Source organism: Platichthys flesus, chromosome 6 (genome assembly GCF_949316205.1).
Source record: "Platichthys flesus chromosome 6, fPlaFle2.1, whole genome shotgun sequence".
In the NCBI taxonomy this organism is placed as follows: Eukaryota; Metazoa; Chordata; class Actinopteri; order Pleuronectiformes; family Pleuronectidae; genus Platichthys; species Platichthys flesus.
The window spans coordinates 13,889,298-14,011,193 of NC_084950.1; the positions used below are offsets into that span (position 1 = coordinate 13,889,298).

At 41.5% G+C, this 121,896-nt stretch overlaps 10 protein-coding genes and 1 long non-coding RNA gene across 16 annotated transcripts; 5 read left to right on the forward strand and 6 right to left on the reverse strand.

Moving 5' to 3' along the window:
* Positions 1-6,421: 6,421 nt before the first annotated feature.
* On the reverse strand, positions 6,422-11,746 carry fbxl22 (F-box and leucine-rich repeat protein 22). Its single transcript, XM_062389283.1, is given in 3 exon segments — positions 6,422-7,968; positions 11,191-11,563; positions 11,566-11,746. Coding segments are annotated over 3 exon segments (804 nt in total). The 5' UTR covers positions 11,648-11,746; the 3' UTR covers positions 6,422-7,619.
* A 2,019-nt stretch (positions 11,747-13,765) lies between these two features.
* On the reverse strand, positions 13,766-22,338 carry usp3 (ubiquitin specific peptidase 3). Its single transcript, XM_062390259.1, has 15 exons — positions 21,906-22,338; positions 21,645-21,705; positions 20,595-20,732; positions 20,095-20,178; positions 19,826-19,907; positions 19,610-19,689; positions 18,734-18,847; positions 18,318-18,431; positions 18,043-18,192; positions 17,663-17,769; positions 17,306-17,386; positions 17,064-17,182; positions 16,852-16,965; positions 15,397-15,464; positions 13,766-14,889 (listed from the first exon to the last, which is right to left on the reverse strand). The coding sequence occupies exons 1-15, from the start codon at positions 21,994-21,996 to the stop codon at positions 14,448-14,450; spliced, it is 1,845 nt and encodes a 614-aa protein (XP_062246243.1). The 5' UTR covers positions 21,997-22,338; the 3' UTR covers positions 13,766-14,447.
* An 883-nt stretch (positions 22,339-23,221) lies between these two features.
* On the reverse strand, positions 23,222-27,658 carry si:dkeyp-73b11.8 (BPTI/Kunitz domain-containing protein). Its single transcript, XM_062389285.1, has 6 exons — positions 27,504-27,658; positions 26,075-26,266; positions 24,915-25,091; positions 24,741-24,785; positions 24,418-24,496; positions 23,222-24,291 (listed from the first exon to the last, which is right to left on the reverse strand). The coding sequence occupies exons 1-6, from the start codon at positions 27,568-27,570 to the stop codon at positions 24,201-24,203; spliced, it is 651 nt and encodes a 216-aa protein (XP_062245269.1). The 5' UTR covers positions 27,571-27,658; the 3' UTR covers positions 23,222-24,200.
* A 1,872-nt stretch (positions 27,659-29,530) lies between these two features.
* On the forward strand, positions 29,531-43,202 carry ca12 (carbonic anhydrase XII). 2 transcript variants are annotated; one of them, XM_062389265.1, is made up of 11 exons: positions 29,531-29,727; positions 30,059-30,079; positions 32,791-32,970; positions 34,214-34,356; positions 36,185-36,280; positions 36,355-36,418; positions 36,692-36,849; positions 36,982-37,108; positions 39,517-39,540; positions 39,919-40,003; positions 41,910-43,202. In XM_062389265.1, exons 1-11 carry the CDS (start codon positions 29,568-29,570, stop codon positions 41,965-41,967), a joined length of 1,116 nt encoding a protein of 371 aa, XP_062245249.1. In that variant the 5' UTR covers positions 29,531-29,567; the 3' UTR covers positions 41,968-43,202. The 2 variants fall into 2 exon arrangements, with proteins under 2 accessions (XP_062245249.1, XP_062245248.1); XM_062389264.1 differs by lacking the exons at positions 39,517-39,540; positions 39,919-40,003; positions 41,910-43,202 and adding an exon at positions 37,770-39,196.
* Positions 43,203-44,076: 874 nt separating this feature from the next.
* man2c1 (mannosidase, alpha, class 2C, member 1) lies at positions 44,077-52,839 on the forward strand. The gene is made up of 26 exons (XM_062390811.1): positions 44,077-44,254; positions 45,079-45,204; positions 45,294-45,417; positions 45,525-45,595; positions 45,695-45,872; positions 45,971-46,160; positions 46,761-46,867; positions 46,961-47,071; positions 47,174-47,266; positions 47,353-47,469; positions 47,555-47,650; positions 47,741-47,886; positions 48,744-48,867; positions 49,544-49,665; positions 49,757-49,842; positions 50,171-50,317; positions 50,414-50,493; positions 50,578-50,672; positions 50,758-50,862; positions 50,951-51,107; positions 51,191-51,334; positions 51,748-51,857; positions 51,965-52,044; positions 52,140-52,282; positions 52,367-52,470; positions 52,559-52,839. The coding sequence occupies exons 1-26, from the start codon at positions 44,154-44,156 to the stop codon at positions 52,668-52,670; spliced, it is 3,069 nt and encodes a 1,022-aa protein (XP_062246795.1). The 5' UTR covers positions 44,077-44,153; the 3' UTR covers positions 52,671-52,839.
* A 262-nt stretch (positions 52,840-53,101) lies between these two features.
* neil1 (nei-like DNA glycosylase 1) lies at positions 53,102-57,972 on the reverse strand. Of its 2 annotated transcripts, none has more exons than XM_062390813.1 (10): positions 57,792-57,972; positions 56,473-56,946; positions 56,270-56,389; positions 54,428-54,530; positions 54,252-54,345; positions 53,856-53,977; positions 53,746-53,773; positions 53,574-53,644; positions 53,301-53,490; positions 53,102-53,214 (listed from the first exon to the last, which is right to left on the reverse strand). In XM_062390813.1, exons 2-10 carry the CDS (start codon positions 56,925-56,927, stop codon positions 53,168-53,170), a joined length of 1,230 nt encoding a protein of 409 aa, XP_062246797.1. In that variant the 5' UTR covers positions 56,928-56,946; positions 57,792-57,972; the 3' UTR covers positions 53,102-53,167. The 2 variants fall into 2 exon arrangements, with proteins under 2 accessions (XP_062246797.1, XP_062246796.1); XM_062390812.1 differs by having other exon boundaries at positions 54,252-54,348; positions 57,792-57,970.
* Positions 57,973-58,202: 230 nt separating this feature from the next.
* commd4 (COMM domain containing 4) lies at positions 58,203-62,078 on the reverse strand. Its single transcript, XM_062390814.1, has 8 exons — positions 62,001-62,078; positions 61,656-61,727; positions 61,488-61,553; positions 61,361-61,400; positions 60,624-60,743; positions 59,915-59,995; positions 59,611-59,787; positions 58,203-59,502 (listed from the first exon to the last, which is right to left on the reverse strand). The coding sequence occupies exons 1-8, from the start codon at positions 62,001-62,003 to the stop codon at positions 59,462-59,464; spliced, it is 600 nt and encodes a 199-aa protein (XP_062246798.1). The 5' UTR covers positions 62,004-62,078; the 3' UTR covers positions 58,203-59,461.
* Positions 62,079-62,749: 671 nt separating this feature from the next.
* On the forward strand, positions 62,750-74,510 carry sema7a (semaphorin 7A). Its single transcript, XM_062390815.1, has 14 exons — positions 62,750-63,070; positions 63,376-63,515; positions 64,209-64,250; positions 64,365-64,460; positions 65,034-65,136; positions 65,299-65,409; positions 65,704-65,846; positions 67,067-67,245; positions 68,070-68,178; positions 69,040-69,235; positions 69,405-69,517; positions 70,037-70,182; positions 70,336-70,394; positions 70,488-74,510. Exons 1-14 carry the CDS (start codon positions 62,950-62,952, stop codon positions 70,901-70,903), a joined length of 1,974 nt encoding a protein of 657 aa, XP_062246799.1. The 5' UTR covers positions 62,750-62,949; the 3' UTR covers positions 70,904-74,510.
* A 3,089-nt stretch (positions 74,511-77,599) lies between these two features.
* islr2 (immunoglobulin superfamily containing leucine-rich repeat 2) lies at positions 77,600-81,857 on the forward strand. Its single transcript, XM_062390362.1, has 2 exons — positions 77,600-77,849; positions 78,475-81,857. Exon 2 carries the CDS (start codon positions 78,484-78,486, stop codon positions 80,608-80,610), a length of 2,127 nt encoding a protein of 708 aa, XP_062246346.1. The 5' UTR covers positions 77,600-77,849; positions 78,475-78,483; the 3' UTR covers positions 80,611-81,857.
* Positions 81,858-82,324: 467 nt separating this feature from the next.
* stra6 (signaling receptor and transporter of retinol STRA6) lies at positions 82,325-99,702 on the reverse strand. Of its 3 annotated transcripts, none has more exons than XM_062390364.1 (18): positions 99,563-99,702; positions 95,438-95,829; positions 94,309-94,375; positions 93,305-93,387; positions 92,326-92,459; positions 91,718-91,884; positions 90,704-90,829; positions 90,012-90,079; positions 88,473-88,552; positions 88,315-88,376; positions 87,580-87,742; positions 87,352-87,427; positions 86,798-86,931; positions 86,131-86,248; positions 85,861-85,962; positions 85,595-85,758; positions 84,693-84,833; positions 82,325-83,409 (listed from the first exon to the last, which is right to left on the reverse strand). In XM_062390364.1, exons 2-18 carry the CDS (start codon positions 95,506-95,508, stop codon positions 83,189-83,191), a joined length of 1,977 nt encoding a protein of 658 aa, XP_062246348.1. In that variant the 5' UTR covers positions 95,509-95,829; positions 99,563-99,702; the 3' UTR covers positions 82,325-83,188. The 3 variants fall into 3 exon arrangements, with proteins under 3 accessions (XP_062246348.1, XP_062246349.1, XP_062246347.1); XM_062390365.1 differs by lacking the exon at positions 99,563-99,702 and adding an exon at positions 99,381-99,513; XM_062390363.1 differs by lacking the exon at positions 99,563-99,702 and adding an exon at positions 98,941-99,080.
* LOC133955502 (uncharacterized) lies at positions 99,297-101,502 on the forward strand. Of its 2 annotated transcripts, XR_009920883.1 has the most exons (4): positions 99,297-99,415; positions 100,068-100,208; positions 100,522-100,652; positions 101,386-101,502. It is a non-coding gene; the product is annotated as an uncharacterized LOC133955502 (long non-coding RNA). The 2 variants fall into 2 exon arrangements; XR_009920882.1 differs by having other exon boundaries at positions 100,522-101,441.
* Positions 101,503-121,896: the final 20,394 nt, after the last annotated feature.

The following is a 121,896-nucleotide window of genomic DNA, read 5'->3' on the forward strand; positions in this document are numbered from 1 at the left end:
ATCCGGGCACGGCGTTTGATTCTGTCCTCTGCTGCCGCCCTGCATCCGGGGAGCATCAGCCCCTGTCTTCCACCTGTAGTGCCCCAGTTACTCCCTGCACATGCACTGTGGCCGGGGCTCGGCAGCCTGAGTGGATGCTCTGGCAGGCAGACACAGAAACAGCTCCACAAATAGACCCTCGCTCGGTCTCACAGGGGAGCAGTAGCCCCACTTCTGTGTGCTCTTGCCTCCTATTTCGTGTGCGCCTCGGGCCAAAACAAGTCGGCGAAGAACCACAGGGAAATCAAATTTGGAATTATTAGATCGTACGGACACTATCGTGGGAAGGAGAAGGAGGAATGTGTGCATAAATACATATTGTTATGAAAATAGGTTGATTTCAGGAGCTCTCTGCTGCCCATCAATGACACTGTCTGGTCCCTGGACAATTGAAATGACAGGCCGCAAATATATATCAACTTTGAAACAGGTTTGCCATCACCCCTAGTTCTCTTTTAATTTGGAAAAATATAAATTGAGAGAAGGAAAATGAAAGCAGGTATTTATCTTCTGTATTTTCTACTGAAATCTTCCTTTTCTTTAGAAATGAAGCTTTGTGGAGTATAGGAAGGAAGCAGAACTCGCACTGAAGACCGAACAACATCAGTATAATGTGGGAGAAAAACGTCTGTGTTTAATTTAGTTATCGTTTCCTCCTTTAGACACGATGTATGTTCAATTTATCTGCGTACATTCAATCAGGCTCTCAGCTCGGTCTGCATATAAAGCTGGTATAAAATCACAATGTGGTTTCACAGTGTGTGAAAGTGGGAGGTGACAGACTGCTAACATATGGGTCAAACCTTTGTCTGAGTGCTGGAGCCATTTCTTTTTTTTGTCGGGGTGGGGGGGGTGGGGGGGTCTGTCGTGTTGTGACAGACACAGACAATGTCTCCTCGCAGGAATCCGTGTGTCCTTGAGCCGGCCCTTCACTCGTCTGGAACGATGCTGCTCTGCATCTTCCCTCCTCCTTCTTTTCGTTGTTTATCTCCCTCTCTGCTGCGCCACACATCCCTTTTTCAATACCTCACACATTAACAACACAGGAGGGAGAGATAGACAAGGAGACAAATCTGAACTCTAAAGTTTAGGAAGCGACACCTGGATGTTATATACCGAAAGTCGTTCTTGCTTATTCTCAATTCCCTGTGTATCCCCCGGATTTAAATCATCAACAATATCTAGGGTAATTTATATATACGGTCACGTAGCTACAAAAGACTCCAGCTCTCTGAATAATTCACAACTGTGGCCTTATATCCACCAGACAGACTCAGAGCCACATAGTTATGGAGACCTCAAGGAGCCTTTGAGTTACTCCAGCAGGAAATATAAAGAGTAAAGCGTCGTAGGACGAGAGAGAGGGGCGTCAAAGCGCTGCTATATTATTAAAATGATCCCATTGGGCCCCGGGGACAGACGCACACTCAAGCAGGTGCAAGATAGCACACATACGCGCTCTGAAGGACACAGACGCAACGAGCACTGAGAGCGGAACAGTTCTGAAGGGAAAGGTTTTTCTAATCTAACTCAGACAGGGAGTCCAGGACAAAACATTGCAGATTCAGAGATGTTTACACTCACCTCATGTGTCTGCAACCCAGATAAGATTTATCTGCATTCCAGGTTCATGTGGGAACATCCGGATAGCTCCCTTCACCTGACAGAAGTCAAACTGCATCTACACTGTACAAAATGTCCAACCCAATACACGTCAAATGAAAATACTCAACTTAATTGTATGTTACTGGAATAAATGTGCTTGTTATATTCAACTTAAACATGGCAGTGATCGAACTCCAGAGAATGTCTGTAGAATTGGATCCGGACTTTCTCAGGAGTTCGCTTCCTCTCACATGATCAGTGCATTTCTGAAAGCCTCTTTAGAAACCTTGGTGAAACTTCATCTTTGTATTAATCTATTCATAGTCGCCAAACAATAAGGGATCATTAATATTTATGCGTGATAATACGGGTAGGGACTGAAGAATTGACAGCCTCTTTATGCCCTGTCTCATAAAAGAGAAGATAACAAATGGCTCCACTGTCTAGACAACATCATTCATCGAGTTTTAGGTTGCAGCCTATACCCCAGACTGTTAGGACATAAAGCTTTAGGTCGTAAAGAGTAACAGTTACTGATTAGTGATGGTTACTGATATCACACATGCCTCAGATGCCCTCTGTGGTGAGTGACATCAGCAAACCCCCCCCCCCCCCATCTGAGTCGGACCCCGTACGAGTCACAGGCTCATGAACACACAGATTGTTCAAATACCTGAATAAATGAGTAGTCAAAAAAAAAAAAAACATACTTCCTCCTTTCCCTTCGTCAAAGCCTCAACGCCCCCTCCTCCTCTTCCGTGGGTGAGTAATCAGTGGATACTGGAAATGCCTCATGGCTGACCTTATAAGGCTGTCAGGAAACTGCTGATTTTGGGTTTCAGGGCACAGAGAGCTATACCTCCTGCCTTTTACCTCCATTGCCTTTTGTCTCCCCACCCTCCGCCCTCTATGCCGGAAAGCCCTGTGCTGTACCAGCTCCTCAAAAGGTCTTTTTTTATCCAGCATGAATCCTTTAGATAACCGGCTGGATTCTATCGCCTTGCTGTCATCACCAGAGCATCTATATGTCATGTAGGAAATCGGCTCTGCTAATGGCAGGATGCAGAATATACTGTACATTGTTTATCCCGTAAATTACTTTGCAATTCATAATAAAATTAACTCTGTGAAATGTTATTACCTCTGCAGAAAGAGGTTGTGTTTTCACCTGTGTTCATCTGTTTGTTGAATTTGGTTTGTTTGTTTTTAAGCAGGATTTACACAAAGACTACTCAGCTGACTTCCATCTCACTTTGAGGCATCCAGGATTTCTTTTGTTTTCACTTTCTCACACATTTTGAGATGTTGATATTTACCTTTTCCAGGGAGTAAGTCATGGATCTTGATGAGATGAAGAGTTTGGCCTGAATGGAGGTGTGTGCTCTATAGTTAGTGAATTCCATCACGTTCTTTCAACCCAGCCTAATAAAATATAGTTTAAGTTGTTTAAACTTCTGCTAAATCATGTGCAGCTTCTCTGTGAGTCAGTTTATTATTCATATTTTCCAAAAGCATGAACTTCTTTTAATACAGTTTTTGTTGGGTTCCATAAGCTTAGTTCCTTTTGACTGCATCTATCAGAGCAGCAGGCAGAAGTATGTTTACATACATCAGGTTGTTATAAGAATATCCTGTATCAGAAAAGCAGATTTGTCCTTTTTTTTGGAGTTGCTTGTAAATGCAAAGTTATCTGTCATCATGGTCATATGCATGATTAGAAATTCTGGTAAACTACATTTTAATAGCAGGGAACTGGTTTTGTATAGCAAAGTAAATTGTTGTAGGAAGCTCCTATTTCCTCAGGTGAGGCAGAGTCTGAACATAAACAACTTACCAGGCCTGTGTAGCTCACTCCTCTCATCTCTGCTTGAAGCCAACAGCTCAGGGCTACAGCTGCTGCTAACACTTCAAGCTGTAGTGTTGCATTGTGGGCAATGTAGTCTTTTGTCAGAGAGTCAAAAAGCATGGAAATAAAATGACACTGCGGCCTTAAGCTCGACCTTTTAAGGGAAATCTTTCAGTTTCACGATGGTCAGAGCGATGCAAAAAATAAAAGTATTCTTTGTTGAAAAACAGTGGAACTCTAATGACATGCAGATGTTGAGGGAACTGCAAATGATCATTTTCACAGGTTTAACATCACTTATTGATCACAACACCAGCTTATAAATAAACAGTCTCATTGAGAGTCAAAGGAGGTAAAAGAAATGGCTTCAAGCAAACACTAACATTTTAGATTTTTCTCTGTTGCTTTTAATTTATATGCTCCAGTACGCCAGTTCAGAATAAGTCTTTCGTTATCCATGTCCCACCCTTCCACTAAGTTTTGAGGAAATCTGTTCAGTAGTTTTTGTGTACTCCTGCAGACAAACAAATGGACATGGATAAAAACATATCCTCCTTGGCAGAGGTTAATAAACACTTACGTTGTTTGGGACTCACATTTAATTGTAATAAATGTGTATCTTCCTGATTTACATAATAGTAAAAGCTGCCTCATTCTCATGCCAGTGTCTCATCTGTATTTGTGGAGCATCTTGTTGAGCGTGTGGCAGCTCATTAAAACAATTAGGAGGGTTAGCCGAATCCCTGGACTGAATTTATTTAATGAAATTTGTTATTCTAATGAAGCGAGAGCAACACATTTAATCAATCCCTTGGAACTGGCCTTTTATCTGTTTTTCTGTCAGCCAATGTTGCTGTTTATTTCAGCCAATCACTGTTCAGCATGACAGTGAGAGTGCGTGTTTGGTCAGATAAACAAATACATTTCCTAATTATGTGTACTTATACTTCACATGGGTGATTTTATTTTCCATTTTTTACGTCACTACTTTACATAAACATAGACAATGTACTTTTTCCTCCTTTATATATATATATATATATATATATATATATGAAATTGGGTAGAAATTTTGTGTTTAATAATGAATCTTTTTCATTTTATAACTTGAAACCTATTTAAACCGTTTGTACTTTTTCTTGCATAACATGACTTGTTCTGGGGCTTCGGAATTTTTTTACTTGAGCAAAGGATTTGAATTCCTCCTCCACCGCTCCCCATGTTCCTCATCCAGACTCAAACCAGTTGGTGGATATTCGTCTTATGTAAAAGCACATATGCTAAAAGCAGATGCTTAATCTAAACAAGTTTGTGTCCTCGTTGTGGGGTTACATAAAAAAAAAAAAAACTGGCAGTGAGGTGTCCTCAAATGTCTCAGCTGGAACACGCCTCAGGTCATCAATCTTTTTTTGAAACATATTTTCAGTCGAACAATCATAAAGAAGGAATGTTTCCCTTTTATTGATTTGAAGCCTGCAGTGCAAATATCAATTGGAATAATATTCAGCTTATAGGCACTTTTTGTACGTGAACCCTCGAGCAGACTGTTCTCATAAAGGAGGGATATAACTGCGTGGTGTGGTCTGTTTGAAGACATAGTTAGTCCCAACCTCAGAATCCAGTGTTCCACCTCGGGCAGGGCTGCTCAAACATGGTTTAGGCCTCTTACTCGACACGGTGGATACACACACACGGGGGGGGGGGGGGTCCACATTGGATCTTGGAGGATTTATGTTGCACCATCTCTCGCTTGAACAATCCTTTCTTTACAGTGGAAAAACGGGCTACACAAGAACACAATGCGACCACTGTATGTACCAGCAGAGATCTAATAAAAGACAGTATTTGCATGACATCGAATGTAAGAGATGTGATTGTCAGACACAACTTAAACTAAATATCCAATCACTCACACAGAAAAGGTTTGTTTTGTCGACACAGTAGCTGCTTTTGTCAGACACAAGGTTGTCTTTTGTCCGATCGCACAAATCGTCACTTCTCCCGAAATGCGATGGGAGTGAAGGCTGTGCCCGGATACTTCATTCGCAATTGGCAAAACAAGGTTACACTTCGGTGTGGGGGCTGAAAGGGCCGCAGCTGCCTCACAATGAATAACACAGTGACGGCCATGCATCGGGATTGTGTTATTTTAAAATCACAACGCACCTTTAAAAGACAAACCGGCCTCTAGTAGAAACGAGCAGAGCTGTTATGGACTGTGTTTCGTTGTAACAAGTCTCTGTCGTGTTGTTGTGTTGGAGTTGTGTCTGCAGCCAGATGTGCCTCAGGAGTTCCCCACCTGCAGCTCATAACTCTTTAATGGTCCATCCTGCCAAGCACTTTGCAATTAAAGCATGTTTCTTGATAGTAAATAATAAACTGTGGCCTCTGTTTCACTGCAGCAGCGTTATTGTATATTAAAGTTGCACATGCTATTCTTCACATACACTTGGGGGCTTTCCTTTATGTGTTGTGTATAGTGTATTTATACAGTATAATGTGTATTATAGCTTTCAGTAAGCCTCTTATAACAAGTATTATCCCAGAGCGACCCAGTGTAGGGTTAGGGTTAAAGTTCGGGTTAGGGTCACTCATTTTAATGTGATCTCGCTCTTATCAACCCAATATGCAAAGATTTGTTTTAAATGTAAAGAAAAAAAGTGCTCTTTAATATTCTCTTCATGCTAATGGCTTAAAAGCGATTGGGAAGTGTTTATTTTTAATGGATCTTAAAACATTTTGCATAATGAAGCTGAAAGAAAAGTATCCAGAATGAATTTATGATCAGTGCTGGGATTCTGCATTAATACATAACTTTGTATGGCTCATTTGGTTTTAAATTATTGCACCAAATTAACATATTTAATCATAAATTATAATTGTTATTATTATATGCTAATGAACCAAATAATCCAAAAACTGTAGCAGGTCTAATTTCTAGAGGGTTTATCATTCTTGAGATTCAATTTTACAGCCATAAAAACTTTATTGTCCATCACAAAATTGGAAAAATTGGATTTACCGGATAATAAATAAGTAAAATTCAAAATAAACACAAATAAAAAAAAAACAGAAAGTAGTCATAAACACAGTATTGTGACCTTTCCGGAACAACAACAGGGAACTGAAAAGCTGCCTCATACAGTATTAGTATAAAAGCCCAGGTCCTGGTCGGATCGGGAAAATAGCTTATTCCTGATTACATTGACCTTCTGTGAGAAGATATGGTAATTCTTTAGACATCACAGGATGTGGCGAGCTCCACAGCAACAGTCTGCAATAAAAGTGTCACATGGCATTCACAGGGGGAGACGCACTGCCCCAATCAACCTACTTTCATATGTCTCACAGTCTTATGTAATCTGATTCCAATCAGGGCTCATGCACGGGGCCTCTCTGCCCCGATAGAACGTCTCCTCTCAACATGTCTCACCATGACCGAGTAACCACATGACTTGAAACATGAAGGTGTGTGATCTCGCCCTCAGGGGAGGTTATATTTTAATTAAAATGTTGAGATGACTGACACCACACTCACATCTGGAGAGTCAAGTATAGTAATGACAGATTATGTTGTATGAATGCGCCTCTTTCAAAATTCATTGATTTCGGACTCATGTGTACATAAAACATGTGTGTGTGTGTGTGTTCATGTAGTGGGGACCTAAATCTGTTTACATTGTCAGATTATGGGGACAAAAATCAATTCCCCATACATAAATCATTATTTTTGAGGTAAAACAATAGGGGTTAGGGTTAGGCAAGTAGTAGCTATGGTTAAGATTAGGGCAAGTCTCCAGAAAATCCATATAAGTCAATGGAATGCCCTCTGAAGTCATGTAGACATGTGTGTGTGTGTGTGTGTGTGTGTGTGTGTGTGTGTGTGTGTGTGTGTGTGTGTGTGTGTGTGACTGTGTGTGAGTGTTTTGATTAACATGGAATAGAAGCAGCTTACATAAAATGTTTTTGTAAGGAACATTCATGTTCAACATAAAGTGTGTTGCATCAACAAGATGTCAAAACTATAAAAACCATTCAAAGCAAAACAAATCACACAATCAAGTCCTTAAATATTGTCACAGAATTGCTTTCCCTTGCAGTCCATCTGAGAGCAGCTGAGGCTCTTCCCTCAGGAGAACAGCAGGACTTTCTGTAGCGCCCTCCTCAGCAGCACCTTCTCCTGGGGCTTGCTGTCAGGGATCATGTCGGCGCTTCTCTCTGCCGTCAGCTGGACGCCTGGCCTCCTCTCCCTGGCAGCCTGCAGCCCCGCCTGAGTGATGTTCCGGCAAAAGTCCACCTTCACCTCCTCCAGACCGTCTCCGTGATCCACCACGCCTACCAGGCTGCGGTTGGTGATGCGGACGCAGTTCTCCAGGTGGAGGCGGCGCAGCCTCCTGCAGCTCTGCAGCAAGGTGACCACATCCCAGTCGGTGATGTGGCCGCAGCCGGAGAGGGTCAGCTCCAGCAGGTTGGGACACCTGTGACACAGCGAGTGACATCATTAAACAATGACAGGTTTCAAAAGTATAACCAGACCTGCTCTGTGTCATTCCACTTTAGGACATAACAGAGCGGGTGTTTGCTGATCTGAGACCATTAATGAGAAATTAACAATGACAATCAGAGGCAGCAGCCTGATTCTATAACAGAGCAATATGGTTTATGTGTCCCTCCCGTGCACACATGGAGAATGTCACTGTGGCACAGAACAATCACAGGATATTTCATGAATAACAGCATTTCACATTCTCTCATGCTCTTTTTTTTTGTCAGGAATTTCTGCCTAAAATGAATCATTGCATGTGTTGATTGCTCATTTCCATCCATTACCATGAAGTGCATTGCAACCTACTGGCAGCCTGGCGGCTATAGAGCTGGCAGACACACACCCTGATGGCAAAGGGGATGTAATACACGTTTGCTGATGGAGATTACATAAAGACTTACATAATCTTCCCACCTTACCACATGTGAGCCAAACATACTGCAGTTGCCTTCAAGTGCTGAGGGGGCTGCCCCAGTAACCTCTGAACATGGGACAGGGGAGGCAGTCCACGTGCCCCCGTTTGCATTGTTACACAGGAAAAATGTGCTGTTGTTTTATCAGCGGATGTGACTGCAAGGCAATGACGTCGACCAAAAGATAAAAAGAAGGAAGACATAGAACAAGGTGGCATAGAGTCCTGATGAATGGAGCACGGAGCTGGTCACATTTAGAGATTCAGCTGCTTTCTAATAACCACACCAGAGGCACCCCGAGGTAAACTAAAATATATAATGGGCATAAAAACTTCATCAACCTTTGTTACATAATCCACCCTCTCTTGGCCCCTCCCCTCACTGTGTGCAGACGTATCTGTGTGTGCGTGTGTGTGTATGTTGTTTTTCTCCCCAAAAGCATGTCATTATCTGCATGTCACCTTGTCTTAATATAACCACGTCAACGTCCCCCGTGTTTCACAACGGAACACTAGAAAAACACACAGCCAGTGAGTGCTGTCTATCTGTCTGTCTATCTCTCTATCTATCTATCTATCTATCTATCTATCTATCTATCTATCTATCTATCTATCTATCTATCTATCTATCTATCTATCTATCTATCTATCTATCTATCTACTTTGAGACATGCAGTTCACAGTAACAACCGTCTTCAGTTTACAGTCTGTGATTAAAACACACAACACAGAGGGCAGTCTGGGGCTGACCCGAACCCTGGGGCTGAGCACAAGCAGAGCTCCACACCACTAACCTGTAATCATCTCCCTAATGAGCTCTTTGGTTTCCCGACGGTTATACTGTCTGATCAAATTATCCAGTGAACTGCAAAAGGAACGTATATTTAACATTCCACTCCTCCAGCCTGTTAAGTGGATCAACCACTTTTTAACAGGCTAAATAGGTTTTGGGGGATTTTTTCACTATCTTGATGCAGCAGGGAATATTTTTCTAGTTTGTAAGAAGACGTCCTAATGCACGAGCCCAACAACGTGCTCAAGCTTGTTTTATAAGAGAATGCATCCGTTTATTCAAATGGTGCATACCTCATACTGGAATGAACCCACTCCGAAACAAAAACATAAAAGCTTCTTGTGCCGCCCACTGTCCAACCCACATTACATGGCATGCTTAGCATGTCAATCCATGTTGCATAATCCTGCTACTGTGACCTCAAGATTATCAGAATGAAATGATTCAGCTCCTGATGATTGATTTGCTGTAGTCATCTGTACGGGGGGAGCATTACACTGGAATCTACACTGTAAAGAGGCCCACTGACATGCAAGGGTTGATAGATTTTTCCATGGAGATAAAAAAAAACAGTCAGACATGAGCTTGGCGTCAGCGTTTGCATGATTTTCTCCAGGAAGAGGCAGGCAGAGACAGACGCACATGTTCATTCCTCTAACAGCAACAAAGAGCCAATTGTAAGCTCCACCTGCTTGTGTAAATCTCCAGTCTGCAGCTGACTGGGAGTGTCTGCAGCCAAATCACTCTTTATCACCCCCCCCAGCTTCTGCGTGTCCCCTCCCACTCTGTCACGTGCACTTGCTTTCTTCTCCTGTGGACTATTTGGGAGGGTTTATCAGTATGCAACGCGAGCGCCTGTGGCCCGTCGAGATACAGGACCCGGACAAAGTAGGTGGTTCTAGTTTTGACTGCTCACTCAGCCCTCGTGTCTGCGTCTCAATTTTCACAATACAGGAAATCCTCACAGGGTCATACACTGAACCCATAAGCCAGCCTCCCTTCCGTTCTCTGGTGCCGGCCAGCAGTGGTGGCCTGGCTCGCTCACATCAACCGCTATTACTGTTACAATGAAGAAATTATCCAGAGACCTCATTATGTCTCTCCAGGCTGATTCCTGCATGCAGCCGGCCGCACGAGGCCGGACGCCAATACTGCTACGTTTCAGTGACCTATCAAATCCAGCTGTCACAGCATTCACCAAACATAATTTGATATCTGACCACAGTTATGTTAGTTAATGGAATCACTCTCGTGTCCCACAGATGTGTCATTTATCTGTCTCTGCTGCCAGCTCAGGATACACCATCTGTTTCTAATGATTTGTGTTTCCTGCTGCCTACAGCTGAACATGGCAGCTTCACTAAGCCATTTGCCTCTTCAAGAAACACAATGTTCCTCCCTGTGGAGGCTGTGAATGACCCTGAAAAACACAGAAATTGCGAGATCGTGATTGAGACACATTTCGCCAAATAGGAACTATGTTTTCCCACAACAACAATAAACATAATCATGTGTAACACCAGTGACACCTCAGGCTCCATAAAGCATCTTCCTATAAAAGCAGGGATAGGGGCGGACAAAATAAATAATACAAATAAATCTACTCATGTTCAATTTTAACTGAGGATGTGTTAGAATGAATGTTCATTTAGCTCCATGGCCACATTTAAGATTCAGGTTTGATTTGTTGTCAACCTAGGGGTCAGGACCCCAACAACAGGTCACAAGGAAAATATGAGGGGTCACAAAAGAACCAGTCAGAATGGAAAAAGCTTTTGTTTTTCCCGAATGCTGGACAAATACATGGTTAAATAGACTCTGGGTCACAAAACAAAAAATGCACCTGTCTCGTTTTGTCCACTCTCTTTTGGTCTATTCCACGGGCAATTCCCTTGTTGGTTGTCTTTGACAGACGTGACATAGCAGGGAAACCCCACACAAACACTCACATGTAGCAGACATGGGCCAGGAAAGCGCTGACCAGGCGCTCGTGTTTGCTGCAGATGTCCCTCTGAAACGAACTCTTCAGCCAGTCCTCGATGTTACACACTTGCACTCTGCTGGAGAACCAGCAAATAGACAAATACCGCAGCGAGGGTCCCAGCACAAAGTTGTCCCTCGTCAGCTGACACGGCGAGCTGAAGTGGAGCAGACTCCAGAGGCAGGGGTCCACGAAGATCTGGCGCAGCTGGTGACAGGTGAGGGACAAGCTCCTGCGATTGTCCTTGTCCAGGAAGGAGAAAAGGTGGAGGAGACACTCGTTGTTGAGCTGGGTGAGGTGCATGGTGAGCCGTCCAGGGACACACAGAGGGGCCTCGGGTAGCGACAGGCCGACTGGTAGGCAGCAACAATGAGCCTGCAGCCTGTATTGTGTGGCCTAGATACATGATGCCTTCTCAGGCACATGCTGGAGGCCTGCACATATAAGGCCGTGTGAGCGTGGGCTATTTTGGGAAGACAACTGTCGGCACGGTCAAAGATGGAAGTGTTTCAGCCATACGCTCCCTTTCCATCTGTCGTGGCTCTCAACAGGCAGCCAGCAGTGGACTGAGCCAGATGTTGACACTGCCCTGATCCACTTCTAAAACACAGATACTCACTGAATGACGCACAAAAAGACAAACGCCTCCGTAATGCATCGCAAAGCAAAACCATCCACAGGTTGGGAGGAGTACATGTACATTTTAAGAACCTCTAATGATGCAGTTTAACTTTTTGAGGAAAAACCGTGTCAGAATAAAAGTATTATCCAAACTAAACTTTTTTAAACAAACTGAAGGTGGTGCAAGAGATTCAAGATATATACTCTTTGTCCACTTCATATAGGCTGGAGAAAGAATCTACTTACAAAACAACTCAGTCAGTAATGCCAGTACATAACACATTCCTGAGCTGAAATTTTTATTTTTGTATAGAAGCATCAAATATATATATAAAGTACATATACATATAGTATTTATAGTGGTAAAAACATATTTAACTGAATTAAGCGAAGGTCTAACAACACAGCTTTAATGACCCAGTTTATTTCCTTTCCATTACTTTTCTAAATCACGTTCAAAGTACATGGAATTATATTTGTTTTTAGAGATAATACTTTAATTCCCAAATGATGTCTTCTTTGAAAATCTAAGAATGTGAAAACACGCATCCTGAGTCACACTGTGCTCATAAATGTTCCACAGTGTAGGTTAAACATCAAAGTGAGGAAACCATCACAGAAACCTGTTGGGAGCAGGTTATGAAACGATGATGAACCATGACTCAGTGTGGCTGAAAAACAAGAACATACTAGAAGGCAAAAGGGAAAACACCATTATATCTGTGTCATCACTCCATTACCAGTTAAGTCCTGTTCCACTTGTTATCAGCAGCAGTGTCCCAAAAATGCAGGATAGTGGGATGTGGCACTGTTGGGAAGCTGATTACAGTCTGTGCTGTGACTCATGGTGTCATGATGTCCTAAACCAGACCCCTGATGCGAACAAATACAACGTGAGCGCATTATTAGCTGCTGTGATTGAGCCCTCCAGAGAAAAGGGGGAAAAGAAAGAAAGGGCACTTGTGTCATTAATGGGGACGGAGCAGCGAGCCTGTAGCCACCGGTGAGCAGGTGAGGACGAGCAGCTGTTCCTCAGCATATACTGAAGCACTTGTTCCTGCCTGGGCGAGAAGGCTGACTGGCTGGCACGTGTCCTGGGGGGAGCGCTCATGTGTGTGTGTGTTTGTATGTGTGTTGATGAGTATGTGTGTGGGTGGAGATGTTCGTTAGAGGGAAGGGGGGGGGGGGGGGGAGAGGCATGCAAAAACATTTTTTTCTCTCTACGCTCGTATTTGAACATATCAAAGGCTGTTTTATTAACGCACAAAAATAATACCGGTGCTGGGACAATCATATGTAAACAGCAATAAATGACTAGACTAAATGTTTACATTTGGAAAAACGTACTGTAGACTATATTTATTTCACATTTTGGCTATTTTAAATTTGTCATAGAACAAACTAATTTATGTAAAAACCTAAGTATCGAATGTCTGAAAAACCAAGTCAGCAGCTAATCAATTGCAGATTAATATTCTGTCGATTGACTGTGTCAACTTCATCCGCCACTCTGTCCTGGAGTGGAATCTTTCTTCTACACATAAATCAATGGTATAGCAGCTGCTGAAGCATCATTAGGTTTAATATTTTTTATATTTCTGCAACTGAGAGCCTAATTTAGAGAAACTGAATCAGGAATAATTTTAATCTAGATCTAAAATCTGACATTTCTCAACTGCGGTTGTGCGGGTCTATGAGCTTATTGTTCTGTCTTGTGTGATGCAATATTCTGCCTATTGAAGTGTTGTTAAGAAAGGACCTTCAGAGCATGTGTATCAGAAGAGTGTGTGTTTAGCATGTGTATCAGAAGAGTGTGTGTTTAGCTATCAGTGTTACAGGATGTCTGATTGTGGTGACGGCTCACTGCCAGGCTCAGGAGAAAAGGAGCGGCGCTCGGACACACAGAAAAAACACATCAAACATTAGAAAAAAGAGATTCTTCTTTGTATTTTGTCATGTTCACTTTGCCTGATACACGTTCTGAAGTTCATTGGGGCGAGTGTAGCTCAAATATACTCCCAACACCAGTACAGACAAAAACAAAACAATTTGACAAGGAACATTTCTTTCACATTGGTTCTGGTCAAGAGGTTAAAACAACTTTCTACAGCTCTAATGAGCACCTGTCATACAATAAATGTGTTGGATTGCAAATCCTAAAATCTCTACTTATACCTGTAAAAAAAAATGAACTGTCAGGATCTTAATATGTGGAAAATATAGTCGGAAACTTTGAAAAAAATGAAAAACTAGTATTTTCACAATGACGGTGTCTCATCAGTCTAAACATTGGACCAACTGAGGTTTTCCAAGGCTAAAGCTTCATTACTTAACAATCACCTTTGTAATCTATTACATACGGAGAAGTCTACCCCAGCTGGGGATTACAACATCGAGGAAATGAATGCAAAGTCTACTAAACAAAAAAATCAAGCAGCAAATTATACATGGTGCCGTCATGCAAGTCATAAAAGAAGAATTGTTGCACATATTTCATTATACATAACAAAATTAACTATTATAATCAAGCACTGTGTGAGATGTGGCCGACATGGAGCCGACATGGAGTGAGGTGCTGGTCTAAGGCAGTAAAGTCTGACTGAATCATTGTGCAGACGTCTGTACGGCTCGGCTGCTCTCCTCTGTTGCAGACTTGTCAGAGGAGTCTCTATCTATAGCAGCTTCATCCATGTCTCTGCCCACATTTGCCACATTGAGATTATCTATGGATTTCTCGTCCAAGGTATCCACCATGTGTGAGGCTGCTGCATCCATCGAAACACCGTCCGCCGAGACTGAACCTGCTGTGACTTTGTCCCGACTGCCTGCTCCTGAAGAAACGCCGTCCGAGGCCGTGCTGTCCACAGCGGGTTTGCTGCTGGTGGTCTTGTCCGAGGACACGTGCCCAGTCCTCTCCACGTAGAAGAGGATGTAGGCCTTGGCCTTCCTCACTGTGTCCTCATTGGTCAGAGATACTGTGCTGTCGTTGAAGTGGTACCAGCCGCCCTTGTGGCTGCCATATGCTGTATAATGCCCTGATCCAACCCTGTGAACACAGACACATCCATCAGCTTGTACTCTCTGGCTTCCTACAAGACCTCATTTCCTGCTGCTGAGGGGAGAGTGATACAGCAGCGCAACATCGCCACTTAGAGGCCAAAGGCAAAACAGCAGCACTTTGATCAACAGTTTCTCCTGGCATGTCTAAATGCTTTTCAAGGACTCTCAGCCTAACGGCTTTCAGCATTTAGTGGCTTCATGCATTTTTAACTGCAGCTGTCTACAAGGCTTTTGAACAAAACTGGAACTGTAATGTTTTTATAGCTCTGGTGTGACTGACAGCCGACTGTGGTAGGTAGAGCTGCTGAGTTATACAAGTGTTGAGTCAATTATGCTCAGACAGTGACTAAAGCACATCTACGCTGCTGTCAGTGCTCATTGAGAGTCAATTATGAGAAAAGGACAAGTTTTGAAAAGGCATTTTCTAGTCTTCCTATTTCATAAGCACTGAAATACTGATCATATAATAAAGTCTCAAAAATGTTCTACTCACCCGGAACCATGATGCACGACAACAGCCGCAAGGTCGTACAGGCAACTCCCTGGTACAGAGTTCTCTGGCTACAAACATAAGAGCATGATGAGAATTTACACAAGTGATCCTGGATTCTTTCCCTCTTCTTTCCCCCCTTCCATTCCTCTCTTGTTTTTTTTCTCCCATTCAAAGTCGCCCTCCTCAGGTCTGTCTGAGATGTTTTCCCTCTCCATTGTCACCATGTGCTTGGTCATTGTGGGAACAATGGGTTTCTCTCTATAATTCCATAAGGTCTAAACTTTATGATGTAAAGTGACTCGAGATAAGTTAGTTGGGATTTGGAGATTTGCAAATATACCTAAATTGAATTTCTTCGACTGTTAGTTCTACTCACACCATTTACCCAAAATATTAACTTAAGTGATTGAAGATGATTTATAAAATGTTATAAAATGTTATAAATCTTTATGGAGGACTCAGGTGTTTCATAAAAAAAAACGAGAAGCCTCTAAATGTTGAACATGATACAATTTCCAAGAAGATACAGAGAAGAAAAAGAATAATGTGAAGGGAAATTACAGATTTACCTTTGCATCCATTGTTGAAGCTGTCAAACTGATTTGCAAATCAACAGCACTCCCTGGAGAAACTAGAGCTCCTAGCAACGGTCTATATTTTATGTGTAAACAACGCAAATAAAAGAACATCCACATCTTTTTTGGATGTGTTGTGTCTGTAAGAAACCAAAATGTATAGCTCTGCAGGACATGTTATTTTTCTTTGTGGATATAAATCCATCATCAGCTGGATGTGATGGGGGAAATTTAGTTTGACTAAATGACCAGTTTGACAAAGGAGCTACTGCAATGTTTGTAAATATACAAACCTTCTATACTATCTATTCTATTTTATTCTTCCTGCTGTCCGCAGCTGCACTGTTTGTGCTCAACTTACAATGCAGTCATTACAGCTCAGTGTTAAATTGTACATGTCTTACCAAAGTCAGCTGTCTGGCATCATGCTTATTTTTAAAATTACCCAACCACCTTAATTACAAAAGGGGTTACATTTAGACAAGTAGACTTGGTTTTTGGTGCATCGGAGGCAAAATAAATAAAATGTCCACAATGCAAACATGTTGTAGTCTTTCCAAACAGTGGACGGAGAGAAAAGTTTGGATGACCTTTACTAAGTATTATTGATGTTTTGTTATATAGCATTTTGTGGAATAGGTACAGAAATGTATTTCTTGAGTCCTGAGAGGTGCAGCTGACCTCTGACCTATAATTCTACTTGATTGTTGAGTTGGTCATCATTTGATAAATGTATTGTTCCTTCGATTTTCATCATTTTCAGACTGATTACTATTGACACAAAAAACCTCCTACTCTTAAAAATCATTAGGCTGAGAAATAACAATTAAACCTGTATTGTAAAATTGCATGATCAGCATCTGTTCTGTTGTGTGCTCACCTCAAGCAGGTAACCCCTCATGTCCAGGCCTTTCAGTGGAAACTCCACATAGGTATCGACCTTGTTTCTCAAGAAGGCTGTCCAGTGGAACCTCTTTAGGTGCAGACACAGAACCTACAAATGGAGATGAATCCCCCCGGTTACTCCAGTACACACTTTTTAAGTCAAATTTGTGAATTGTTATAAATTAATTAAGATTTTCTGTCTCCTACCTTTGGCAGCTTTTGAACCCAGAACTTCTTGGTGGATTTCTGTCGTTTTTTACACTTGTGGCAATAGTACAGTTCTGTTTCGTCAAGTTCTTCCAGGTCAGTGAAACTACGTAAGCAGTCTAATAAAAAAAGAAATAAATAAAGTATTAAATGTTTTCATTAATCTCAGCAGCACAATTAGAATCTAACACAACCAAAAAAACATGTTTAAAAAGTCAGTGTCTATGACGAAGGGAAATTACCACGCAGGGTGCAGGTTGGTCCTGGTTCTTGGTCCTTACTTCTCTTTTGTCTGAACTGGCTTGGAATGTCTAAAGACAGATCTGTGAGAAGGAGACAAATGTTCGGATGTCATTTATCATCAGGTTTTTGTCTTGGTTTACTTATCTCCCCCAAAATGACAGGACTTAAATTCCTTAATTAATATTATAATATAGAATAAAAATCGACACACTAACTCACATTAGCATTCATGTTACACTAATGGTGAGAAGTTTGCTGTATCAATGACTTTGCTAGACCACAACATTACTGTGAATCTTTCTTTCTTCAACTGTACTTGTTGAAAACATTTATTCAATAACGAAAACTTGCTTTACCAAGAAATGGATCAAACTTTCGAGATTCTGTCCCACATATCAGGCAGTTGACTTCATTCTGAAGCAATCCTCCAAAAATTGAAGTGACAACACTGGCGGTCCCATTTCTGTAATGAATCAAACGGCAAACAAAGCAGGTTTAGTCAATGTATTAAGATCCCCACATATTCTGAACCCAATCGATGTTTACCCATTTTTGGAAAATGTACTCAAGTAGACATTTACTCATCTCTGGGGCTGCTCTTTACAACCTCTAAAAAAGGTACGAAACTCTAATAGCTTTTAATAAAAAAAATAACACTAGAAAAAATAAGTTTTTGTTTCAATGTAAATTTAGCTTGGAAAGAGAAAAAAAGAATAGTAAAGTTGGAAAGACTTGCATGCAGCATTTGCCCTCTGGTGTGGAGGGTCTGACGCCATCCTGAGGTGAGACCGGGAGCGAGGACCCATTGCGACTGTACTGCAGCTCTCTGTGGAGGTGGTCCAGCAGGTAACGCATGAACTCGTGGGCGTCCTGCTGCTGATAACCCCTGGACACAAAAAACACAGCTTTCAATGACTCGACTGCAATAACACATAACAGATCGTTTCTTTGGTGCAATTTTGAGGATACACACAGACAAAAAAATAAAGTTTGTTGCCCGTCAGAGCTTACCTGAAACTTGGCATGATTTTCCATATGGCATAGAATAAGGAGTCTGGACTGAAGGCGGTCGGACTGCCCTGCCACAGCGAACAAAGGGTTTTCCTGAACTCCTCCACTAACGACCTGTTCAACACAGAGCAACCCTGTTACCACGCTGCATGAACTGCTGCAGTCAGAAACTAAAGAACGTCTAATTCTCTTACATAATGCAATAACCACAAATTTTTACTTCTCTTGTCAGTCATTGTATCTGACTATGTCTGTGATATTGAGTAGCACACTTTCAGTTCGGCTGTTAGGAGCATAATAAGAAAAGATTTGAGAGGACGTCTTCCATGATCATTTACAAGTAGGAATTCTGCCAATTACACACTTGCTGAAATGACTCAGCTCATAACCCTCCCCCCTTCAGAAGTGGACCTTACACAGTGTTGTCCCCTTGGCTGCGGGTGTGGTACATCCTTCTTCCTGCTGTCTTACCACTGCGTAGAGCTACAGCGGGCAACTCCTTGAAATAGCAGCTGAACTGCTCAATGTTGCTGTTGAAAAAAAACACAAGTCTAGTGAAGAGTGCCACACCAGAGATTTACTCAATTTGTTACACACGGTAATAACCATTAACAGCTGAGTAAACAGACATAGTTTACAATCCTGTAAACTATGATGTGATGGTCTGTGCTGCAGTGTTCATGTAAAAAAAAAAAAATTCTCCATTTGTTTATCTTTTAAAATAACAACAAATAATGATTTTACATTGTATTTCATAAACAATGATGTAAGGAAACTACACTGATGAGATATTGACTTTAATGTGGAAAACAGAAAGCTATTTTAAAGATAATGATCATGCAAGAAAGACAAATGTATTTTCACAGTATGGAATTACTGTCAGGTAGTTACTTTTCTAGGATTCAGATTTAGATTGTTAACACCATTTTTAAATAAATGGAAACTAAATGGTACCAGAAAAGTAGGAAGACAGATGTTTTTTGCATCTACCACATGCTTTGGCAAAGAGTCAGCAGTAATATCAGATGTTCTTCATATAAAGAAAATGTGCAAACGCATCTGCATAATCCTTTTGGAACTCAGTTTGAAACTGTGTTAGTTGGAAAGTCTGGCCTTTTACTGTGTCCCGTCTCCAAGCAGCCTGTGTAATAATCCCCCTGACTGTGCCCCAGACAGTATTAATAAAGGGTGACTGGTTGTGGGGCCCTGGGTCTACGGGAGCGGAGGAATTGAACCAAGCTGCAAACCCAGTTCACCACTAATGTGACCACATCCTCAGCGCAGAGCCTCACCTGAGCGACTGCAGAATGGCGTTCATGAAGCACGTGTTGCCCAAGTTCCGCAGGCCTGTAGCACCTAAAGCTGCCCCGTCCTGGCAGAGACAAGTGACACATATTAATATGCTTATTATACATAAAAAATTGTGGCGGTCTGCAAAGGCTGCTGCGACTTATTTCGTTGAAGTACTGAGTAAATTAAGTTCAAGTACAATATCTATTTTTACTTACATTGTCTTTTAACAGTTTGCTGTCTGGAGCTGGACTTTCCTGAAATTTTCTTTTCCTCGGTCTGTCACCCATCAGAGCTGAGCTGGAAGAGAGAAAAACATTTAACCTGCGTACTGATCTTTAATTGAACATGTTTTAAATGCTTTATGTTTGGGAAAAGGCTCACTTTATGACAAACACCACCAATCAATCAAAACTAATGCCCCGCTTAGATTATTGTCGAGAAAACAAACACATATTGAGACTCAGATCTTGAGATTGGCACTTACTTCTCTAAACTCTGAAGATGCTCCCTCACCTTCTGCACATGCCCAAGCTTAGTGTCATTGACAACAAATTCATCACATCTGTAACTATAAAAGACCCATTAGAAAAGACACATGTACGTTTGAAAACAGAACAGACTTACAGAGATTGAACCCATCAGAATCTTAGATAAGAAACACGGTCATCGTTAATATACATGTGTTTATCGGCTGTAGCAGTCAGCTTTGAACCCTGGGTGTACATGTGGCAGGAGTGATTGTCATCAAATGTTTGGGAATGTAGTTTCAAATTTGGATCACGGTTTGTGTGGCATGGGATCTAAGAATGTGGCAAAGCAAGTGATCAGGCTCGTACAGATGAATGAAGGTTGTTTAAACATTTGGTTCCCATTACCATGGAATCTCAATGCTTTGACTGATTGCTTTTTTAATGACCGTGAGCCGGGCAACATGGTGAGTCACTGATTGTACACGAAGATAGGTTGGTCATGAGGGAAACTCACCAAAACACACTGAAGTTGCTGCAGTCCATGCAGACAGAGTGATGGGATTTCTCTTTTTCCTGTTTCTCCCCCCTCCTCTGACTGTTGCCAAGGACTTGAGTGTCTTCAAAGTGCTTCTTTGCATGTCCGTTGACATATCTAGATAAAAATAAGTTATTTTAGAACGCAAACATCCACAGAGGTCGGCCTAAGTTGCTTCTAAACTTCCAAATTCATAACGCGTTGGTGCCTTTAAAGAATCTTCATTAGATTCAAATCAAGGCTGTGTAAGATTACTTTCTCGTATTTTGTATTTTATTATTTCAAGGTTTGAATACTTTTCCAACCATTTGGCTAAAATGTAATCTACCTGCAGAATAATAAAACAGATATCTAACCATTTCCGATATTCAAACTTCAATCCCTTTTCCAAATAAAAATGGTTACAGAAATTAAATTCAATCTTGCTTTATTTGTAGTATGGCTTGGGCCAAAAGTTAAAAGTACTATCCTTGGTTATATTTACCTAATTTTTTGTTGAATATTGCTGACCAAGTAAACAATAGTCTACATATTTTTATCTATGTATGGAAGGTGTTTTGATGCTTTGTATTGCTTTAGCTACAGAAGCCCAGAAAAAAAAAGCCAGTTAACTGTTGGGAATTACATTACAATGAATGGGATGTATATAAACAGACAGATTCACAATTAAGGAAAGGATCATTGTGGCCAATAAGGTGTCTCCTCCCAAAGTCATTTAAAAAATAATAAAAAATGTCCTATATTCAAAAAGCTTTTATGTTTTTAACTGGTAAAAAATAAGTAGTATCTCTAGCTGGTGTTGGTTGTTGGTTATGTCAGTTGTTGTTTTTGTTATGTTGGTGAGGGATTTTCTCTGCAAAGCAAATTTCCCTTCAGGGACAAATAAAGAATCAATCCATCTAAAAGAAGAGCAGTTCTTTCATGGACGCTTCATTGACTTGCCAAGATTTAAACAATCCCTCAAAAGCAAAAGCATTGAGACGCCAGTATTTGAAGTGACTGAAGCACAAACAACAGATAGTATCTCACCTTCCACAGTGGACTGTGGTACACGTGAGGCAGATCCACGGGCTTTTATTAGACCTGCAGACTGGAGACAAAACATGGAGCTGAATTAATTGTAAACAAGTGATAACACACCGCTGTGACTGACTTTTACGGATCACTCCTTCATGCGCCACAGCGACAGCATCGTGTAAATGGTCCCAGCATCTGTCCCGCTTGGCCCGACGGTGAGACCCAGTCAGGTGGGATCCATGTGGAAGTCACATGAGAGAATGACAGACTCACCGGTGCAGCACCAGGAGGACGGAGCCCCGTGAGGGAACCCGGGGGAGTCCACTGCGCAGCTCACGTTCGAGCTCAGATGAGGACACTCCATCGGTCCACGGCGGCGAAAGGGCCGGCGAACGTTATCCAACACCGCAGCACCGGGAACCAGGCTAACAATAGGTGGACAATTAACCTAAACTAGCTAGCTGACGTTAGCCGAACAAGTACTTTATCTTCGCGGATATGCAGGTTTTCCTGTCTTTGCTCAAGCTAACACGTTCGGTAGCGACCAGATCTCCTACAAAATCTCAGAGAACAGAAGTGTAACGATACCTCACCCCGACATGCTGTAAAACAAAGCCGTTACGTTATCGTTGGTGTGTAGGGTGCAGGATAACTGCTGGCGTTGGTCACAAACAAATGGAAATAACTTGAGGAAGTGACGTAGGGTCGGCCGGCTCGGCCAAACACCAACCAGAGATGAGAGAGTTTCCGTGAGGGTAATCGTAGACCACTTCCGGCTTAGCGTTTCCTTTCCCCCGAGCCACTTAGTATCACAGCGAGTCCTTCATATTCGTCTCGTTTCTCTCGTCTATTACACTTATACCCACTGGTATTACCAGGAACCTGCTTCATTTTTATTTTGACACTGTTATGTTTGGTATTCACTCGGGAGCACGCGTGCGACGTCGCTTCCTTGTTCCGGACCAGCTTCCGGCATGTGCAGCAAGTCAATCATCGATGGGCCCAGACGTAACCTTGACATAACACGTTAAAAAAGATTTGACATAAAGTTGAATTGTAGTTATATAAGTTTAAAGTGCCTTAGCATAGTTTTAATTTGTTTCAGTGGTGGCAGGTAAGTACATGGTTATTCACGTTCTGCACTCCAAGATCTAAAACCAATTGTATTATTGTTCATTGATTAAACATATGAATGCTTGTACAGGGTCAAATCAGGTCAAATCTGTACCAAACGTCACTCTAAATCGAGTCCAGGCCTGAACATATCTTTGTGACAACACTCAGTCTCAATCACAGCACCACCTACTGGCAATAGGAAATGACTGCGTTAAACTTTGAAGCTAGTTTTTGTTCAAATGTATATTATTATAACTAGATTCCACAAATTCAAATCTTAACAGCATTTCAAACGTTTGATGAGTGTTCTGCCTTGAAGTAAAGTCTAATAGGTATCATTAAACCTAGCTATCATTAATCTGATAATTATTTTGGAACTATAGCACAATGATAATACATATATTGTGTAGATATTTACACAGTGAATGATAGAAATACAACTGACAGTAAATGCCCCTCAAAATAAAAAATTTTTTTTACACCAAATAAAAAACATACACATCAAAGTTTAAGGATCTTACAGCCACATTGTACATTGTATGATAAAAAAGAAAACATTTGACACTTTATGTTTAAATCATTACAGCGCAAAACTAAAGATTTACTAATGCTGAGAAGGAAAGTGAGTGTGCATCGGGCACCTCAGTACAAAACAAGCGGGACAAAAGCAGCACTAAATATATGCGTTAGGTTTTGAATGGGCACGTGCATTCAGAAAACTTCACAAAGTTTTCAGCGAATGGTTGAGCAACACGATGATGCAGTTATATTTTGGAAACACTGCAGTGATTGCGAGATCACACAGTTAAAATTACGTCAGTTAACAATGTACAGGATGATGAGAATCAGAATATGAAATAATGTGATACTGCTCTTGACTTCTCTTCCATCAGACTGACTTCTAATGGACCTCGTGTGATCGAACAATGGTTTTGTTTATTTTATGGCTGCAATTCACAATGCATTTAATTTCTTAATTGTTTTCTCTATGAAATGTAAGAAATTGGTAACATTTTCTTGAACTTGCTAGTTTGGCTCAACCAACAGTGTAAAACCTATTTTTTAAATCACATAATAGAAGCAAATAATCCCAACAGTTGAAAAGCTAGTTCAGCCATTAATTCGTTATTAAAATAGTTGATGATTCTCTTTGTGAATTAATAGACATTGTTTCAACATTATTTGCATTTTGATCACACTCAGACTAAACAGATCTAGTTTGTATTACTGAATGAAAGCACTTGATGAAGGAGCAATGAGGGGAAACAAAACACTACATTGAACAAAACTGTAATGGCCATTTGCATATTTAAGTAAAAAAAGAAAAATCCAACTTAAACCGAATTATTACTTGATATGTTTGGCTTTAAGGCCACTGGTGTTAAAAGACTAAACCAATCTGGTAAAAACTCCACATGTTGTAATGGATGATATTGAATATAACAATGATATCTATGCCATTTCCAATGCCGCTTCCTGAAGAGGTACATCAGACTTTGGATCTTTATTTTTTCCTCCTGCCTTCGTCTTGGGGTTCTTTTTCCTAAAGGAAAAACAGTTAATATGTAGATAATTAAAAGAGAGTGGCATTAACTGTAAGTAATACTAATGCTTTTAGTAATATCATCATTCTTTATGTATAACTAAAAAGAAAGAAAAATTAACTTACTTTGATTGAACTGTCAAGACGACCACAGTTGTAATGATGGCGATGATAATGAGAGCAAGCAAAACTCCGCAGATGATCGCTGTCAAAGAGGGCAACAGTGTAACACAAAGATATAAGTAAAAAGATTAGATAAATAAACTACATAACGCAATTTTTTCAGATAGTTTTAACCAGTAAGAACATCATGTATAATGTATAAAAATGTATGAAAACTAAACAACACTCTTTTGCAAAGAGAAATAATTTAAAGATAATAAAACTGGAGCTTGTTGCGGCTTCTGAATAAAATGATAAATTTCACTCAATCCATTGTGTGAACTCACCAATAGGAGTGTCTGGCTCCTCCTCCTCCATTTCATCACCATCATCTTTGAACCAAGACAATTACCATTAGCATGTTAAAAACATGTTTGACAGTACTATGATTGCTCTTTTTTGGGGGGACATAGCAACATATCATCGCCAACTCATTACAAAAGAGAGAGATTTGCACTCACCGTGGATTCCATCACAGGTGTGATTGCAGCTTTCATAGGAGAAAAATCGGTTTCCGTTTCCAATGCAACCAGTCCATAGGAACTTTTTGCATTTGTCATGAACGGAATCATAATAGTATCTCAGAAGCTGATTTTTACATTGACCTGAGTCCTTCTTCAAGTGACAAGCCTTCGTCTCTGTGAAGAGAAAACATCTTCATTATATTACAATCATTAGAAGTAGTCATAGCTGTGACTGCAGTTTGTACATAATGCTAATACAAAGTACGTAAATGTGCCTGATAGTATCTAAGCAGTTCAGCTGTCACACAATCAGAGTGATAGATGACTTCAACCTTATCACGAAGGCTGTAAAAGTCTTGGGCGTGTTCTTTAATGCTTGGCCAAGAGTCCTACTCTTTCACCACTTGGTGGCGTACGGCTAATACTCAGTTTCTCCCACAACCTCAAAAGAATCAAAGAAATTAAATAAAGAAACAAAAGAAAGGAAACAACGATATTTGGATCAATTCAAATGACCCACACAAAAACTGTTTTTCAGTAACAAATGCTCTTTTTCAAGGTTTACAGGGATCCCTGCCTAAAACTTTGTTGAAGCAACTCAATCAAGGGACTCTATTTCTCTATTTCGCTTTCTGTGTCTCTGTCCCTCCCTCTCTCTCAGTCGAGATAGTCTAGGCGTGATGATGATGATGCATATCCTTTCCTGGTCCCTTAGGTCATAAAACCCATTAACTGCAGTTCATGTTCCAAAGTCCTCAGAAACAAGCCTTGAAGAGGGATGTATGTTTTCGTCTGGGTGCCTCTAATTTAAGGCAGTTCCTCAATCAATCAAATTAAATTTTTATAGCCTATATTCACAAATCACATTAGCCTCATTCAGCTTAAGAAGGTGCGATATCCTCTGCCCTGAACCCCCTTGGCCCCTTTCAATGGAGGAAAGAACCCTCAGAGAGAGTCGCATGTGAGGGATCCCTCACCAGGACAGACAGAAGTGCATCAACATAATATATACAACATTTATGAGAAAAGACAGTGTGTAACATAAATGTAGAGTTGTATCATTTACACAAATAAAATGTTACATTAGACATGTTGAGCAACATAAACGATTACATTAGACACACGATTCTCAGTATAAATTCATTAAACGATCTTACCATCAATGGGGTAGATACTTTCTGCCTTGACAGAGCAGTTTCTCATGCAATCTCTTTCTTTTTCAAAACGGTTGGCGTTTCCTCCGCTCCCTGAGTATATGAACGGCTCGCAGCGATCGGTGCGTTGATTGAAATAGATTGAATGAATGAAGCTTGTGCCATCACCTAAATCTGGGTCCAATATACAGAAGTCTGTTGGACGATAAGACACAAACTGCAAGTTAGAGACATTTTATTTGCACAAAGTCTACAAAGGATTCTTTGCTTTTTCAAGCAATTGTTTTTCCTTGTAAATATTCTGAGCATTGCTATAAGAGAGCTTGTGACCCCAGCATTTCATTGACAGCGACTGCTTAATGTTATTGTTGTGCATTTGACAATAAACTCTTGAAATATTGAAATATTGCAACAATATTTTGGTGTCAAGTACAGTTGGTTAATCACAAGAACAAGCTGGTGAAGTGACCATTGCTCAGTTACTGTATGAATAACGCTTCAGTAGAAAGCCTCAACAGATACTGTTTGATATATTTAATGCTTAACTAGCCTCATCACCAGAGATCCACTCCCTCTTTTTACGACGGCAATAAAAACTCATTTTTCAGTTACCCCCTCATTACACGTTTCCCAGAAGGTAGGTGGTTTCAAATGATTCTTCTAACAAAAAGGCAGCGGGTTTTATAGGGAAACTAACCAACTGGGTTAGTTGCTCAAAATCTGGACCTTCCCAATAATTTACACCATGACATAGTTTTAGTCTGGTCACTCTCAGACAGAAATGATCTCAGTGTTTAAAAGCTTGGAATTACAGAGGCGGGAATTGTCCAGTCAGCTTAGTTCAATCGTTTGCAGTGTGTAAATAATATTTCCAGGAGACTAAAGACCATCTTTTCTTTCTTATTTTTTTTGGTCCAAGCTACAGACAATCATTGTTGGCTTCAGTTGCAAGTTACAGCATGAAGAGAATGTCAGGGAAAAGGTAAATTACAAATGTATCCGGCTGAGAGATGCAGTCTAGACTTGTTTAATCTAAATCAAATCAATTCTATTAATTTCAAATGTAACCGGATGTGTCTCCCCCATATTTAGTCTCTATAGTTCCCCACGTGACCGAAATCTGAACCGCCATGTTGCCCTGACAGTGCTGAAGGTGACGCTGTATCTCCTTGATCCAGTTTCAGCAAACGATAACTTTACATAAAACTGAAAGACCTCAGTCGATAATTAAATATGAACACCATAACATATTTGCAAATCTTTTAAACTGCTGTTTAAAAAAGCTGCGATACAAAAGGCTGATGATTAGCCTGTATCCCTTTGTGCCGATAGTGAGGCCTGTTCTGAGAACTACATCTCGGATCAATAAACAGAGTTTTTGTTATGTTATGTATTTTTCTTTTAAAGGGTGATGGTAGAAGGAAGCGTTTACCTGGAATGATTGAATCGCTGACGTGGATTGCGGCAAAAGCCAGCCCCAACAGCAGAAGGTGCTTCATCTTGCTTCTCGTCTTGGCCCTGTCTGTCCCGGAGTGACGGTTGTAAACTACAGTGGTGGAGGGTTATCATCGTTGAACTTTGGACAGTCACTCCTCGACTCCTCGACTGTAACACCTTCCATCGTAACAACTGTCACTGGCTAGAACAGACCTCTTCCCCTTTTTCGTACCTTCACCATTGAATAAGGTTGTAATTAAGAATCTGATTTGACAAGCTCCATATTCAGCGGCTCACATACACAATGCACATCTTTGTATTGAGTTTATCTATTCATTACTACCAAGTGATCAAAGCTTTTAAACAGCTTCAACTGAGAGGTAGGCTGAGAAATGTGTCTGTTTATAGAGTGGCAAGTTTATCTTTGATATTGAGACCGTACACATCAAAACCAAAATGACTGCAAATGAGACCCGAGCCTTCACAGTCTTTTATTATAAGAGAGCTTTATTATGTGAATTCAAATCTGCCTGTCATAGAATTACCTCAGGTAGCTACTTTGTCCTCTTTTTTTGTCATTTTGGCAGAAATATTGATGTTGACTTCCTTTACTCACTGTGTAGGACTTGTGTGTGATCATCACTCTAGATTATTTACAGTCTTCAAAGAGGAAGACAGACCGATGGACAGGTTGGTAACAGCTGTATTCCAGATCTCCGCAGGTGTGTTTTAAGATTTATATAAATGTTCACAAGGAAAGATGTATAGTCCATTATTAGTCTATGTGCACTATACGTCTCTGGTTTCCAAAAGGTTTAAAATTTTAACTGAAAATACTTGGGGTGTACACTTCTATTTGGTAATATTTCACTGTCTCATTATTTAATTTCCCGATATAACTTAGCACCTCCATTTTTGCCTATAAATGTTGTACCCAGAATAAAAATGTTACAGTTTTATTTAATTTTATGTTTCGGTATTTAGAGAAATGGAAATGCCTTTCTTGTGTTGGCTATTTATTGAACCATAGCCACAAGTCTAAACCCACTCTGCGTCAACAGCTGTTGATATGAGGACAGAATCAGGATACTTACAGATATGTTAGCCATTACCTATCAAACTAGAAACCATCTTGTACCTCACCCCAACCACCAGCTGACTTCTGAGATGCCTCCTGTGTCTCCCTTATTTATATGGGTATTAGACACCAGACCTGCGTAGCTCATAGACTGTAGCTATAGAACAACGGATGACATGACAGTTACCAAAATTTAAGACAATGCATCTCGATCCCCACCTAGGGACTGGCCACAGCATAGGTCATAAACCATTGTTAAAAGTCAAAGCCCACGTCATTTTCCTGATTGTTGGTTTCTGTCATTTTAGGTAGTTCCTATCACACTGATGTAGAACCTGGATCAAGTCACTGATCCACATGTGAACACGGTTCCAGAGGAGGAATTTGAGCTAAAATGATGATGTAATTGAATTTGAATGTCGGGGCTTATAGACACTTTGATGACAACACACAAATAGTATGGAGGCATGTTATGTTTCCTTCTGTTGTTTTTTTTATGTTTGGAGAATCGGTCACAAGTTACTTCAATGTTATTGGATTTGGATACAACGCTGTTTACCCCGAAACTCATAAAGTGTTTTGTGGACTCAAACACTTCACCCACCCCTCTGTCGGCATAGTGGCGAGTAGATAATAATTTAATTTAAAATTTTGGGTGAACTTTCCCCTTAATAGAAATCCTGCACAAATTGAAGGATCAGTTTCACATGCGCACCAACACCAAAATATTCATCTTTTGGTGGCTCCATGATTTTAGATGGGGTTATTATTATAAGAGCAACTATAAAGAGTATAAGCTACATGTCAGTGTCACAGGCACACGTGCACGCAGCGAGTCGGCGGATCAGAACCCGGGGCAAAATGAGGGACTCTGATCCGGAGCTGTCACTCACTCTCCGGTGAGCAGAGGGTGGCTGTGGAGGCTGGGTTCTTCTTGTTGTGGCTCTGACGTCAGTGCGTGTTACAAACCAAGCCGACAACATGAGTATAAAAGCCGGTTCGGAGACTGGAAACCCTCCTGCTCTGCACCGGGGCGAACACCGAGCTGCCACACGAGGGTGCGCTGAGGGAACCGACATGAAGTCTGTGAGCGTCTCATCCATCGTGTTCCTGCAGCTGACTCTCTGCGCTGTGCTGCACGGTAAGACCTCCGACGGGTGCATGAAGCAGCCTGGTCAAAAAAACTTCATGTGCACTTTGAGACGGTGTAAGGAAAGAATTGGCTTCAGCATTTGCAGGAGGGATGCTGCAGGTGTCTCCATCCACCTGCTCATATGTTCTCTGAGGAATGAGGATTGCATGTTTCTGTGATCAAAACCATAGATGGTTATGTCTTTCATTTTCTTTATGTGTAAAATTACAAAAGCAAATGTTAAAAAATGTTTCACTTCATCCTATTGCATGTGAAAAGTTGCTCCATTATTTTCATAATATTTATCAAAATGCAAAGAGATTTTTTGTTCTTGTTTCAGGAGCCAAATGGACATACAGTGGTAAGTCTCATAATTTTCGTACATTTTTGTTTGGCAGTTTTACACTGGACATTTTTTAATTTGCTACCATCTTCAATCGATAACACACATAAATAAATTAAGTTATTTCAGAGTAAAGTTACTAATTGTTAATGGTCCATATTTCTACAGCACTTTTCTAGTGTTGACCAGTTGTTGCACATTAATTGCATCTATGTGCTGCATTCGCTCGACCATTCATCAGACACAGTCAGGGACAATTTGTGGTGGAGATGGGAATCAAACCCATAACCTTTCTGGTTATTGGACTACTTGATTTCCTGAGCCACAGCTGCCTAACATTTGACTTCCTTGATAGAAATGGCTAAATTTAGGTTGAACAAATTCAAATTAATTTATCTGTTACTGATTCAATTTCTTTTAAAAAAAAAATGTCATTGTTGTACAACAGTAGAAATATAAATATTTTTAATATCCACCTTTGATGCATATGCCTGTCCAGTTCACCTGCACTTGTAGCCTCGTGTCTCAGTCACCCACTGTGCTTTTCTACCCCTAAACAATGCAGCATTAAGTAATTGAGTGTAATTATATTTGATGCAACTCTCTAAGAGAACTGTCGTCTTGCCCCCCCTCCCCACAGTTGTGCGTTTAGCTGACACGGTCGAATGATAGAACAGAAGTGACCGCAGCATCAAACAGAGTGTTTGCCTAACCCTAACCCTAACTATGACAGTCTCTTACATAAACTGTGCTCAGAGCGTGACCTCTTGTCTTAGCTCCCTTTAAATTCAGGCACAGGGAGTTTACACTCATAAGTTGGCAGGTGCAGAAAATTGGTTTAATAATAATTGTTCATCCTATTTTCTGTTTTAAGTGCTAAAGTCATTGCTTAAATTTATTGTCTTCTTTTCTTCATATGCTTATTATGTGCAAACTTCAGGCCACCAGGGATGAATTTTTGAAACTTTCTCTGCAATGTAATTTATGTTCAAATAATTTACAGTTAGAGGAAATTATACCTGTGAAATTCAGTCCTCTGAAAAGCGCCAATCCACTAGATTTTTGTTATTATTGCAGCAGCTGAACTCTACTGAGGGCAAACAGCCCTTTGTAGTCACAAGGTCATTTATCTCCCTGTGGAACTTTAAAGAAATTGAACAAATTCTAAACAAACAATAGAAAATTAGGAATCACCCATAAACATTAATTTAAAGTGATAGTACAGTGGAAAAGCTTTACAGTGTGGCAGAATACCTCAGTGACTCATCTTGTACATAATGAAGGAATATACACCACAATCACATAGTCACAAGCCTTAATGATGACACACAAGCTCAGAGTGGAAAGGTTTGTGATGACTAGCGAGGAAAAGAGTTGATTTAATAATAGTAAAATAAATAAAATAAAAGCCCCTCCAGCCTCCTAAGTGCAGCGTGGTGGATTTCAGCGTCACTTACAGTCAAACCCCGGAGAAGCCGTGTCATAGTCAGTTGTCTTGAGGGCTGGTAGCACTTTCAGTTAGGGGTGGGGGGGGCACGGCTGAGTCAGAGGAATTATCTTCAATTTAAGACTGCATCCTCTGGCAAAGGTCAAATAGTGACTCTTAACATGTGGGTATAAAAAAAAAACTAAGTTGAGGACCGTTGTAGTCTCTACCACTGAGGTTATAAATTCAATATAAATCTCATTTGACACACATCCCATGTAGAAAAGCTCCCACTCTTTCATAATTACCCGCAGTCATGTGGATTCTACCAATTTGCATGGCAAGGGGCCACTGATGGCCATTATTAAAGGGCAGGCTGGGTCTAATTAAAACAATAAATGAAGTAGACACTGAGCAATTATAGCCATAAGTGTCTCTTATCCCCTTATTACAGGGAGCGTTTGCCTGGATTGAACCATGAGTTTTGCCTCAAACAAGTATTCAGGGATTTCACAGTTTTGCTTCATGCCTTTTGCCACGTCTCGTCTGACCCGTCCAGTGGGAACTGACAGCCCGGTTGGGGGTATTGGCTTCATAATGAATCTTTCAAATCTAACCATGGTCTGCTGGCATATGGTGAATCAAGTTTTTTTTATTATTTTAGAATGATTCTGGACAGTTCATTATATGAAGAAGGGATGAGAGCTCCAGGCCATTTACTAGCCTTTCATGGTATTTTCTTTGTGCCAAACTTCAATTTTGATGCGTCCATTCATCGCAAAACTCTTGTTTACACCAAGCAGCGTGTTTGAGAAGTGATTTAGTATCACAGCTCCCATCCCCTCTCCCTCCTCTCTCTGACATTGTTCCGCGGCTCATTGTGCCTCGTTGCCTCCGCAGCACACGCCTCCGAGGGACACTGCATGACCTGATCTGCAAATGTGGCCATTATCGGTGTCTCGTTCTTTACAGAAACCTCTCATTTGGAGAGAAACAGTGTTCTCATTGGCTCTCCCTGTAAACAACAGCCTGGTTCTCACTCTCGCTGCTTCAGAAAGGGCCAAGAACGAAAGCCGCGGGCCTCTCCCATGCTGCCTTGTGCATGGATAATGATACTTCACTTTGATTACAGATTAAATGTTAAGTAGGACGGGACGAGCCTCTGCCCTTTTTTGGATCCATCCCCCATGAAGTCTCACATTGGGTCATGTGCATTTGCTCATTCGTCTTTAGAATTAAGTGCAATAAAAAAGGAGTATATGCAATGTAGCAGTCGGGTTTATTGTTCATGTTGCTGTTGCAGGGCCAGAAGGAGAGCCCCACTGGTCCAACCATTACCCATTTTGTGGTGGAGCTTTCCAGTCTCCAATCGACATCAAGTCAGATTTGCTGAGGTTCGACCCCAGTTTGCGTCCGATCGAGGTTCATAACTACAACCTGTCGCCCAATGAGCAGCTCACTCTTGGAAATAATGGACATTCTGGTGAGTATCCAAAAATACAAAACTATTAACACATACACAAAATATACAAATAATAAGAAAAGAATAAGAAACAAGCCACCCAGTTAATAAAAAGGCATCTTACCCCAACAACTGGAACCAGGCCACCGCTCGCTGCAGAGCATCACTGCAAAAAGGTCCTTGAGCTTCCTTTAGTTTCATTGACGTCATCACTCTTCTCTACACAACCTTTCATTTAATACAATACATAACATGCACTGTGTACTTTAACCTCTTTTCACCACACACAGCGACCTAAGCAAACATTATGTTTTGACTCTGGAGCTCAGTGTCCTTCAAATCAAGCCACTGGTCTACATATTCATTAGAGATGGCCCACACATAAACGTGGAGGAGGCTGTTCGTGCTGTAGAGACCTAATTTCTGGGTCAACACAAGGAAAATGATAGGAGGATTTTCTCTCTACATCTACCACAGCAATTTTCCATAATCACTCTCTCATTATCTTAGCTGTCCTTTCAGCCAGAGAACGATCCCCACGTGTAGTCTGGAAAAAATATGAGCAGGCGTTAGTCATCTGCTCTGCACCGACTGGGTCTGATGCACCTTGACAAAAAGAAACAAGTTCCAGTTTGATATCTATTCATAACACACGTTTAAAATCAATTATTGAATATATAAATCAGATTAAACATTTAAAACATGCCCCCTGTGATTTAGTTTTGAAATGAATAAGATTAATTCTGCTTCGTTTGACACACAGTCAGAGAAACGTCAGGTAAACTACAAATAACAACTGGTTCCATCTGTTTCTTAGATGTATGAGGAATTTCAGTGACAGCCACTGTGTCGATGAACATACATGTACATGTAATGTCTGCCTTGTGTTGGTGATGATTATACGGTTATAATGTCTGTGCAAGTAAATTGTACAGACTGTAAAAAACAGACAAATGCTCATTAGGTTGTGTCTGATGGACCTCAACGCCACAAGCTGAGCCACGTCATCGGCGTGACGTCTTTCCTAAAAAAGCTGACCGTGGTTTTTCTCCCGTAGACGTTCGTCACACACTGACGAACATGTTGAAAGTGTTCCCTGCGTCACTCCAGCAAAGTGCCTTAGAAGTAGACGCACTGCTATTACAAGCAAGTTGACGTTCGCTAGAGACTTACACAGTTTAAAAGGATGCAGCGGATGTTTCTTGAAGTAACCTCCACCCTGCTCCTTTGTGTGTGCTTGTGTTTGTCGTCTTTCGATCCACAGTGCAGATCTCCCTGCCCTCGAAGATGCACATCTCCAGCCTGCCGCATCGTTACACCGCAGCTCAACTGCACTTCCACTGGGGCTCCTCCGGCCGACCTACTGGATCTGAACACATGGTGAACAGTCGACAGTTCCCAGCCGAGGTGAACACATCTACCTCCTTCTCCTCATGTTTGGGAGAGGGTTAATACTTCATTTTTTCCCCCTACGCACATCTTCAAGGTCATATATCAGTCAATCAATCCAACTTTATCTGTATCTTCCATACAGGTTCGTGCAGTTCAAAGTTCTATTGACTGATGAGCCCACAAAATAGGACAAAACATATAAGTTAAGTCAAACCTAAAATTGATTAAAGAGAATAATAGAAGATCATTAATAAAAGGGGATTCATGAGTTTTGCCTTTATTTTGTTCCAGTATACATCTCTTTCATTTTTATTGATAATACTTGCATATATTGTTATACCAGTGACATTTTGAATGCAGAACTTGTAATTTAGTATTTATATACTTTAGTATTTCAACCACTGGTAAAAAAGTGAATGAAAGGTTAGACCTCTACGTTTGAAGTTAGCTCAGACTATTTATTCAAATTGATGTGACAGCATCTAAGGCTCCAGACAAATGATTTAATACCTAATGACTTCTACGGGTGACTGTTGACTGGCAGAGAAATCAGAGCCACTGACTCACAGACAGTGTTTAAGCTGAGGGAACTCTCTGAAGCTCTGACTCTGCAGTTTCCAGCCTCTCCACACTGGCAGACGTTCACTCTATGATCCACCCGTCAGACAATGTCAGAGAATGCTTATTGTGCATCTTCCACTGTAAAGTACAATTATATAAAACACATTCTAGTTAAAGAGACTTTATAATGTGAGTTTTTGACAATAAAATCGAATTTACAGAGAAATGTAAAGCCGGTTTTTCTTTTAAATAAATTGTAGATTCAATTTTCCAATCAAATTAACAAGTTTTTTTCAATTAGTTGCCCACATTAAAAGACAAAGAATTGATTTCAGACTGGCTCACTGTGTATAATATGTCCGTCTGACTTTGGTTTGACGGGTTTAAATGGGTTAAAGTACCAGACTGTTTTACACTTTGGTTTTCAACCACCTCTGGAAAGGAGTGGCTGCTATTTTATGTGTCGGGGCCTGCAAGCAATTTTCACTCAATTTTTTCACTTATAACATTTCTACTTTGATTACAGCAGAAGATTTGACTCTACCAGAAGTTAGGAGTGTTTTTTCTGATATAAACAAAAAAATGAGTTTTCAGTTTTTTGTAATTTGGTATCATTTGAAAGAGCAGCAGCTATGATGGCTTCAACCTGTGTGCTTCTATGCAGCTGAGCCACACGTGAGTCTCTGAGGGGACACGTAGGGAGCGTGGATCGTTTCATGTGTCTCCAGACGACAGAACCGCAGTTCCTTGATGACATGTTGTTGTTGAGGGATGTGAAGGCGGGCAGTTGAACTTTTCCTCAAAATAGTGCAAACGTCTACCTAATCTCCCAAAGACTGTAAACAAAATGTTGTCATATTTGGCCGGAAAGGCCAACGTGCCACAACTTTGTCACCAAAACAACTGACAGTGTGGTGTTTACTTATAAACCACCCACTTAAAAACACCTGCAGGGTTTCTCAAGTGCATTTGTCAAATTGCCTGATGGCTGAGCCGTGCTGCAAAGTGCTTTGAGTTTTCATCAAGACTAGGAAGACTTTTTTTGTTCTCTCTTACATGCTCCGTGAAACTACTGCATCGGGCTCATGCAAAAGTATATGCAACTTATTAAATAATAACAGTAAAAACTATATAAATAGAATTACATTCTTTTGCAACCTCTGAACATATGTCATTTTATCCCATTTTTCTTCAGCAGTATGTTTAGTCTCATCCTTATATGTTGTCCTTTGGTTATGTTTGCTCCACAGGGTCTTGACTTGTTTCTCATATTTCTCAACAGATGCATGTGGTCCACTTCAATTCAGACAAGTACCCCAACATGTCCATGGCTGTGGACAAATCCGACGGCCTGGCGGTGCTGGGTGTCCTGATCGAGGTGAGACTTCACAGACTCAGTGATCTGTGAATGATGTGTTGGGCAGAACCATGTAAACCATGTTTCCTGTACAGGTTGGTGAGTTCAATCCTGCCTTTGACCAGTTCCTGAAGTTCGTCAATGGGATTAAATACAGAGGTGAGTCTACAGTGAGGTTTTCTCTAGCAATGTCTTCTCAGCCACATTCATTATTAAGTATTGGTTATGAGCATGTGTAGACAACAATATAAAACACTGTCATCACCATAATTCAGACATCGTTAATGACACATCATCCACTTACTGTTGAGGTTAATTTAGGGATTTTAATTCATAAGAAGCTTTGGCTCCTCTTCACAACTAATTAATGTATGCATTATGGATTTTACTTTGTCGAGCAATCATAAAATGCTAATATGATTTATTTCACAGACCAGCGAGTGCAGGTACCCGGCTTCAACGTCAGAGCGCTTCTGCCTGCACGCTTGGACGAGTATTATCGCTACGATGGGTCACTGACAACTCCTCCGTGTTACCCTAGCGTGCTGTGGACACTGTTCAGGAACCATGTGACCATATCTCGCAAACAGGTGCTGCATCAGTTCATCTCTTCAGCACATAAGCTACTAGGATTTTTCAGACATCTTAATGTAGGCAGTACTTTATATTAAAACTATACCAAAAATCGCTTTATGTGCTTTTGTTTGGTTGTGTCTTCCCAGTTTCAGGCCCTGGCGACGGCCCTCTTCTCCTCCCATGCCCAGGAGTCAGCCCCCGTGCCACTGAACGGCAACTACAGGAAACCACAGCACGCGGACAGCCGAGTCGTCCTGGTTTCCTTTAAGGAGGGTAAGTATGGCCTTCAAAAACTGGGCTTGCGTTATTGTTACGGCATGAGTGCAAATGTCACAGACACGCTATAGCCACTGTGCTGCTTTAAAAATGGTTATAAGACATGCGGGAAACGTTCTTCTTTTACGAAACACAGGGCTATCATGTGGGCTGCGGCTTGTTCATGTACGATATCAGCTGCTTGTGGTTGAGCCTCCATGTTGATGCCAAACTCAATTATACTTCAAGTTGATTGACTGTGATGAGCTTGTCGCAAAGTAGGTCATCTTTTAAGACACAACCGATTTAGCTGTCCTCTGACATACTCAGAATGTCTGCAGCCCTTCAATTTCTCTTTTAAAGCCTCACTTTCATGTGGTCGGCCCAGTTCACCACACTGTATGGTATTTAGGTCCATACAGTGCAGTGCTAATGTGCATGTCTTCTTCATTCCTAAGCTTCCCTCTCTGAGCTATTCTTTTCTAATGGCACATCTTTTTTGACACAGACGTGTGGAATCCTGTGCTTCATGAGCGGCATCTAGCAGGCTTCTGCTTTTAGATTATCACTACAAGGCTGTGGTGTTGCATGCTGGGCGTCGAGACCCAAGGTCGTTCCAATGAGTATCCCACACACTGGGATGTTTAACATGCTGTGATTGGCTCTGTGTCCGATGCAGGCAGAGGACTGCATGCCACTCTTACAGTCACTTCTCCGCTCACGAGGAAGCGAGTCGTCCAGCAGCTGCTGGTCGGCGATTTAGCGGACCTGGCTGACGAAGGGCTCTACCAGCTCCTACCAAGTTTCTCGGAGAAGCTCCATGCTGGCAGGAAGAAAGACCTCAAGAACCAGCAGAGTCAGAGTCTGGCCAAGTCCAAACAATGGACGCTGAATCCCTCCCTGCGGAAGAAGAGCCAAACCAAACAGTCTGTGGGAAAGTTGGGTCTGGCCGAAGACGCACTCTGCTACGTCTCACTGGAGCAGAGAGTTCTCCATCAGCTCCAAAGGTCCCACTCTGAGAACCAGCTGGTTCACACTCTCAGAGATGAAATCTTCCCTAACCTCAACCTCCACAGCTACCTGGACTGTAGGTCAGATTTAGCCATCCCCACCATCAGGCATATTCTCAAGGGACGGCCAACAGACGAGGCGTTTGAGTTGGACCGCTCTCTGACAAAAGCTTTGATGTATTCGAAGAAACCTCACACAGAAACCAAGGAAACAGTGCCAAAGAGAAACCACGGCAGTCTCTCCCCTGCTACTGTTCCCGGGAAACCACACAGCCAGGGCTATCCACATCCTTGGCTTTTGCCTATGGAGTGGGAAGACTAGAGAGATTCCCGACATAGTTGAGACTTGCATTATGTCACTTTCTGTAGCAGACATCCCTTTCGGGTCCTACAGCGGATGACTAATCTTCCAGCCACGCCCCACATTCCTTTGACCAATGTTTCCCACAAAACGTATTTAATATTTAAATTATTCTTTCCAGTAAGTGCACATAATTACAGATTCTATATGAAAAAGAATGTGGTATACAAGTTAATTTGCTGAATGTAACTGTGGACCGGCTGTCTAAGCAGATTCTACAACATTAAGCCAATATCAATAAGATGATTATTTATCAGGGGAAAATTGCAAAAGTGAGAAATGGTTTCTCTATCACATCCACCTACACATCTGTTTAAAATTACTTTACCAAACGATGCTATAGAATACATTTCTAGAAATCCAAGCACATACTGTGTATGTAACACGTGCTGTGATTTCTACAGGAACAGCACGTGTTGTCCTGGTATCATCCGATATCCATATGCATCACCCAAAAGAACATGTAGTGCACATAATGTCATGGCATGGACCATTTATAATGTTATGCTGTATCCCATGTCAGTCCTATATGACGTTAACTCTGGAGCTAACTAGTGATTATTGCCTTGCACAATATAAAGATGCAGCAAAACCAAAAGAATTTGCTAGAGCTTTAAGCGCTTCACATAACATTCCTGTCTTCTCTGACAATTTGTGCGTCTGTTGTACAATTTGTACGCCCGTTTACGATCAGTGAACATGCAGCTACTGTACAGTACATGTGGAACTATTTGCAATAAAAGCATCATACTTGAATGTGGTCGATTTCTTGCCTCCTGCCTTTTCACCTTTCACTTTGTGTAAGTATATTCAAAATGTTGTTTTTTCTGACTACCAAGTTCTTTTGCAGCATAAAAAAGAACAGGGAGAGCGACTCACTGGGATATTTATCTTTGATACATTTGTCTTCTACATCTACACAGTATGTACGGTTTTGTGTGTGAGACCAGATTCACTTTAACTTTTCACTCTTTTTTTCTCGAATTGTGCAATATCGTTTCTCTTCATTTCTTTTTTTCACCCTCTGTGTTCTCTCTTTTATCTTTGCCACTCAGCTGATCTTTCTTGGATGGACACTGGTACGTTGCTTTTCTCTTCATTTTCTATATTGACACTTTTCTTTTTGTCATGTGTTCATCTTGAACTTCATCGTAGGCAGCATTGACAGATCCTCCACAAATCAAGGCTTTAATATTAACGCTAATCAATTAACAAACTAAATCATTACTAGAATACATGTGCAGTGTATGCTGCATATAGTATCATATAATGCAGCACACGTAATCATTGTAGAATACAACAACATAACAAATGTAATTTACCATTAAATAATGCCTAACAAGTTAACCTTAAATTGTTTAAAATTTACAATAATTACATTTTCATGCACATTTACAGACCAACTGAACACATGTGGAAAAACTGTTTATCTTCTCTGTTGCCTCTGTGCTCTGCAGGTTTACTGGTTCCCATTCTGGTGGGCTCTGCACTGGGACTTGTTCTCATTGTCTCTTTAATATGCTGTATATTAAGGCAAATAAGGTAAACAGAGAGAACAACACAAAACCACAACTCTACTTGTTGAAATCATGTCCTGTACATCTAGTGCTGCTCCTCAACTTTATGATCAGAACTTTTGAATTTGATTTTACTCCCATGACTTAAACCTAGTTCAGGCGATAATAGTTAGTGAGGAAATTCTCTAACCCTAACCCTAACCCTTCTGACTGATTTTAAAAGGGTTAAATATAAATATAATACAAACTGGGCGATTGGCGGAGGATATTTCAAGGGAATGGTTAACCTCAATTAAACGATGCAGCCAGGGTTTACAAAGGGAATGATGGATTTTAAAGCGGCTGTGTACACAATAGTTTGCAGTTTTGGGAATGTAGACTCGCTTGTGCCGCTCTTAGTCACAAGTCAAGAAAATATCACGTGTAGATTAAATAAAGTTTCTATAATTGGGGCTTTCTATGAAATACAAGTGGTACCATGGAGAATAGTTTCTCTGGCTTTGTAATTAGAAGAGATTTTTTGTGTACATAGTTCAAAATAAGTTAAGAATTCATTAGAGAAAAAAGTAAACTTTTGAAGAAAGCGTAACAGTGACAGTGACTCACGCCTGGTAGAAGAGTGATTTCTGTTGAAGAGCCAGACAAGAGGATGCACCTGCTGATCTTTCCAGGTCACTTCTGTGCTCAGGAGGAAACACGTGCAAATGGACCAAAAAAACTAAAATGTCCATAATATGTAAACAGTCCGATAACTGCTCTCTATAACTGCTCTCTGTCTCACTGTAACTGAAGGAAATTAAAACAATTTCAATAACTCAAATGACTCTTTAGGGAAAGAAAGGAGTAAAGAAATCAACAAATTAAAAAGGATAGAATGTATTTTCCCCAAAATACTGTATGTTCATGGTTACCTGCAATTAAGTCTGACAAGAAGATTTAATCTGAGCTACAATGATTTTTGGCCAATAAGGGGTTTTAAAGACCAAATCTCATGAAATGACATATGCTTGTGTTTATGAATAAATACAGCTAAATGTCTCCTGCTTTCAAAGATGTGCATGTAGAAAATGGAATTAAAATGAGAGAAAAGATAATGTAACAGTAGTTAGTCTCACTAAAGAGCTGAAAAGTGTTCGAAGATGTCTCTTCATCATAATCGGAAATAGCTTCCCCTCTTCACTTTTCTATGCTAATGATGTACAATCTGTTTTTGAAGACACACGTCTGTTGTTCGCAGACTTTCTGCATTGATCAGTATTTAATGTTCCTTCTGTCTTCAGATGTTCCGCACAAAATATCAGCAGAAGCAAGTCATACTTCACACATGGCGGAGCTCTTGTGCCAGTGGAGAAGATAGACGAATTGAGATTTGCGGGGGGGAAATATAGACCTAGCTCTTAATTTCCTGCAGCAACGTCATTAACATCTTGCTCACATAATCTTAATTTCAAAACAAACCTCACTTAGACTGTCACCCAGCAGAGCACATATCTTCACCAAAGCCCAATAGTCTCCTTAAATTTAATCATTCTGAACCAAACTTCACACACTTATAGATATTCATCCTCTTGAAGATCCAAGGTTGAAAGGTTGAAAGGTTGAAAGGTTGAAAGGTTGAAAGATTGAAAGATTGAAAGATTGAAAAATGCATTGGTAAATAAAAACTACCTGAATCTGCTCCTTGATACTGATCGGCACTGAAGCTGAATGGGTTCTTCCCTGACCAGTAACAAATCCTTGTTGTGGTAATCTTACCAGTGGTTTTTGTGTAATCAAACAGAAAGAGAGGGGTGAAAATATCAACTCGTTGATGGAGGGGATAAGAGATGCATGATGGCGACGAACTAAACTGGCATCTGATAAACTTCCTTTCTGATAAACCTCGGTTGGTTACATATGTAAAGTCAGTCTCTGGTTCTTTCATTTCTTAGATTTGCTGCTGAGCAGGACAAAGAGAGAGAGAGCGACGAGTTCGGCTCCAGGGTGTAGCTCGTTGTCCGGGAACTCCTTACAAAGAAACTCAGTTGACAGTTGTCCTTTTGCACCACTCACACTGTGGGAAATTGTCCCATGAATCAGTTTGGACGTCTGTGGAGGGATGCAAGGTTTAAGCATCACGATAAAAAGTTTGAACCCAGACCTTAGGCTTTTTGGAAGCACTGTCTTTATTTTTTCTCAAGCCACAGTCTGGACTTCCTTTGCTGTGTTGTGGCAGGAAGAACATCATAGGTCTTCATGCTGGATGGTTAAAAAGTTGTTTCATGCTGTACGACTACTTCCTGAGAGTAAGAGGAACCACTTTCCTCTCTAATACCCCTTTATTTACGCATCATGATGTGGTCAGTTTGTCCGGTAAGGCCGGGAGCTGAACTGGCGAGAAGCTCAGGGCAAGTCGGACCGTGGCACCCGTTCCCTTTCGGCTTTACTGCCGTGGTGGAAAGCACGACCACAATCCCAAACAATAGGGGGACAGGAGTCGACAGTCATCCTTGATGGTAGGGTGGCCTGAGAGGGATGGGCTTTGCCACATTTCCACTAAGCCTGTACTTAGAGCTGCTCCATGGATCGCATAATAAAAGGACTCTCAGCTCGGTACAAACACAGGAACACAAAGCTCCTTCCCTGTGAATGATGCTGAGAGAAGAGAGGCTTTTGTATTTTCAGTCTGCATGTGGGCTGACCCCTGACCCCTGTCCGCCAGTCTGATCACAAGACTAACTCCCCAGCACTGCTTCTCAGTTAGACTAGAGCCTGCACACTTACCCTCTAGATTGCTTGTTCTCACTCTGCTGGACTGGAGTTATGAGATCATGTCACAGGGTTTCCCATGACCATGTTCTATATGTTCCAGAGTTTATGTTTAGTGTATTTGCATGCTTGTAGCATAGAACAGTAGTTCCCAAAGAAGGCTTTGTCACAAGATGCTTTCCACAAATCAAATACTATTTTGAAATGAATAGAAATATTAAAGCATTTGAACCATAATTTTTACTAAAGTTGAAAATAAAATATAACCCTGCAATTAGCCTTTTGATGTTCTTCATTCCCATGTGACCTCTGTGGTGATTATGTCACTCTCTGACATTGAAACATACTCATGCTGCTTGAACTTTCACTGTTGATAGTTATTAACCATTTAAAAAAAAGAAATTGAAAGAAATTATGCGATTTCATGTGTTAAACCTTTTTGTATATGTTCTCTGTGCTGCAGTGTCTGTGTGTTTGTGTAGAAGTGTAAATAACGTATGTCTCGATTAAATTAAATCATGTTTTGGAATAAAATTTTCTTTTTTTTGCATTATTTGGCCTTTTTAGTTGTGAATCATGCTGATAGTGACTAATTCTATTCTAATCTTAAACATATATTGTCACCCCCTCGCGTCCCCCAAAAATTCACCACTATCCGTCTATCTGTCTGTCTGTCTGTCTGTCTGTCTGTCTATATCTCTTTTTTCTTATATAATATCTTATTAAGCAGTAATATTAATATAGGAGTAATATTTATTGGATATATATACTTATTTGTGTTATTATCAATTTAACTCTTCAATTTATTTCACTTATATAAATACATTTTGTGAAGGGTTTGTATTAGTATTCGACGATGCGGTTTCCACACAATATATAAAAAAAGGTAATTCAACCAATATCTGTATGTTTAATCAATTATTTCTGTTTATCTGTTTAACTCTTAACTGTCTGTGCAATATCAAAGATTCATGTGCAATCTGTTCACTGTACATATTCTCACACTACACATATCTTTCCTGTCTTTACACTGTATATATTAGTTTAATCCCATTCATATTTTCTATACTTTTTTTTACACTTGAGTAATGCATGTTGCTTATAACGTACTGCCTCTTCTGAGTCTTGTTGCTCTAATACTGCGAACTTCCCCCTTGTGAGAGTAATAAAGTATTATATCATCTTATTTTAAAGCCGATATATCTCCACTAGGGGCGCTCTCAGCTGTTCTGGCTGTGATTGAATGAACGTTGCAGTGGTTGCAGTCAGATGCTTAACAGTGCTGCCATCTAGCGCCTGGTTGTTTTTAGTGCAGCGAGTGTTTCACTTCCTCACTTCCGGTCAGGAGAGGCGAGGTGTCAATCAGCAGGCTACGGGATCCCGCTTGTAGTTTAAACCCGCAGGTGTGTGAGTGTGTCGGTTCGGAGATGTATCACCAGCCCGTGCTGAAGAACCGGCGCACCCTCCTGGAGAGAGCAGAGAAGTTCGTCTCGGACATTTATTTCACCGACTGTAATCTGAGAGGACGGTAAGACGCAACCACAGACGTGTGTCTGTCTCCACCGGTGCACGCTTCTGCAGAGAGTTGCTTAAAGACAAACGCGTGCATATCGGGAAAATCCCAGCTGCATGTCTCGCAGCTCGTGTCTGTGCAGATCAGCACCGGCAGGACACCAGCCTGCGAGAAAAGGAAACATCAGAACAAATGCTAAATCAACACTGACCTCCTCATACTTGCTGCTTCATTCCAATGAAGCAGCAAGAATTTACAAGCTACATTAAAGATTGAAAAGTGCAGATAGAAGAAATAAAAAGGATGCATCTGCATGCAAATTTATGAATAAGTTGAAAGAGACAAAATAGTACATCAGTTAGTTAGTTGCTCAGCTGCAAGACTAGTTCGGTTCAAAACAACATGAATCGATACATTAATGAGATTTTAAGACGTTAGAGATCCTCTGAAGCCTATTGAGTGGTATTGAGATCATTCATTCATGAATTCAGGGGGCGGATGTAGGATTTTTCTAAATCTGGGGCCACTTTTATACTGAAGGGCCAATAAGCATCCATGCACAGCTCCTGACATAGTGAGGTGCACATTGAAGTCATTCCCTTTCCACTGTGAGCTCCATAGCTACAGCTCAAGCACATTGTGTTCTCCAAAGAAGGTTAGAAAATAAAAGATTGTCATAAATTGTCATGTTAATCGTTAGCGTTGTTTATAAATTAGTCTATTTTGAGGTCTACTGAAAGGACAGGGGCACTTTAGGGGGCAATCTAAAGTGCCCCCCGGTTCCCCTACTGCATGAATTAGATCTGTAATTGCTTTGTGATTCTGTTTATTTCCTGCAGACTCTATGGAGACTCCTGTCCACTGGAATCTCTCGCCTCCTCCCTGTCTGCTAAACGGATCACATTCACAGAAGCCTCCCAGCAGAACTTTGGACCTTATCGAGTGGGCGACACCTTTGGACCAACGTGAGAGATAGCGCAAATCACTTTATCACCCTCACATCTTTTAATCCCTCTGATTTTTGGCGCTAATCCAAGGGTGTTGCTTGTTCTAGGTGGTGGACCTGCTGGTTCAAGTTGACCCTGAACATCCCTGAGTCGTGGAGAGGGAGAGAGGTTCACCTCCTGTGGGAAAGTGATGGGGAAGCAATGGTGTGGAGAGATGGGCAGCCAGTGCAGGTGATGTAGTAGCAGCTAAATTTACATGAGATCAGATTAAAGTCGTCTCTGCTACGCCGATGTGTCGATGAAATGCCGATGTGTAAACGTGCTGTATGATCTTGCAGGGCTTGACCAAAGAGGGTGAAAAGACGAGTTACATCCTCTCTGCTTGTCTGAAAGATGAAGAACCGCACAGGTCAGTGAAGTAAAAGATGAGTTCAGTGCTGCTTCTGTAACCAACGGGTCTTATTGAATGTTTGGACTCCTCTTACCTGAAAGTTTTCCTTTTCCCTAGCGTGTCCCTTTATGTAGAGATGGCCTGTAACGGGCTTTTCGGAGCTGGTAAGGGCTCCATGATTGCAGCTCCAGACCCGAACAGGAAGTTTTCTGTGCAGAGAGCTGAGCTGGTGATCTTTAACCGTGACGTCAGGGAGCTGCTGACTGACTTTGAGATGCTTATTGACATTGTGAAGGTACTGCACGACTCAAAACAGTGCACGACAGGCAAGGAGAATGGAATTAAATTCAGCCAAACATAACTTCCTGTGAATTCTTGACCCTTCCTCTGCAGGAACTAGGGGAGGGCGAGCAGCGAGGCTACCAGGCCCTGTTCACTGTGAATGAGATGGTCAACCTGTGTGTCCCCTCCGATCCCAGCACTTTCCCCAGAACACACAGTCTGGCTCAGAAGTTCTTCAGTCAGCGGAACGGAGAAAGCCAGCACATCGTCCATGCGATGGGTCACTGCCACATAGACTCAGGTCTCCATTTTTGACCTCCGCTTGTTGGTTTGTCTGTCTGTTAGTTGGCAGGAGTCCACAAAACTACTGGACACATCAAAACAGAACTTGGTGGAAGGATGTGTGCCTGGGTCCTGAGAGAACCCATGAAATGTTGGTGTGGATCCCAATCAGGGGATAGATCCAGGAATTTTAGAGATATGAGACAGAGCATATTTCAACATATCTGTGGATTTCTGTGAGAATAATTCATGGAGCCTGATGAGAAAAATCAGCCTGGTTTTTAAGACTGATTGTTATGAGAATAAATAAATTAGAAATATTAAAAGTTAAAAAAACAGATATAGTGAATTTAAATGAGGGACTGTTGAGCTCGGTATCCTGTGAATAAACTCTGTGGCTCTGGGTCACTGACAGATCAGGCAGATTTGTATTCTTGATATTTATTCTAAAATTCTTGAAGGTATTTACTGATTTAAATCTTACTTTTGCAGATTATATGCTGTTATCTTATAATGCTAGGACTGTGCGCTGTTATGTTAAATGATAAATAAAGAAAACCATGTATTATCAAAGAAACAGCATAGAATGAACTCTCATCTTTATGACTTTCATCCATAGCCTGGCTGTGGCCCTATGAAGAGACCATCCGTAAATGTGGCAGAAGCTGGGTGACTGTGATCCGTTTGATGGAGACGAACCCCGACTTTGTGTTCACTTGCTCTCAGGTACTTCCACACTATTGTAGCTTTATATGACCTGTAAAATGTTCTATAAATTTCAGCACTCTTATTCAGTTTTTTTCGTAACTTTTTGTGCAGGCTCAGCAGTTCCAGTGGGTGAAGAGCTGGTACCCAGGACTCTTCTCCCAGATCCAGCATTTTGTGAAGAAAGGCCAGTTCATTCCAGTTGGAGGAACGTGGGTGGAGATGGTAAGACTTGCTCAGAAACATAAATCACACATGTGTTATAATGTGGCTGTATTCTACGGCCTGCTGTCATTCAATTCCTTTTTATTACCGTCTGCACATCAGGATGGAAATCTGCCCTCAGGTGAGTCCATGGTCAGACAGTTCCTGGAGGGCCAGCGCTTTTTCAACCAGGAGTTTGGGATCCACTGTAAAGAGGTGTGGACGATTCATCTAACATCCTGAGTTTACCTTTGTTTTTATTCCTGACCTAAACATAAGACTCTGTTCTCGTTACTCTTTAGTTCTGGCTACCGGACACATTTGGCTACTCCGCCCAGCTTCCTCAAATTATGCAGGGATTTGGCATTTCCAACTTTTTGACACAGAAGCTGAGCTGGAACCTGGTCAACACTTTTCCTGTAAGTACTGTCGGCACCACACGCTTAAATTTAGGATAAAAGGATACAAAGTTCTTACTTTCTGTTTTGATTTGTTTTCCCACAGCACAACACATTCTTCTGGGAAGGCCTTGATGGGTCCAAGGTTTTAACACACTTCCCACCAGGAAATTCATACGAAATGAAGGGCAAGATCGAAGAAGTGGGTCTGGTTTGTTGACACACATAACAGGGTGAAGGCTGAGTCTGGGAAGACAATATTTGCAATCCTGTTTCTATTATCCTCCCACAGCTTGTGAAAACAATGAAGAATAACAAAGACAAGGGCAGGGCCAACCACAGTGCGATGCTGTTTGGTTTCGGTGACGGCGGGGGCGGACCCACACAGCTGATGCTGGACAGACTGAACCGGGTCCGGGACACAGACGGGCTTCCAAAGTCAGTGCCGCCTCTCACGCAGACACAGAGTTCACACCTGGTAGTGACATCTAGCAGGAGAGACAGGGTACAGGTGTGGACGCACCCGTACGTGTCCTGAACGCACCTCTTTGGGAGGTGGTCTGAGATGGACCTGGACACACTTTCTTTCACTGTATGAGCACAATCCATCCTGAGCCACATACAAAAGTCCACCCACTCAATTTACATCCTCTGACATGCTACGGAACCGAATCCATATTCTCACACGTGTTTGTGTCCACACGCTGATTTGTTTCCGACACGATATCAACGTTGATCCCCATTCACCACATAGTGTTTGATACTTTGGCAAAAATCTTTCTTCAGAGCTGCACGAGATGCATTCCACCTCTCTCTGCCTCGGACCACTCGCTCGCTCAAACATTATCACCGCACCCATCTGTAAACTCCAGGGAAAAAGTAACCTAATTTGGTGGTCGGGAACAGAAATAACATTCTTGATTATTTGAATTCAGAGCCAGGACGTGAGATTTGATCGCAGCTTGACACAGGAGACGCATTCATGACACATTATGTTGCCAGGATGTTTATCCCAGGTCTAAACCGGGCCATTCACTCAACATTCGTCAGCAACTATGACCGAGCCGAATCTGAGCCTGAAACACTATATATGGTTCAAAGGTTTTTTTCTTTAGTGTCTCGGGGCTGTGGGCTTTCAAAGGGGTGTGTCAGCACGCAGAATGTAAAAGGATATGAGTGATGTCTACTGATGTCACCATGGTGGGGCTTTACAATGTCATGATTTAGTCACAATGAACAACAATGGTGTGGTCGGGGAGGATATTGCTCACTTCTAACTCTTGTGTGGTTCCCAGAGTCCAGACGTCTTCTCCCGACAAGCTTTTCTCTGAGCTTCGCGCTGACTCAGATCTGCTGTGTACCTGGAGCGGTGAGCTCTTCCTGGAGCTGCACAACGGCACCTACACCACAGAGGCACAGGTAGATTTCACATCGGTTCACAGTGCTTATTTCCAAATTCAAATCAAACTTGCAGAACAAAACTAAAAGGCTCTCTCTGAGAAACAGGAAAAACGTAGGAATGGTAAATGGACTGTATTTATAGAGCAGCTTTTCTGGTCTTGATGACCACTCAATGCGCTTCACAGTACAGCTTTACCATTTACATATTCATACAGTGCATCTTTGTGCAGCACTTTCTCTGTCACACATTGCTCACAGTCGTCAGGGGCAACTTGGGGTTCAGTGTCTGGCCCAAGGACAGTTTTGTACGCAGAGTGGAGGACCCGGGAATCATACTGCCGGCCTTCTGGTTAGAGGATGACCCGTTGTAGCCCCTGAACCACAGCCGCCCCAAGAAGAAAAACAGACAAAATAACAACAGTAGTGCATAATAACGCTCTTTAATATATTTAGCACATATAAACACATGTTATTGAGATGAAAATATATTCTGTTGGCATCTAATATGCTGGATTTAAATATATTTACAAAACACCACAAAATCTAAATGAAAACAAGGATGAAAAGGATGATCATTGTTGCAACGTCTCACAGGAAATAGAGATGAAGTGTAAAACTGAATAAAGAGATACAAATGCTGGAGTTATGCATTGTAACAACACCAAATACCACTTTTTGTGTTTTTTTCATCCAGATTAAACGAGGGAACCGTCAGTGTGAGACCCTCCTCCACGATGTGGAGGTAGCCAGCTGCCTGGCTCTGTGTCGGGAGCCCACATTTAAGTATCCGGTGGAAAAGCTGCGGAAGCTGTGGAGGTGCAGACCCATTAAAGTTTCATGATGGGGATACATACACACTCTGTTGTTGCTGTACTTAAAGTAGCTCCATTGATCTGTTTTCTTCCAGGCTGCTTCTTCTAAACCAGTTCCATGACGTGATCCCCGGCAGCTGTATAGAGATGGTTGTGGAGGATGCACTCAGGTATTATGAAGGTACAGTTTCTGTCCATTACTATCAGAACCACATAGTACATAATGCAGTTACATGTTACGTGTCCTTGGGCAAGATACTGATATATATACCGCCAAATTACCCTGTGTGTGCATGAATGGTGTGGAAAAGAAAAGGCAGTGCGTATAGAATAGCTGTATGAATGAGTGTGTGAATGGGACTTGCACTGGTAGATAGGACTGGAAAAGTGATATATACAGTAAATACACCTTATTTACCATTTACTCTATATCCTTGTGGAAAGCCCTATACGTATGCATATACAAATGTAGTTTTCCAAATTTAACAGTACATCGCATTGTGTGTTAGATATCCGCAGTGGTTGTACTTCACTGCTGCGTGAGGCATGTGGAGCCCTGGCGTCCAAAGGAAACGGTGCCGGAGTGTTCAACTCTCTGTCGTGGGAGCGTCAGGAAGTCATCCAGACTCAGGAAGGCGCTGGTGAACCGGATCTGGGTATGTTTGATTTTTCTATAGTGTTCACAGTGTGTTGGTGCCTTTTTGTGTTGTGTGTGCAGCTTCAAATCTGATGCTGTATCCTTGTCGCTGCAGCCCTGGTGACAGTTCCCAGTGTGGGTTCAGCTCCCATCACAAACACGGAGCCTGTGACGCCAGTCTCTGTCACTGTTCAGGTGTGTGAAGTACAGAGAGCATGTCATAAACTTTGCTGTGTTGTGATGTCACTAAAATAACTGAGCTGCTGTGTGACGTCCCAGGCCAACGGAGCTGTCGTCCTGGAGAACGGGATCTTACAGACGGTCGTGAACACAGACGGCACTCTGGCGTCGCTGTATCTGATCAATGAAAACAGGTTCTGTGAAACCCCATGAAACATCTGTATCTACAACAACATTAATATGATTCTATTAACATCTGTCTCACTCTGTTGGTTCTAGAGAAGCCATCTCTGACAGCTGTCATGGGAACCAGTTTGTCATGTTCGATGACGTCCCCCTCTACTGGGATGCTTGGGATGTAATGGACTACCATCTTCAGACAAGGTGTCCCTCTCGTCTGTCTGACGCCACCTTATTAAGACCCATCAGTGTATTTGCAGGTGTTATAGATGTGACAACTGTGACTTTATAGGAAGCCGGTGTTGGAGGTGGTGCAGCCCGTCCAGGTGACGTCCCCAGGTGGACTGCGGGGCAGCGTCAGCTTCACCCTCAGGATCAGTGACAAAAGCACCATCACGCAGACGATCGTCATGGACGCCATGTGTCCTTACATCAAATTCAGCACAGAGGTTTTACAACATTAACCATGTGTAGAAATCTACAGACCAATTCCTCAACGTGTAAAAAAACAAAAACAACGTTGCACTTTCAGGTGAAGTGGGCAGAGTCACACAAGTTTCTCAAGGTGGAATTCCCAGTGCGAGTGCACAGCCCCAACGCCACGTATGAGATCCAGTTTGGCCACCTGCAGAGACCCACACACAGAAACACCTCATGGGACTGGGCCAGATTTGAGGTAGAGCACTGTGGTGTAAATAAACTTGTTGTTTTAATACACATTGATCCCTGCAGGTATCAGATGTCAGTGATGCTGCTAGATTGAAAGTAATGCTGGTATTTGGTGTTATTCCTATCGTTTCTCTAGAGTTTGGCCTTTCAGTTGGAGAATAGGACTTTTGTAAAGCTTTCACTCATAACCCCGCCTGTGTTGCGGCCGTTAGCTATGCTTCTTTTAGAGTCCCGTACGGGTGGAAATTTAAACCGGGTTCATGCACTCCCCCCCCCTCCACGGCTTTGTTATTACACCTGCTGCCCATCAGGGTCAAAACTAACACTCAATAGGTCCTGCTCTTGAATAAAGATAGGGGGGAAATTACCCATAGTGCTTTGCATCGTCTTTACTGATTCTAATCACGGTTTCTTTCCCAGGTTTGGGGTCATAAGTGGGCCGACTTGTCAGAGCACAACTTCGGGGTTGCGCTGCTGAACGACTGCAAATACGGTTACTCAGTCCATAAGAACACAATGACTCTGTCCCTGTGAGATCCTACACAACGTTTCTGTAACATCCATTCAACAGTAAAGTTCACTTATACCAAGTTTGTTTTGTAACCAGTGCATCTAACAGTGAATGTATGTGTCTTAGACTGAGAGCCCCGAAGGCCCCAGACGCCAACGCTGACATGGGGACTCATCGCTTCACATATGCAATCATGCCACACAAAGGTCTAACTGGTCTTTAAAAGAAAATTACACATTTGATAGAATTTAAAACAGAGTCTTATCGTTTTTAACACATTTGTTACGTGTGTGTTCGACAGGATCCTTCCAAGATGCCTCTGTAATCCAGTGTGCGTACAACCTCAACTTCCCGTTGAGGTTAATCCAGTGCACCCCCGACCCTGCACCGTGGAGCGCCTTTTCTGTCAGCGCCGAAGCCGTCATCCTGGAAACCGTTAAGCAGGTATCCAATTAACGCCGAGCTCGATCCAGTGTGACTTAATCCACTAAGCCTGCTTCAGGTTATTCACTCCATTTCCTTTAACAGGCCGAGGACCGGAAGGGGGCATTGGTAGTCCGACTCTTTGAGTCACATGGGAGCAGCGTGACGGCAACGCTCCGCACCGCCCTTCCAGTGAGGGAAGCCTGGCGGTGAGTGTGGTGGTTTCTAGTGATACATGCTGTCTGGAATCTTTTTATGTGGTCTGCCGAGAGCAAAACCTTTTCTTCTTCCCTTCAGTTGTGACCTCATGGAGAGACAGGACCCCACCCAGCCAGCGGCCATTACGTCAGGAGGGATCGCTCTGAACTTCAGCCCCTTTCAAATTGTTTCACTTCTCCTCATCCTGTGATTATTCATCCTCGGGGGCGTGTTCCCGTTTGGAATACTGAGGTGACGTTTTCTTCTGTTTGTTAATGAGATTAAACGACAACCTGCTGGAAGGATTTCCACAAAACTTTGTGAAAATATGCAAAATGAATCAGGGAGGAGCCCATTCAATTTTGATGCAGATCAACAAATTGGTACTGTTGGTTTTTTGATGTTTTCCTGGGGAATAATTTATTGATCTCCATGAGTGCGATCCAAGTGAAATGCACGTTGGATTTAGAAAATATATCAGTCAAATCAACAAGTTCATGACCTTTAGTCTAATAAAGAGGTTTCCTGAAGGTGGAACCAGTTGCTGAATGCAGCGCATCTGTTGGAGGTTACACATAGTTGCTGAAATGCCAAAATGAATGGATTCGCTTTAGTTCAAAACAAACATGTGCAGTGCAGAACTTTTGTAAAAACATGGTTTTATTAAAAATGTTAAAAAAAAATAAAAAAAGGCTGCGTCCGTTCATTTTATTTGCTGTTTTGTCTGGTAGATCTGCAGCTCCGCCTCAGCACGCCTGCAACAAGAAGGACTATTTTATTAACATTCAAAATTCCCACAGTAGGAAAACAACTTCAATCTGAGAGACTATGTAGAACTCACCTGCAGGACTGCTCTTCCTGCTACGTGCCATCTCTGTCGCTTCACGCTTCACCTTAACGCTCTGTGCTTTTTCCTTCTTTATCCTGGCTTCCTGAGGACGTGCATCTTTTTCTTTCTTTGGTGTTTTGGCAGCCGTTTCCTGTTTGACCACTTTTTTCTTTGTTGTGCTTTCAGAGCGACTCTTGGCCACCTGGTGAATCCAACGGGTGTTAAAGAGCGTTTGTAGAGTTTGTTACATGCTAAGAAAAAAATTTAAAAAAGGTCTGATGATACCTTTTTCTTCTGTGTGTAATCATGGTCGTCTTCCTTCTTCACTTTCCTCTTTGCCTTGGGTGACTTTGGATCTACGATGAGCAGAAAAGATGACGTCAGATGAGTCCAATGCTTTGTTCTCAGAGAAATTTCATCTGACGGCTCAGTTCTGTGTTTTCAATGTGATTCATACCTTTAGGAGCCATGGGGCCTGGATCGCCCTGGAGATGAAGAACAAATTATTATCAGTGATACTTTAAATAGTTCCAGAGATTAGGACATAAAAATTCTCCTTAAACCCACGTTGAACCACATCGTTCTGCCATTGTGGTCCCGGATAGATTTCATTCCCTCCACGTAGTAACACTGCAGCCATGCCTTAAAGTCAGTGTAGTCCGCCTTCTCAGGATCATAGCCTTTTCCCCCTAAATCAAAAAACCAGAGGTGTCACAGGAATCACACTGAGTCATCTCTACATGAGGGAGAAGCCTTTCACTGGAGATTAAAGCAAACAGAGTAGTGATTGACTCTGCCACACACAACATCTATCTACAGGACTTTGAGGTTTCTACAGTTTTTTTGGTAGTTTCCCTCAGACTTACTAAGGGTTAAGGAGGATGTCAAGAGCCAAATTGTGATTAGTAGATTTGGGCTATTGAATTAAAATGGAGTTTCAGTGGAGCAGACAGTACAACCCACCTTGGTTCACCACCTCCAGAGGGACTGTGTGACACAGTCTGAGCAGGTCCGCCGCCTCCTCTTTCACCACCTGTTTTTTTGCTCTGTCAGGGCTCTTCTGGAATGTGAACAGAGGCAGTGTTTATAAAGCCGTTCAGTGATAACAAGTGAGGGTCTGATTGTGTGGGCTCCTTCACCTTTTTGTTCTCCTTTTTCACACAGTCACCACTTTCGCATGAATCTTCTGACCCAAGGCCTTCCAGTACAGTCCTGGCCGGCACGAAAGGCGGAATGTTCAACCTACGATGAAAGAGAGAAACTTAACTAGAGACTCCTTCCATTGTAAAACAACAAGACTCTTTTGTCTACAGTGCCTGAATCATTATGCCTCCCAACGGGAAGCACGGAACTGAGACGTGAAAGAAACCATTCATTTCGAATCTGAGGAAACAGGCCTTGAAAGCGGGAGAGCCGGTGCCATGTGGAGGTCACTTTCAACAAAAACAAAACAAACAGAACCTCGCACAAACAGAACAGTAAGGTAATCTCAGAAAGTTTGACCCTGAGTGTTTAACCATCAAATAAACAAGCACTAAAACAACACTCATCCTGTGGAAGTAAATGTCTTATGACAATGGTCTGTTGGCACCTTTTACTTTTCCTTTTGGTTCCTTTATAAGATCCTGTTAATATCGTTACGGTGTGCCTTGATCGGCATGATAACAGTAGTGGAAGGATGTGGTCGGGTCAGGGAAGCACCCATTGGAATTTGGGGAAGATCCAAATAAGAGTGTTCAATATTTCCATACAAATCTCAGAGAAAAATTTGGTGAATTGCAATGTGGTTTCATACTGACCGTTTAACCTTGGTGGAGGTATGTGATTACTAAGTGCAATACTAGTTGCGTTTGCCGGATTTATGTAGTTTTTGCTCTTGTTGACCACAAGCTACATCTAGCGATGTAATCCAGCTGCAAATTAGTCCCATGAGTAGATCTTCAGGAATATATTCGTTTACCTTTGAACGAGTATAAGATATAATAATTATAAGAAATGCACTGATCCAACTTTCTTTTCTCCAAATGCGGATTCAACTTGATTGGAAATCTGTACCACTCACTGTGTGGAACTCATTGGAATTGCTCTTGTACCTGAACCGTATTCGCTTAAAACTTTTAATATTTGTTGTACATATACTTCGGAACAGATAATTGGATGCATGATAAATTGTGAGTCTTCAAAAACAAAAATGTCCCAAAACCCCAGCTTCCAACTTCCAGCTTCCAGCTTCTCAAAATCAAAGATCTGCGGCCGTTTATCTAATTTGATTGTCAACAGAATATTTGGGGTTTTAAACTAACTTTTTAAGGAACTGTTTTGTTAAGTTTGTTTATTCTTGTCTTAATTGTTGCTGGCTTGCTGACCAATAATGAAAGTACATAGCCTTGAGTCGGATTCACCACATACTCCCCAATGCGGCAGTATGCGTGGGACCTGAGGTTGAGTTAGGGAGTCAGACAGATTACAACTGGATGACGTTTCATGATATCTCTGTGACAGGACACCGACTTCCTGGGAGAAAGATTATCAGGAAAAAACATATTTTTGGAGATACGAGCCAAGGTTTGGATCTATTGTCCAATAGAGAAGTTCCACGTGAAGACTAATGTTATGTGACCACTGTAACTGGGTGAGGTTATAATGCTACTTTTTTTGTGCAAGGACAGCTCAGATTTGGTGATGGAAATACAACTGTTATCTTTCTGTGCAGCTCATCAACTTGCTCTCCCCGATGCCTCTGGGACTGAGAATAAAATGCTTCAGATTTATTTATTTTTAAATACAGATGCATCCTGTATATTTCTATCAATCTCCTGACCCCTTTTATTCTACTATTTCAATCCCTTTCATTTGGCTTGAAATTTATTTTATACTCTGCTTTCTCCATTTTTCATTCAGTAGCTGTAGCTGTGCATCATTAATACAGAACGGAATAGAGGGACATTTGTGTAGTTCTGCAGGTTTTACATGTTAATTACCTGAATAGGATTTCAGCCCTCAGATAGTTCCCGATGCCGTTGAAGTACTTCTGATTGAGCAGGGTTTCACAGATGGGCCTATCGAAGGCCCGGTCGGACAGATGAGACACAACATTCTCCCTGCAGGAAAAATGAACTCGTCAGTGACCCAGTGCTACTTTGATTGAACCGGGGCGACATGTGACACTCTCAGGAAGACCAACCTGAAGCTTTTGTACTCAAACATGATGCATGGCCCTCTGTCAGGCTGCCAAGTCCCATTGGGCTGCCAGCTGCCAAACCTGCGTGTATCCACGAAGCTCAGCACTCTGCACGGCGTCTCTTTGGAATAAAAACGCAAGTGGGAGTGTTTGGGTAGCTCATCGTCTGTGGTGAAGCGGAAATATCCCGACATGCCAAAGCGAAAGACAATATCCATGGGCAGGTCGGCCTGTTCTGTCTGCGCTGCCTGTTCGGGTCCTTCACTCTTTACGGGCGTCAGTGTGAGCTTCACTTCCTTCCCTCTGGAAGCAGCTGTGATGCGGTAGGCCTCGCAGGTGAAGGGCACCTCAGGGCTCTTGCTGACTTCAGATTTTCGGACCGCTCCAGTAAACACCACCCCATTACACATTTTGTTCACATAGAGGCTGGCGAGGTGGAGCTCCGGTCCCTCAGGCATTTTGTTGGAACAGATGAAGCTGTGGAAAGAGTACAAGAGTGAATAACAAGTTACAAATAACCACATCCAAAGCCACATCTTTTAACAACCGATGGACCTTTTTCATGATACAAATTGAAATTTTCCGCATTTAATTACCTCTGCCAAAGAGCTTACGTTATGCAAACGTTACGCAACCAATTTCCATGTGATTTTGTGGAGGGGTGGTGCATGACCCAAGGAAGAATTTATGCAATTGTAGTGTGTGTCAGGGGACAGATCCTTTTAATCGCTGTCTTTAAAAATCAGAGATGACATTTTTCAACATTCTCTTGGATTTTTCAGGAAATAATTAAAGAACCTTGATGAAAAACAAAACTCAGACAGACCGATATTTATTAGTGTGTGATTTGCTTGAGCTCTAAATAAGAATCTAGTTAATGTGGTTTCATAATGAGACTTTTGGGGCCTGGGGGGAAGTTTGTTCTCTACTGTGTGCCAGTCTTGTTCTTCTTTTAAATCAACAACGTATTATAAATGCAAACTTCAAATTATTTTCTTTTTAAAAACAACTAATAATCTGACTGAATAATCTTCACACATAAAAACACATCCAGGCGGAGACCCAAAACACGTTCATCGTTATATACTACACGACACGTTCAGTGCACACAGCTGACTTCACGTTACTACACAACACATTTAAAACCAACACAAACACCGCGCGTGCGACTCGTCGAGCATTTAACTTCCTGAGCAAATAAACATCTTAGTGCTGCATTGCTCATGTTACTACTGCATGGAAAAGAGAACCGGTGATCATAACAAACAATTCAAAAGCAGGCTGTTTCCTGAGTTGAAAGGTCATAGGTTCGAACAACCTACCCTAACCAGGAAATGGACCCCGCCAATGATTTCAGATGTGCAGAACGAAAGTGTGTGATGATCCGAACCTGCAAAAACTACCCTGTCTCTGCTCTGTGCAGGACTGTGCAGGTGTGTTACTCAACGCAGCGTTTTCAATACGTGGTCGTTACCAAACACGTTGTGTAACTTCACAGTCCGAGGTTCGTCAACCGTAATATCGCGAGATCTCCGTGACTCTCGTGCACGTTATCTGCATATAAACTCAGCACAAGTGGTTCAGATAGATGTTTGTGTCGTGATCTGCAGCAACTCGATGAAAACATTAACATCAGTAAAGGCTCCACAGAGACACAGAACAAGCAAACAGAGCAGCTCGATGCATGATGGGAAGTGTAGGCGCTGCACATCTGGAGCAAGACTACAAATATATCCGGGTTTTACATTTTATTTCTGATCAAACCATGGTAACATACAAACCATCAACATGAATCAAATACAAATTATTTAGCAATATTTTATAAATGGTCCATTTAGTTCAGAAACATTTTCAGCATTTATTTTCACGTGGTAATAAAACACAGCTAAATATCAGTCATTCTAAAAGAGGAATGAGCCTTTGACTTAAAGGCAGGGTTTGTATTTTGTTTCTGAAACTCTGTTTTATTTTTATCCTCTTCACATCCCGTTAGCCCTCAAATGTAGCCATAGCCAGTCCAGATAGCCATGCTGTCGGACATGCACTGAACTGCAGAGAATCTCCTCTTATTCTCCAGAAGAATTAAGTAAGAACGTAAATGTCCATGTGAGAGGCTCGAGACTTTCTCTGGAGTGTCTCCAGCCAGCCCCCTAGCAGTAAAACAGGGTGATGTCCAAATGAGACCTTGAGTGAATGCAGTAGGAGATCATCTGCAGGATTTACTGCGAGCGAGTGGACGTGATTATAACAAAAATGAAAAGAAAAAGAAAAAGGGATACAAATATTTCAGGATGAAAAATAGGTGCCACACACCAAGAAGGCACCAGCGATGACGCCAAGAGAACTTTTTGTGATAAGAGCTGACGCCAGTATCGATGTGCTGTAAACAGAAACACAATCTCCATAGCAGAATGAATACTGCTGCAACCTCTCTCACCTGAACGCTCTGCAGATTACCGTGTTGATGTGACTGGTCAGTGCAGAGAATCTCCCGCTTCATTGTTCATGTGTGAAGGGCAAACCCCAGAGAAAGTCCGGAGCCAGTTGTGCAGACATTCTCCAGAGTTCATGTCTGAAAATGGCTTTAACTGACCTGCGTGTCTGCCAGCACCCTGCCGGTGCTCTCGCTGCGCATGACCAGAGTCTTCAGCCGGGGAGACATGCACCCCTGAAGCAGTGACTATAGCCACAAGTTAGCAAGCGAGTCCCACACAAGTTGGCTTCTAGCAGTTGTCAGGCAGTGTTCATGTGTTTTGGGGTGCGTAGCTTTGACAATAGTGTTGATGGGATGGAGTGGGATGTTTCTGTTGCCTATTTTTCAAAGTGTAGCCGGCTCTTGCTAGCTTTTCCTGCATTACCAACCTTAGCTTTAACCTTTGACAAAGCTACATTCATACAAAAACAAATAATGCTGTACAAGATGTATGCATGGCACTTCTGGCAGTCTATCAGCATCGATTATGTCCAGCTCTTCAGATATTGAGTTTAGACTTCATTGTAGTTCATTCATCATTGCCTGGGCTTGTTTGAGCTCTGTGGAAACAAACATGAGAAAAGATTTACCACAAAACAATCCTGCCGGATATAATTATTTGGAGAGCAATTTGAGTAAATTGCGATTTGACAAGATGGAGAGCTGACCTGCGAGCAACACTCTGAACTTGTCAGCTGAAACCGAGACAACGGTCGTGTCAGTGCAGCCGGACTCGGCTCCCTGTGCCTGGAGTTTCAGCTGAATTACTGGTTCATTTACCTCCCTGAGCTCACTGGAGCTCAGAGTGTAGTCTACCCGCCAAGAAACCGCCTCCAGCCGTCCCACTGAAATGCAGCACAGAGCAGATTTAGTGGCTGCTCCAGTCAGCAGCCTCGCTCGAATGGTGGCGCACAGCATCAGCAAGTTTCGTCTTCCCTCCTTGAAAAGGGCTGAACATACAGAAACACTTACATCTCAGGCTGGTCTCTCGTAGTTTGTCTTGCAGCGCCGAGTGCTTGTCTTCATATGATTTGCAGAGTCCCGTTGTGTGTTCTGAAAGGCAGAGTGTGTTTAATTAATAGGCAGGATTTATGGGTATAATCAAATTAAAGTACTAAGGCTGCACAACAAAGATACAGCAACATCAAACAACTTAGATATATTCACAATATCTGAGAAATGAATTTACAATCACAAGCCGGCAGAGAGTTCATTGTATTATTCATGCATCAAAGTCACAAAGCACCACACCACCCACACGGCCATCAAGGACAGCCTTCATTGTTCAAGTACCCGCTGAATACAGTGGGGCCACATATAAGTTACACAATAGTATATTATACAGGGAAATAACCTCAGACAATAACACAATAGGCTGCGATTTAAGACTCTAATGTATCTGGAATCTATAAAGTTTTGCATTTATGTATGGATTCAGGAGCCCTTGGTTGTCTGACAGCTACAGCAGTTTTATAAATAAGTTATATCTGGTGCCAACATTGCTCGGAAATATGATTAATAGTTTTAAAAAGAACGACTGGTCAGATGATGTTTTTCCACCTTTGTTCTGCTGTAACCAGCCGTTTGTCATTAGTCCTGGTGCATTGCTCCTGGCAGAAAGAGGTTTGTGTATGTGTGACTAGTTTTTTGTAGCAAACAAGGAGAGCTCCAGTGGACTAACCTTTAGGAAGGCCGAGCTGCTGCAGCTCACTGGACAGCGACTCACTGTCAACATCATGCTTTGCTGCACTGGAGAGAATGAAGCTGAGCACCGCCACACTGGCTTTGATGTCCCCGCTCTCTGCAAGAAAAGTGCATGTTATATAAGAAAATATTTAATGGAAGTATAATAGTTTTATAGGCTTGTATATAAATAATTTAAAAGGCATTACCAGTAGTGCAAAAATGTAACTAAGAAGTGCTGTGTGTGTGAAGTACTGTGCTTAAGAACATTTTGAGGTACGTTACAAAAAGTAGCTTCTCCTTGACAATCTGCAGTAAACAATGCTCAAACACTATGGCATCTGCTATAATGCAAACATATTACATAATACTCACAGCTGGATAATGTGTACTCTAACATTTAATACTGAAACAAGTTACTCTACAAATTCACATGTGTTTTTAGTTCAGTGTTTAGCTGAAGTGAGATTTTGAATGCGAGCGTTTCATTTGTATTAGAGTACAAAAATGTGTATTGAGTGAAAATATAAAAAATAGAAAGAAAATGAAGCTGTAATAACAAACAGTGTATAAATAAAGTAATAAAAAAAACTAAAGAAAAGGTATCACTTGTACGAATGGAGCTGTGTAGTGGATGAAGTGTCATGGGTTTGCACACTGTAGTATTAGCATCTTATAGAAGTTCCACTTGTAGATGTAGTAAAGATCTAAACCCCACAGAGAAGAGACACTTACCAAACTTTGCATCTGCAGTGAGCTTTGCGACCTTGTCAAACTAAAACAATAGAAGGAGACATCATGTATCAGTGTGGGTGAAATGTGAAAGTATGTACAAAATGAATAGTACATATTTAACTCTTACATCAATTCCCTCCCCAAGTAACTCCTTCAGCACTTGAGCACACAGGAGTTTCATCTTGACACTAGACTGTCAAAGTAAAATCACAAGGCAGAGTTTTATTAAAAGACAAAACACACGCAGTGTATGATTGTTTTATTGATTAGGTGCACAATCGGTGGGACTACTCACGATTTTCGCTAATGTGCTGATCTCGGCCAGCACCCAGTCCGGACAGTCCAGATCTCCACAGAAGCGGAACCGCTACAACAGACGAGACATAAACACACGATCAGCTGTGACAGAGTCATCAGGTGGAACGAGGCAGGCGGAGTATTTACATCCCAGGGTGCTAGTCACTTAGCCTGCTAGCTTAGCCTGCCAGCTCTTCCTGACTCAACACTGACAGTATTGAGCTAAATAGTTCGGTAAGACACTTGTACATCGTGCGACCCAAACAGCCTAACTCCCAAATATGTACTATTATTCAAAAACACGCAAACTAGTGTTAAATAAAAGATTACTGGACGTGTTTACCATGATGACCAGTCAGCTGAGCCGCTGCGAGTAACGTGATCCGGAAGAAGTTTCTCGTCTCTGAGCGGGGGCGTCTCCTTAAAGAAACAAGTGATGTTAGATGAAATGACAATCTATATATAGTTTGTATAGAAAAGGGTTTTTATAATGTATTCATTATTCATCATGTGTTTATAATGTGCTTTTTGTGTCCAGTTACACAACACACGTGTATCTGGTCACATTTCATCATAGTGCCTGCGTGCAATGCAGTCCCCTATTGTTTATTCCCATCGCATTGATATCAATAAAAGCAGACAAATAAAACTGAAAATACAATTCAACTGCACCAAACTGCAATATTGACTGTGCTTTTGTATTACTTAGTGTGAAACCCTTAAGTGCACACCACTGTGAGTCTAGAACTTTCAGAAATTGTTCGGGCAACTTTAGCCGAAGCAAGTTAAGTTTGTCCTTCCTTCATTTGTCACAAAGATCAAAAGAAAAGATTGTCATTCTGCAACTGCATCTCTCTTATAGACTGATGCTAGTGTTTGAATATGTATATTTTGTGGGGAAAAAATGGGGAAGTTATTCTCAACAGTTTAACATTTGCATCTTAATGAAAGAGGACTTCGGTTTCCTTTATCTCATAAGTTACTCGTGTTAAATTTGTATTATAGTATGTGACCTGTCAAAGTATACAGGACTTTAAGCCCCCTTGACCACGCCTACTCAGCTCTGAACGCTATGAGCACTGCAGGTGGCTCCGCAGTTTTTGGGATCGTTCCATGGAGTGCGGACCGTTATTCTAACGCTAGTGTTATGCGATGTGATTTTAACTTCTTTGGACGATTTATTTTTACTGGACGTTACAGCCGCACATTTATCTGCACGGTAGATCAGGGAAGGAGAGCTCCAGGACGCAGCAGATAGGGGATAATACACGTTCGGGATCTTAAAAGGCAAAATGAGGCGGTTTGTTGTGATATACATTTGGCTCGCGAGGGATTTTCTCCTCGTCCTGAGTGTTGGTTTGAAGGACGCACCGAGACTTGGATCCAAAAACACTCCAAGGCTTCTGAGCAGAGGTAAATTCCCTTCTCACTGATCCATTCAGGCTGCCGTAATATACGCGTAGATGTCAAAATCATTGAGTTGAATAGAAGCTGTTAAGAACAATCAGCTGCAGGGGTCAATCCTCAAATCCTCTCCAAACCCGCCGAGCTAATCAGTTTAGGGTTGACCCATCTCTCCTCTTCCTCGGGGATGAGATCACACTGGGTGTTCTGTTTGGATGTGACACCATGTTGTTGTCATTGACAATGATTAGTCTGCACTAACAGCCTCCCCGCTACTGAAGTATAATGTGACCCTTCATGTGTTTCCCCCTCAGGTATAGTCAAAGGTGGATTTGACTACACAGACCCCCAGCAGCACAGTGTTCTATTTTACCATGAGGAATCTGCGGACATGTATGTGGGAGGCACTGACTTTGTGTTAAAACTAGACATGGATGACCTTAACGTCAAAGAGGTAAAAAAAAAAAAAAAAAAAAACTACTTTAGAACTTTTTGATTTCGTTTTTCTTCTTTTATACACTAATCACACGCTAAGCCATTGGTGAAGTTCAGCTGCTCATGATCAGACAATACTGAGGCAGGTGGCTGCAGCCCATTGTTCACTTTTTCCGTATGAAGCCACCACACAAATAGAGCATTGAGTGCTGGTGGTAAACTGGAAACATTGACATATGATATACTGGAGTTTCCGTAATATGGCCTCTCTTGGTGTATTGATTAGCCTTTATAATAGCTCTGACCGTAAGACACACACACACACATCTTTATTTCACTGATGGATTGGCGTTTCTGGCTGGAGCACTGAGGTCTTCCACTATCAATTTTCTTGAGTGAATTTGGCCCTCAGACCTTAGCTGACCTGAGAAAGATGGATATAGTTTTTTTTTATCTATTATCCAACCTCAAGGTATTTCATACGAGGGACCAAAATGACATAAGATGACATAAATAAATGAATGAATGCAGGAATAAATAATTAGACATATAAATAAATAAATGAATGCACTCAAACTCATCTGTTTGAGTGCAGGATTCTTTAAAGGCTAGGAAGGGATAAGACCTATGTGAAATGTTCATTTTCCATTGGTAATGTCTCCTTCAAAGCTAATACACCTTAATTTGTCCTCTCTTTGATTTCCCCCTGCAGAAATTCCTTCTGAAAACATCAGGCCAACAGCAGTGCAAAGAGGTTGGTAACTAGAGAGTGATGATTTGTGTTATCAGAAATAATTATGGATCTTTTAAATGAAATAAAGAATCAGTTCTGTGATACAAGTTGAAAAGAACAGCCTTTGTGTCGCAGGGCTCCTGTGAAAACGTCATCACGGTTATTGAGATGTTTCAGGACAGCACGTTTGTCTGTGGAACGAATGGACTCAAGCCACAGTGTTGGAAACTTGTAAGTATTTGCACTGGAGTTTCACTTAATGTTATATCTGTCTGTGACGTGTTGTAGACAGTGCAATGTCCATGTCTCTGTTGATTTTAAAGCAGTTCGATTGGTGCTAGATAATTAATGTGGAAGGAAATGCACACCACCTTTTAAAGGAGCCATCCAGGCTTCACATAAGTGGAGTACTGATGTTTTCCTTCTTTATATACAGTTGCTTTAATTATCATCAATACTGCACCACCACAATTTCCGATGGAACTGCTCCGTTTCATCTGCTTCCTCCGGATCAGAAATGGTGCACAAATAAAGATAAAATTAACGCAGAGTTCATACAGAAGGCCCTATCTGTTTAAAACCACAAATACATCTTATATGGGTATCATAACTACCAATAAAACACCATTAAAGTGTGAACCATGGGACCCTTTGAAGCATTGAACCGATGAAGTGGCTGCGACAAACGTCTTTTATAATTTACAGGGTGTTGGGTGGCAGGTGTTGGGTGCTTGGTCATTTTTTCCACCACAGTTGTGCGGAACTAACCATCAAATATCCTGTCAACTATCTGTTGTTCTATAGTTTTCATCAGTGAACAATCAATCTCACGAAATAGTGGAGAGTTATGAGGGAACGGGGATCTCTCCATCTGTGTACACACAAAACTCCCTGTCCCTCACAGTAGGTAGGTACAGTGCAGCTTTGTGCTTCATGTGACTCTTCATGTGATTCTGGCTTATGTAACAATATTAAATCAAGTGTGATAGTTGAGTTGGCAAGTCACATAAATATAATGAATAAGGGAACATTTGTGCTCATTCACACGCGATGTCTCTGCTATTTTTAGACGGGGATCTCTACGCTGCAGCTTCTGTGGATAACGATAGAAGTTCATTACAATTCAGAAGGAAAGCTGGCGGAAGAGCTAATGTCTGGATGTATGACAGCTGGGTCTCAGGTGGGTGAAGTCAGCTTATGATGTTGAATTATGACTATGCTTAAACTTCATTTGGTGTTGCAGTGTGACAGCAAATATAATTTATTTCCTCCCACACACAGGGACAATAATTATATTATTTTGCCTGACGTGGTGCATCTGATTACTTAACGTGGTAGTTTAACCCTCATCTAGACCTTACTGTTGTGTCTGCTGCTTGGAGCAGAGTAATTACCTTGTCATACCAGTCCAAGCATTTGCGTCACTGTACTGTCAACATTACAGCTTGGTAAACATATCCTCCTCTATCCACAGAGCCCACGTTCATCTCTGCCTCCTGGGTGAAGCGAATTGAAGACCCAGACCAAGAGAAGATTTACATCTTTTTCTGGGAAAAGAACTCAGACCATAGCCCAGAGGCTGACCCCTGGATATCTAGGGTCGCCAGAGTTTGCAAGGTACGATGGATGATGAAGTGAAGCTCTTATCTTGCTTGGCTTCTAAGCTGCTTAAATCCTCATTAGTTCAGCTTCAGTAATCAAGCTAATAGTCACCCCAAGTCTTATTCAAGTAACATGAAAGGTCAATACCAGGAGATTGCTTATTAAAATGTGAAAAATGTTAGAAATGAAGATACAGTATTAATGCTCAATGCTTAAATGTGATCACAGATCGAGAAAAATGCATTTGATGTGTACTTTGACTCTTAAGTTCGTCCTATGTTCCATCCATTAACATGGAGAAGGCTTGGTTTTGTGACCCAAACTGGAGGCAACCACCAGGGGGCAATGTAGATGATTTTAGATAAGATTAGATTAGATTTGCTTTTAGTCAAGTTTATTGATCTCTCTGGTGATATCATCAGTATATAACAGGTTTTAGCATTGGAATTATCAATATTCAGTATGAATCTGCACACCTGTAGCTTATAGCACTTTTGTTTGACTGTATGAGAAGGACAAGCACAACACCTGGGGGGCGCTAGCAGGCCAGTAAGACAAAAAATGTATATATATATACATATATTGGCTGATAATTCTGAGAAATAACAAGCTCCATATCGTAATCAACACACTCATCAGATCCTATTTCCTTAGTATGTTACCTGTAGGTGGTAATCAGTTCATATTCTCTGTGTAATGTTTTGCTCTGTCAGCGTGTCTGCTGCGTTTCACAAAGTAACCTGTAATGAATTTGCCAGACAATGGAAATGCCCCTATCTGGCAAACCAGTGATGTTTGCTGTTAATCTTTGCAGGGACAATGTTTAAGGTCAGCCAGTATTTCAGGTTTATCAGCAGACTGTGTTTTGTGGATATGCTCATATCAGTGGCTGACATGGAAAATATGTGGAACTTGCAGGAGATAAATTATTTGCCTGCGCAGTGCTGTAAAACAAAGGGGAATGGAAATAGTGTGGGTATAGTCTTGTGGATACAATGCCAGGCTGTGTTTGCACATAATCAAGCCATTAAACCAGAATGATGTAGGAGTACCGGCGTACATTTGTGTGTTGCCTGGTGGTCTCATCTCCTCCTCTTGTAATTTGACATCTGTGCAAAACAAGACTTGGCCTAAAAGCAGATGTTCATACCATATCATATCACCAGTTGACATATTTCAGTTTGCAAGTGAAAGGAAATCTTCCCTGCTGTAATGTATCTCTACTCTTCATGCAGGTGGATGAAGGTGGATCAAAAAGATTCTTCCAGAACATGTGGACATCTTTCCTGAAGGCCCGTCTCGTCTGTGGGTTTCCAGAGGAGTCTCTGTATTTCAACCGTCTCCTTGACATTTTTGTGATTCACGCTGACGACTGGCGCAACACAAGAGTCTACGCGCTTTTCTCAAGCAGCTGGTTCGACACTTTCCCTTCCTTCATTATTGCAGCCATGGCAGTAACATAAGTAACCCTTGAACACACCAGGGCGCTCCCTTCAAACTGAAAGCTCAGCATTTTGGTAAAAGCAAGTTCAATTTGGGCGGAGGTTTTTTTTAACTACACTGTGTAGTCTAGCGATAGTTCAGAACATTTATTATGAATAACAAATGCAAGAACAGTAGGTTTTCTACCAATTCAGTTCGATGAGAAGAGGAAACAAAAATGGATGTGCTCCTGAGGTCAGATGTTAATATTGCTGTTAATGACCCACAAAAACAATTAGTGATTATTTCACTAATTGTTAACCTCATAATGGGAGATGCACACTTTTTCATGATTGTAGTTGTTGTACTTGATTGTTTGCTTAAAGGGATACTTCTATAAATGTATTGCGCTTATATATAGGCAGGTTGACTGCTTTTGATTTGTAGTCTCCAAGCCCAAGCAGATGTTATGGTCAGGGTTGTCTGATCAGATTGGACAAGGGCCACCAGAGCAACAGAAGTGTGTTCACATGCTAGTCATTAGTGGGGTATGCTTCCCTGAATTAAAGCCAGAACAGTTATTTGTTCCCTGGCCAAGGGAGTGGACCTTATAACACTTGATCATGCCTCTGAAAACTGGCAGGACATCTATGTTGGAGGGTGAAACTATGTCAGATACTCAAATTTTGATAGATGAGGATGAGTCCGGTATGTTCCATAAAAGTTATTCGCTCTTCTCTGACCTTTAAAAGAAAAAATCAGAACTGAAATATTCTGCTTATAATGGTAACCCTCACTTGTATTTTGAACATGCAGGAACTCAACAGCAGTTTGCATCTACTCCATGGAAAAGATTGAAGAAATATTTGAGAACTCAACTTTCAAAGGCTACGACAAAGATATTCCCAAACCACGGCCGGGAACAGTAAGGATTTGTTTTTTTGTTATGTTGCTGTGCAGTCAAAGAGTGTTTTTTTCTTTTGTTTTGGCTTTAATGTGGGCAGTCTATGTGTCTGAGTGGGCTTGTAAGCTACAGAAAACAGGAATGTTACATAAAGGGGTGGAGACGTGGAAAATGTGTCATCCTTTCGTCTCCACATCAATTGTGGTTCAGTGTTTTCATCTCTTGTTTTTGGAAATATTTTTACATTAAGTCTATTTGAGTTCAGCCCTGTAACTAAGGAACTAAATGGGCCCATAAAAGATTTAAGGATGTAAAGTATTACTGACTCAATGATTACACATACTTGCACGGTGGACTATGTGGAGAGGCGGTGGACTAGTGGCAGAAAGTTGGACTGTGGGCAGAAAATCCGACGGTGGTCTCTGGTTCGAATCCACGGAGTGACAACAAAAACAACATACCTGGATGGACAACACCTGGACAACACCTGGATCTTTTCCACACTGTTAAAGTGCCTACCACACCCCACTGTCTAAGCGCCCCTGAGCAAGGCACCTTACTCCCCTAACACCTGCTCCCCGGGGCGCCATGCATGGCTGCCCACTGCTCTGTGTGTCCTCCTGTGTACACAAGATGGGTCATAGCAGAAAACAAATTTCCCCCCTTGCATGTCGTGTGTGTGCAACATATGTTCCACCTTTCAGTTTAAAGTTCAAGTAAATGTTTATCTCTAGTTTGCCTTCAAACGTGAGATGCCTTCACTATTGTATACATGAAGACGTTCGAACAGCTTGACTTGAGCTTCCTGGTTTATATTCCCATGTCTTACTATGTACAGGCTATTTTGAAACTGATAAATATTTGTGCCCATGTATCTTTCAGTGTGTGAAAAACAGCAAGAGTCTGCCGCTGCCCACAGTCAAAATGGTGAAGGACTACCCGGAGATGACTGACTGGGTTCACTCTGTGCAATACACAGCTCCATTTTATATCAGCAGAAACAACTATACCAAGCTGGCAGTGGACCAAGTTCAAGCCGTGGACGGGCACAAGTATAACGTCCTGCTTTTAGCCACGGGTAAGCTGTTGTATACGGAGATAATCTACAATGCTTTGAATCCGGTTCCTCCACATTGACCCGACTATCATTGTTCATAACCTCTGCTAGAAACAATGGTCTAATAATACGAAGTAGCACTCCCAAAATAACGACATGTCCAACTTCTGTTTGTGTGCTGCTCCAACAGACTCCGGAAAGGTCCACAAAATCCTTGAGGCTGGATCTGAAGCTTTTATCATCTCAGAAACACAACTCTCCAACAGTTCAACTGTACAATCAATGAAACTTGACTCCAAGAAGGTACAGCTCATTTACAAAGTCACCTTGAAATGCCCCACGATGCATGGTTGTCAGTAGGGTTTTTGTTTTTTTATATTAACGACAGCTCAATTGAATGTATCGTGTGCAACGTAGCTTGTAGTAATGTGCATCTGTCAAGTTATTCTTCTGGTGTGACGGCTGGCCACTCTACTATTTCTGTTCAGCCTTTAGGCTCTCGTCTGTCTTCAAAAAATCCTCTGTAGGCTACTTTGTCTGGCAACAAATTACAGAGAGACAAAGTAACAACAGCTTAGTGAACATGAAGGTGCATATAACCCAAGAGTCAGCCGGTGGAGACCAAAAACCGAGCAAAAAGAAAGCAACATACTGTACCCTGGACTTACATTGCAAAGTCAAATTAATGCTAATGTTGCCCCAAAGGTGCTAGATGGTTAAAAAGGCAAAGAAATGTGGCCTTTATTGCACTTCACTCGATTGAACAAAAAGATATTAATGCAGGCTTAAAGGGAAATAATGAATCTGTCTTTTTTTGCTCAGAAAAAGTTAGTCGTGGGGTTTTCAGAGAAAGTCTCCATCATGGACCTGCAGAGGTGTCAGCGGTACAACAACTCCTGTGCTGAATGTGTTTTGGCCCGGGACCCTTACTGTGCCTGGACTCAGTTTGGATGCAACGCGACTGTTCAGTAAGTCAGGACAAGGTTCTTAACAAGACTCATTAGACTAGATAGGGAGACAAACATTTTACAGTATAAAATTGATCATCAGGGCAAGAACAAAGCTACTTGCTAAATGTTTGTCTGATAAAAATGCATTGTGTGTTTTGTATTTGTTCACAGTGGAGGCATTCAGAATATCATGAACGGGCAAATAAATGTGTGCTCTGAATCCTTAGAAGGTAACGATGACGATCTTGTATTCATTCTTAAGTGTTGCATAAAAAAGAAAAATTAAGTTTACATCTATATTTTATGTTTTTTCATTCTTTTAGAACCGAAGACAGCAAACCGGACCAAACGGGATATAGTTTCGTCAACGGAGAATTCGATAGCCGTTCATTCAGTTCCCCTGGGTGTCCCCTTCTACCTGTCGTGCCCCATAGACTCTTACCACGCTGTCTACACCTGGGAGCACAGAGACCAGAGAAGCCCGTGTCTGCAGATGCAGTCTAACTGCCTGCACCTCATTCCTGCCATGGCACAAGAGAACTACGGCGACTATGAGTGTGTTTCCAAAGAGAAAGACTACAGAAAAGTGGTGATAAAATATCAGCTTACGGAGCAACTGATCGCAGACACAAAGACAAAGATGGGGAGCGACAGCTCTCATGACATAAATGATGCATCAGCTGCTGTGTCACAGACAGTACTTATCATTCTAGCACTGGCTGTAGAAATGTTGCACTAATTACTTTTTATTCTATCAGCAATAATTCCCAGGCTTTGGGTCTCTGCAGGAGAGAGACCGGCCAGGATGCAGGCGGCGCTAAAGGAATTGTGCAGTAACGTCAACAAAGCTCAACGAGGAACACTCCCGCTGTGAACCTCAAACCTTCTTAATGCAACGGCTCACATAGTAGATGTGCTTGGCAGAAAAGTTACTGTAGGTTGGTTAAGTGGAGTTTCTTTAAGAGAAACCAGAACAGGAACAGGATGGCGTGATTGAGGGAGAAAGCAAAACACATATTGGCAGCAAGATGCCGCTTTGTTCTGAGGTGCCCTAATGGTGTCTGATGGAATGTCTTTTAAGTGTGACACCCAAACCCAGCACAAAAGTAAAATGCTGAGATCACGAGTGAATAAGCTCCCAGTCACACGGCCGCAGATAATATGCAGTGATTGGGTTTGGTGTTTTTCTAAGTACAGCACATATAGAGGCCTGCCTCTCCTTCTCTGCTTCATTAGAGCTAAGGAAAATGTCATGTTGCTGTGTGAATATCCTCTGTGGCCCCTTTAGGGAAGTAAATGGTAAATAGTCTGTATTTATATAAAGCTTTTCTAATCTTGATGACCACTCAAAGCGCTATACAGAACATATTTCCCTTGACCAACTCACACTGTGCATCTATGGGCAGCCCTTTCTCTATGGGAAGGGCGCAACCTCCAGGGGGAATTTTAGTTTTAGTATCTTGCCCAAGGACACTTCGGCATGTGGAAAGCTGGGAACCAACTGCATAATTTCTGGTTAAATAACAACGCTTTCTACCCGATGAGCCACAGCGGCTCTAGCTCCTCCCTACTATCCAGAAAGGAAGCTAAAATATATCCCGGTAACGCTTTTAGAGCTGTAGAGATGAAGGAAGGGAAATGAATCATGAAGGTCCCGTCGATACATTTGCTTGAGCATTCGTGAGTCAGTCACAGCTGTCAATCACAATGTTTTTATAGCATCGAATAACTAATTAAGAACAAACTTACTGGAAAATGATCACTTGAGTTAATGACTGCATAAAATGACCGGCTCAATTTGCGATAATGGTCCATTTGCCATCCACTAACATGGAGGAGGAAACATTTATGACAGCAGCCAACCACCAGGTGGTGATCAGTTCACTTTGGCTTTACTTCACGGGCGCCGTCATCTCGTCCATCATCATACAGTTTATGGCTTTAACAGTCAGTGTCAGCGAGCTGCTTGAAAAATGTACAACTCCTTCTGGAAGGCACATCAACTTTGGCCAAAACATGTTCTATTAAAATACAGAAACAGGGATCAACATTAAGATTTAGATTAAGATTAAGATGCATTTATTAGTCCCAAACACATGGTGAGAGCGACGTTAATATTATTTAATATTTATCAAGGCAATGCAATGAGGTGAGCAGTGGTGTGACTTATTTTGTTTCAATTCAACTTATCATTGGTAAGAAGAATTACGTTTGACCTTTTCTGCAATGGTCTCACTTTAGTGTGTAGAATTTAGTGACATCTAGTGGTGGAGTTGCATGTTGCAGCTGAATACCCCTCACCTCACCCACCACTTCCAAACATGGAGGATAACCTGTGGCAGCCTTCAGTTGTCATAAAACTCAAAAGGTTATTAGTCTGTCCAGTTTGGAGGACTGTAAAAAACATGGCGGCCTCCATAGAGAGGACTCACTCCTGATGTAAATATAAAGGATTTAAATATAAAGGGCCCATTATAGAGAAAATAAACAATTTAAAAGTGAAACACACTAGAGAAAACATCTCTAAGATTATTTTTATATTAAATTCTGCCAATAATTCCCTTTCACCTAAATATTACACACTGGATGTTTAATGCGAGACTCTTTAATAACTACTAAGCTTGATATTTATTATGTACATATTAGTTAAATTTTATCATATATTTTATTACTAAATCTTGTTTCATATCAGATATATTATAAGCAATGTCTCTTCCCTACAATTGTTCAATAATGATTGCTTGAAAATGTATGTAAACTTTACTGATGTGCTGATTATTAAATCTAAAAAGAAATTAGACCTGAAAAATCACAACATTCTTATCTTTTCTTCCTTACTCGTCATAGCTCCACTTGTACATAGTTTAGAGAGAGCAACTGATTCTTTCTTTAGTATGTCATACCTTCACCAGACCTAACACCCTAAAGTAAACCATGAGTGGTTTAATCAGGGGAATGATAACACTGTAATTACAGTAATCTATCTTCCTGGATCTAAAGTCTCAACCCTGCTCAGGTCGAGGTAGGACATCTTGTTCCTGCACTCCAGATCCACCCGGGTGGAAATCCTGCAGATTCTTGTCAGATTTTTCTATCTGATTAACTAATTGTGACGCTTTATGAGAACTTCTCATGTTTATATTTGTTAATCACTGAATCCAGGCGGAGGATCCACACAGCAACTCATACTTTCAGATATTTAACATTCTAGTTAATTTACTAAGAATGTCATGAACAGGATAAAAATAATGGAACACAATCATCTGGGCGTGTTCCTTCACTGTTTTATGACCAAACCCTGACCTCACTTTATTATGTTGGTTAGTGTAAATATCGCATCCACCCATATTTTCCTTCTGTAATGCATGACTTCACATGTTAGACAGACAGCTAAATATGTTTACCTACCACAGGCTACGCCCAACACCACCGATCTTGCAAGTTGTTTTTGTCCCGGCTGAGAAAGAGGTGGCTCTGCATGCTGTGTAGCTGTTCCTTTTTTAGTTATCTGTTTGTGTTGTCAGCCTCAGGTCACTTTAACGAAGGTCATGACATCTCAGGCTTAAGCACGAGCTTACGCGACACCTGACCCGATACCTGTGGTTAAGTGTCTACGCGGCCTGTACTTCAGACAGGGATTTCCAACATGTTGTTGTTGTTTTTTAGACGCCATAAATGTGTCTGCGGTAGGTGTTGTCTCATGAGTCACCCTGACTAATCACCTCCAGACCCTCTCTGCTCTGGATGCTGGGTAACATGGTATCATGGCAACCTTTGGCTTCATACGGTAGCTAAGCATCACTGATTGGATTTTCAGGAGGTCTATTTTCAAATACTTGCGTATCTCTTTACTCTCAACAGGCCTGGGTGTGGCTGGTACTGAGCTGTTAGTCTAATCTGTGAGATATTCAAACCTTGAGCTTCTGGTCTCTGATATCAGTGCAAAGAAAACTTTGACCCCCAACGAGGAGCATAGTTTACAGATCCAGGTTTTCCTGTTGTGCTTCTATGAGGGGGAAAATCTAGAGGAAGGTTTTCGAGATTAATATAATCACCTAACGAAAACAAATTTTCTTCCAGGTCATGATTTTAACAGCTGGAACACACCCAGTCTATTACAAACACTGCAACTGTAAAAAGCACAGCTCAACACAGGAAACTCCCATTATCTCAAATATGTGTGTAAACAAGTGACTGCCAAATGTGTTGGTTGTACACAGTAAGTACATTTACCTCATTGCACTTTAGTACGTGTTTCATGTATCTGTACTTTACTGTACTCTAGTAGATTTATTTGGAGGTACTTTTAATTCTTACTTCACTACATATATCAGCAAACATCTGTACTTTCTACTGCATTACATTTTTGCAAAGCATTGTTTTACAAGTCCTTTTTTTATATATTTTTTAGTTAAATTTAGAATTGATTCATGGATGCAGTGTACATAATGATATAGTACACTGATGCATATGGGAGGATGCAACACTCAACAATTACTTTTACTTTAATATATTTAAAATAAGTATGCACTTACTTTTACTTGAGTAGAAACGTTAATATGATACTTTGATTATACTATAATACATTTTTTAAATCTATTTGTATATAAACTTCAGTGAAAGGTTTTAGTACTTTCTATTCCGGCTAGTTACACAAAAATGATAAAAAAAATGTCGTCTGTAGTTACTGCGTTCTATCAGCAGAGGTCACTGCTGTCCAGACCGACATGTTTACAAACATAACTAGGGCAACCTAAACCCCAACCACGAGCTCTTCAGTCAGTACTGAAGCGATGTATTCTGATCAGAGTAGAGACGACACTGTAAAGGAACTTCTACTTTATCTGAAGTGTCAACCCTTACAATAATATTGATATTTATATGGATGATTTTATGATGCTGTCTGCAACTGTAGTTTCTGACAGCAGAGGGCACTGTCGTTTCACAGGACTGAAATATTGACAACCACAATCTTTAACCATTTTTCAAAGTCTGAGGCCTCAGCAGTTTGAGTTAATTGTGTATCTCAATTATGTCGATGGTTTGGGGGGGATCTTTTGATAGATGCTGCTGAGATTATAATTACTGCTGTGTATGAGTTAGAATACAATGGAAGATGCTTCAAAAGGTTGTGCACTTCTATTGTGTGTCGTTTCTAGGTATCAGAACAGAAACACCACTATTATGATCCATAATGCAACATTTTTTATATAATTACTCACACTCAGATGATATAATTATTCCCCCCAAAAAACAGTGAACTGTTGAACTTTAAACTTTGAAAGTTGGATGAACAGTTCAACTCATTAATTACAGACACTGTCTGCTGAACAACATATGATCAAGTGGCTAATCCAAGCCCCAAGGTTGCCCAAGCAGGATTTAATCTACCCCACTGCCTCAGCACCTCCAGTACCAATGACTACTGTTGATGTTTCAACATTTTCAAACCTAATCAAACTCTAAAGTACCTGATATCCATTTTATTAGTAGCGCTTGTGGTTCTCTCACAGATACAGAGGGAATTAATTAAACGTCTAATATTAGCTAGTCAGCCCCTTAACAGAATACTGAGCTTTTGTTTGACTACATTAAATATTAATGCATTTGAAGTAGTAGCATGGCATATCAAGCGAGACAGTAGGCAGACAAGCAGGCAAACAAGCATACTAAAAGTCCAAACTAAAAAAACTACAGAAAACAAAAAGAACAAACCAGAGGAAGCTCCGGGGATATTAACAGACGACCTGACAGAGGAGAGAGCAGAGCATGGAGACTTCACACTGAAGGAGGCAGTGATATGTGAACTCAGCGGGACACATTTGAGGAGGTGCAGACAAACACAGGAGCAGGAAACCAGACCAAGACAATAAGTAAAGTAAGAAACACACATACAAGGAAAGAAGCTTCAAAGAAAAAACGTTAAAAAAACGAGAAGCATAAAGTTCGAACCATTTATCAAAATTTCAACAATTAGAAGTTCACAAGAAGTTCTAAAAAGTCCCCTGAGTCTAGTTAAGTCTAGTTGAAGCCCTGAACACACACATTTTGTCCAGTAAATCTATGAATGCAGCGAATATAAAGCTTAGTCACATCATCACATTATTTCATATTTAGAAGAAACTGTTACTCTGGAACACATTTGATTTGCCTCACTTAGAGTCACACATCTCATATTAACTTTCAAATATAGCATGAAATACATTTTCACACGGTATGAGGTCTGCGACTTTGGTTTTCCATCCTTTTAGGCACATTTGGAAAAAAATACTGTTTAATTTCCAGCAAACAAAAACTGTTTTCCTGCACATTTCAGATTCTGGTTCCTCTTTAATTGTCCCTTTCCTGTGTTATAGCAAACATGGAAGTGAAACTCCATACTCCACAGGTCAGGGAGAAGGGTTCACACTTAAAAACAACACAAGAAACGTTGAAAACATAAAAATCGGGGTGCGTTAAAACATAGCCGGCATCCGACTATATCGTTTTCAGACTTGAAGATTTATGAACATATCCTTGACTCATTAAACAGACCTTTTAAGTTGCAGGCAATGCCAAAATATTATGGTTGTTCCTTAGAATCTTAAATTCTTTGCCTTATAGAGCTTATTATTCATTAGCCAAGTGGTGTTCAGTTTGAATTGCATGACAGAGAGAGAGAGCAATACTGTGGTTCACCAGACGATGGAAACATTTCAGCAGGAAACGTCTAACAATAATGACTCAAATACTTAGGGAACTCTAATGACTAATGATAGTGATTTAAATAATTAATAGACATGAATCATGGGCGATGCTTCGAAATCAAAACTTAAAAACGATCAAGTTGATTAATCACAAAATAACTACAGAGAGGGAGCACAGTGAAGTTCGGGTTCAAATGATTAGGAATAACACATTTTGTTTTTGAATTAAAACGATTTAAGCTATAAATCTATTTGGGTTTTACATATTACCGATTAATTCTGAAATGCATTCAAATGATAAGAATCTGTTGCGTAATAGCTGTGCTCTTTAGATTCTTAATTCAGCCTCAATTTGTTTGTTCCGTGAAATAGTTATTCTAATAAAACAATGCTGCAGAGCTCCGTTGATTTACGCACTCGAGCTGTACAACTTAACTGTTGGAATCATGCGTTTGGAAACTCTCGGCCTGCCTCTGTAGTTAAAGACAATAGGCAGCAGGAATGAGGTCAAAGATTACAGGCTCGGGTCCGGGCCATAAATTAAACATGCGCATCCTGAATTATGAATTGTCTTTGCGGCTGCAGAGCCGGAGCTTCTGTATCTTTAATATTGAGGAGGGAGAGGGAAATGGAGAGCGGAAGAGAGAGAGAGAGAGAGAGATAGAGAGAGAGAGAAAAAGAGAGATGGGTGAGGCTGCGCGTTCCCGATTGCTTTTCTGCGCTCCGTGGCTGCGTGGACGCGCAGTGGCGACCACACTCGCTGGAGAGGGGAGGAAGAAAAAAAAAAGCGCACGACGGACTGGAAGCAGCGACTCACTGGGAAAAAAGATGTGCCCTCCACCGCCCTTCAGCAGCGCTGCCCAGGTCCGCAGGAGTCATGTGAAGGGATCCACCACATAGGAGGACGAGGACTTTACATCATTAAACTTATTTCAGAGGAGCGTAAAAACTCAGAGGGTGATTTATAAGACGTTTGGTTTGAAGTTCACATAAGACAAGGTAAGAGGAGTCAGCGCGTAATGGGGCGGTTACTCCTTAGAATAAAAAATAATAACAACGATCAGGAGCTGGATCTAAGCTGTGGGACAGTTGTAATTAAAAAAAATCGCACGAGGCCAACTGAGCATAAAGTGTTGATATTTAACTCTTGTTTGGATTAAAGTGTGTTTAAATCAAAGGCTTGGATACCACACACACACTCAGTGTGTCTGCACCGGACTCAGAGCAGGAGAGACCACATGCTGCAAATGTGATACTCACCATATGTGCATGCATGTACCTTGTAAAGTGCACGCTAAGTCCTCAGCTAAACCGGTCCATGTTTTTTTTTTGTGGTGTTATTTGGAGAACTGAAACTTAGCATGTGATGCTTTTTGATTGTGTGGCAGCAGCAGCAGGGGATTTGTTCATCTTGTGTTGTTGTTTTCAGCTTCTTTGATTTGTAATGTAATTCTATGCCTTGTGATGCCTCTTAAGTATCCCACTACCACTAAAACACATTTGTGTTGATATGAGATAAAAGCTTCCATGTAACATTTCCGCTGCCGAAGCCCATAATGGACATAATGGATGTTCATGTGGATATTGTTTTGTTTGTCTAATGTCTGGTAATTGATTCTTGCAGGTGCAGAAAATGGCGAGAAGGCTCCTGCAGCTCGTCGCCTTGTGGACTGTCATGATTGGAGTTGTGCAGTGCTGCCCGGAGCTCTGCAGCTGCCAAGACAAATCTGCCCACCAGTTTGCAGACTGTGCGTACAAGGACCTGCTGGAGGTACCTCTGGGTCTCCCCTCCAACGTGACCACCGTGAGCCTTTCCGCCAACAAGATGAAGTTACTGAAAAGCAAAAGCTTCGTAAACATCCCCCAGGTCACCTCCCTCTGGCTGGCCCACAATGAGATTGTGACCATAGAGACGGGAACCTTGGCCCCCCTCATCCAGCTCCGCAACCTGGACATCAGTTACAACAAAATTGTGAACTTTCCATGGGAGGATCTGCACAACCTCACTGCCCTGCAGCTCCTGAAAATGAACAACAATGAAATGGTGAACCTGCCGAAGGATGCCTTCTCCACGCTCAAAGAACTGAGGTCCCTGCGAATCAACAACAACAAGTTTACCACCATTGTGCAGGGAACCTTCACTGCTCTCACCGCCATGTCCCACCTTCAGATCTTCAACAACCCTTTCACGTGCTCCTGCCGCCTGGAATGGCTCAGGGACTGGATCTCAACAACCAAAATCTCTGTTCCTGATCCAAATTCAATTCTGTGTGACGCCCCCGAACACATGAAGGGTGCAATGGTTACAAACATCCCTAAACTGGACTGTAGGGCCCCAACTGTCGCTATAACCTACCAGCCCAACATTGAGAGCACAGAGCTTCATGAGGGTTACCTGGTCATCTTAAACTGTGAGTCCAAAGGAAGTCCCAAACCACAACTCACTTGGGAGGTGATAGCAGGAAATCAAAATTATCTCTTCCCCCTTCCTTCCACTGTAGAAATAAATGATGCGCCAGTTAATGATAAAACCACCAATAATCGATTCCTCGTCTTTAGAAATGGCACTCTCATCATCCCTCGTTTGAGTAAAAAGGAGGAAGGAAACTACAGCTGCTCTGCGGTGAATGACCTGGGCAGAGCAGAGAGCAGTGTTCGAGTGGTTGTGGCAGGAACCACGAAACATCCCATTAACTCAATACCTGACCCTAAAATGGACAAATTCAAACCATCTGGTAAAAAACCCACAGACTCAAATCCCTCCAAAAACAAAGTGATCAACTGGACCAAGCCTGATGAGAAGACAAAGACTGAGCAAGGTTCTTCGGACAAAACAGACGACACGGCGCAGGTTGGTGGCGTCCCGAAGGACCCCACCTTTGCGAGCAAGTGCGGCGTGAGAGATAGCAGCGAACACATCTCCAACCACGCCTTCAACCTGAGCCTGGACGACCTGAAGCAGTACACCTTTGATTTTGGTGTTATTGCGTTAGAGGTGTCGGAGACGGAGGCCAAGGTGCAGCTGAATCCGCTGCAGCTTCCCAAATCCAACCTTCATCTGAGTCAAAGTGAAAAAGAGGAAACAGTGAATAAAGAGCCGATAGGTTTGTACCAGAGCTCGTCCAGTCAATCCACCCTGGACATGCTCTACCTCTGCATTAACACAGGATATGGACACTCCATTGTTCAGTGGTCCAACATAGAGGAGGGGGTTAATGCCTACCACTTCCATGGTTTAAAGCCTGGCACCAATTACACACTTTGTCTCACCTATGGGGGGCAGGACTGCCAAGTCCAAGTTGTCTTCACAACCAGGAAGAAGATCCCCTCCCTCCTCATCATCGTTGTTGTCAGCATTTTCCTTCTGGGTCTGGCCACTGTTCCTTTACTGGGGGCCACCTGCTGCCACCTGCTCTACAAATACCAAGGGAAGACCTACAGGCTGATCATGAAGGCGCAAAACCCGGATCAGATGGAGAAACAAATGGCCGGAGATTTTGATCGCAGGGCGTCTTTAGTGGAGTCCGAGAAAACCTTCGACCCCAGCGAGGGGGATGGAGAGGCCGAGGGGGAGGAAGGGGACGGAGAGGGTGAGGCGGAGGGGAGCGTGGTGACCGAGTCCATCCCCGGGTCCTCGTCCAAAACCAACCAGGAGGAGTTCGAGATGGGGTCTGAGTACAGTGACAAGTTGCCGCTGGGCGCGGAGGCGGTCAACATCTCGGAGGAGATCAACGGCAACTACAAGCAGCCGAGCCGCTGAGCCGCGGATCTGTGCGGCTCCAATGTATAATATTTTGCTTTGAAATAGCCTACATCTAAGCAGGTAACTCACCCACCATTACCACACGTGAAAAACGCCTGATGAAAGAGGTGGAACTTATAATTCTGCCTCTCTCTTTTTCTTTATACCTCAGAACCTCCGCCAATCACCGAGATCGTGAATTGATTCATGTGACATTTGTAGTCTACTGTAAGGTTAAAACGAGCAACACGCGTTTACAATGCAAGCACAAATCCGTCGTTTATTACCGAGACCTCAAAAGCGACAGGACAGCCACGAAGTGTTTGTTCCCTTTACGCAGGACGAGCAGCAGCGGGCAGCGGCTCACAGTGCGCAAGCGGCGAGGCGCGGAGAGCTGTGCGTAATGTCAAGGCAAAAAATTACATTTATACAAATATGCTCACAGTTTGTAAGATCACAAAAAGCAACAAAGGAAAAAAAACGTGCCATATTTTAAAGCCATTCCTAATAAAGTGACATCAGGGAAAATGTGCTCTTTCTGTGCAAAGCGGTGGATGAATTTTTTCTTATTGGGAAACATTTCTCACACATCCTCTCAGGTGTCGGTGCTCCGACTCCACTTCGATCGTCCAACGTAGCAACAGATTTGGATGATCATGAAGACGATGGTAGTGATGATGAATATATTTGAAGCTTTATTACAGACGGAGAAATTTTCATTCGGCGTAATTGCGCACGGCAGCACCCTGAGCGCTGTCCTGTGATTTCAAAAAGGGACATTTCACTTTCTGGTGCGTTGTGCTTGACGGGATATTCCCGGGTTATTTACCAACAACCTGTTGTTTCACGTAACGTTTTCTGCTTTAAAAACCAAACGATTTCGACCTCTTTAATCGACGGGTGCTTTCTATGATATAGCCAATAGCCTCCTCTCGCTTTTTTCCGAATGAACGTGTCCATGGCATGTCACACGTAATTTCCTTGTGTGGTTTCTTAGTGTAGTCTATAGAGGACTGTAGATGTTGCTGTCAACATGTGATGTAAAGCCATGTAAAATGAAATTTACTCTGATGGTTTTTTTTACGACGGTAAGTCTAAATGGAGGACGCGTGTGTGTGCGTCACGACGGCTTCAAGTGTCTTGTAATTTCAATGCATAGTGAGTTTTTTTGTGAACTATGTTGTAAAAACAGAAATCCCCGTGACCTTTTGAGAGTTTTTGATATCATTTTATGTACGTGAAATTAATAAAACAGATGAAAACTATGCAGGACATTTTCTGGATCTGTCATTGACTCAAGAAGAAAAAAGCCACAGCGGAAATTGTTTAAAAAAATCGTTATTTCCTAAATTAATCTAAAAAACATACGCTATCCAAATACGACGATTTTATAGTGTTGATATTGATTCAGATAAGGCTTAAAAAAAAGTGGTGTAGTCGCCAATTTCTGATGCATTTCTTTTTGTGCTTCTTATTATGGGGAACATTTTAATTTCATAATTTCTAATAAGAGAATAAAGCTCCACTGGGACACCGCACTGCAGTATTTAGATGTGTTTATGCAGAAGGCGAAGAAAAAGCACTGCTGTGATAAATAGTGCTGATGAACTAAAAACATCCTTCCTTTGTCCTTGTTCTTCTCAGTCCATGCAGGAGTAGCATCACACGGTGCATTTCTACAGCTGAATTAATCCACAATGCAAAGATTCATATAAATAATGGAGAAAACAAGTATATGTTTAAGTTTTATTTTCACAGTAATCAGAAAGAACATTGTTTTTTATATTTTCACTTGAAAGTCAGCATTTTAAAGGTCAACGCAGAGAAATTCAATGTTGGTGAATATCAGAAAACCAGATAGGATTTTGGAAAACACAACAAAAGGCAAAACGCTGGCAAAGCAGCAAGTGGTTTTGGACTCAAACGTCTACAAATAAAAGAAAAGACAGAGCAAACAGCTTAATTTGTCTGGTAATTCCTATTCCACAGGTTATTGTTAATTACATAGAATGTGTACAATTGAAACAATTATTACCCCGCCGTTGAAAGCAGTTCATTCTGTAAAGTCATAAATAGTGAACAGCTCTACATATAAATACTCTTTTAAGGGGATGCTTCAGTGGGTTGTACAGTATGTGTTTAGTTTGGGCGTGCACCATGTTGCATTATTTGTGCAGAAGGGAAAAGAACAGCATAATGGAAAACATACATGATTATAACTAAAATATAACATGAGTGCTGCCCCAAAATAATCACATAAACGTACTGAAAATGACATGAAGAGTGTGTTTAGTTGGGGGAGCGGGGCCACACAAGCTTTCACATCAGACTGAAGTCGGTGGCCCTCACACTCAAAACAGCCAGAGCAGCACAAAGGCACACAAAGAAAACACACAATCTCCAGATAAACAGAAAGAAAGGCTGGTTGCAGATGAGACACTGAGCTATAAGTGCACTTATTTTTGTACCGAAGGCAGACACTTCTTCAGTAGTATATGGACAAATACTGTGATGGTAGAATTTGCCCTAAACCACGAGAGACTTTGCAGAAAATCCTCCATCAAGGTCACATTCATGCTCAAACGCTGGCAGCAGCCTACATCTCCTTGGGTGCCGCCTCCTTTTTGCTCCCCTCCTTGGCACTGCGTCTGAGGCTTCCATTCACAAAGCTCTCTGCGGCCTGACGCTGGAAGTGCTTCCTGGTGCCCACCAGGGACGGGTTGTTGACCAGAGTGTAGAGGAGGTGCCAGTGCCTGCGGGCCCTCTTGGCACTGGACACTTTGCAGAGTTTCTTCTCCTGCTGGACCAGCTGGATCCCTGGGGACATAAAGACATCATGAGAGGCCCCGGAGGTATGTCACTCATACAGTCCCAGGTCCCCCTCAAGAACACACAATATATTTTTTTCCCCATCTTAACTGGAATGGGAAAAGACTGATTTGAGGGCCACCCAGGACGAGCGACATGCCACAGAAAGAGTAATAATAGAAAGCAATCAGATTTTAATCCTCTAAGCATGGTAGGAGCATATTGTGTCTGCCATTTATACACTGAAAGCCTAAGCCCCTTGGGCTACATGAATATGAAACAGGCAATTAGCGTAGCTCATCTATGTAATCAGCTACTCATGGACTCATCCTCATATTACATTATTCCGCAGAACGCATTGTTCTCTCGATACAAACATGCAACCTTTCCAGTTTGGAACTGGATTCAGCTGCGACTGAATACCAGACAGATTCCACAGCAACAGATGAGGCCTGACGACGACAGTCACCAGATGTGGAGGCGGCCTTAACGTTGCTGTTCGTGCTTAATGTAACATTGTTTTTTATATATAATGTACATTGTGTTTTGTTTGGACTGGTTAAATAATATTTATAGCACCAATCTATATTGTCCTTATCGTCCCTCTGTGATAGCGGCTGGGGGCTCAGGTGAGTGTAGGTGTGCCATGTGGGCAGCCTATTAGTTTATGACAGATCTGATTAAGACCAGCGGCAGCTCTGTAAATTATTCCACAGCGAGACTCAATTTGCTCCTGACATATTGAATCAGAACTGCTAAGCTTTCATTTCTTCTGTGGGTGCAATCAAAGTGTTATGATCTAATTGTGTGTTACAGTGACCTGCTGCTGTGTTCTTAAAGCACTATGGAGGAATTAAAGATGACACACGGTCTTCGATGGAGATTTTAATCTTCGGTCTATCTGTAAAGATAAACATCTTCCTTATATCATGAAATCTAAAACCATTCATGTATTGACCCTTCCAACAAGTGTCTGTGTTAATAAAGCTCATTCCTTAAATATGTAAAGCATGTTGGCACTTTTCAAAGATTTACATCTTCAGTATAAATCCCAGTGCGGAGGATAAAGTGAAGGTAGGAAGACAATGAAGGAAAGTCATTTTATTAACTGGTGTTGTTTTTTTTTTTTCATGGAATTTGTTGATAAAGAGATCAACAACAAACAAAAAACATCGGCCATTGTTTTCAATTCTTAAGAATACAGTGAAGCCCCAGTTCCAGGCTAAATCAGTGTGCTGTGTAAAGAAATGAGGGTGCGGTCTATGATCTGCAGTGAATTTTGCACCACTGACCCTCCTCAGCATCCCGTGTCCTCTGTGCAGCAGCATCGGTCTCCTGGTCCACAGACTGAAGCAGCATCCCGCAGAAGGCCTTCATCACAGGGTGAGACTGGCTCACCTCAATCTTCAGATAATGAGCGTAGCAGCGGTAGGCTGCAGACAGACAGTGAGGGGGGGGGGGGGGGGGGGCACTCAGACTGGGCAAAAGCAATAAACACATAGAGCTGCACCCCACGTTGGCTTTGAGGCAATCACACATAATGGCTGAACAATCTCACTTCTTTTTTTTAAACCACCTGCTTTTCCTGACAACAGATGTCTTAAATCTACAGCCGGTTTGGGGACGGGAGGAGGGGGGAGGGGGGGGGGGCAATTAGAGTCCCCTGCACTGCACAGAATACAGATATCATACGGGCTGCAGTGAGTCGACGGCAGCGTAAAGTGGTGAGGATACGCATGTCTGGCTTCTAAGTGGGATCAGTAAAAGTGCATTTGCTCACAGAAAATTGCTTCTCTTTAAGCCTCCACGGAGAGGACACAGTGACATCCACAAAGGTAAAAGCAAAGGGTTTATACCAATGAATATGTTAACAAAACTAACTACTCTCTCTCTCTCTCCCCCTCTCTCTACCTCTACTACCGGTCTATTGATGTAACTTTGAATAAACAGGTGAACAGTTGTTTGTGCTGCCGCAGCCTCAGGGTTCTGTGGACACAATTACTCCAGGTCATTTGTACAGTTTCAGAAAGAAATCTGCAACCAGCCACAGACCAAGATGCCAGCCCAGTCCAAACAGGATGGGCACTGCACTGGTATATTTCATGCAGATAACATTGAAGCCTGACCAAATGCATTAACATTGCCAGTATTTTAGACAGTGTGAATCATTATCTAAACAGAGCATCTCCCTCACCTGGGTCAAATGCCTCCACATTGCGGTTAAGAAGACTGATGTCCATACGTCCCATGTGAACAATGTTGAACAGGGCGGTGATGATCATGCGCCAGACCGCCAGGAGCACCCCAATCAGGACATTGACTGGAAAAAGCAGGTAGGTCAGCAGGAACAGATTCCCCCTGTCACACAGGATGGATCAATTATCAGGGAATAAAACACTTAGACACTGCAAATAAAAGAAGCACCTCTGATAGTAAATCACGACGATTCTAGACAATTACCTGTTGTTTAGGTCTCGAGTGCCTGCTGTCTTCTTGATGAAGCAAAACCTGGCAGTGATGTGCTGAATCAGCACAACCAAGAGAATCATCAGCCAGAAGGGCCTGAAAGGACAAAATCAACAATCAAACATCAAACATCAAACATCTTCCGCGGTGAAACACTGAGAGCGCCAAAAATATTTTGAACTGGCAGAACGTCATGTGAGGCAAAGCCATTTGTGTACAACAGAGCGGAGGAGGGTGATGAGTGAGAGACGCGCCGACGCTCACCACATGCTCCAGAGGATCTGAAAGAGAATCAGGTTCTGTCTGTGCAGGACAGGTATGATGATGAGGAACACGGTGATCAGAAGGCAGAGGAAGAACACCATAGTCTGGACCATCATGCCTGAGGGGAAAAGATCAGAGCTTCAGGGCCTCAAGGCTTAAATCATGTCCAGTATCCAACAAATCGCCACTGCCCACAGACACCCTCTCATAAAAAACTCTAACACGTCTCTGCTCAGTCAGTTGCTTGAAGGATGCAAAGATGCATTTAGATACATTTCAAGAGTGTGATCAGAAAAAAAAAAGAATAATAAGGGAAAGGAAATTATAACTAGCGTGGATAGTCTATGATATAATGTACAAACAGCTCTGTATTTATTCGATCAGAGTTAAAGATTTGAGGGATAAAATATAAAAAAAAAAAAAAAATCACAATTTCTCAAGGAATGAAAACCAACACATTAAAATGGGGTCTCTACTTCCAAAAGCTAATCATTTCATTTTTTCTTTAAGAAATTCCCAAATCTAATCAGGTCATCCCTGAGTCCAAGTGAATGTTTCTGCCAGATGTAATGACATTTTGCACCATTTCTGAAGGAATAAAATAAAAATGTGTGGAAACCTCACATAGAAACTATATAAGTGAAAAGATTTCATAGTGTAACTGTACCGATGCACATGTGAGCAGCTGTAAAGCTGGTGTATCCCATCCAGCAGACGAGCGCCGGCCGAGAAGCCCTGATGCTTCTCTGGCAGTTGTAAACGTTATAGATATCTCCTCTGTACAGCCCCTTCAGGTTCGACCTATAGAATATAAAAAAACACACAATCAACACAAAATATATGATTTATCTCTAAATGTACAAACTACATTGTCAATTGAGGAGGTCATTTAGCAGGGGATAGACCCGAAATGCAATTCAATACTCGACTTACAAAAAGCATTTATTTTAACACAACGTAATTTATGGTAATAGCACAGTATTTCATGTCTAATCTTAATAGCCATTTTCAATTCTAGCAGCAGTCGACGCAGAGTGAATGCTATTCAGTCGGTCTGGGTGATTAGTACTCAATTATCTTATAATAACTCCAGGGTGAACCGTTCCATTCTAATGAGGGGAGCAGGATGCGATGCACACAATCGGATATTTGAAACTTTTGGCAGAGAATATAAAAATAGAGAGAAAGAGAGGAGCAGTACTCGTTTGCTCTGAAACCCACCGATGCAGAACCATGGAGCGCATGAGCATAGCCAGGTTGACCAAACCAGACAGGGTCATCGCTGAGATGTAGCACACTGCGAAGAAAATACAGCACCAACAAACAATTAGCATGTCATATAATTTAAATAGAAACAAATTCAGCTTGTATTCAGCTGCATTTAAAACTGAATGCAGTATCTCTCATGTCACCAAGTGGCCGATTTAGCAATGTGTGATTTCCACTCACCTTCTACACACCACATGTAATACACCACGATTCGCACCACTTCCTGTTTGTCTGGAGACAGCATTATCCTGAATCCAGCCAAAACGTTGGCGATGTCCCCATCCACTCCTAGACGAGCGGTCTGGAGAGTAGGCACAACTCCCGAGATCAGAAGGAGACCCACCTAGAACAAAACCAGACAAACAAAAAATACAGGATATTGTTTATTTACTTTTATATTTTAGGAACATGAAATATAATCTGATGATATTCAGAGTCTGAGCTGAGGTATGCGATTATAATTTTGACCTCATCACATCCGGCAGGGACGTCATGTTGTCATTTCTGTTTGTTTATCTGCCTTTCAGGAACATTGCTCAAGAACTATTCAAAACTGATTTCCATAAAAGTTTGGAGCAGATCTGGATAAGTGGGCGTCGCCAGTTTATGTTTTGTATCGCTTTCTTCAATATGGCGATATAGAGGAACTATATGAGCTCTGCCCCTCTAATGTGCTGTTACATAATACATCTGTGCAAAAATCTGGAGTACTTTTTTATTTTTTTAAAAGCCACTTTCAGGCATGAACTCTGGATAATGTCCGGACAATTGGGTCCCGACATTATGTAGACTTTCACTTATGAATAAGGAGATTGTCCGTTCAGACGAGTTCATAACATCAGGAAACAGGAATATTAAGAGTTCAGGGCATGTCTGAGAGCAGCTACAATGTTTAATAGCAAATATGGTGGTTACCTGATACAGTGTTATGAATGACACGACACCAGATATAGCCAACTTCAGTGGAAAACGGAAAGCTGTTTCAAAAAAAGACAATAAGAAAAGGTTTAACTTTAAGAGATAAAATATTATATCATGACCAGTCATGAAAGAAACAACGATCACTTGTTTACCTTCCTCTGGTCTGTAGATGTACGACTTCACAGCATCCATTATTCTTTGAGGGAGCTTCGGCGTCTCTGTGCTCGATGTGCTGACGTGAAACATAAACACAGTTACAAACCTAAACGCAGCCTTGGACATATTGATGATTGGATGAGACATTTTTTTGCCATCCTCTCCCCTTAGGTCAACTTCAAGAGAGGTGCTGTCTGTGTAGTCAAACGTGCTGCAGTAGAAAGATGGAGCAGTATTTCCAGGTGCTTTATCACAAACACCTCTCTGTGAACCTGAATACATGAGGGAATATTTACAGGCCAGCGGATGAGATTAAGATCTAAAAAAACGCTCACTGTGCTGATCAGGGTAAAAAAATTGTCCCAGTGGATTCTTTCTAATCCGGTGTCAGTGTCTAGGACAGCTCAACAGGAAGAGCAAGAGCAACCTGTTTCCTCTGTTCGTTTCCATCACATGACTAACATTGGATCTTTGGCATGTCCCTCACCTTGACCCACAGCCCCCAGTGGAGAGTGACGTATTAATTTGCTAGTGACAGCGGACAAATACAAGGCTAGGAAACTCCTAAACTCCCAAATGTAACAAACAGGCAGTTCTGGTAATTCAGGGCTTTTCACTACAAGCAGAAACCTCTAGGGGGCACACTACAGGGGCTCAGGAGGAGGACTGTGCAACATCCCTGGTGTGGTTCCTTTGTTATAGCTCAATCTTTCCCTCATTCCCTGCCATCTCTGTACTGTTTATAATAAAGACTTAAATTTGCTACAACAAGAATAAACAGGAACATTGATTAAAACTAGGGTTACCACGGTTACCACCCTATGTATGTATGCCTCCACCAACCAGTACATTTTTAGTCTACATCATTTTTTCCCCCCCAGGTAAGCCTGACCTTTAACCACTGAAATCAAATCAGTTCGTCTATGAGGCCAAATTAACGTTAAGATAACATCTTCAAGAGGACAAAACAATTATGAGTTAGGCCACTGTGCCCTTGACCTTAGAACACCAAAAACAAATCGCTTCATCTTTGAGTCCAAGTAAACACTTGTACCAAATTCGAAAGGATTCTCTTGAGAGTTCACATGGTAAAAAAAGGGTTTGTGTGGTCACAGTGCCCTTGACCTATGACCTCCAATCTCTAATCAGGGTGCCGTTTAGCCCAAGTAAACGTTTGTTCAGGATGTAATGCTTTCTCCTGAAGATGCTCCTGATACATCATATGCACAAGTACATGAGGTCATCGTGACCTTGATCTTTGACCATCAAGGTCTTATGAGATCCTCCCTGAACCTAAATTACTCTTAGAGTGAACTTATAGTGCCAAATTTGAAATGAGTCTGTCAACACATTCACAAGGCAAAGAAAAAAAGAGGTCACTTGGACCTTGACTTTTGACCTTGACCCTCGACCACTGTCTGTCGCCAACTTGGAGACACAACAAAGCTCGATAAATCTAACGTAACTATTTTGGGGATTGAAAAAGTTGGTCAAGGAGACGTAAATGTGTTGCTGGTAACTGATGCACTTCTCACCTGATTTGGGTGGGCTTCTTCTTGAGGATTTTCTTCACATAATCTTTATAGTAGCTGCTGCTTAGATCCTAAAAACACAGCAACCGTATAAGAAACCAACTGATAACAGTAGAAAGGAAATATGCTGGCATAATGTGGCAAAGATGACGTCACTGAAATGGGTGAATGGTCTCCACCTGCATGAACACCTTTTAGAAGTATGTGCTTTTAAGCCTCCTTCTGATAAGGGGGGTTGGGGGGGTGATATAAACTCCAGGAGATGGCTTCACCGCAGCTTTGTCACACCCATGCCGAGATTAGCATCAAATAAACACTGCATTGTGTGTCCTCGGTGAAAACAACAAGGCGACCTTTTCATAATCTGATCGAGAACATAACATAAACCAATTACGTAAAATCTACTTAAAATGATTAGGCCACTGGCGTGTGCTCTGCTGGGCCTCAGACCCCCCCCCCCCCCCCCCGGCCCGAGACTGAACGGGCACAATAAGCTCCGTTGAATAGCAGGCGGCTTACGAACGGTTTCTCACATGCACAGATTCAGACGAAATGTGCATCTGAGAACAAAGACCACTGATCACATTTACTTTGAGTTTGTTGTGGAAGCTGACCAAAATAGTTCCAGTGCCGTGAGAGCTCTACATCCGTCCTGAGGCAAACATGCGGGAACTACTTTAATTAAGAAAACTTACCTCTGCAACGTTGTGCTTCTCCGTGCCCTTTAAGCCCTTGAAGAGCAGAAGTGGATACTGGAAACTGAGGAATGCCAAGCAGGCGATCTGCGGCAGGCTGGAGAAGAGGGAGTAGTGTTTGTGGATCTGCAGAGGAATAAAAGAAGACTTGACATCACCTAGAAAACTATTTTGGGAGATTTGGAGAATCAATTAAAGAATACATAACAAAGCTAGTGTATGGTCACAAACAAGGTGGATACAGATGGCTCAGTGTATTTTGGCGGGCGTCCACATTTTGGCCAAATGACCCAACACAACAAATTTTAAACCTCAACTTCAACCTCAAAATTATCACAACTTAAGACACAAATCTTAAAATACTTTTCCATGTTTAAGAAGAAAATACAATTCTTAGTGAATAATCAGTACACTTTTAATCTGTTGTCGTCATGTGATTAAGTCTTTCAGGTCCGCTGAAATGCTCCTGGCAGTGTTTGCTGCGTGCCAACTCATCATGGTGTAAAAAAACTAAAATAAGACGACAACCGTGACTGTGTGGTGTAAAGCCTGGACCCGTCTCTTTTTTCTGACACACACTAAACTGATTAACTGTGACAAAGCTTCTTAATTAAGACTAACAGTCAGTGGAACGAATGGTTGTGAGTCGCAGACAGTCGTCGCACAGAAGAAAACCCAAACAACAGGAACGTGACACAAAATCTAGGATTGAGAAACAAGGTGTAAAAGCTCGACCGGCAGAGTCCACGAACGCAGCTCAAAAGCCTGATCTATCCATCTTTTCAAATCACATCTCTTCCACAGACAACAGACGAGACTTTGTCAGATAATCAATGGGTTTCCACAGCAAAACAGATCAGCTTTATGTTGATGCAAAATCCTTAAACCTCAGACGGATGACGGATCAGAGAAAATGACATTTGAAAGGCTGCTAAGACGCTGGATCCTTCACCAAAATGCTGCCGTCTTAAATTATTGTTGATCGTTGTTTTGTTAGAGGTGATGGTTGCTTACCAACGTTGTTTTTGGACAGTCAATTTTCTGCCAGACCAGAACAACAAAGTGGGTCCAGGACAAGAGGCTGCCGAGCACATAGCCCACTTTGTTATGCAAGGTGCCACATGCCAGGAGAGGGTAGTAAAGTGCGGGGTAGAAGAAGACTCCCAGAATCACCCAGTTCTCTGCAAATACAGCAACATGTGTCAAGTCTGTGAGCATCAGAGGGAATATACTCCGATACAAAAGCTACAACTTCTACATCAGTTCTGCTTTGCTTCAGTGTTTTGGGAAAAACATGGAAACTCTCTCTTATTGAAACTTGTAAGCTGCTATTTGAGGATTGTGTGAAGTAGCAGGGGATCGACTCCTTACAGTCAAATCTTATGTAATTTCATTTCAGACAAGAAATAAAAGCAGCTTGAGAAGTTTTCAGTCAAACTCATGACTCGAAAATAACTCACTGAAGCAAGATAATCCAGTAACATAACAAACATTTAACAAATATAGATACATTATTAATAAATCAGGATTAAACAGCAGCTATAGAAGATTTACAATCTGTGGGGGGGAAAAGGGGAAATGCTCATCTAATATTAGATCGTGAAGAAAGATGACCTCCTCACGTTTGTTCTCTGGGTCCGTTATGAAGGGGAGGGGGTTTGGGGAAATGACCAGGCCCCACAGTTTGCACAGGAGCACTCCAAACACAGCCACTGCCAGGCCCTTGTGCTGTGTATGGTCCAGGAAGTTGACCGGACTGTGAGATCAAGGAGCAGGTATTTAGAGCCCACATGTTACCGGCCTCACATTTAGATGAAACTGTTATTGACCAGAAATGATAACACTTCAAAAGGGAGCAAATACACTCTTATTTTTAAGTCGTTTTAACCCACAACTATGCCATTTCTACTGACTTAAGGTCTTTGCACACAAAGTTTTTCCACATGATTTTTTTAGTCCAGTTAAAACCAATAAACATAACCAATAAAAATCCTCATGCACAGAAGCTTTGCACACTGAGTCCGATGAATTTTGTTATTCTATTAATTCAGAAGATTCCCAGTCAAGCAGTGAGGATGGTTTGGTCGTTTGCCCTTTTTGAAAAAAGAAAACATTGGGTCCATCCAATCCTAAGAAGAAGTCAGGGACAAGGACAATTGCGTCTCTCTGATCAAGGAGCTGCAAACTTCTCCCAATGAAAAATACAACCATGGTATGCAAAGACCTTTTAAGTACAGTGTGATTTTCTTCCAGGCAAACCTTGGCTCTTATCAGCATGGCACAGCCTGCAACTTGCTCAACACATGAAAATCCACCACAGTCTCTAAACTCTGTTAATCCAGTGAAGGTACAACAAGTATGAAAGCTTTTTTCCACCAAGCTCACACTGACCAAGTTAGCCACTATGGTCACTTTCATCTGCTGGATATTTCCACTGGAGCAGATTCCGAGGTTAATAACTCAAGGATACATCGGTAAAAAGGTAAAATAAGCGCTGATAACATTTAACATGTGAGAGTTAGGTTGGAACTAGATTCTTTTTAAAGGGCTACAGCTTTTAACATTTAACCCTGGTGTTTATGACTTGAACTAGAGCCTCACCTGAGTAAACCCGGGAGTCCTTTCTGTCTGTTGTTGGCCTTCGTGCGTCTGGCCAAGATCGCGAGGATCAGCATGATGACGAGCTGGAAGAAGAGGTACATCTGTTAGCATGAGATGCACAGCAGTGGCGCAGCTGTGGACCTCCTGGGGCTGAGGCATCACCCTGCAACTGACTAATTATCAGGGGGCATTGATGCCACAAAAGGCCAAACCTCCGTGTCTCATTAGTGCACCCCGTGGATGTGGAGTGAATGAAGTGTCATCACTCAAGATCACCGACCAGTAAGAGCTCAATGACCTGCTGTGACCCTGTGACACATTTAGGAAACACGAGGGTGGGAGGAATTCCTTGTGAACTTCTAAGATCCTCAAATTGAGAAAATAGTTGATACCAAATAACATCATTATGTAAACATAGGAGGAGACTTACAGACACTTGTTTTCACACTTGTCTGTTGGTTTGTTTATAAACAACAAGAAATGGGTTTCCCCACGAGATGAGGGTAAGTGGTGCCGTATGTGTGAAGGCAGAACTCAGTAAAGTTTGGTAGTTCATATTGTTTCATATAGATGTTGAAGTGCTCTACTGAGTACTATTATATTAAGTTCTCACTTTGGGATTAGGATCCCCATCAAGTGAAGACGTATAAACAGGCCATCATAGACTAGAAGGGACAGTTGTTTATATGCATTAAGTGTGGTTTGTATTGAGAAGCATTGTGATGTGAATATTTCCTGTATTCTTTTCTCTACACCTGGACCTGCATAAAAAAAACAACACATGTTATAAACCCATTTGTTCCATTGACTAATTCCCCCAGATTTCATTAAAACGCGTGAACAAAAGTTCACAAGTGTTTGAGATATTTTCCTTACTAGCAGACCACAAATGGTACTGAAAACATTACATAAGGTCATTAGACCGGGTTGATGATGACCAATGAACCACAGAAAATGGAAGTGTAAGGTTGCATCTCATTAATCCAAGAGGAACGTGGACTTACAGAAATCGCGGTGATGCATATGTGGTAGAGCCGGTCATCAGCAGTGGGGTCACATGGAGGGATTACTCTAAAAAAAGAAAACAGGGAAAGAAACATTCACACATGAGCAAAACAATCAATCGCAATCCTTCAGCCGCTGAGCTGACCTAACGTGGACCTCACTAAACCGTTCACGCATCACTGTGAGGAGCATGTGTGGCTTGTGGTCGAAATCCGGCAGCAGAGAGATTTGCATTAACAGGGATTGGCATCAACGTGACACGGGAAAACAAAAAACTTCTGTGTTCACGTTCCTGTCCACTAACGGAGCAGGAATGCCTGGTCATGGGTTGGTAATTACTTGAAAAGGTTGGGAGAATTATACTCTATAGGTTTCCTAATGGGGCGCAGAGATGGCAGCTTCATGGACGGATGTATTTCACAAGAGTCTCTTACCTGTTCAAACAATATAAAATTGCATCTCAGCTGACTTGGCCTGCTAGTGGCCTCACAGAAGCTTTTCAGACCATTATGACATCCAGAAGCTTTAATGGCTTAACATGGCGTCTGGTGACAGATTAAACTTGTTTTATTTTTATTTTGTGTGAAATTGTTCATCTGAGGCCGATACCGAACTTCAGTTTTTTTTACTATAAATCATTCTGCACCAAATGAAACATGCAAAAGCAATATAGATGGAATCCCCCCCGGAAATTAAGTGGATGCACCCTGTTTCATTGTCACACGGATCGGGAGTAAAGACGAGAGACTTCTGGATCTTTTGTCCAACGTTGCCTGGCTCCTTGATGTGCTACACCTTTAAAAAAGGTCCAGTAAAATGTTTAAACAATGAAGTATTTGGGGTTGGGTTCATTCTTTATTTACTTAATACATCCAGTGGCTTGCCAGTTTCCATAACGACCTGCACTCTCAAAACATGAAAACGATACATCGTCTACTATAATATTACAAATTATAAGAACGGAAACAAGATCACACGCTGACACAGGCCGTGGTGATGGATGCCAAGTGTCACCTGAGATCTCAATGGAAGCTGCATCTCACCGGGATATTGTTCAGACTCACAAAAGTTGGAATAACGACAAATGCATTTTAAATCTGTTCCTTACGAATGCAAACGTGTACTCACTCCATTTCCATTTTGGACGGCGGAGGATCCAGGTCTGGATACTCGTAGTCCACAAAAGCATCCTTATCCATTGTTCTCTTTTTCAAGTGGATCAAAAGTTGTACAAAGGAGAACTTTTTACCACAACCTCTGATGGCACTCGGCTGCAATCCCCCTTTGACTCAGAGGGAAAAAGTGTCTCCAATGTACCAACTATAGACACTGCAGCAGAGACGTCCTGGTTCCCCTGTGTTTGGTCTGCTCTAACTCTCCCTCCTCCTCACAGCCTGTATACTCAGGTGCCCGGGTCCTACTGTGGAGCTGAGAGTAATGTGACAGGTCCTGGCTGCAGCAAGTTGCCTCCACCCTGCACAGGCCCTATTTCAGCTGAGGGTTGCCACCACACTGGGAGCCTGGGGAAGAGAGAGAGAGAGGGGGGGGAGTAAGTGTGTGAAAGGAGGGAAAGTGCTGGAGATCTGGGCAGCCAATCTGCACGGCCACCTGCGGCTTACTGGGATTACATCAAGTTTTGGACTTGTGTTATTGGACTTGTGATTGTAAGGGTCAGGTGTGCAGGGTTATAAAACTCCAGCTAGGACTGTGTGGGTGGCTGGGAGCGATGAGCCAGATCCAGGGCTCCACATGATAACAAGGAAGTTCTCACATTGTTCCCTACTGTCTTGATTTAGTTGTGAAACGTTAACAAAAGTCAATCCAGGTAAATCAGCAGAAGCAAATAAAGCAGGAGGATAGAAGTCCCGTGTTTTCAGATCACGGCTCATCTCCTATCTCGGCACCTTCAGCATGATAAGGATCGACGAAGGGTTCATCGTCTTCAGCGGATCAATTCAGATAAAAGGTTCCAGATAAAGGCCATATTTATGTGGAAATAATTGTCTAACTAAATAAGGTACTTGAGTATTTATAGTTATTTTAATGTGTAGAATTCTTAGAAAAACATAGTTTATCAGAAATAAGTCAAGGGGTTATCATGTAAGTTACAAATCAAAATGATCCAAACACTAGAATGTCATCAGTAGAGCTCAAACCTCCACTAAGGCCCAACTGTCCTCTTATGAAACCACTTTTAAATTCACTAGATCCAGATTTCTATCTCGATCTGCACCACATTGCACACACTCATCTTTTATGTTTAGGAAAGTGCCCTGACCCATAGTATATCCTCTCCTCAACTTTTATGTTCACTCGTTTTTTGCCCGCCAACCAAACAAACGATTTAAACATAACCTACTTGGCGGAGGTACTAATGAGAAAGACTCTAGCAAACATGATACGTGTGAATGAAGTGGATCTAACAATAGGCAGCGTCACACCGCCCAGAGGAAAGGAATTTTATCTAAACTGGGTTAAAAGTGTTGTCTTTTGTCAGCTCAGGATATAAGAGTAATATCCAACAATCCACATGGACTAACCTTCATTGAATAAGTTATAATGAAGAGTGGACTTCAGAATATTAAAATACATCCCTCAGAGATTTATTTAATTCAGCGAAGCAATTATTTAAATGATCACAATCAAAAAAAGAAACTTACCTAATCTATGTATTGTTGACGAAAAAAACGTGTTTTTCTCCAGGCCCCTTAAGTCTATCCAATTTTCCGGCCTACTAAAACCAACTAATTAATTGATTACTGTGTTAATCATTTTCATTATTGCGTTGACATAAATAGTCCCACATAAAATTGTTGAAGCTTCTAAAGTGTGAAGTTTTTCTGCTTTACTCTACTTTATATCATTGTAAAATTTATATCTTTGGGTTTTTGTCCTTTCAGACAAAATTAGACTTTATGTTGAGCTCTGCTAAAGTGTAACTGGGGTTTGTGACCATCAGTAATTTAAATAAATTAGAGATTTAAAAATAATCACCACAGCCTAGTTTTTATTGTTTATATGTTACTCTTCATTTGACGGAAATCACTTGCTCATCTCATCATACCAGCTTTTCAGTGATAACTCCTGAGTCATGATAAATCTCTGTTGCGGCCCACGGACATAACCCGGTGTGACTGACAACCGAACTGACGTTGATCACACTAGAATGTAAGGCTCTCATTCGTTTCCCTCTTTGCATGGCACCCTGCTTACCCTCTTTCATCAGCTGCATAGATACTTCTAACTTCTCCGCATTTTCCAAATAGAAATTGCATTTTTATTGCTATGGTGCGTTTTTGATGGCAGAACATTCTTTTTGACAACAACATCAGTACAAAGAAGCAAAATGATCACAAAGAGCTTTTGACACAAGAAAAGCAGAAGCATGTGAGGCCTGCAGAGACACCCTGGGGTCAAAGGTCCTGGCGAACACCTTAGCTCCAATTATTTTCTTTCTTCTGCAACGAGTTGAATGAAGCTCCACTTATACTTTTATCTTAACCGCCACATACCCTGAAAGGTTGTACGTCTTGTGCAACAGGTCTGCATCTGCCCCTGCGTTCAGCAGCAGCCGGCTGAGACTAAGTCAGTTTTGCAACGCTGCCTCCATGTCAGCATACGCTCATTAAGCCGGGATTACATTCACACAACCCTTAAAAGCAACACATTTAGCCTCCTAACACTCCTGAGAAAACATTGTTTCTCAAGCATAGTAAGCCACCAAATCAAATATGCTCCAGACGGGAAAAAAGGCAGCCAAAAATAAAGGGGTCAGTGAACAAAGAATGCTTTGAACAGTTATAATGACTTCACAGAGAAAGGCTGGTTGATGAGACAGACGTCTCACTCGAACCAGGAAGTCGACTTTAAAAAAAAAACATTGGTCTGAAATCAAGCCACAAATAGAGTAAAATTACTGATTGACTGACGATTGACTTTTTATAAACAGCGGCAAATAAAACAACATAAATTATAATAATAGGCAGAGCTGAATTTTAGTTTTCCCTAATTTTACAAACTGACTTTTACATCCATATCATCATCACTCCAGCACACTGTTGCTGTAACCACCGAGTGTGACCACTGTTGTGGAAAGTAACTAAGTATATTCAGTCAAGCACTTTATTTAAGTACACATTTGAGGTACTTTCACTTAACTTTAGTATTGGCATTTATGCAATGTTCTACTCGTCCGCTATATTTGTGCAACAGCTTTAGTCACTTTTCAGATGACACTGTTAACCACATCTGTCCAGATTTGCTGATGTCTAATATTTGTGAAAAAGTGGAAGATGAATGGTTCATTTTTGTTGCGAAAATTCTAAACAAACTCTCAAGTCTCTTGGATCAACTGGAAAATTAATCGACACAGAGATGAAATCACTCAAAATGTCAGATGGAATATTACAACATTTTACTGCACTTCGAGTCATTGTACTTGTTATATTTTAAGAACATTTAGCTGATACAAGTTTTTCTTTAAATGCCTCACTTCTACTTGTAGTGAGATACTTAAAGGATTGCAAATAGTACTTCTACTTAAGTAAGGTATTTACTGGAGGGCTTTTAACTCTTAGCACTTATAAAATGTGGAAATAGCATAAATAAGGTTTTAAATGCAGGTATTTTACTTGTAGTGGAGCACTTCAATGCGTGGAAATGGTCATTTTTACTTCAAGTACAGGATGTGAATACTTCTTCCACCGGTGGCGCAGGAACACAGCTCATTGTTCGCCTCGGCTGAACGTGGTGGCAGGTCCCTGCGCTCTGTGAGGTGCAGCTCCAGGATTCAGTTTCAAACAGAGCTCGTGGACACATCTCATCCCTTTGAAACTGAGCTCGAGCCAGTGACAACAAAGAGACTTTCCACCAGTAACCACAGTCACCTGCGCCTCATCCGGCCACGTTCTCACACGAGGAAGGAAAACGTGCGCCTGCTTTGTGGGACTTTTACGCGCAGCTCTCTGTGGCCACTATTATCATGAGCGTTTCGCAACAGGAGCGCGTGTTTCACATCACCTGTAATTGGTTAATCAGTTTCAGTTTAAATAAACGCATGTAGGTGACTTACCTGACCGAGCGCCTGCAGTCGTGCCGCAGAGCCAGGTGAGTGTTGAACGCGTCCGGACCAGGGAGGCACCGACAGCCAACTTTGGCCCCCGTAGAAAACGCTTTTAAATCGGTTGATAAACACTTTATTTGGTCCAAGTATCACAGTGAAATCCACCACAAGTCCGTGGGTATGATCCTTACCTTGTGTGAACCCAGTGCTGTCTCAGCTTGGAGAACTTTTAAATGACTGAGTCCTCAGCAGCTTCCACCATGAACACCCTCCTCTAACAAGTTCAATAATTATATCATCAACAATCTCAAGAGCAGCCTGACTCTTTTTGTTCTTCCTCTGGACACCTCATGTAGTGTTAGGCTGGGACTTTGACCTTTCTCTATCTTGTTGTGGTGTAAGCATCATAAAGCTGCTGCTGCTGCAAACTGTTGTGAAACAGACTGTGCAGAGGTGACTATTGTGGATAAGTTCAAGTCAAAGCTGCAGAAGGGTGACCCTGTACAATATATATTAATCAATGAAATGATACTTGAAGCCTCTGACATCTGGGTTGGACATTTTTATAAGCTGTGCAGGTTTGTGTTTGTTTCTCGGCTGAGTTTTATTGTAATACATTCAGTGGCCTTTGTGAAGAAATTCCCAAGTTGCATTAACACGACAGAGAACTTCTGTGTATTCTGAAATATGTTTCAGAGTTTACAGCAGTGAGTCCAGTCTTAGTGAAAGAGGGAGCTGCAACGAAGGATGCCAAATGAAACACGGTGCAATATGGCGATGAAGATGTCACTCGGACCAGTTGACGAACACTGATGGCCCTTCTGCAGAACAGCTCAGGTAAGGTTTGCACTTTCATAAAAAGTTTGGTCTTTATATATATAGTGTATATACACACACACACACAGTATATTGTTTTTTGTTACCCTAAAGAAGTTGTGCTTGTGAGAGGTTCAGATAAACACTGAAGTCTAAGCTGGTAAGTGTCAATCTGCCATCTCTTCTTGATCAGAGAGAAGAGGATACTTGTATGGCCCTGCTGTGACTTTATGTAGATCCACTGAGGACAGTTGGTGTTAAGTGTCCCCTTATGGCGTCACACTCTCTGACTCCTCTTTTGTTGACCTGATTGCATGCTGGCTTTAATTTGCAGGAATACAGCGACATCCTGGATGCCTACGTCCTTTTCTTCAAACATCCATCCCTCTGTCTATCCTCTATATCTCTTATCCCTTGTGAGGCGCAGGGGGGCTTGAGCCAATCCCAGCAGACATTGGGCCTAAGGTAGGATACATCCTGGACAACTCACCAGTGTATTGCAGCACTGACGTATAGAGACAAACATCCATTCACACTGACATTCAAACCTACGCTCGATTCAGAAGTGAATGAGGAAGCTGCCGTTCCTTAAACTCACTCCGGCATGGGGGAGAACACAGCCGGCCGTCTAGTTGGAACCCAGGAGATGACCGTGCTAACCACGGCTTTCATCAAACAAAGGAGCAGCAATATTCATGAAATCCAACACGCAGCAAGAGCAGTTGTGATATAAAATGGCACAGTTAAAATGAGCTTATTCTGGTTTTAGCTCTCAGGTCTGTTGGTAACAAGATGCCTCTTCTGGAATGCATCTCAGCCAAAGCCTTCACTGCTGTCTGTCACTGCACCGCCACTGACTCATTAGTTCAGAGAGAGAGAGAGAGAGAGAGGTAATGTAAATCGTTTTTATTTATCAGAATTATATTCTGGCCTTTATCAAGACTCCCTTTGCTTTGGTTCCTTTCACTGAGGCTAAAGTGGAGATCTCTGGATTTGTATCCATCCTATCCTATAAAGAGCCTGAATGTGTTCCTCCCAGTTCATCTGACCTTGCAACGAGGGGGATGACATCTTCCCCTGACTGCTGTTTCCCAGTAAATCACTCTGTTTTGTAAAATAATGAATGGGGGTCAGAGCAAAGTTTACCGTCATAATTATTAACTTGCTGACTCCACTTTTTTTCTCTGAAAAAAAACAGGAGTTCACAGTTTGTTCTAACCCAAGCCTGAGACGTCTACCGGCCATATCATAAAACTGGATTCTGATATAGTGTTGAATTCAGCTTTGTTAATACATAATAAAATGCTTTTCCAAGACTACTTTTGACTTAAGGCCTCAAATAAATATGATACAAATCCAATTGCATCTGCCTGGAAACCTCCTGAATTGGTTATTGTATTCCTTTTCTGTGCTCCATAAATATTACCATTCCAATGTTGGCAAAGTCAATTCAAATTGAGTAATATTGAGAAATATGGGCTCAGTATTAAATCATGCCCCCCGGGTGCGGCGGGCTAATTACTGGGGATATTATTCTGCAGCTCAGTCTGCTGCTTCGCCTCTGTCATAATCAATGAGCCTTGTAACACTCAATTAGAACATAATTGGATTTGCGTGTGTTGGAGGTGGAAAAACATGTACATTTGAATGGACATGAAAGAACTGCTTATCTGTGTTGACAGCTGTAATGAAGCTGAAATTGGGTCGGCTAATTCTTAACTTAAGAGAAATTCAGCCAATCCCCCCGACTCCTGAATATGTTTGGCTTCGTTTAACAGAAACTTAAATTTACACTGTAATGTTTACTTAATGATTTACACTTGGGCACATCGCATTAACTAAATAAGTTCTGTTCACACATAAGAGAAATGGTTAATTAGTTTAAACAGTTAACTTTAAAAACATACACAAAATGAATCCTCATGGCATCAATTTTAAGTTAGTAGGATTTTAGACATGCATAGAATATAAATCCTTTATTAACATGAATGTGTCAGTTCCACGACAGTTGACTGAGTAAGTGAAGTATTCAGCACAATCATCTCAAACCAAAGGTACATGGCTCTAGGAGAACTTTATCTAATCATGAATATAAATGTTCTTTTCTGTCATTGATCGTTACAGATTAGTTTACATATGAAGACTTAAACCCACGACACTGATTTCTTTGCATGAATAGATTTTAATTTCAGTTTAAAAGATATGATCCACAACACTTTACTTTCCTATGATGGATTTGAAGCGTCTAGTTTTAACAGACTTGCTTCCGTATTGCATTTTGACATCTAAGGTTGATTGGACTAAAACGGCCATGAGAGGAAAACATTCAATTTCAGTCAAACAGGTCGTTTGGATGCATCACTGTTGTTGTAGCGGGCCAGGACTGAAAGATTTATTTCCCACTTTATGAGCACTGAGAATAGGATGTTATATCTGCAGAGGCGTTGACAAGCACAAATCTTCCTGATAGTTATTAAAGTGATCATGATCACTTTGCCGCGGAGCTGCTGCTCAGCCTGTCATGTTTCTGCTGCGATCGGCTGACAAGCACCTTGAATTCATGGCGGGGCGGGGAGTTAGAGTCGGGGCTGCTGTGGAACAGTCGTCTTTATACGAGCGTTTGTCGAGCGCCTCGGCAAACACGCCGTCCACACTTCAGTGTTTAATGAGATCATCATGAGGTGTTTATTTTAAATGGCAGTTCCACTTGATGTTTTACTGAAGATATACTTCACAGACATTACACGGTACAGTTTTAGCCTCAGTTATACAAACCAACGTCCCTGTCATGTGTGTAAATAGACGAAATGCCACAGTCTAATATAACACGGTACAATATAAGTAAATTATCAATGAAACAATATCCTCTGAAACTGTGTGTACCCAAAACTGAACAATACAGCCTTCACATACCTGTAACACAACACTGTGTTGTATTGTGGGTTGGTGGTTCAGTGTGAGGTATGAACTGTGTGTTGTGAGGAAGGGAGTTGATCTGGGGAGATAAAGAAGGTGATTTACAGAGGTGGTAAAGCAAACCGAGGAAGGACTCTGTTATTGATATCAGCTAGTTATTGCTCTTTGAGATGGTGTTTGTGTGTCTGTGTGTGTGTGTGTTGTAGGAATTGTTCATGTTGTGGGGACATAATCTTTGGGCACAAAAAGCAGATCCTCACAATGTAAATCATTAAAATTAAAGGTGAAGTCATGTGTTAATGGTAGGTTAAGGTCAGGTTTGGTAAGGTTAAGGTTAAGGCAAGTTGTGGTTTTCGTTGACATTAAACTGTGTTGCCTCTTTAGGACCTTTTTCGGCATAACCACTGATCTTGTCAGGGCCAGTAGACCTCATGGGAACCAAGGCAGTCAAATGCAAATATTATTTCTGAGGTCCTGGTTAAGGTTAGTGTTAAGATGTGATTTGTGGTTATGTGTTAAGTTTAGGATTAGGAATTAATTAGCCATGGCTAAAGTTAGGGATACGTTCTTTGTTAAGCTTTTGTACACAATGAATGCAAGTCAGTGCAGTGTCCTTATAAGGATAGCTGTGCAAAACCCTCTGTGTATTTTGATGTCTGCTTAAGTCTGGGTGTTGTACACGTCAGTGTGATAGATGATGTCCTTGCCGTGGCCTCTATTTTGTCATTGTGTGTGTGTGTGTGTAAACATAAATTTAAAGGCTCTTGTGCTGTGCTGCTCTGAGTCGTGTGTGCAGTGGATTATTGGTTTTGGAATTTTGGATGTTTCAATCTTATCTGACCTGACCTGTGAACGCTGCAGGGCAGAAAGTTCAATCACATTGATAGATTTTCATGACCTTAAATTTGTTCCTAGTATTAGGAGCATTATCTGTGTTGTTTGTTTTTGTTTTGAACTTTGCTGTTGAAGAAATGTATTTCATTTCTCAGGTTTTAAGGAAAGGCCAATTAGCTACACCCAGTTCATAAGTCTAGCATTAAATCAAGAAAGAACAAATATCACAGTAGGAAAAAGAAAATGAACAGCAGTGTCATCAGTGTGCACTGAAATGATCCGCACACAGAATTTATCCAAGAAAACGGGTCATGAATATGGATTTCCCCATCAGAGCAACACGTCCTGTCGCGGCCTGATGGGAGATTTGCATTTCTCCCATTTTTAATTATGAAATAAAAAATTCAACACAGCATGCCCGACATAATTGCTATAAAAATGAGAGATTTTCCAAAGTGTCCCAAAGGATTTCAGGGCAGAGAAAAACTGATCACTGTTTTTCTAAGGTTGGAGTCCCTGAGCGAACAGGATTTAATATTTCATGTTTGTGTGTTCTTGTTTGCTCTGATTCCATTCTTCACAAATAAGTCGACTTTCTGTTTGTCTGACATGAACCAGAAGCCATCCAACCTTTTATGGCAGCATCGTGGTTGTTCCAAAAAATATTGAATTAAAACAATTTCCAAAATGAATTTAAAAGATGCACAAAAGGCAAACACATTTTTATATTTATATTTAGTTTTTTAAATTTTCAGTTGTTTTAGAATAAAATGTTAATAATCTCTTGTCTGGATATTTAGTGTGTCCTTTTTTATCAGTATATCATTGGTACCGCTGGGCACGAGTTTGACCAGTTTTCATAAGAGAAGATGCCTCCTGGTCTGCAGAGCCTGAGCTGTCTCTGATGAATAATGGATTCATAGTGTGAGGCTGCAGACGTGTCTCACTGTGTGTTCAGAGGGGCTTTACTTTCACACGTCTCTGCTGGAATGACGCTGAATCAAGAGCTTGTCTGAGTTATCAACAGATGTCGGAAATATCCTATGAACGGCAGGCAGGGCAAAGTGTTTCAAAGGCTACGTGTTGGCTTCAGAGGCTTTGTAGTGGCTACGGTATGAACGCATAGTTTTTGGCAGCACGTGATGGAATCTGCTGATTGCTTTCCATTTACAGTGAAGGAGGAGCAGGATTATGGTTATGGTTATCTCTTGGCAGGACTATACCTGATTATAGTGTTCATAGAATTTTGTCGTATACAAACCATACCTCAAACAATATTTTGGATATAAATTTTAAGTATTTAAGGTATAATATAAGTACAATAACCCTTATTAAGATGGAAGAAGTTGATATTATTACTGTTAAAATGTAGGAGGATTTGTTTTATGGTAAATAAGAAGGTAAGTCAGAGGTGAGGATCAATATTAAAGATCAAACCAATCAGATCTGTTTTCTTGTCATAGAAATATATTAAAGTATTATTTATTCTTTAACAATGTTTGTAGTGGTCTGAAGCGGGAAGTATTTTTACCTGCAGACCTTAAATAGTTTGAAGACTGTAATTCATATATAATATAATGATTAAATAATAAAACTTTAGTACTTTCAGGACTCAGGTTTAGGTAACAGTCCATTTGGACTTATTGCCTCCTGTCAGAGTTCCGATGGATTGCAGCGGCTGCTTTGAAGGCGGGGAAGTGCTCAGGGTGATGATTTGTAAAAGTCAGCTCGGCAACAAATGGCCAGACGAGCGGGAATCTGGTTGTTGTCTGAAGCTGACGGTAAATCCCACTGAGACTATATAGTGCCATCACACTGTGTGGGTCCGCTGCGAAGATTACTCATGCCTCCATTAGCAAAAGGCTGCTCTCCATGTGTCACCGCCTGAACAAAGGCACGTGTATTCATCCCAGTCTGAAGGGGGAACGCTCGCTGCCGTAAATCAGGTTTTGCCTAAACACGGTGTGACGCGAGAGAACGGTTTTGTGATTTATGACTTACAATATGGTTTGATGCTTAAACTGGAGCGTTTGCTGCATTGTTGGGTTTAACTGATGGACTTAACACGATGAGATGACGTTGAGATAATCAGAGCTGAGTCGGGATCGGCTGATTAAAGAGAGAAGTGATTCTCAAAGGCAGGAGCTGATTGTCAAAGCAACGTTGGTGTCATCTCCTGTTACTGCTGCTCCTGTAACGAAACCTGCTCTGCAGTTTGATGCTGCTGGCAATAAGTGAATCCTCAATGTCAAAATCTCAACAGAGAAGAAAGAGATTTAGGTTGTGTCTGAAACCACCCACTAATTCACTAACCAATACTATACAGTGACTAATATCCAGAGGATTATATAGTGAGCTCATCAGCAAGAGGAAAAAAATGCTTTCAGAGACTACTCAGCGCATTTTATGCAGGTTTATGACAGCAATGACATCAGCTGGTGGAAAATCCTTCAATAAATTCAAATTTTAAATGTTTATTTTTCAAAAACAAGATTTGATGGCCATGTTTAAATGTAGATGTATATTTGGTTGGAGCCATTTTTTGCTGCGATGCTCTGCACTCGTACGACAAGGGAGGTTGTTCCTGCTGGGAGTCGGTTATTGTTAGTGACCATTGGTTGTGCACTATTTTTCATGTTGTATTGTGGGAAACAATGAGTACACTATATAAGGTATAAAAAAACAAAATGCGAAACATCCGGACCCCACTCTGATGATTAGTGATTGATTTCGGACACAAAGTGCTTTTTGGAACATCTGGCCCAGTATTGTGTGGCTGCCGGTGTGATCATGGCTCCCCTGATGTATTATCAGTTTTGGTTTTGATATCCACTTGCCGTCGCAGTGACATCATGGTATTGATTCCCCATACGACTGCCAAATCATGTATCCCTGAGAGGTTTGAAGATAAGCCAGTAAAGGAAACCCCCTGTGGGCTTGGTATGGGCAGGGCCGAATACATCCATTTCCCACAGTCTCCTCTTCAAAGATGATTCCTGACACACTTTTCATAACATCACAGTCGCCGTCCTCCTCTACCGGCTCCTCACTGTGTGATTGGATCCTTAAAAAAAAAAGCCTCTTTGAGCTCGAAGAGCCGCACAGCCCTCTTTCACGTGACCTAGACCTTAATTAGTGCTGCAACAGATTGTCATTTGCATGTACGCGCCCCGGTGAGTAGGTGGGAGGTGGCGCATATGGGGGAAGGATAGTGGCACTTCAGGGCCAGTTAGCTTAACAGACCCCAAAGGTACCATCCAGTGAGTGTTGTTATTGCAGCAGTTATTGTGCCCAGGTTAGCCTTTAAAATGAGAGAGAAGGCTGCGTGGCGAGCATGTGCAGCCAAACGATAAATTAGAACATAAACTTGACTTATTATGTCGGCGTGTCCTCTTGACTTTGCATTGTTTGAGATGGCGTGGAAATAGTTTGTCTTTGATTTTCGCCACCGCCACCGCGCCTCTCCGCAGCGTTTGATATCCACAACACAAGAGGAAACTCCACAGAGCGTCATTAGTTTTCAAAGTGTGCCCCGATACAGACGAAAGATCCGCCCCACACCTGCTGGGAATTTCTGCCTCTGGAGAAAAGAGCTGCACATCCCCGCAAGACTCTGTTTCATCCAGCGCGCAGCAACATTTAGACGCTACATCCCTCTGGCTGTTTGCTTTTAAGTGAAAACAGCCTTGTCTGCCACGGAGACGCCACCTTGTTCTAACACTGATACAACATTTATTCTGTGGCATCAGTTTGTAGTTTCATAAATTAGAGGAAAGAGTCATGGAATGTATGAAGTGGGGTTCTGGTGTCATTGAGACTGAAAACATAACCTGCCTTTAGCCTTAGAGGTATTCTTATCTCCTTGGTTGTGTTTGCATCCGTAGATCGTTTGTTTGTCTGATGGTTAACACCATTACACAAAAACTAGGGGACGCATTAAACATGGCTGAAGAGTGAAGGATCATGGCTTTCAGATGAAAACATTCTGGCAAATTTAGGTAACTGATGTTAGTAACATTGTGCCAATATTGATTTAATTTAGGAGACAATTGGGCCTTGGCGGAGGTATGCATTTTGCCTTTTCTAGATCTTTTTGTAGATTAGTATTATTTCATTAAAACATTTGATAATGAGAACATTAAGTGGCAGTATTGATTTTACACACACTTTGTATCTGAAGCACATTATAGGGTCAGTGGATCAGGGGGCGGGGCCATTTTAGGTTTTAAATACATTTTGAATTCAAACAAAAATACCAGATACATAACAACAACAGGAAAACGGACATATTGACCAGGATTCCTCTTATTAGTCAATATCTGCCCTTTGACTGCCTGTACCAAGAAAAATATACACACGTTTTTTTATCCTAAACTTATCTGAATCCCTATCTCCTCTGAATAAGAATAAGCCCTTGTACCGTATTTAAGATATAACCCTCATCTGTCATGTACCAAAAAATCCCCATCCTCAGTGTTAAATTTGTTTTTGCAGTTCATTATCTGTGTCATTTGTCAGGCTGGTTGTCAGATGTACACATGCTGCTGGCCAGTTTAATATCTCACCTCATCGCTCACACTCTTATTAAGCCGCTAACTGAGGCTCATGCAAATATTCACTGCAGTGATTTGCATGTGCACTGCAGACGCCCCTCAGTGCTGCGCTGCTCCATTGTCCTCCTGCAGTGTCTGCAGCTTAGACCTGTGGACGACGTGTTTCTCGCCCTATCTTCTCACTTTCTCTACTTCTCTGATGAAACGTGAGCCGCTGAAGATCGAGGACTCTTCGGACCATTCCTCGTATTATGTTGATTGACAGGTACAATCCCTGAGAGCCTCTGCTGACATGTTATTGCTCCGAGTCAGGAGCAGGCAAACCGGAGTTAGCCTCGATATCCCCCCCCATATCTACTCTTTGCCTTTTTATGCGTCTGCCTCCTCATAAGATTCCTCAGCCAGCTCTGAATTATTGACCAGTCTGGAATCCCGTGGGACTGAGCCAGTGTTGCGTTGTTATAAATCAGCAGCAGCAGTGTTTTTTCTGTTGAATCCCAAAACCAAAATGAAAACATGGATTTATACTTATTTATTTCGCGTTTATCGGTCTGGCTCATAATAACAGCTACATACTATTGTGATGGGCAGAAAATTGTGTATGAATTATTTCATTTTCACTGCAGGAATTTAAGTAATTTCAACTGAAAGATGTATACAGTGTAGAAATAGTATACCATATATTCCTGAATTTAATTAAAGGGTTTAAATGTTACTTTATCACCAAACTGTCTCCTTTTATTCAAGCAGTTTTCAAACACTGACGTCGACAGACTCAATCCTAACAGATGACAACATCCGTATCTCATGGACAGAAAAGAGAGTTTTTTGAGTTTGCCATAAAAAAGACTCTTACTGGATAATTTCAATCTTTTCTTGGCTTCTATTGATTTCCTTGTTTGTGTGTTGCACTTTGTCACGGTCAATATATTGCAGGAAATAGGTTTTTAAGATAATCAGTGGGTTCTGAATGATAGAATAATGAGAAATATGTTCCACACAGTGTCTCTGGAAGGAAAACAGCAGAGATGAACACGTACCAGCCCCACATATAATTTCCTAGAAAACACAAAGTGGACAAGGTCAGCGAGCTTCCACGTTGTCCATTTGTCAACAAATACCATGAAAAGAATAAAAAGCCCAATATGTCTGTCTGTAATATGTATCTGCCTAACTACCCTGTCCATTTCCTGCTATTGTAGATGTAAATATTTAAACATAGGTCATGAATATATAGTTTATTTATTTATGAAAAGGTTTAGTCATCTCCTAAAGAATTTCAACACTATAAAAATGTTTTACTCAAACAGTAAGAAATATAGCATTTACTGGGACTGTTTTCTTTTCCCTCAGACTGAGCATTTTAAAATTTAAGAAATGCATAGGTTTTGGTAATTCGAATAATTTGGTAATTAGAATAATAATCCTGACAATTTCAATAGGGCCTTACTGTCTGTCAGTTTCTGTCAATGCTCGGGCCCTAAAAAATTCAATTCAATTAATCCTGCGCAGTCCACTGCTGCGCAGGAGGTAAATAAAAATGTTATTTATTTAAAAACAACAAAAATGGTATTTATACAGAAGTAGATTCAGTTTGTTTTTTTGTGTTAATAAAATACGAATATAGCTTATCACCAGACCTAAAATTCAATATAATATAATGCTTAGGTGTTGGTGCAAATTTTTTTAATGTACTGAACCGTATTTTTACGTCACTCTAAACTATTAACTATTGTGATTAATCTGATATGATAATAATACTCAATCCTGCCTTAGTTTGTTGCCGACTGTAAAAGCTGATGGTAAAACCACCTCGTGATGAGCTGGTTTTCATCTCGAGACTCTGTGCCTGGAGACCGCAGGTTGTGCAGGGGAATGTGGATTCATATGCAGCTGGAGAAGACCTTGCTGCTGAAGATGAATGGTACTTCATTGTCCTCAGCTAATTATTCCTGTGACAAGTGTGACATCGTCCCCCACCTCTGAACACAGCTTGGAACAGTATTGAGAGGCTCAAGGTTTCCAGCTGATGAGACATTAAAGTGACTTGAAACGCCAACATATGAAAAACCGCTGTGTGTGTGTGTGTGTTTTGAAATTACCTGTTGCTTAGGAACCAGTGGGTATTGATGCATAAGAGGGGACTTTGCCAAGGTCTTTGAAAAGAAGAAGTGGTGAGATCCATCTCAGGTTCAAAACTAGTTTTAATATTCCTGAGTCGTTTAATTTGTAACTTCTTTAACACACTTTAACATAGAAACTTTATTTACTTTTCAAAACATTAAGCTCATTTGGGAAATCCTTAAGGCTTATTTTTTTACTTTTCATTTACATTTCCATCTCTTTATATTACTTCAGCTGATTTTTTTCAGAAATTAAAGCATCTTGTTCTGTCTTGTGTTATGACACCGTGGACCCAAATTATTTCATCCCTACTTTATATATTTAAAAAGGCCTCTTTTCACGGTATCTCAAGACAGGATACATCTTCTGTTGATAATGCGACCAATTGTGAATGAGAACCATATAATCTGTGTATTTGTGTAGTTTTACACATTCACATCATAGCATATTGTTTTTAACATTTCCTCTGTTTACATGTTTCACAATCGTCGAATGGGACGTGTGAGAAATATCGTTTCCAGGTTCTTCGGATCTCAGGGAGGTGGTGTTGGGAGAAGACACCCACATGTGGCGCTCAGGTTTCCATTGTCGCTCTGCATAGTGATTCATTCTTCCCCTGCTGAATGAAAGACATGGCAATTGGAAACAGTGCGAATGTCATATCTGATAGTTACACAATACACGTATTTAAAGATTACACAATCACTGTAATGCAGAATGTAAACATTATCTATAACATCTGGAAATTGTCCGAAGAACCTAATTTATTATGTATTATTACTATATATGTATGTGTATATATGTACTGATCTAGACCCTGCTTGCCTGGAGTATATACAAAGTGCAACATCCCATGTGTATAATTTGACCAACATTTTCTTACTTTGATTTTTTCATATGACATCCGAGACAAAGGTTTAGACCATAACACAGACATATTGCTGGACTGTCTAGGAACTGTGTGGGGGTGCCTCTACAGTCAGTGGCTTTCAAAAGCAGCTAATCAATGTCTTATTGCACCGCCAAGAGAAATCTGTCCTTGATTAGTGAATCCCAGTAAAGACTGGACACCATCCCAGCCTCTCTCCCTGATCTGCACTCCCACTGTGAGCAAAGGCACTGGTCAAATGAAGACGCAGACGCAGTCTCCATCATCTGGGGCAGCATCAGAGGAACAGCAGCTCTTCAAATGGAATGTGAGGTTTTCAAGGCATGGAGTCATACATTTTTCATCTGCAGTCGGCTTTGAGGCAGCAGAGGGGGGCTGCCCGGCACGGCCCCGACTAAAAGCCTTTCACAACAAACCAGGGCTTTCAGAGACAAAAGGTGGACGGGGGAAGGGCACTCGAAATGAGAAACAACAAAAAATCCTTTGTTTACAATGGACGAGCAAAGAGCTGTAAACAAGTCAAAGTTCAGCTGCCGCAACAGCCGAGGGGAAATCTGCCAGGAATAATGGAAAATATATCGACGCAATCAGAAATGAATGGCAGAGCAGCAATTGTGAATGTGCCTCATAATAATAGCTGCCACAACGACAAACCCCAGATTCATAGATTGAAAGTTGCAATTTGCTTCTGTGTCTCTGAACACTGAAGGACCAAGCCTTCTCTGAGTCATTACATTGCTTCAAACGTAAATGACCAAGACAGACTTAGACGTTAATTATCACCATTCAATGAAAAAAAAATCCATAATAAGAGACTCATACTGGCACTAAGCTTTTATTTTGAAATAAACCAGAACTAAACCAGAACAACCCTTGTTTACAGTTATAAATCAGTATCAAAGACTTGAACCATGAACCGCAGGCTAATGTGTATTTTTAGCACAATCCTTTTTTGGTAGCTAGTAAAAATTTAGTGAGCTCTAAATATTGAATGGGCCCTTTGAAGACCCTGCTGTTCAAAGATGGTACATATACCACCTCCCCCACGATTCAGAGATAAACATATAACCCACATATTATAAAAACTACACTTCACCAAATGTCGCCAGTGTCCTATGTCACAGACGTCTCTTTATCGGTGAAGTGGATCAGAAATATGAACCTGTGCTGTGGTAAAAGCCTACCCCGCCATAAATAGCTGCCCCTCATCCCGTTAGCAGACGGTGGGGCTCTGCCGAACGGCTGCAAATTTAATGACCGATCTTCCCGGAACTGCTGAATCCTCTGGGTGCAGAGTCGGTCTGGCTGCTAATGCAACCTGACATCTCCATCTTTGTTTAAACAACCGTGTTCGCTTGAATGGGGCAGGGGAAACATTAGAGGCAACTTTAAGGATCGCCGTCTGAACACTACTGCACTACTATTTCACTACGGTCATATCTCAACCTGGTCTGATTTGATCTTGACAACGAAAGGATGTCTTTACAAATGTTGTGTAAATGTGTATGTGTGTGATATAACATGTGTGTCAAATACAATTCAGTCTAGTTTGATACCTCAAGCTAAATGTATCCTTAAACATTTAACAATGTACATATAATCACCTCAATCAGTCAGTCAGTTGTCTCTCTAACCACATCTGTCAGTAGATAGAACATCTTTTATGCGATTAAAGCAGACTGAATCAGGAAGGATGTCTTTTTCAATGCTGACCTGGGCCGATGCATTTCCCTGTATGTGGGGATAGAGCAGAGGATACTTGGCTTCATTCCTGTACATTTATTTTTGTTTAAATCAGAACACAAATATTATATAAGAGAAGTGTGAGGAGTTGTCTTAGTTCTCCCCTTTGAATTGTTGGCCCACGTGAAAAAAAATTTGATGAAATGGATAGTTGGATGGATGGATAGTGAGGAGCAAAGGATATTTTTCGGAGCAGTTTAAATTAGAAGGACAGAGGATGCCTCTCATCACCCACAATGCTCCTTGCCCCATTCATGACTCTGTCTCTGTATATAATTTGCATTCTTGATCATGTAAATCCCAGTAGTTTACTTTTATCTGGGCTTCAGTGCCACTAACAAAAAGGGAAAAAAACTTCTCGTGGCTATTTTGTCCTTCAATCCCATTCAACAAACCAATTCAGATGATTGTGCCAGTGGTGAGTGATGGTGGAGGGAAAACTGTTCACCATACAGTGGTGCAGATCCAGCAGGGGCATCCAGATGAAGCTTTGCATTCTTTGGAGAGATTAAAAGCAGCGTAAGTGTCACAAGGGCAGTCAGGCCCTGAGCTGTGTGAGGGGAAGCAGGTGGCACGTTTCTTACGTACTCCCTAAGAGGGATTAGGCCTCTGGAGGGAGAGGGAGCGTATTTGATTGGGCTGTGCATGTGATTAGTCAGGCGTGTTGAGTTGCACTCCGGATTTTATAACATATTGCGAAAGACAACGGTAATTTCTGTGGAAGAGACGGCCTGGCTCTCTGCCTCCTCAGGAATGTGTGCGTGTGTGTGTGTGTAAGGAATTATATGATTTGTTTATTAAATCATTTGACTATGAGGAGCAGGGGGGGGGGGCATTATTGCCGTTAAACACTTTAGGGAAAGGATACATTTTATATCATGATTGCTTTTAAATCTTAGAGCTGTAAAAGATGAGTATGTGTTCGTAAAATAAAAATGCTGGGAATTAATATCTAATATGTGCTGCAATGCACCAAAGAGTTTTTGTATCTGAAGCACATAATTACAGAAAACACCATGACTTTCATTTTCAGGGTTAGAGATCCTCAAAAAAAATTACTGGCTTCATTTGAACGAAAAACCCTGTACGACTTGTTTCATGTGGTTTCATCTCTGCATTTACAGGTAGAGAGAAGTAGATGAGTCCTGTGGGCGTTGGAGTCAGGAGGTGACCCATGGCACCCACAATCCCACATGCAGGCCCCTCCCGGGAGGAAAGGCTCTCCGCTGAGCTGCAGGAGCTGCAGCCAAAGAGTGTAACACCAGCAAATAGGATGAAGGTATTGGGTAATTTTGTGTGGGCTCAACTTCACATTGAACATAACAGTGAAGACCTGAGAGCACATAGTGCCAGAGAACAGAACACGACCAGTCTTGGTGAAGTTTGACAAATTTGTTGAGTTTCATCTCAGTAGGAATGTGATATGGGACAAATTCATTCACAAATGTAGTCACGACCTGCAAAGGGCTGCACCAAGTAAAAGAGACCACACATGAGTTCAAGTTAAAAGCCAGGAATAAGATTATCTTCAAGAGTTTTAAAAGAGATTTAAATCAAGACATCAAATTACAACCACAACCAAACTCCAATGAGGACATGATGGGACAGGGAGACTGTTCATATCATGCAGCCAAACAATAGGTGCATTGAATCTATGATTTATGACGATCAAACTCATGATCAGGCACAGATCTGACATATTGTTGGAACGTATGTGGGATATTGAATTGATACCTTTTATATTTATTCATTTGTTTTTTGCTATGTATTTTATAAACTCCTTTGCTACCTTGTTTAGAAAAGGGCTATACAAATAAAGTTATTATTATTAGAAGAAATAAGAAGATTAGTAGAACTAACTGCTGTGATGCGTTGTGTTGTTACCATTCCTGCATGTTGCTGTCGTCTGAACAGTTTATCAGCACAAACCATAAAGTTATTTTAGAAAAACAAAACTGAATCTATAACTGATATGATGTTTGCTGGCCACCTCGTGCACTTTATACTTCCTCATACTCAGGTATAAATTTACTCTCTCTAATGTTTTGGCTGTATTTCTCTGTGAAATACGCATTTCTGTCAAAATGTAATTATGCATATTTGTCCTCGGAATGTTCACAAAGAAAATGTGGGATGTTTCATAAAATCCTTTGACCACACTGCTACTGAAGAAAACTGTATTGATCTGCCCATGTCTATGAAGTCTCTCTGCCACTGAACATTCCTCCTTGTGGGGGTGAAAACCTGGGATTATTCTCCTGGGAAAGCGTTGCACTTGAACGGCCACTCTGCATGTTAACGCAACATTTTCCCTCAGTGTTGTTCATGCTAAATACTAGCAGCAGAACATATATCTGTGTGAAATTGCTTTGCTTTTGACGGCAGAGGGAAAGATTTCAGTGTTGTTAATAATTGTCGAGCCTTGGTCTGCCTGTTAAGTGACGGAATAATTACACACAAGCCTAAATAGTACTTTCAGGGAAGGTGGGGAGTGATAGCTGTGGATGTGGAGGGAATACTGATGCTTCGACAGAGGCAGCGAAATGTTTCTGAAGCCTCCTGCCTTTGTTTGAGCCCCTGCTTCATTTCCCTACGCCAGCCTCCTCCCCTTTGCGGCCGGCGAAGCAAGCTCATTGGAGGACAGCAAAGTCACAAGTTGACGTTTTGCTGGATGCCCGCAGCATGAAGGATTCTAACTGTTGCTAAGGTATTTTGAATGGTTATTTGGCCATTACGCAACTTCATTTGCCGTCAATCTCCACGTGCAGAAATGCTGGGAGACGGCTGGAGAATGACGAGGGCTCGGGTGTGAAATCTAAGGATTACTCAGTTTCTCGCCAGCGAGCCAGACAGTCTCCACGTCCACTCCCAGTCTGAAGGAGTCGATGGCTTCAGGCAACATTCGTTATTGAGATTTGACCCGCATTGTGCTGGATTTCTTTACATTGAACATCTTTTAAATCCTCTGCCAAGAGAAATTGGCACAGACTGGTGCTGTCTGCAGATAGGAATAAGGTCAGGTTCACCCTCAGTTCAGGGCTCCAATAGAAGAGACGCTATTTCAGCTCTGCAGACTGAGCAGGGGAGTCAAATAAGCTTTCTTTAAACCCAGATAGCTCTGCAAGTATTCATCTTGTATTCAATGACGTAGTTTTTATTTCTAAATTGTATTTCTGGTAACAAATGAGAATATTTAACATTATTTCCCCATATTTCTTTTATTTCTACATTTATATTGTAGTTAAAAGACAGACTAGTGTCTGGATTCTAATTTATTAAAGATCCCTCTGCAGATTTATTTGATTTGTATCAATTAACTATGGTCGTTGCTTTTTTATTTAATCTAATGAGATTATATATCTCTTTTTAGAGTGTTCTTTATATGGAGCCAATATTGGAGGAATATCATTTGTGTGTCTGTGCGTTTGGAGAGCTGTATAATTGTATCTCAATCCATGTGCGTATTCAGATTCAAAAGGTGTCAGGAATCAAGCTAGTGTGTATTTAGAATCTGTGTGTGCTTTATCATATTAGTAACTGGTACAAAATCAGTGAATTTGTATGAGATTACACATGAATATTGAAATTTGTACTTGTGTAGACTGACATGTAAATGTGTGGATAGACATGTGTATGCATAGACAAATATTTAAATGTTTAAATGTGTAAAAGTGTTCTGCTCTAAGAGCTAGAACTACAGTCACAACTCAGACGGGCCTCACAATTTGTTGTTGTTCTACTTGTGTTCTACTACATTTATGTGGGAATTTGTCAGTGTCCAGAATTTTTTTTTTCTTACCCTGAGCTGAGGCAAGCAAGGAGGCCATTTCCTGTCACGTTTCTAAACACAAAAAAGGTGGTGCCTAAACTGTCTAATCAAACAGGTATTGGCATGGTAACTGTCAACGAGCTGTAGTACAGATCTCATAACATATTTACAGATATCTTTTTGCACATTTACAAATCTGATTATGCACAATAAGATTCACATTTGCCGATGCGTGTATGCATTGTTTACAGATGTGACTATGGATTAGATACAATAGATAACAACAAAAAATTGCCTGACACCAGAACGCAAATATAAAACCATTGTTGAATTGTTGAATCTTTCTGCTGTGTTGTTACTTGAAGCGGCTGTCGGAGACAGTCGAAGCTTCACTGACTCCAAACCCCTGCAGCCTTTCCACTGTCTCTGTTTGGAACTGATCCAGATGATCTCACCTGCTGTATCCACACAAACACACACACCTGAGCCCTTTTTCTGGGGAACAAACTGGTGCAGAGAAACATGTTCAGCACACGTTACTGCACTGCACTGGAGGTGACAATGTCTCCTGCGTACCTGTCACCACCACCTCTCTGCATCTCCTCCTGTCAGCCCATCGCTATGACAGACCATTATGCACCGTCCATGTTTTTTCCTCTCCTTCACTTAAACTAAAATGAGCTCAGTCAAGCGCCATCAGCACTTGTCTCACCCCGCCTCTCCTCTATGCGACCCTCCTCTCGCTACTCTAGTTTAAATTTAGTTTCACCTCAGACCACACACCATCATTATGTCTGACTGTAGCGGGGGGATGAGAGCTGTCTGCCCCGTCTGTGCTTCTTGGGAGCTCATCATCCCGGCTCTGTGGAGCAGCGTGAGGCTGGGCTGCCTGGGACTGTTGGTATTGAGCAGGGGAGGAGTGCCCCGGGCACAATCCATCAAAAAGGAGCTGCTTGCTCTGTGGGAATAGACATGAATAATCCATGCTTTCTTTACCCTTTCCTGTGCAACAATATGCGTATGCCATCACATTCTCTGTGGTCTTTTTCTTCAAATATCCAGCCGCTTCTTTTTTTATTTACTTAATATTGAATTTAAAATATAGATTTTTTTCTGTTTCTATAAATGTTTTACTGGGAGATATAACTTAAACTGAAACTAATAAAATGGCACTCAGTAGAGCAGATACCAAATTTAGAAAAACACTCATAAATATCTCTCCCCTACACGTGCCAGATGTTTGTGAAAATACTAAGCAATGTGGAAAAATGAATAAAAATCCTAGTAGATCCAGAATTTTATATCTTCTTCGGTGAAGCATACCACATCTTTGTTGGTAATCCGTCCAGTAGTCTTCCTATTATCCTATCTAACAACACAGATCTGGCGGAGCTCATATGTTGCATGTAGATTGTCTGTATATTAGTTAATCAATGATAGTACCTGTGGAATTAAAAGGTTTTAGGATATAATGTATGATCATAGTATGAGACTTACATCTTGCTCATTAAAAATACTGTGACTGACTCCCTGATTTGAAAAACAAAAACCATGAGAACTTTCATCCTCATTTATTCCAAATTACTGCTTCTATTAAAAGAAAGTGAGTGAAGGTGAATCAACAGGACCACAATCATATAAGTTCTAAGTTCAATGCCCTTTGCGGTTCAACTTTCACGTGGACAGGATTTATTTTACTTTTATTTTTCTGTTTAACACTATTTCTTAGACATAGAGACAAAGAAGCCGGTATTATCATTATTAATTAAATAACATTGAAAAAGCAGCAGGGAGTATTCGAGCCATCTCACTCTCCACTTTACTCTCTGCAGGTTTGGATCGTTCTTTGCCTCAAGCAGTGGTTATTTTTACATTTTTAGATTTTGGCCTACTACCAAATCAAAGTCTATTGGCTGCATACCAGTCCCTCACAGGTCAGCTAGAGAGGACCAGTGGACTGGTCTCGGTTTGAATCAGCTGATTGAAAATAGTGAGTAAAAATAGAATACATGGATGAATCAGTCTTGGGGGGGGGGGGGGTTCTAGTTTGCAGGTTTTTTATGATGGCCATAAACATTGATTTGTGCAGTGTTAATAATGGAGGACCCTCTTGAGGGCATTGAGCAATAATCACTGTTTGTGAAGTCGAGTGATTCTTGTTTTTTATTGTTTTATTTCTCTTTCAAGACCGATGCTGTAGCTTCAATAAGCATCGAGACTATTTCTCACCAGGTGGATTTTGCATTGAATGGTGCTACAGAAGATATTTCATTCTACAGTAATGGATTCTACAGTTTAATGGACTACTGCCCCACTGTGGCAGTTTTATTGTTGCTGTTTCTTTCCTTTTACAATCCTGAGGTCTTTTGTGATCGGGAAAGTCCACATCCGTCCTCAGCTGCCCCACCGCTCCTTGTTTGGGCCGAGCACTTTCGCCGCCCAACCTGAATTAGTTTATATTCTAGTTTGGTTCATAAATACATTAAAAGCTCTGACGGTGATAAATATCCAGCTAGAAATGAAGAGGGGTTTATGGGCTCTGGACTCGAGCAATAACTATTTCGACAAATTATTTTGTTTTAATTAGATCTCGGAGAATCTGATAAGATGCCCTATCTCAGTTTTCCGTTTTCACAGCTCTCTGCCGGCGAGATGAAAGAGATTGTAACTCAATCAGCCGCTGAATTTGATATTAGCTGGAGGTGTCCATTGATCGTCTGCCCACCAGGTGGTATCGAACGTGTTCAAACGTCTGTATGTGATAGAGCATAACTTAAACTGACCAGCAGAGATGTGCCATGTTTGCAGATCAGACGGTGTGAGGGATATGTGGCATGCATGAGCTCCTCTTGCTCCGTCTAGTTTGTCTCCTGCTCAATAAATAATTTTCAGGTGTTTCTTCAGGCCATGGAATATCCCTGCCTACCTCCTCCTAGCCAGCACTATCACAGGTCAGTGAGAAAGAAACTGTCCACACCTTTTATTCTGCCTCCATAAGCAGCATAATCAATATGCTCTGGCTGCGTTGTGCAGCTGGTAGGCGAGGCCGAGTGCTCCGTACAGAGAGGGTAAATGCACACCAGCATGGGCACATCATGTAACGCACTAATGCACCTCAGGGCTCTGACATCAATTACGAGAGACAATGGCCAACTGCCCTCTGCAGTGCAAGCTAAAAACACTTATGACTGTAATGCATGAAGTAAATGTGGATGTTTATCGGGTGAAAGGAAGTGTCATTAAGGATCAGACCTCTGTTGAGGTGACATTTTGTTCACTTTTATACTGGGTCTTAGTTTTTAAAGGTTCAGTGTGTAGAATGTAGTGACGTCTAGTGGTGAAGTTGCATGTTGCAGCTGAATACACCTCACCTTACCCTCCCCTTCCAAATGTGAAAGCGAGCCTGTTGTAGCCTTCATTTGTTTTAAAAACTCGAAAGATGCTTAGTTTGTCCAGTCTGGGCTACTGTAAAAAACATGGCGGCCTCCGTACAGAGGACCCATTCCCAAAGTATAAGGAGATAGTGAAATACGCAAATATATATATATATTTAGACATAAGTATATAGTTATTTTTTTTTTTAAATAAGGACAAAAATGCAGTGTGCTATATATAGATGAATATATTTCGGTATAGATTCACCATATACTAAATAGTATTATATTATATATAATATAACTGTTTATTGGTAATAAATACATTTTTTACAACTTTCTGATATCTGATATAAATAATAATAGATACAGTATGAGAGTATATATAGAGCGTCTGGCCTCACAATAATAATATTTGTAATTTTAGTCTGTGTTCCTGTCTCCCCTGCACCCTCCGGTTTCATAATAACAGTAAAGCTGTTGCCAGGGTGCCAAAGGTTCAACTCGATGTTTTATGTATTTCTTATTGAAATGAAATGCGTAGCCGAGTGTCAGAACCTTAATCTGCTGAGAGGAAGGCAGACAAACCACATCATGTTTTCGTTTATGCCTTTTGTGGGTGGGGGTAGCCATTACATATCCTTATTATTCTAGAGATCGGGACACAATTCTCTGTTTCCATCGAAGCCACGTTTCCAGCACTGAATTTGATGTAAATGTTGTATTTAGGATAGTGACAACTCAACATTCCTTGTTTTATTTATTTGCATTATAATATTTTTGATAGAAGGATTCTTTATAATGTGTTTCTGTTGTGGAAGTTATGTGGCTTTTGGTTTCAGAGGATGACATTTTGCTTTCCCCTCCACAAGGAGCAGTACTGATTTTTGCCATAATTTATTTTTCACCTTCAAGCCTAAACCTTCCACACACATCCCAGCACAGACATGACTGCAGGCTGACTTCAAATAGTCTTGTCGTGGCCCTTTTGGCCTGTTTTAATTGGGTTTCCCCCTGAAGTATTTCCAGAAAGATCGGTGGGATGATATATCCGAAAGCCTCCAGATCAAATGAAAAGCGCTATGTTTCTCTGGTTGGCTGTCAACTGAGCGAGGACGGACAGGACATGGCTGACATCCCAGAGTCGAGGGCGGGGAGCTGGAGTCTGGAGAAGCGGCATGGCTTCCACTCCTCTCTCAGAGAGCTCTGTTTGTCGCTCGCTATCACCGTCTGTCACACCGCAGAGCGCCGCGGCCACACATTCTCTCCTCTCATGCATCTCTCCATCCAGCCTTCCCTCACATACTCGACACCTCAAAGGGGAAACATGTCATCCCTCTCTCCTCACATAGTGCTAAAAAGGCCCCGCTCCCCCCCAGGGACCTCTGCTCTTCCTCAGCCAATCGATCTGCTCAGCCCTCGCCCTCATTCATCCACCTATCCATCAGTCTTCCTGTCTTTAAGCATCGCCATTTGTCTCCCGTCTTTACTATACATGTCTGTACAC

What these genes read in the sequence shown, in the direction of transcription:
- usp3 (XM_062390259.1), bottom strand. Translation starts at nt 21,996, where the DNA reads ATGGAGTGTCCTCATCTGAGCTCGAACGTGAGCTGCGCAGTGGACTCC. An exon ending in GCAAACTGTTAAAAGACAAT is followed by an intron (nt 19,690 to 19,825) that starts GTAAGTAAAAAT and finishes TGTCTCTGCCAG; the next exon opens with GACGGGGCAGCTTTAGGTGC. An exon ending in GTCGTGCATCATGGTTCCGG is followed by an intron (nt 14,890 to 15,396) that starts GTGAGTAGAACA and finishes CTGTGTTCACAG; the next exon opens with GGTTGGATCAGGGCATTATA.
- si:dkeyp-73b11.8 (XM_062389285.1), bottom strand. Translation starts at nt 27,570, where the DNA reads ATGAAGCACCTTCTGCTGTTGGGGCTGGCTTTTGCCGCAATCCACGTC. An exon ending in AAGTATCTACCCCATTGATG is followed by an intron (nt 25,092 to 26,074) that starts GTAAGATCGTTT and finishes TTCTCTTCACAG; the next exon opens with AGACGAAGGCTTGTCACTTG. An exon ending in GTCTTGACAGTTCAATCAAA is followed by an intron (nt 24,292 to 24,417) that starts GTAAGTTAATTT and finishes TTTTTCCTTTAG; the next exon opens with GAAAAAGAACCCCAAGACGA.
- ca12 (XM_062389264.1), top strand. Translation starts at nt 29,568, where the DNA reads ATGAGTATAAAAGCCGGTTCGGAGACTGGAAACCCTCCTGCTCTGCAC. An exon ending in GTCGACAGTTCCCAGCCGAG is followed by an intron (nt 34,357 to 36,184) that starts GTGAACACATCT and finishes ATTTCTCAACAG; the next exon opens with ATGCATGTGGTCCACTTCAA. An exon ending in TGCTGGGTGTCCTGATCGAG is followed by an intron (nt 36,281 to 36,354) that starts GTGAGACTTCAC and finishes TTTCCTGTACAG; the next exon opens with GTTGGTGAGTTCAATCCTGC.
- man2c1 (XM_062390811.1), top strand. Translation starts at nt 44,154, where the DNA reads ATGTATCACCAGCCCGTGCTGAAGAACCGGCGCACCCTCCTGGAGAGA. An exon ending in GAGATGGGCAGCCAGTGCAG is followed by an intron (nt 45,418 to 45,524) that starts GTGATGTAGTAG and finishes ATGATCTTGCAG; the next exon opens with GGCTTGACCAAAGAGGGTGA. An exon ending in GACTACCATCTTCAGACAAG is followed by an intron (nt 50,863 to 50,950) that starts GTGTCCCTCTCG and finishes GTGACTTTATAG; the next exon opens with GAAGCCGGTGTTGGAGGTGG.
- neil1 (XM_062390812.1), bottom strand. Translation starts at nt 56,927, where the DNA reads ATGCCTGAGGGACCGGAGCTCCACCTCGCCAGCCTCTATGTGAACAAA. An exon ending in TCTGGAGGTGGTGAACCAAG is followed by an intron (nt 53,978 to 54,251) that starts GTGGGTTGTACT and finishes TTTTTGATTTAG; the next exon opens with GGGGAAAAGGCTATGATCCT. An exon ending in ATTACACACAGAAGAAAAAG is followed by an intron (nt 53,491 to 53,573) that starts GTATCATCAGAC and finishes TGGATTCACCAG; the next exon opens with GTGGCCAAGAGTCGCTCTGA.
- commd4 (XM_062390814.1), bottom strand. An exon ending in ACGAGAGACCAGCCTGAGAT is followed by an intron (nt 59,788 to 59,914) that starts GTAAGTGTTTCT and finishes GCTGCATTTCAG; the next exon opens with TGGGACGGCTGGAGGCGGTT. An exon ending in GTTCAGAGTGTTGCTCGCAG is followed by an intron (nt 59,503 to 59,610) that starts GTCAGCTCTCCA and finishes TTGTTTCCACAG; the next exon opens with AGCTCAAACAAGCCCAGGCA.
- sema7a (XM_062390815.1), top strand. Translation starts at nt 62,950, where the DNA reads ATGAGGCGGTTTGTTGTGATATACATTTGGCTCGCGAGGGATTTTCTC. An exon ending in TCCAAGGCTTCTGAGCAGAG is followed by an intron (nt 63,071 to 63,375) that starts GTAAATTCCCTT and finishes TTTCCCCCTCAG; the next exon opens with GTATAGTCAAAGGTGGATTT. An exon ending in GCCAACAGCAGTGCAAAGAG is followed by an intron (nt 64,251 to 64,364) that starts GTTGGTAACTAG and finishes TTTGTGTCGCAG; the next exon opens with GGCTCCTGTGAAAACGTCAT.
- islr2 (XM_062390362.1), top strand. Translation starts at nt 78,484, where the DNA reads ATGGCGAGAAGGCTCCTGCAGCTCGTCGCCTTGTGGACTGTCATGATT.
- stra6 (XM_062390364.1), bottom strand. Translation starts at nt 95,508, where the DNA reads ATGGATAAGGATGCTTTTGTGGACTACGAGTATCCAGACCTGGATCCT. An exon ending in AAGAAGCCCACCCAAATCAG is followed by an intron (nt 88,553 to 90,011) that starts GTGAGAAGTGCA and finishes GTTTCACGTCAG; the next exon opens with CACATCGAGCACAGAGACGC. An exon ending in CATTCATAACACTGTATCAG is followed by an intron (nt 87,743 to 88,314) that starts GTAACCACCATA and finishes GTTTTGTTCTAG; the next exon opens with GTGGGTCTCCTTCTGATCTC.